At 41.1% G+C, this 144,179-nt stretch overlaps 1 protein-coding gene and 1 long non-coding RNA gene across 4 annotated transcripts; both read right to left on the bottom strand.

The window, feature by feature from the left end:
• Positions 1-1,580: 1,580 nt before the first annotated feature.
• On the bottom strand, positions 1,581-74,024 carry LOC125457094 (solute carrier family 22 member 15-like). Of its 3 annotated transcripts, none has more exons than XM_048540811.2 (12): positions 73,826-74,024; positions 62,486-62,698; positions 61,711-61,843; positions 46,443-46,607; positions 42,501-42,630; positions 38,302-38,508; positions 37,497-37,637; positions 35,355-35,440; positions 32,091-32,211; positions 31,171-31,243; positions 11,435-11,623; positions 1,581-4,951 (listed from the first exon to the last, which is right to left on the bottom strand). In XM_048540811.2, the coding sequence occupies exons 1-12, from the start codon at positions 73,907-73,909 to the stop codon at positions 4,865-4,867; spliced, it is 1,629 nt and encodes a 542-aa protein (XP_048396768.1). In that variant the 5' UTR covers positions 73,910-74,024; the 3' UTR covers positions 1,581-4,864. The 3 variants fall into 3 exon arrangements, with proteins under 3 accessions (XP_048396768.1, XP_048396767.1, XP_048396770.1); XM_048540810.2 differs by having other exon boundaries at positions 38,293-38,508; XM_048540813.2 differs by lacking the exons at positions 32,091-32,211; positions 35,355-35,440 and having other exon boundaries at positions 38,293-38,508.
• A 48,778-nt stretch (positions 74,025-122,802) lies between these two features.
• On the bottom strand, positions 122,803-141,340 carry LOC125456738 (uncharacterized). Its single transcript, XR_007248503.2, has 5 exons — positions 141,263-141,340; positions 132,710-132,791; positions 126,463-126,527; positions 125,554-125,636; positions 122,803-123,195 (listed from the first exon to the last, which is right to left on the bottom strand). It is a non-coding gene; the product is annotated as an uncharacterized LOC125456738 (long non-coding RNA).
• Positions 141,341-144,179: the final 2,839 nt, after the last annotated feature.

Raw genomic sequence — 144,179 nt, forward strand, 5'->3', positions numbered from 1 at the left:
TCCTCATCAAAACAGTGCTGCAAACTGTTACAAACACTGCTTTTAGTATGCATCATTTCTTGTGCACGTCATATGACAAAATTAATAAATTCTGAAAAACTTAAAAAACACATTTGGAATTGAAATGGTTACTAAAACTAATCAAGGCTTCTAAATTTTAAATTGACTCTTCCAAAATTCAATCTATAATTGTAATTAACTTACAATTCAAATTAAATTGCACCCCAAACTTTGTTTGTTGATTTAGAGCATGTCTGCCCTGGGTGAAAATTTGGATGTACAAACATTAAGCATGTATGCCCAATTTGTAACCTCTTCCACTAATATCCCACTTCCTTCAACTCTCCCAACATCTCCACCCACCTTCTTCATTCCCATCCCCACCATCATTTGTCTTACATTGCGAGTTAATGTAAAGTCAGGCTTTCTCTAAAAGATCATAACTTTCAGGCCTTTTGCAGAAGCTCAAATCTCACCAGCATACTCACGCTGTAACTTCAGCAGTGGAGCAATAGGAGACCTGTAAATGTGGGAAGGTCTAGGTTTGAAGTTTGCCTGTTTGTCTTATTTTTGAGGTGGAAAGGGGAAGGGATTAAAACTAGCACATCCAGACCAAGGAGGGACAGCTGAGGGGCAGGTTTGACTTGTGATATGAGCTCACAAAATTAAAGAATTCCAAAATTATTAGAAAATAATAGACCTCTCAGCACGTATGGGGAGGCACTCACGTATTCTCTACAGCCTGACCATCATTGTCCCATTTTGCAGATTGCTGTGCCAGGCAGATGCCCAAAATGAACCAGTCAGGAATATTTAAATTGATTTGACCCACATAATTCTAATTCTGGTATAACTGCGAAGACTGGTAGTGTGCGCACTTGCAGCCCTACTGTATGAATGTTATTTTATTCATTAATCAGACTGAAGATAAGCCAATGTCTCAAAATACACAAATAATCTGTACATAGATAACCATACAGATTGAACCAGAGCTGCAAAGAACATAAACTGCTAAGCCTCAAGGGAACTTTGTTTGCTGATTTTTTTGTAGCCCTGGTGCCAAACATTTGGCCAACTCTAGAGATTTTGACAGATGGAACCTGATAATTGTGGATCACTGGCATCCAGAAAGAATTGTAAAGGCAGCTGCAAGTCTGGTTGACTACACTTGAAATAATGAATGATAACCCGTGCAAGACTCAACAGAATTGTCATAATCTATGCTGAGCGCATAATTTTACAGGAAACCTCTACCAAAAGCAGACAACATTGTTCTTGGCTACACTGTATCACTAAAATTTAACATAACCATCACTAAATAAATTTAATACATTTCATAATCACTATCTCCGGTATACACAGAGTCAGTGGTCTGAATTAACTATACTGTTCTAGATAATATAGAATGAATTTAAGCATATCTTTACATACGACATTTTTCAGCTGATTCATTCCACAAATTTTAATGAAATAAATACTCGCAATAAGCAAGGCAAACTAAAAATATTTTAAGAATTATGTAGAATTTTTATTTACTTCCAATATGTTCTGGATTAGTGACTTGAGATACACATAAATTGTATAAAATGCTAGAAAATCTCAGTAACTAGTTCCAATTTTGAAATTTACAGAAGCCTGCAGAAACTTTGCATCTGATTAAAATTGTTACACATAATACAGATAATAAAAAAGTTAATCGGGTGGACACTTTGGTACTCTTATTGAGAATTTGCTCTGTACTTGCTATGAGTTAGCTCCACAAACATTCTAGAAGTACTTCCTGGACTCATTCATATCTAGCTGTTCTATTCCACTGTAAAATGAAAACAAAACAAAAAAAAAATTACTCTGTCTTTCCAATGACAGAAGCCTGACAAAGAGCCAAAGCAAAGTTCATGCAAGTGAGGAGGTCCAGGCCCTATTCACAATTGCAGGAATAAAACACTTTGGATATACAGGGAGGGTATACTGCAGTTCAGGTGCGTGCACAACTGAAGAATCTGAAAAGACAGCAAGAAGCATCACATGTCTTTGAGCAATTCTAAATCTCCTCAGCTGCCTTTTTAATAGGCTTTTTGTCAATCTTTTTGGCAAGCTCAGTGAAGTTAACCTGTCTCTTCAAGAATGAGAACACTTGCACAATACACAAAAGAGTACAAGATTAGAACTTTATTGGTGAATCTGTTATAATGTAATTATGTGCTGCAAAACCATGTTACTATGGCTGTCATTAGTTTTTAATATATAACATCTGATTGTCCTAATGCTTAAAAAAGTAATTCTGGTGCATTTTGGTTAGCCTTTGCACCAAATTCAGTAAATGTGTGTACAGGAGAGAATTAGGATTTCACTTCAATTCAAAATTTGAATTCAGAGGACTCTGTAGCAAAGCTTACAACAAATCTAAAAGAGAATTCAAACACTGGCCCAAATGTTCTGGTCAGAGTCAGACCCCATTTTTCTAACATTGCGCAGGCAGAAGTTTACCTATTTCCCATACACTTGATTCTTCTGGCCAATCTTCAGACGAATGATTCTTCAAAACTCACTACAGGAAGCCTCAGAGGGAGCAGGGGTCACACACTGTTGTTACTGCATTAGCTGCTACATTCTAGCAAATTCAAATTCTCTGAAATCTTTGTATGTTAGAGTGATCATGAGAATGTATGATTAAATATGTATGTGTGTAAAAGGGTTGGGGTGGTGGGTTGGGTGAAGTAAGTTGGAAATGAGGTAGGGTGATTGAGTTGTGGAGAAAGTGAAGGAGAGCAGAGTGGTGAGTAGAGTCTGGTCTGCTCAAGTCAGTGGTGGGGTATTGCTGGTGCAGATGAGGGTTTGGAGAGTAGTCAGTTGTATAGTTATCAAGGATTTTGATTTTTCTTATCTCTTTCATTTCCTGGGTCCCTATCCAGGTCAGCAAGTCTCACCCAAGTGTCCAAATCCAATTCATTACATTCATGCAGGATCCTGGGCACTGGAGAATTGCCTATTGGATGTTTGTACCTCCCAGGCAATTTCCATGGAGTCAACACATCGTGTTGTTCCAAGGGATTCGACAAGTATTTTAGAGAGACATCTGGTCTCAAGCTGGAAATTGGAAAATCTGGACCAATGTTTCTGATGACCCTGTTTTAATTGATAAATTTAAAACCATGCCTCCAAAGCAGTTTTAGCTGTGAATAATGCTGTTTAAGTTCTTCATTCTTACATCAAAATTCTGCAATCTGTCCTCAAGGTTGTTAAAAGCAAAAATGCTTAGACAGGCAAAATAGTGCACAGAAGTGTAAACAGAATGCTGCAGGTCTGGCAGACAGAAAAACAGAGTTTGTTTTAGTCTTGCGATCCTTCTTCACCTGTTCTGAGGAATGGTCACAGGACTTCAAATGTTAACTCTGCTTATTGCTTTACAGATGCTGCCAGACCTGTTGAGTTTCTTCAATACATACTGTTTTTGTTTCAGATTTCCACTCATCTGCAGTTCTTTGTTTTTATTTTGGTTCATAGAAGTTAACATTTCATTGATGTGACTGAATGCAACATAGTTTGACAACTACGTAAACTCTTGCTACTCAGTGATGAGGATTTTGTTATGTTATAGTGGAAGTAGGTAAAATTAAGGATTGCATGAGGGTATTGAATGATTACCTAAATAGAGACCATGTACATGGTTACAAGGAAAAATCAGAAGATTGGCACCAAGTTAAAAAGCTCAGAGTACCAGTACAGACCTGCTGGGCAGGGTGGCCTCCTCCTGTGCCTAACTTACTTCTGAAAATGCTTTTTCTCAGATTGGGCACAGCAGAAATACTTTTATTGGATATTAGACATGGTCTATCTAATTTGAGCATTTGAAGCTGATTTTGGAGAACAGTGTATACACCTAATCAACATCTTTTCATTAAGAGAAGATTCAATACCATTTTCTCAAAGGAATATGGATGGACAATAAATGCCAGCTTTACAGATTGCCATAACAAATATAAAACCCTCCATACCCACACAGCCCCCAATGAAAATTAGGTAGATGTTTGTCCAGCAGTCACATTAGACCTTAAAGAATTTGAGAGGCATGAAAAAAACTTGACAAAACTATATAGCAGAATGCGTTTTAGAGGCATCTCAAAGCATTTTACACATGTTGTTTAATAGTAAGTGACTGCTGTACCGGAGCGAAATACAACAGCTCTTCTGTATTGAGCAAGATCTCACTAATTTGATGAATGATCAGTTAATAGTTTCTTAGGAGTGTCAATTGAGAAAAAAAAACAAGTTTTGACCAGGATATGGGAAGAACTTCTTTTTCTTGTCTTCCTCTGTGCCATTGTGACTTTAACATTTGGCTGTAACCTAAAAACCATGGACCTTATTTTTAGTGATTCTGCCAAACAACGGCATCGCAGTCTGGTGGAAGTATCGATTTTGCATTCAAGTCCCAAAGTCAGGCCGGAACCAACAGGCCAAGTCAGAAAATGAATGCTGCTAATCAGACCAAGCTTAATATGCCGAGGAAAAAGACTGGATATCAACAGATGTATTGATATACTGAAAAAATCTAATAATACAAGGTTGAGAATAATCAAGTACCACTAACATCATCAAAACAAACCTTCTATTAAATTCACTTGTTAAATTAGATAATAGAATACCTCAAAATATTGCACCATCAGAAACATTTGTATCATTGACAGGTCACAATTTGTAAAAACTTGTATGTGACAGTGCCTGTAAAGTCTCAGTTACTGCTGCACATTGCAAGAATTAAGCTATGCATAGATGACTCGATAAATTGAAAAACATGTACATAAAGTGCTGATTTTGCATTATCAATGAATTGCAATTTGATTTCTGAAGTAATTTTTGAATATTATTTGATCAACGTGGTCTGTTCATGAGCATCACCATCCTCTTCATTCTCACTATTATGATCTTCTGCACGATTCCCATCAGTTGGCTGTAAATGAATAAAAAGATAAGTTGCACTCATGACGGAAAGGTGACTTTCACTGTTCTAGCTTTCATCAAAACCAAGATGCCAATTTTCCAGGCTTTGTATTAAGTAGTAGTGGGGTCACCAGCCACCACATCTGGTTACTACACACAGGACAGCAGATTATGTAAGGGAGCATGTGTTGCACTTAGTGTTTAATACTGCTTTCATACAGATAGGAACTAATTTGCCTGGAAATAGTTGCTATGCACAAATGTTCAACAGGGCCACATTCAAATCACATGAAACACTTTATGCATGACCATTGGCCTGATGCATTATTCTTACTAGGCAGCGTGGTAAACTATATTAAACACAGTCTTCTAATCTTTCTAAGTCTAAAGTATTCTTATTCAGGATAACCAGAGGACAAAATAGAGGTGCGCTTCAATCTGGAGACAGCATGTAATCCACCATGAAATGCTTATGCAGCCACATATAACAACTCTATAATCTACTTTTCCAGATAATAAAGATGGCCTTTAAATGTTTTATACATAATTTATTTCCACAAGGTTGCAACATTATCAGCACTCCTTATCCATCCGTTTGTCCAAATTCTGAGGTGTTCTTTTTCCTCTCTTGCCACCTTTACTTGAAATGTTAACTCTGTCCACAAATATTGTTTCATTTGCTGGGTATTTCCAATATTTTATGTTTTTCTTTAATCTTAGATTTCCAGCAACCATATCATTTTGCTTGTCTTTCCTTTTTGCTGCTTATTTGCTTATAGATCTTCCATCTTCCTCCTAAATTTTAGTCTTCTAAATCAGTTATTATTTCCCAATAACAGAAATCACAGCATGAACAAGAAGTTTCAATTATGCTTAAATCAAAAATGTATGTGCTAGACTGCTAGGTTCAATTAGGTCTGTGCAAGTAATGTTTGATTGAGTGATCCAAAGTGTATTTTTTTTAAAATCAAGATGAACTTCGGGGAATTTAAGGTATTTATCCCAGAAGAATCTAATTAGTAATTGTACTAATGTAGATTACTGAGTTATATTGTAATCGTCTAAAGTTAAAAACTGGGCAACATCATTTAACATAAATTGAAATTCAATGTTTCATAAGGTGTGTAAAAAACATGTTGAGGTTTCAAATTTTGAACATTTCTATGTCTTCAGTTATCTATCTGCATAACAAAATTTACCAGAAATACACAATGTTAAAAGAATGTCAGTATATCCCATTAGATGTGAGGCGGCAATGACATAATATTATCACCGGGCTGCTAATACAGCAACCCAGGTAATGTTCTGGGGAGCCGAGCTCAAATCCCACTATGGCAGGTGGTGAAATTTGAATTCAATGAAAATCTCATATTAAGATCCTAATGATGACCATGAATCTGGCATCAGTGTTCACATTACCAGTAAAGTGTGTAAATACAGGAAACCCCTGGTCGTGAAGAGACTTGCAGACAACAAGGACTGCAGATACTGGAAGCCAGGGTCTATTCATGTGAAACTGGAAAAGCACAGTGGGTCAGACAGCAGAGGAGCAGGAAAGTCAATGTTTTGGGCCGATACCCAAGCCCAGTCCTGACAAAGGGTTTCGGCTGAAATGTTGACTTTTCTGCTCCTGGTTGTGAACAGATTCTGTTCTGGAGTCCATTCGCAAGTCGATTTGTATACATGTTGGAACACAAAGAGCTGTTCATAAGGACAGGAAATGTGCATCTGTTGGGTCTTTAAAATTATCCATTCATTAGTACGAGCATTTGCAAGTTGGATGTTTGTCAAATCGGGAAAACCATATATACAAAGAACAGAACATCTCCATTTACAGTATGAGGAGTCTTTCATTTATGAACTCTTTACCTGAATAGGGTCCTGACAAATTATACATCAACTTATAGTCATAGAGGTCTGTGGCACAGAAAAAGGTCCTTCAGCCCATCGAGTCTGTGTGGTCAAAAACAACGAGCTAACTATTCTAATCCCATTTTCCAGCACTTGGCCCATAGGCCTGTATGCTTTGGTACTGCAAGTGCATATTCGAATACCTCTTAAGTCCTATTAGGGTTTCTGCTTCTACCACTTTTAAAGGTAGTGAGTTCCAAATTCCCACCACGATCTGAATGAAAATAAATGTTTCCTCATATCCTCTCTAACCTTCCTGCTCCTTATCATAACCAGATTATCGAGCCCAGGCAACATCCTGGTAAATCTCCTCTGCACCATCTCCAGCACAATAATATCCTTTCTGCAATGTGGATTCCAGAACTGCACACAAGATAGTAGCTATGGCCTAACCAAGGTTTTATACAGTTCCAGTATAACCTTCCTGGTCTTAAACTTGCTTTGGTTAATAAAAGTGAGTATCTTGCATGCCTTTTTAACCACCTTATCTACGTGACCTGACTTTAAGGGACCAGTGGGCATGCACACAAAGGTCCCTCTGTTCCTCAGTGCTTCCCAGGTCCTCCCGCTCATCATGTATTCCCTAGCTCATCTACATTCTCTTGTAATCTAAGGCGATTCTACTCATTGTTTACCACCAACCAATTTCGCATCAACCATGAACTTACCCGCATCAACCATGAACTTACTGATCAACTCTCTTACATTCAAGTCTGAATAATTTGTATACACGACAAACAGCAAGGGTCCCAACACTGATGCCTGTGAAACATCATTGGATACAGGCTTCCCGTCACTGGGGAACCATGGTTTACTAAAGAAGTTGAATCTCTTGTCAAGGGGAAAAAGGAGGTTTATGTAAAGATGAGGCGTGAAGGCTCAGTTAGGGCACTTGAGAGTTACAAGTTAGCCAGGAAGGAATTAAAGAGAGAGCTAAGAAAAACTAGGAGGGATCATGAGAAGTCTTTGGCAGGTAGGATCAAGGAAAACCCTAAAGCTTTCTACAGATATGTCAGGAATAAAAGAATGACTAGAGTAAGATTAGGGCCAGTCAAGGACAGTAGTGGGAAGTTGTACGGGGAGTCCAAAGACATAGGAGAGGCGCTAAATTAATATTTTCACACATGAAAAAGACAATGTTGTCGAGGAGAATACTGAGATACAGGCTATTAGACTAGACTGGATTGAGGTTCATAAGGAGGAGGTGTTAGCAATTCTGGAAAGGGTGAGAATAGTAAGTCCCCTGGGCTGGATGGGATTTATCCTAGGATTCTCTGGGAAGCTAGGGAGGAGAGTGCAGAGCCTTTGGCTTTGATCTTTATGTCATCATTGTTTACAGGAATAGTGCCAGAAGACTGGAAGATAGCAAATGTTGTCCCCTTGTTCAAGAAGGGGAGTAGAGGCAAGCCTGGTAATTATAGACCAATGAGCCTTACTTTGGTTGTGGGTCAAGTGTTGGAAAGGATTATCAGAGATGGGATTTATAATCATCTAGAAAGGAATAATTTGATTAGGGATAGTCAACACGGTTTTGTGAAGGGTAGGTCGTGCCTCACAAATCTTATTGAGTTCTTTGAGAAGGTGATCAAACAGGGGGATGAGGGTAACAGGGGTTGATGTGGTGAATATGGATTTCAGTAAAGCGTTTGATAAAGTTCCCCACGGTAGGCTATTGCAGAAAATACAGAGGCATGGGATCGAGGGTGATTTAGCGGTTTGGATCAGAAATTGGCTAGCTGTAAGAAGACAGAGGGTGGTGGTTGATCGGAAATGTTTATCCTGGAGTTCAGTTACGAGTGGTGTTCCGCAAGGATCTGTTTTGGGGCCACTGCTGTTTGTCATTGTTATAAATGACTTGGATGAGGGCGTAGAGGATGGGTTAGTAAATTTGCGGATGACACTAAAGTCAGTGGAGTTGTGGATACTGTGGAAGGATGTTGCAGGTTACAGAAGGACATAGGTAAGCTGCAGAGCTGGGCTGAGGGGTGGCAAATGAAGTTTAATGCAGTAAAGTGTGAGGTGATTCACTTTGGAAGGAGTAACAGAAATACAGAGTACTGGGCTAATGGTAAGATTCTTGGTAGTGTGGATGAGCAGAGAGATCTCAGTGTCCATGTGCATAGATCCCTGAAAGGTGCCACCCAGGTTGATAGGATTGTTAGGAAGGAGTATGGGGTGTTAAGTTTTATTGGTAGAGGGATTGAGTTTCAGAGCCATGAGGACACGTTGCAGCTGTACAAAACTCTGGTGTGGCCGCACTTGGAGTATTGCGTACAGTTCTGGTCGCCACATTACAGGAAGGATGTGGAAGCTTTGGAAAGGGTGCCGAGGAGATTTACCAGGATGTTGCCTGGTATGGAGGGAAGGTCTTATGAGGAAAGGCTGAGGGACTTGAGGCTGTTTTCATTAGAGAGAGAAGAAGGTTAAGAGGCGACTTAATAGAGACATACAAGATGATCAGAGGATTAGATAGGGTAGGCAGTGAGAGCCTTTTTCCTCAGATGCTGATGGCTGGCACGAGAAACATAGCTTTAAGTTGAGGGGGTGATAGATATAGGACAGATGTCAGAGGTAGGTTCTTTACTCAGAGAGTAGTAAGGGGGAGGAATGCCCTGCCTGCAACAGTAGTAGACTCGCCAACTTTAAGGGCATTTAAAAGGTCGTGGGATAAACATATGGATAACAATGGAATAGCATAGGTTAGATGGACTTCAGATTGGTTTCACAGGTCGGCGCAAAATCAAGGGCCAAAGGCTCTGAACTGCGCTGTAATGTTCTATGTTCTACATTCTAAAACACCCTCGATTATCACCCTCGGCTTTCTACCCATTAGCCAATTTTCTTTGCAAGATCTTGTCAAAAGCCTTGCTGAATCCAAGAGGACTCCATAAAATGCATTGCCCTCATTCACATGGAACAAAAATAAAGCTGTTGGAAAAGCTCAGCAGGTCTGGTGGCATTTTAAAGGAAAAAACAGAGTTAATGTTTTGGGTCAAGTGACCCTTCCTCAGATCCATGTAGTCACTGCACCTGAAACCCTGCAAAACCCTGGGTGAGACTACACTTGGAATATTGTGTCCAGTTCTGGTCGCCCTATTATAGGAAATATGTGGAGGCTTTGGAAAGGGTGCAAAGGAAGTTTACCAGGATGCTGCCTGGACTGGAGGGCTTGTCTTATGAGGAGAGGTTGACTGTGCTCAGACTTTTCTCTCTGGAGAGAAGGAGGAATGAGAGGCATGGATAGAGTCGATAGCCAGAGACTTTTCCCCAGGGCAGGACTGACTGCCATGAGGGGTCATAGTTTTAAGGTGTTAGGAGCAAGGTACAGAGGAGATGTCAGAGGGAGGTTCTTCACCCAGAGAGTTGTGAGCACATGGAATAGTTTACCAGTGGTAGTCGTGGAAGCGGAGTCATTAGTGACATTTAAGCGACTACTGGACATGCACATGGACAGCAGTGAATTGAGGGGAATGTAGGTTAGGTTATTTTGTTTTTGGATTAGGATTATTCCACAGCACAACATCATGGGCCGAAGGGCCTGTACTTTTCTATGTTCTATGAAACGCTGTCTTTTCCTTCACAGATGCTGCCAGACTTGCTGAGCTTTTCCAGCAACTTTGTTTTTGTCCCTGATTTACAGCATCCGCAGTGCTTTCGGCCCTCATTTACATAACTGGTCACTTCTTCAAAATATTCAACTATGCTGACTATTCTTGAATAACCCCTGCCTCTACAAATGCAGATTACTTCTGACCCTCAGAAGTGCTTCAATTAGTTCCCCTTCACTGATGTTAAATTGACTGGCCTGAATTTCTTGATTTATCCCTTGCTCCTTTCTTGCATTATGAAACTACATAAGCGATCATCCAGTCCTCTAACACGTCTCCTGTAGCCAGAAAAGAATTGAAAATTATTGTCAGCTCCCCTGCCATTTCCTCCCTTGCCTCATGCAACAGCACAGGATACGCTTCATCTGGCCCTTTATACTTGCCTACCCTTAGGCCAGCCAGACTACTTGGAACTTTCTCTCTGTCCACGCAAATTTTTAAAAACGTATTAATCATCTTTTCATGATCTACCATTCTTAAGTATTAATAATCCATCTACTGAGGCAATATGTGTTTGCAAAGAGTTTCTAGCGTAGGTCATTCCAAAACACACTATTTTTTCAGGCTGGTTCAAAATGCTGATCTCTATTGAAATGAACAGAAGCATGTTAGGGTCAGGCAGCCCTCTCCAAGTCTAATGGTACCATGCTAGAATCAGTTAAAAAAAGAAGAGGATCATCAGAAGACAACAGAAAAAGAAGTCTTGCTTAAGGGATTATACTTAAAAATATCTGGAGGTAAATAAATCAAGCAGAAAATATTGCTGTAGATTTCCTTCCTCTTTTCATACATAAATGATCACTTTAGCAGCAGCAAAGTGACTCAATATCAAGTTTATATAACGTGATACATAAACTGCAGATTTGTTCAAAACTGGAGTTTCTTTCTGATTTAGCTCAGCATGAATTGAAACAAGTAACAATTAACAAAACGCTGCATGTTTCTTCACATAGATTAATATATTATGTACATACTGTTTTATTTTCCTGTGACTGCAGTGGGACGACTTCTTCTCCAAGTCGGCGCTGTGTGACAATGTGCAGGTCAGAGATCTTGTCGGGAAGAGATTTGTCCAATGTTTCAGGCAGCACCAAACTAAGGATTCCCGCTAGCAGTCCAGCAGCTCCAAACACAACAAAATGCAATGATGCTTGAATAGATTTCTGTCAAGGACGTGAAATAAAATTAGTTAACCAATGATACAAGAATGGCACTGCACTAAGAAGATATGTGACACATATACTTTATATACACTAAACATAATGACTACATAAAACTCAGAAACTAAATGCTGATTTGTCCATAGTATCCAGGGATATGCAGGCTAGGTGGATTAGTCACAGGAAATACGGGGTTACAGGGATAGAGCAGGGAGTGGGTTTGGATGGGATGCACTTCGAAGGGTCGGTATGGACTCAATTGACCAAATGGTTTTCTTCCACACTGTTGGAATTTTATGATTCTAAATGTATTCATAGTGCTTAATTTTAATTTTCCTCTGCTCACCTGTCTGCAAGATATTACATAACACAACTTACATGGCTAGAAATTGATCAATGTCGATTGCATTTGAATGTCTATCTCCTATTTATCTAGTTCCATGGATATCAGGAGCTCCGTGTTATCTTGTCCAATTACTATTGCTCATTTCTAATTCCAGACTATGGTTGGAATTTAAGTCAGCCCATCGCTGCGGGAAATGCGGCAAGGCTCACTAAATTGCAGAAAAGGCCACGTGTAAAACAGCCAGTGGCAGGAACAACCGCCTACAATTAAGTTGAAGGAGCTGATGCATGCAATTTATCTGCTTGTGGAAGGAGGTCAATTAGTTCAATTAGTAAGTCATTTGATAACAATTACTTGAACCCATGAGAATTTAGTGGCAGTTCAGAGATTAAATGGGCTCCACAAAGTTTACTTGTTCATTATATGATGGCATCCTGTTATATAAGTATTTATGGGCTCTTTAAAGCAGTGAATTAAAAAAAACACACACACAACTGTACAACCTAGGCTAAATTACTCACATTGTTAAAAAAAAGACAATTTTATTCGATAATTTCCTTATATTCACAGTGATAAGCAAGTGGAATGCACTGTAATTAATAGAAAAATGGAAAAAGATGCATTCAAAGGCAAGCTAGATAAATTCATGTGAGAGAAAGGAATGGATAATAAATATTCTAGGATATGACAATAGGACAGAATGAGGTTCACGGAACATGAACACTAGTGTGAGCTAGATGAGCCAACACGCCCACTTAGTCACAAAGTCATACAGCATAGAACCAGATCTTTCAGTCCAACCAGTCCATACCGAATATAATCCCAAACTAAACTAGTCCCATCTGCCTGTTCCGGGCCTATAATTTTCCCATCCATGTACTTATCCAAATGTCTTTTAAACATTGTAATTGTACCCACATCCACCACTTCCTCAGAAAGTTTATTCCACTTGCAAACCACCTTGTGTGTAAAAAAAAAATTGCTCCTCATGTCTTTTTCAAATCTCTCTTCTTTTGTATATGGAATGCACTACAGTCACTGAGCAACAGTGACGGAGACAGTGAATGTCAAAGGTGGTTTATGTGGTGCCAGACAGGCTGGTTGCTCTGTCCTGGATGATACTGAGCTTCTCAAGTGTAGTTAGAACTGCACACTTATAGTCAAATGCGAAGTGTTTCATCACACTCCTGATTTGTGCCTTGTAGAAGGTGGGCAGTCTGGGGACTCAGTACATTAATTACTTACAGCAAACCTCCAAACCTCTGACCTGCTTTTGTAGCCAGTCTGTTTAGGTGGCTGCCAAGTTCAGTTTCTGCTCAATGGTAACCAGAGGATGTTGATAGTAAGGGTCTGATCGTAAGGTTTCTGAAGAAGGGTCCCGACCCGAAAGGTCAGCTTTTCTGCTCCTCTGATGCTGCCTGGCCTGCTGTGTTCCTCCAACTTCACACGGTGTTAGCTCTGGCTCCAGCATCGGCAGTTCTTACCATCTCTCAGGATGTTGATTGTGGCAGATTCAACAACGGAAATGTCATTTAATGACAAGAAGAGCTGGCTCCATTCTCTCTTAATGGTGAGTGTAATTGCTTGGGAGGTATGTGGCATGAATGTTGCTTGTTACATGCCAGACCAAGCCTGGATGTTGTCTGGACTTGCTGCATATATATATGGACACCTCCCATCTTGATGGAGTGAGAAATGGTGTTGAACACCCATGTACAATCACTTACAAACATCCTCACTTCTAACCTTTTGATGGAGGGAAGGTCATTGATGAAGCAGCCAAAGAAGGTTGAGTCTGGGACACCACTCTTAAAATCTTAGAGCAAAATCCCAGGGCTGAGATGATTGGCTTCCAACAACCAGATCCCTTTATGCTTGGAGCGATCTCAACCAGTTTACCTTGATTCCCATTGAGTCCAGCTTTGCCAGGGCTCCTTGTGTCACACTCAAACATAGTCTTTATGTCAAGGGCAACTACTCTCACACCTCTGGAGGTCAGCCCTTTCATCAATATTTTGACTAAGACTAATGAGGTCAGGAACAGAGTAGTCTGGCAGATCACAAACTGGACACCAGTGAGCACGTCATTGCTGAGCAAATACTGCTTGACACATCTGTCAGAGACCTTTCATCACTCTGCTGATGATCAAGAGCAAACTGGTCAGATGTAATTGGCTGAACTGAACTGGTCCTGTATTTGTGGATGGAATTATACCGAGATTTTCCACATTGCTGGGAAGATGCAAGAATCATAGCTGTACTAAAGCAGCTTGGCTAAGGATGTGATGAATTCAGGAATGTAAGTCGTCAGTACTATTGTTATAATGTTGTCAAGGCCCATAGCCTTTGTAGTATCCAGTGTCTTCGTAAAGTGAATTGGTTGAAGACTGGGATCTCTGATGCTGGGGACAACAAGTGGACACAGAGAAGGGTCATCCACATGGCACCTCTGGCTGAAAATGATTGAAAATACCTCAGTATTCTAGTTTAGACTTTTATCCTGAGCTCCCTCATCACTATAAATTGGGTATTTTATGAGCTTCCACCTCCAATTATTTGCTTACATAGAAACATACATATCAGAAACAGAAGTAGGCCATTGTTCTGCTCAAGCCTCGTCTGGCATTCAATAAAATCCTGGCTAAGCTGTCTGAGTTTTGAATTTCACATATCCATCAACCTATAACCTTTGATTTCTTTAGCTGACAAAAATCTAACTACCTGCGCTTTAATATTCAATTATTCCTGCTTTTTCTGAGGAAGAATTCCAAAGTTGCACAACTGTCTGGAGAGAAAAAAAGGTTGTCATTTCTATCTTTAAAGAATGACACCTAATTTTAAAGCAGACTCCCCAGTTCTGGACTGACCCACAGGAGGAAACATTCTTTACACGTCCACCTTGTCAGAATTTTCTCAGATCTGATATACTGCTTAATTGAAGTCTCCCTCTCCTTCTAAAGTCCTGAAATGATCTAATTCATTTCAATTCTTCCTCATAAGACAAGATGTTTATTCCAAGTATCAGTCTAGTAAACCTCCACTGAGCTGCCTCCAGTGCATTTGCATCATTTCTAAATAGGTATTCCAAAACTGCACACAATTTGAGGTGTGGTTTCATCAAGGCGCTGAATAAATAAAATACAACATCCATAAATTCTGACAATCAATTCCTCTTGTAATAAAGGACAGCATTCCACTTGTTGTCTTAATTAATTCCTCAATCTACATACTAATTTCTCGTAACTAATGCAATAGAACACATAGTCATTCTTTTAAATTATGCTCTGCTTTTACATTCTTCCCACCAAAATTCCAGCAAAGTACGAGGCTCCTGTTGGAGCTCCTCTGCTCCATCTGTTCTGTTCCTTACTTTTTATCTCACTCTTTTTTTCTCCCGTTAGCTTTAGCGGGTACATCCAAGAACAGTGGCAGTCACAGGCAGCGAGTCCCAGAGCAGTGTGCCACCAGTGAGACTCGGGCAGAGACCAGCGCGTGAGAAGCAGTCCTGCAACTTACCCCGGAGCAGCTGAGTGCCAGTATGGAGTGGCCTGCAGGCTTCGAGTGGAGTGGGGACAGCTGTTAGACTGAGATTTAGCACAGGCAGTCAGGCCAAATGCGGAGGCTCTGCACTAAGCTACTGCAATGTCATGTGTATTTGAAGTTTTTTACCTTGCTGTAATGTCAATCGTTTAACAAAGTTTTATTTCTAACCTGTTCTTTTTTTAAAATCGGTAAAGTTTCTATTCCTCTTTTCGAAGAAGGCACCATAAGGGGCAGAGAATTTAAAAGATTTTCACCATACTTTCACAATGGAGTGCACGTGACAATAAAGGATATTCTATTTCATTCAAAGTGAACAACTTCACTTCTTCCCACATTCCACTGCTTCTGTCAGTCTTTGCCGACTCACTCAACCTATCTATATCTGTCTATAGAGAGGTAGTAGGAACTGCCAATGCTGGAGAATCTGTCTGTATATCAGTCTGTATCCTTACATTCTTTGTATTACATACTTTCCTTCCAATCTTTGTGTTATCTACAAATATATCCATTATTATTCCTTTGCTTCTTTCTAAATCATTGATATAAATTGTATGAAGTTGAGGCTCCATCACGGACCCCTGTGAGATTCCACTTGTCACAACCTGTCACACAGTCATACAGCATGGAAACAGACCCTTCAATGCAACCAGCTAATCATACAAAGACCTATTTTTATCATGCTGTTTAGTGACAGATAATTTTTTATCCATGTTATTTTGTTTCCCTTACAACGTGCTTCCACTTTTACGTGGCATCTTGTGAAATGCTTCCTGGAAATCCAAGCACACTACATCTACAGGGTCCCCTTTTTCCAAACAGCTTGTTACTCTTTCAAAGAGCTCCAATAAATTGGTTAAACATGATTTACTTTTCACAAAACAATGCTGATTCTTACAGTTTACCTTGGATTTTCCAAGTGCCCAGCTATAAGCTCCTTAATGATCATTTTTAACACCTCCCTCATGACAGACATCAAGTTAACTGTCTACAGCGACCTGTTTTCTGTGTTCTACCCTTCCAGAACAAATGCATTATATTTGCTAGTTTCCAGCCTTAAGGAATCTTTCCGCAATCTAGCAAACCTTGGAAAATTAGCACCAATGCTTCTCCTACAAGCAGCAGTGTCATTCATGACTGCATTTGCAGGACTGCAGAATATGATCCATTGACTGTGGGATCACGTAGATCCATCTATCACATACTGCTCAGGACTACCTGCCAACCTAAAAACCTATACAGATTTTGATTGTCTACATTTCTGCTGATGATGGACACAGTGCCCCACAGAATCCCAGTTTGGAATTGTTAGATCTGTTTAAGTGTATTTCCATTTTACATGGCAGTAGTGCCACACAATCTGTTAATGGAATATACTGTCAACAAAAACATTAAGAGGACATCAAATTAAAAATTCTGTGTCATTTGCAGCCTCTGATATAGTTGACCATATCATTCTCTGTTAACACTTCTCAGCTCATCCAGCTACATGGCTGTTTTTCATCTGGTTCCATTCTGACCTGTAAATCACTAGCAATAGCTTCTCTTCCCACTTGTTGAGAACTGGAGTTCACCGGGCTTGAAATGTTATTTCTTATGTTTTTTCCTTTATGGATACTGCCAAGCCCACTGAATTTCTCCAGCACTTTTGCTTTTCATAAAGCAGATGTTAATTGATTGCCATCACCTACCATTTGGTTTATTCAAAAAATCCTACTGTTGACGCAATGAAATCTGTTCTTTCATATAAAAATCCCACTTTCCTCAGAAGGATAGGAATTTAACTGACTGTTGAAACAAACTAACTTAGTAGCTCAGATAACATGGTGTGAAGCTGGATGAACATAACAGGCCAAGCAGCATCAGAGGAACAGGAAAGTTTGGCGTTACGGGTTGAGACCATTTTTCAGAAATGGGGGAGGGGAAGGGGATTCTGAAATAAATAGGGAGAGAGTGGGAGGCGGATAGAAGATGGAGAAAGGAGAAGAAGACAGGGTGAGAGGAGACAGACAGGTCAAAGAGGCAGGGTTAGATTAGATTCCCTACAGTGTGGAAACAGGTGATTTGGCCCAACAAGTCCACACCGCCCCTTGAAGCATCCCACCCAGACCCATTCATCTATAATTCACACACCCCTGAACACTATGGGCAATTTAGCATGGCCAATCCACCAGGCCTGCACATCTTTGGACTGTTGGAGGAAACCGGAGCACCCGGAGGAAACCCACGCAGACACAGGGAGAATGTGCAAACTCCACACAGACAGTCGCCCAAGGCTGGGTTCGAACCTGGGTCCCTGACGCTGTGAGTCTGCAGTGCTAACCACTGAGCCACCGTGCCGCCCAAAGAGCCAGTGAAAGTGGATGTAGGTGGGGAGTTAGGGAGGGGATAGTTCAGTCAGGGAGGATGGGCAGGTCAAGGAGGCAGGATGATGCTAGTGGTCAGGAGATGGGGGTGGGGCTTGAGGTGGGAGGCGTGGATAGGTGGGAGGAAGGACAGGTTAGGGAGGCGGGGACTAGCTGGGCTGGTTTTGGGATGTGGTCGAGGGGGGGGGGGGATTTTGAAGGTTGTGAAATCCACACTGATACCCTTGGACTGCAGGGTTCCCAAGCGAAATATGAACCCTGCAGCCCAAGGGTATCAATGTGGATTTCAAAAGCTTCAAAATCTCCCCTCCCCCGACCACATCCCAAAATCAGCCCAGCTAGTCCCCGCTTCCCTAACCATTCCTCCCACCTCAAGCCCAACCCCATCTTCTATCCAATAACCTTATCCTGCCTCCTTGACCTGTCCATCCTCCTTGGGCCGACCTATCCCCTTCCTAACTCCCCACCTACATTCGCCTTCACTGGCTCTAACCCCATCTCTTTGACTTGTCTGTCTCCTCTCACCCAATCTTCTCCTTTATCTATCTTCTATCCGCCTCCCCTGTCTCCCTAGTTATTTCAGAATCCCCTTCCCTTCCCCCAATTCTGAAGAAGGGTCTCGACCTGAAACGTTAAACTTTCCTGCTCCTCTGATGCTGCTTGGCCTGCTGTGTTCATCCAGCTTCACATCGCATTATCTCAGATTCTCCAGCATCAGCAGTTCCTACTATGTCTGTAACAACTTCGTAGCTCAGACAGTTTGACTTTGTATATAGCTGTACATATCATCAAAGCATAGAGTTTCCATCCTTTAGTTACTATTTTATGTTCTCTCTATATTTAAAATCAAACCAGAGAAGCCACTGGAAATGGTATACATTAATTGGTTGAACTTGAAACAGGATGGATCCTAAACCTATCACAGGCAATATTAAATGATTTTCTTCAAGGTCCATTAGCTACAAATGTTCCTGACAGCCATATCAATATAATGAAGATAAAATAATAGATGCATACAGAATGACAGGGTGAAGGCAGCGGAATTTTAATGTAATCAAAAATAGAATTAAACGGGAGTTCAGGAAATTATCTTCATACAAAGGCTTGTTAAATTGTGAAATTCTCTGCCGTAAGTCATATTTTAAAAAAATATTCAGATAGCTGCTTTAAAAAAGTCAAAATTAAAAGGCTATTGGAACTGAATAAATAAGATTAGGTAACTGGTAGAAAAGACAATGGTGTAAACTTGATAAGGTGAAAGAATAAACTTAATGTGCTGCACATTCTGTAAATGTAAACATGATTCAATAAGTATTTCACCAACAAAGACTAAGCTGACAAATGCAATTGTCTGCTGAAGATTCCACATGACTTATTGATAGAGTTTGAGAGACTTCACAGACGAACAGTTGTGACAGGAAATTAAAATTCTGAAATTTAAGGAAATATTGATTAAAAGGTGCGCAGAAGTAGTATTAAAATGAATTTTTTTTATGATTACTATTGCTTGATTCCAAAATTCCTCTATATTTTCTTGTCTATTAAAATTCACAAATTAACCCACGTTACAGTAGCAAGGGACACAATGGAACATATATTTTCTTATATTCCAACACTAGTTTTGAAGGCACTAATTATTAAATGTCTTGGTGACCATTTCTACTATTCAGTTATCATTCAATTATCACCATGTGGTTATAACTAAAAGACTAATAATTAAAGGATTTAGGAGAAACAAATCAAATCAATAAACGTTCTGTGGAAATAATTTAACATTTGGATAAATCAAAATTTTAAACTTAAATGATCCCACACAGTTTCAAATTTTAAATTAAGCACGAGTACTAAATATTCCCAGTCTACACCTACATGAATACAAAAATTCAGCCTCTCATTCAAGTGTTTGACACTTTTCCTAAATACAGTATGGTGCTCAAATCGTAACAATGACAAGAACAAAGCCTCCACACTTGTCCTAAACTTATGCTTTTGTTTAATGCTTTATCAGGGAATGCGGCTCCTAAGATTTAACTTTTTTGAGGTAGCTAAGCAGGAGTAGTAGTGATACATTTTACTTCAGTTTAGGATCACTGTCATATGATTGCTTTCTTTGGTTTACTGCCAGTTGCTAATTCAAGGCAAGCATATTAACAGCCAGAATCACCTGTCAGAATTTTCCTTGCTGTATCTCAATTGAATAAAATTCTTGTAAGCATGTGAATACAGCAGGGAGTCTAAGTCGATCACTGTGTGGATATTTGGTTTTCACATAGCAAATTAACTTAGCTGCAAATGTGATTGGCCACCAAAGGTGGTCACAGTTTGAAATATTTTGATTTAAATCTGCACTGGCATTTCTAATCTATTGTCTGAATAATATGCCAAGAGTTGCCAATACAGAGAAATCTTCACACCGATAAATTCAGAGACCAGACAAACATTAAGGTATTGCTCCTAGGATTTATAAGAACACCCGTAAGACATTTTAAAATAGTTGGTCCAGGAACAAACTGCTTTCATATTGGTCAGGGAATTTGGAGTCAATGTTTGCTGAATATAACACAAACATTTTCTGCTACAGGTGTTTTTTTCTGTTATTGCTTCATTTAGGCTTCTTACCAGTCTATTACAGTCCATTAGTAAATTTATACAGTGCCTTAAATTGAACAAGGGCATAGAAAAATTCACATGTCAGCAAGGACTCAAATGGTCCACATATCCTCCTCCTGTACCATAAATTTTCCGTGGCTACATAAGTAAATAAATTCATTTATAAGATTTCCCTTGGGTTTTATTAAGGGCCATGAGAAATGAAAATAACCTGAAAAATACCAAAAATACTTGTAGCATTTTTAATCCATGTAAAATGTATTATCTTGATTTTTCAATACAGGAATGGCACTTGCTGCTGACCCCTTAAAATAACTAAAGATTTAGTGAGCTTGAGAACCTAGGTTTCCTCTTCTCGAACATTAATTTCAATGTGCTGTTTCGTATAGGGGAATTGTTATAAAATATAACAAATTAATTCACCAGCGAATGAAATTAGAAATTTCTAACCAACAGGAAAGTAGAAAGTAAAAGAAATGAATTGTTGCACAGAAAGAAAAAGAAAAATTGGGACATACACATGGAGTTAATGTCTAAACATTAACATAAAAACAAAATTAAAAACACCAAAACAGCTATTTTTAAACATTCCTCTGATAGAATGAAATTCCACCCTTGTAAACAGCTTTTTAGGGTCAGAAAATTTGTTCAGCAGTAACTATGATTTTGGATGTAATTAACTACTCTGGATAAGCCTTGATTTATTTTATTTCTTAGTGCTGGATTAATACTTAAATTGTTGAAACTCACAGCAAATAAGTGATTTAAAAATTATTCCATCTTGCAAAGGCCACATCATTGCAGTCTGTGCAGGAGCGAAGCACCATTGAGAGTGACTTCCAGATTTCAACATTTAAATCACATTTGGGAACATCAGAGTTGTTTTAGGTTTTACTTTGTAAAAACAATTATTTTGGTAGCCTCACCACCAATACTACCATAAATTTTAGACCGTTAAGCTGTGCAAAATGTAAACCAACACAGCCTTTCAAACTGAATATTTAAGTTGAAAGCATTGAGAAGAACAGCAATTCATATTGCATTTAACCATGAATACAAAAGTCTAGATAATTTATCATTAAATTTTTTAAAACAATAATCATTTCAAAACACTACAAATCAAATCAATTTCAACTGCAGAAACAATTCTGTTGTCACAATCAAACAAATAAATTGATGCAATTGACAATTAAACCATGCAAATCATGAATGTGATAGCACTACATCACATAACTCATGAAATGATGTCCTGCATCACCACTGGCATTAACTTGTAGAAGTGGTGTTGGACCTGTGTGCTATATTGTAGTTCAGTTGTGGGCAGGCTGATCGCTCTTGCTGTGCATGGAGTTTATGTAGCTCATACTGATTTCATTGAGCACATTTGTGCTGCTGCTGGTTGCAAAATCTGAGCCAGTATTTTCACGTAGAGCTTGTTCACAACAGACAGTATAATATTATCCTCAGTGATGGCTTGAAGCATAACACATAGCATACACTTAACCACATGCAAAAAGCTTTCTAAGCTTTTGAAGTCAATTCTGACCAGACCATTTCATTTCACTGAGGATGTTGCAAATGCCATTATTTAGATATGTTCAGTACCCACAACAAAATCACTGCATATAGAAATTTTGATAGGTGAGGAAGGGGTAAGAGCAGAAGGGCAGGAGATTGGACAGACTGAGTCAAGTATCCTTTCAACCAGTGTTAAGATTGAGGGCTGGGGCAATTTAGGAAGATGATTTAGGAAAAAGTAACAAAGGTTTCATTATCAGAACAGATCCAACAGAGATGCAGAAACTATTGAGACAAACTTCCTGCTGAGATGAGCAGCATGGCTATGATGAGAAAGTTGGGGGAATTGTAATGGGAATCAAAAAATTCAGATTCCTTTGTAAAGAACTTCTTCCACCATCCAACTTCACCGTCATCACACTTTCCCTGCATGCTGCCTAGACAGCAACCTCCTCTACCCTTTCTCCATTCTGTTAAAAAATGCTAAACCACCAGTCTTACCACATCATCCTGGCTGTTTTTGGACTAACTTGTACAACATTTTCACACACTCAGGACTTCACTATGGAGCTTAGGGACACAAATACCTTGCAAGTTTCTACCAGGTTGCTCTGGCCTTAGGAGAACAGATAACTCGCTTACTTTGTGCTGACTGGAGGTTGCCAATCTCTGGTTTTCAATTGGGCAGGCCTGGACCGCTCCAATGGAGCCTTGCATTAAAACCCTGAAAGGGTGTTCCACATCATTGTGTCATGGTGTGCCATTCACAAAAGGGAGCTGATAAAGGCAGGGGATATCCTGGGCGTGGAGGAAATGTGGGAATCAAGAACAATCCTCTGTAGAGGAGGTTCAGAGTATTAAAAATATAGAACATAGGAAGAGGAGGTCGTCATTTGGCCCTTTGAGCTTGCTCTGCCATTCAAAGAGATCACAGATGATCAGTTTATTCCATTCCCTGTTCCAACTTTCACTACATCCCTTGGTCCCTTTATCCCAAGAACATTGACTAGGAAGGACATTAAAGAGACCACAATAAAGCTACGTGTTGTCGAGCACAGATTTGCAGCCAAGGACACTTTGCACAAATGCTGTAGGCACTGTAATGAGTTGTTAGGTCAATTATATAGCTAGCTGTATTTACTTTGAGAGATGGCGATTGATTCAAAATTCTTCTTGGAGAGGTGGTCAGGCAGAACTTATTTAAAACTTCCACGAAGAACAAGGATATCCTTCCATCGTTATTTTCTGTTGGTTACCTGGCAAGCAAGCTCAGTCAGTCCAATATGTATGGATCTGGCTACTTTTGCACTCCTTGAACATTTTCTGTTGTTGAATAGATTAGCCAGGTTTTCTGAGGCTCCTAATTTTTTTTCCTGGCAAGATTGAACTCTCCTTGTCTGGGAGCAGAATTCAGTCATGACTCCTTCAGAAATGCGGAGCATAACTGAAATCTAACAAGCCCCTCATATTGCAGGATAGTCAGGGGTAAGGGAAGCAAGTCAAACCATGCTCCGTTTTCATTACAGTAGTTACTGCAGTCTGTGATTTAAATGTCCTGCAGTATATACAGACAATTTGTCGACTTCTGTCAAAGGTTGGTATGAAAAGTAAGTCTGGGGTTACGCTGCCATGTGAATAGGGTGCCAGGGAGACAGGGTGTGAGATAAACGATGAACATTGACGCAGGCTGGGTGAGAGATGGGTATTCAGTCTAATTGTGAACAGGAAGGGAGGAGATCTGAAGAAGTGTTGTGGGAGTCAGAGATGAATACAAATTCAGCCCTACATATTTAGATACTAGTGAGGTAGCAAGTAGATGAGAAAAAAAAATTAAAGTCAAATTCTTTCAGAGTTTTCAGCAAGAATAGGACAAAACAGTGTTGCAAATGATCCTTTGGCTATAATTTGACAGAAAAGAACGGGACCTGGTAAGGGCAGTTCCACCCAGCTAAAGAACAGGTGAGAAGACATTGGGGCAAGATTTTCTGGTAAACTATATCAAAGGCTGCACAAGTAAATGCACAAACTCACTGTACTCATTACTGGAGGTCAAGGGTGGAAGAGCATGGAGTGGGGGTTGCAGGTGGGGGCTGGGAAGTGGCCGGGAGTGTGCTGGTTCACAAAAATGATTGTGATGAAGCGAAGCTAGGTTTGTCCCTGCATTCTTGCTTAGTCTTAAAATATGGAGAATAATTTAATAATGCTTTAAGTAGTTTTATGATGAGGTGTTACCTCAAATATTCTGGATATTCTGGAAGGAACACTTTGCTAAGCAAAGGTGACTGGCTGCAGCAGAGTTAAGTGTTGTACTTGCACATAACACAAGTTGCCTGACTGGAGTCACTGAGTCTGCAATAATTTCAAAGAGAGGAAATATATCCCAGTTTGTAAGTGTAATATTGTGATTGAATTTGAACAGTCAGTGAGAGATAACTTACCTGAAGTAACTTTTCCCTCTCTCTTTTCTCTGAAGTCCCTCTCAAAATTTGAGAGTTGAAAACATACAGGACGATATAATCACTACAAAAGAAAAATTCCTTAAGGGGAAGTCTTTTTGCTTTAACTCAGGCGTTCTTAAGGAAGATTTCTGAATCAATTATATCCCAAGAAATGCAAATACAACCAGCTATGTGATCCAAGAAGACACCCCTGTGCTGATACTATTTGCGTAAAGTGCCTTTGGCTGCAGACCAACATTCAAGAAGAAACCACGAGTGATCATTATTTTTCTGAACTTAACTATTATTTAAAATTAACACTGAAAAAATTCTTTTAGACTTAGATATTCAGCGAGAATAGGACAAAACAGCATTGCAAATGATTCTTTGGCTGTAATTTGACAGAAAAGACGGGAACCTGGTAAGGGCAATTCCATTCAGTTGAAGAACAGGTGAGAAGACATTGGGGGAGGATTTTCTGGTAAACTGTATCAAACTATAGTATATCAAACTATCAACACAGACAATTTGGAGTTGGGGACTAAGTGTGGTATGTCAAAATTTGCAGATGACACTAGGCTGAGTGGTAGACCAAAGTGTGCAGAAGATGCAAAATCTGCAGACGGATATAGATAGTCGAAGTGAGTGGGCAAAGGTCTGGCAGATGGAGTACAATGTTGATAAGTGTGAGGTCATCCATTTTGGTAGGAATAACAGCAAAACAGACTATGTTTTAAATGGTAAAAATTGCAGCACGCTGCTTTGCGAAGGGACTTGGGTGTCCTTGTGCATGAATCGCTGAAGGTGGGATTGCAGGTGCAGCAGGTAATTAAAAAGGCAAATGGAATTTTGTCTGCCATTGCTTGAGGGATAGAGTTAAAAAAAGGGATGCTATGCTGCAGCTGTATAGGGTCCTGGTGAGGCCACACCCAGAGTACTGTGTGCAGTTTTGGTCTCCTTATTTGAGAAGAGATATACTAGTACTGGAGGGGGTGCAGAGGAGATTCACTCAGTTGATTCCAGGGTTGAGAGGGTTGGATTATGAGGACAGACTGAGTAGGCTGGGATTATACTCATTGGAATTCTGAAGAATGAGGGGAGATCTTATAGAAACATATAAGATTATGAAGGGAATGGATAAAGTAGAGGCAGGGAGGTTGTTTCCACTAGCAGGTGAAACTAGGACTAGCCTCAAAATAAAGGGAAGCAGATGTAGGACTGAGGTCAGGAGGAACTTCTTCACCCAAAGGGTGGTGAATCTGTGGAATTCCCTGCCAGTGAAGCGGTTGAAGCTACCTCACTGAATATTCTTAAGGCAAGGCTAGATAAATGTTTGAACAGTAAAAGGAATTAAGGGGTATGATGAGTGGGCGGGTAGGTGGAGCTGAGTCTCAAAGATTGGCCATGATCTTATTAAATGGCAGGGCGGGCTCAAGGGGCCAGATGGCCTACTCCTGCTCCTAATTCTTATGTTCTTATGTCTTCCCAGACTTGGAGTTCTGTATGTTTGTTTGCACACACATCATATTTGCACACTTTACATTTCATTAATAAATGTTAATAATATTTACATCTTTTCCTGTGTAAGAGATAACAAGGTGTAGAGCTAGATGTACACAGCAGGCCGGCAGCATCAATGGAGCTGGAAAGCTGTCTTTTCGGGTCTGGACCCTTCTTCAGAAATAGGGGAGGGGAAGGGGATTCTGAAATAAATTTAGGGGTGGGGGGAGTTGGGCGGTGGATGGATAAAGGAGCAGATAGGTGGAGAGGAGACGGACAGGTCAAGGAGGCAGGGATGGAGCCAGTAAAGTTGAGTGTAAGTGGGGAGTTAGGAATGGGGATTGGTCAGTCCAGGGAAGACAGACAGGTCAAGGAGGTGGGGATGAGGCTGGTAGGTAGGAGGTGGGGATGGGGGATGAGGTGGGAGGAGAGGATAGGTGTGAGGAAGGACAGACTGGTTATGGAGGCAGGGTCAAGCTGGGTTGGTTTGGGGATGCCATCGGGGGACAGGGAAATTTTGAATCTCGTGAAGTTCACATTGGTACCACTGTGCTGTAGGGTTCCCAAGCAAGATATGAGTTGCTGTTCCTGCAACCTTCAGGTGGCATTGTTGTGGCACTGCAGGAGACCCAGGATGGACATGTCATCCAAGGAGTAGGAGGGGGAGTTGAAGTGGTTTGCGACTGGATGGTGCAGTCGTTTGTCGCAAACCAACCGTAGATGTTCCACAAAGCAGTCTCCAAGCCTCCACTTGGTGTCCCTGATGTAGAGGAGGCCACATCGGGAACAGCAGACACAGTAAACCACATTAGCAGATGCGCAGGTAAACATTTGTTTGATGTGGAAGGTTTTCTTGGAGCCTGAGATGAGGTGAGGGGGGAGGTGTAGCACTTCCTGCGGTTGCAGGGAAAACTGCTGCGGGTGGTGGGGCTGGTGGGGCGTGTGGAGCGGACAAAGGAGTCATGGAGAGAGTGGTCCCTCCGGAAGGCAGATAAGGGTGGGGAGGGAAAACGTCTTTGGTAGTCGGGTCAGATTGCAGATGGTGGAAGTGCCAGAGGATGATGCGTTGGATCCAAAGATACGTGAGGACGAGGGGGATTCTGTTTTGGTTGTTATTGCGGGGTGGGGGTGTGAGGGATGAATAGCAGGAAACATGAGAGATGCAGTTGAGGTCGTTTTCAACCACTGTGGAGGGGAAGTTGCAGTAGTTTGGTTTGCAATAAACTAGCTTATTTGTTAGTCAAGGATTACGGCTAAAGTGTCTCTGAAACTGAGCTATACATGGCCTTATATCCATATACATATGCCAACATCACCCGTCTTTTCAATTTAAACGTAACTACAAGGAAAATAATCCGTTGACTGCTTCTAACTCATTTGCAACAATTGTCTAGCTGAATCAAATGATTAAACAGTTCTTTCCAAGGGCTGAACAAATTTGACACTTGAGGGTATGGGCATTCTTCCAGAATGCCCAGGGCAGGATAGTCTTTAAGTTATAAAGAAGGCAAAAGGTTTAAAATCAGGGAGTGGGTGCAATTTACTAAATCTGTAGCTGTATAAATATCATGGGAAGTTTTTGGATAGAGGTTAGATTGCTGGAAATTTAAAAGAGCAACGGTAAGTAACTTTGGGGACAGTTTCCCCAGTGAACCCAAATTAAGGTAATAACAGCTGGACTGATCAGTGATACTTATAATACAAATATGGAGACCACGAAAGTCTCGACTTCAAGGTGATGATTGTGTATGTGGATGTGCGACATTTTATGGATAGTGTGTGTGAGGGAAGAAAGGAAGTGAGTTAACTCAGAAGACAGTAAGAGCACTTATGAAAGAAGCTGATATTGCCAAGGATGAAAAGTAATTCAATACTGAAACTGAGGATGGAAAAAGCATCTTGCTGGGAAACATGGAATTCTATTTGGGTGGGTGATGCAGAACAAGAGTTTATATTGAAATACATGAAGGATGGAAGTAGGTGAAATGCTCAACAGATAGGATTTGCAGAGGAGTAGAGGATAGGCCAAGATATTATTTATTATACCACAATCACAATTTGGCTGTGTCAAGTGGGGAAAATATAAATATTTTTAGTGATGCAAATATATAAAATATATATTTATCAATATGATATATAATTATGAACGGATTTGGTAGTGAGTAGGGAAAATAATTTTTGACTGAGCACTCAATGGAAAAAGATGATCAATTTGAAACAGCCACAAAAAAATGTGAGGACAGAAATTACCTGTGAACTTTGGGTCTTCACAAGGTTATAATACTCTGGCATAAAGCTTTAAGAGGAAGTTTAAAATATATTTGACACAAGTGACCATGGCCCCACTACTGAGTGCACTTTTGGAAAATAAGCCCAATGCCTGCATCAAAATTTGATTTGTATTGAACATTCTTCTTTACAAACATTACCCACAGTCATCCGATGACTCCTCAACCAACAGAAGACAGCCTGATGTTCAGATGCACTACCATTGTCTACTCTTTCAGCTTGTTTATGCATGGTTAGTCTTCTAGTTCAAAACTTACATGTCAATTGCATTTTCCAGGTAAAAATCTGTCATTAAAACTAACTAAATAATAAGGTAATTGACAAAAGTGCATTAATACAGGTAGAAGAGGCAGCTGTTCATCATCAACTTTCATTGCCATCAACATCATTTTCTAATGGCGCAGATGGGGATTGGCTGGGAAACTGTCTACTGTCCATTTTCAGGGACTTATTCAATGATGTACAGAGGCCAATGTGAAAGCTGACCATGGGGAATTATTTACATTATTTGCATGAGCTGCTGCCATCAGTTGTTTTTCTACGGCGGACTCACCATTACTACAGGCTGCTATCCCTGAGGATGATCCCACAGAACTGCACAGCAGAGAAGGAACTGGAAAAGAATGGCTCGGTTAAATATGACAAAGAAGGAACTATTGAGAAGGGAGAATGAAAGGAGAGATAGTGGAAAAGGTAGATAGCTCCAGGTTTAGGCTAGGGCAGGTAAAAGTCAGTCAGGTGATTTTGAGTTTGTGACAACTAAAAGGGGAAAAACAGGAGGGAGTAAGGGTTGAACAACAGAGTTTTAAGAGATCATTGTGGGCAAAACTGAATTCTAATAGTTGAGTTAAGGTTTAATATTCATCTTAAAAGGGAGCCAGTTCTAGATTTCTATTCATTTTCAATTTTGTTTTAAACTGCATATTAGAATGAGGGGATTCAAGTGATTGTAATGAGGTCAGCCAGATGGACCTCATTCAGTATGAGTTCTCTGATTGGGGCTGTTAATCTGATACAGTTAGGGAGCCCTGGCTGACAGATATAAATAGGAATGTCAGTGATTCTTTCCACTCCAAGAGCTGGCTTTGAGGAGGCTAGATCAGTGCCAAGGACTCTCCATGTTTAAATAAAGGGTGACTTGCTCTTGGGATACTGGCCTCTGTGGAGTTATTTTAATAAATATAGAATATTAATAACTGGAAAACATTTTGATACTGAAATGCAACTCTAGAAGATTCCATTTTCATTAGCAGTTCAATATAAACAAAAATGATTTTCAATGCACAATGGTTATGCATTGTATTAATGTAGATGTCTAACATTTTGATGCCAGTTACCAGCACAGAAAAGCATGATAGAGGCCTTTAGAGTCCAGTGGGTACCGCAGGAGCTGGGGTGCATCATCACTCTGGATAATGGTATTTTGATTTGATAAGTTTCTGTTCCATAAGTGTCTTTTAACTGTTTGTTCTGTTACAATTTCCCACTGACAAACTCGTTAACATTTGTTGCTTTAAGAGCAGAAAGGCATCTGCATGCTCCAATTCCATTTACATTTTATTCAAATGTGCTGTTTGCTGTCAAAATTATTTTACAAACGTGATCTCCTGCTTAAACTAATGGTTTTTAGACTCATTGTTGAAAATGGTCACATGGTGTGGTTTACTCTGTCACAAGCAACTGATACCCCACTCACTACTGAGCTGTCTAAAACTATAAATACAAGCACAGAAGAGCTCTGTCACTCAAGATACAAAACAGCAAACTTACATATTTAATGTAAGCAAACATTTCTTGATACTTCACAGATTTTCATCCAAAAAAGATTTATTAGTTTTAATAAAATGTAGATGGGTGGGTTAGTAAGTTTATAGATGATACAAAGATCAGTGGAGTTGTGGATAGTGTAGAAGGTTGTCAAATGATACAGCAGGATATAGATCAGTTGCAGACATGGGCAGAGGAATGGCAGACAGAGTTTAATCTGGTTAAGTGCAAGGTGCTACAGTTTGGGAAATCAAATGGTAAAGAAAAGTATAGTCAATGGCAGGATCCTGAACAGCACTGTCATACAGAGGAATCTTGGAACGCAAGCTCATAACTCCCTGAAAGTGGGCACGCAAGTAGATAGGACAGTAAAAAAAGGCATATGGTGTGCTTGCATTTATTGGTCAGGGAAGTGAGTACAGCGTCAAGATGTCATGTTGCAGCTTTATAAGACTTTGGTTAGGCCACACTTGAGAGTGTTGCATTCAATTCTGGTCGCCACAGTACAAGAAGGATATGGAGGCTTTGGAGAGGGTGCAAAAGAGGTTTACCAGATGCCTTCCAAATTAGAGAGTACGAGTTGTAAGAGGAGGCTGGAAAAACTCTGGTTGTCTTCTCTGGAGCAGCAGAGGCTGAGGGGAGACTTGATAGATGTCTATAAAATTATGCGATGCATAGATAGGTTTAACGGTCAGAATCTCTTTTCCCCCCAGAGTTGAAATGTCTAAAACTAGGGGACGTGCATTTAAGGTGAGGGGTGTATATTCAAAGGAGATGTGAGGGGCAATTTTTTTTGTTTTACACTGAGCGGTCAGAGCCTGGAATGTATTTCTAGGTGTTTTGGTGGAGGCTGATACAATTGGGTCGTTTAAGCGACTTTTAGATAAGCACATGAATGTGCAAGGAATGGAGAGATCTGGACCAAGGGCAGGCAGAAGTGATTCGTTTAATTTGGTGTCATGCTTAGCACAATATTATGGGCCAAAGGGCCTGTTCCAGTGCTGTACTGTTCTATGTTTATTGTTGATCAACTAGTTTTAATACAATCCAAAGACATGAAATAATAAATCAAATATAAAATCCAAACAATGCCAAGTATCAGACAACTGTACCCTCTTAAAAAAAAGGGAAAAGTACGTGGAAGAGAGTTAATGGTAGGTAGAATTGTACACTAACCAGTGATGGAAGAAAAGGTGCAAGGATTCCTCCTGCTCTAGCAGACATTGAACAAATGCCCAGCCCAACATTCCTACAGGAAAACAAGGCAATAATCAGCAATTATTTGAAATTTCAAAACACATAATCAAAAATCAACATGTAAATAGCTCAGCACAAAGTCCCCATACTCGTGACAACCTCAAAGAACATGGTCCCCTTTTGTAAACGGATACCTCAGAATTTTTGAAAACTTGTTTCTACTTTGATATTCTGGATCCTTTGAAAATTGTTCTTCAAAATGACTGAAATGACAGGCATTAAGCTCAAATAGAGAAATTAAGCAATCAGCTTCAAAGCAATTCTCAATGATGTCACCACTTTTAAAAATCAAAATATCATATGAGAAGATTTAAATTAGTAATAAAAATGGACTTACTCCTAGCTGTACACAAATGGGGACAAAAGGTCACAATACATGAGGCAACTTATAGCACTTCTGAGTTTACTCATTTCGCTAAGCTTGTATGCTAACAACATGCACTTGTATTACACATTTAACATAATGAATGCATCAAAATGGCTCACAATAAAAATTAATTTTAAAAATCTGGCAATCTGTGGTCTAACATCTGAAGATTAGCTTGGTACTGACTGGATCATTATAAAAGGTACATCTTGTACAAATATTCTTCAGAGAAGTGAATCAGCTACCCTTACCTTGTCTAGCCTACATATTACTCCAATCTCGCAATGTATGATTAATAAAGCTCTGGGAAATAAATTAGGGATTGCTAGTGTCATGACCACCACAAGAACCAATAAAATTTCACTGGACAAAAGCTTAACAATTGAGAAAATCACAACATAGACAGTTAATGGGATATCAGAAAGTCTCACACCTGCAATCACGCTTATAGTATCACCCACTGCAGACATACCTGACAGATGTGGGATAGAGTTCAGAGCTGTAAACATAGACCGCATTAAATGCAGCACTTATTGAAAGTTTACCCATTATAGAAAATGTTTGACTGTTGATAACAGAAAATATTCCAGAGTCTGAAAAAAGAAAATAGTGAAGATAGAATGTTTTGTATGAAATCTGCACAGCAAAAAAACAACCCACATAATTTAATAGCATGTGATATCCATTTGGAAGCAATAAATCAGATTTATAGAATGGAAGGAAAATGATCTCAAGAATATTAAATAACTGATGCTGAAAAATATCCATATGAACGATGTTAAGGCAAGGCTCAATTTCAGCTGTGAAACTCTGCAAATTTGAATGTCCTGGCATCATTATCTGGATGAGTGATAGTACTTATTAAACTGTACTTCAGTACTAATCAGCAACTTCCAGAGGACACAGTAAATAATTTATACTGAATAAACAAAAAGTGAAATAGCACGAAGTAAAAATTCCTGAACCAGACGACAAATTTCACTTATGATAAAAAGGGTAAGGTACAAAATATTCCCAGAGTGCAAGAATATCAAATGCTTAAGTGCCATAAGCAATTATTTAGGAACAGTGTTGCACTACAGAAATGATATCAACTGGTAAATGTGAACCTAAATATTTCAAAGATTCCTAATTACAGTAACCTATATTCTTCACTTAATTCTCTGAATATCTAGATCTATGCTGAGTACTCAGATAAAAATAGGTTTGCATTATCTTTCAATCACAGAATTCATGAATTGTGACCAACATGCATTGGTTCCAGTGGGTAGGCAGCACACACATCTGACGCTATCTCCTCACTTAAGTGGGCACTGGGCTGAGCATTTTCCACCTTGCTAGATGCCTCCGCTTTGTGTTCAACATGGAGCGGAGCGGTGTATGCTAACATGAGATACAGTCGATTTGGATCTTAGAGACAGGCTATCTCTCCAAAAGAAATATTATTCTGAATTACAGCAGATATTTGTTGAAGCCAATTGTTTTAATTCTAAACAAGGAAAAGAGAACATCAGAACAGAGAGATATCTTCAAGGTCTCTAATGCAGTTCTGGAGACCTTGCTAGTGGAAGTAGACAGGATGAGAAACATCAAGGTTTGATGCCAGATCAGCAGAGCTCAAGGAAAAACAAAAAAATTGGGAGCTTATTGTAAGGGAAATCAAATCCAGTGTCTGGATTCAAAGGCTGTTTATATGTTAGCAGTGAGTTACCGGTTACATTGAGTCCCTATCTCTGAGCCAGAAGGCCTGGGATCTAGTCCAACCTATGTCTAAATGGATTTATTAAAAACATGTGCATTGATATGACTGGTATTGTTACATAAGGACTTTGAGGGGGACCAGATGTTAGGTCTCAATCCTGCAAGGTCCTAGGCTGTTCTGGTCACAAGTCCACATGACCTCACACCTTATGAGCACTATGCCTCAGCACTGACTTTTTCAGACTCATATTCAACAGGTGACAGTTCAAGCTACAATATGTTCACTTTCGTACAAACAGTATATGTGGAACATTTACTTTAACACTTTGAGATCCAAAGGGATCTTGACAAGGTAGATAGGGAGGAGATGATCCCTGTTGTGGCAGGATCAAGAACAGTGATTAAAAACTAGGGGGCTCCCATTTAAAATAGATTAAGCACTTTTTTATCTCTCAGAGGGTCACAAACTTCTTAAATTCTTTTCTCCTCATTTCAGCCCTAAATAGACTATCTTGTATCTTTAAACCGTGATCCCTGGTTCTGGACTCCCCAGTCATTTGGAACATCCTTCCTACATCTACCTTGACCAGCCCTGCTAGCATTTTATAGGTTTCTAAGATTTCTCCCTTCATTCTTCTAAACTCCAGTGAATATATCCTAACTGATCCGATTAGTGTTCATTTGGCTGCACCATTCCAGGAATCTGTCTTATAAATCTTTCTTGCACTCCTTTCATAGCTAGGAAATTCCTCCTCAGATGAGGAGGCCAAAATTGTATGCAATACTCCAGGTATTTTCTCACCAAAGCCTTGTACAATTGCAGCAAGACATCTTTGTTCCTACATACTAATTCTCTCACTATGAAAACCAACATATCATTTGCCTTCTTCACCGCCTACTGCACCTTCATGCTTACTTTCAGACATTCAGATAATAATCCATCTTCCTGTTTTTGTTACAAAGTAAACAACCTCACAATTATTCACATTATACTTCATTTGCCATACATTTTCCCACACACCCACTTTGTCCCAAATCACAGAGAAGCATCTCTGCATCATCCTCACGGTTATCTCTCTTCAACCCAACTTTGTGTCATCTGCAAACCTGGAGATGTTACGCTTAGCTCCCTCATCTAAGTTATTAACATGTATTATGAGCAGCTAGGATCATAGTATTGATCCCTGCACTGCCCCAATAGTCACTGACTGCCACATAGAAAAAGAATGACTAATTCCTACTCTTTGTTTTCTGTCTGTAACTAGTTCTCTATCCATGTCAGAGTAACACACTGTTTTATATTCCCCAAGAGTGAGAATCAAAAAATAACTGTATTGTGTTAATCTACAGTCATATGAAAATTTCTAATAAATTAAAACATGATGTCACCAATAGTAGATAATACATATTTTGCACACAAAACTTTCTGCAGATAAATGCACATCACCACTCAACTGCTACCTTTAACATTAGTTCTAGCTCAGTGTAGTCACTTGCTGAGATTGTTGTAATCTCAAACAATGGTACATCCACAAGTTTCTACGCCAGTCTTCATTAAAGTGAGAAATCATGCACAGCGTAGATGGTCCTGAGTTAGTGATTTATGTGCAACTCCAGTAACAGTAACGTTACTTCATGGTATTATTTACAGAAAACAAACGGTGGCTCGTAAATTTCCCATTCTCCTCAGTGTACACTTATTCACTGACTGATGAGTGTCAGATAATTCCAGTGAGATTGGGCTCTTTGTGTTTTAAAAGTGGCAAAGCAGTAATCAATATGCAGCACGATCATATGGCTTGAGAATTTGAAAAACTAACCATCATTGTACAAAAACAGTTTGAATGCATGCAATGGTACAGCCAGACACTAGCATCAGTTCAACTAATTTTCGGGCATTGATATTCATCGCTTTGATCAGTAATAAAGTAATGAAATAAAATTTCTGATTGCACATGTACAGAAATTAAAGATTGCCATGACCTTTGACTAAGTGACAAATATACAAGATATTTTAGTAATATGTTTAACTTACTTTTCTTTTCTGGCAACAAAATTATAATAAGACAAGCTGCACCTCCCACAAGAAGGAATCCTGCTAATGTCCGTCTACGACCTGACCTGATGGAAGAGCAGGGGCAATAACAAGTGGCAACGAATCAGTTGTTCAGCCATCTTTTTGCCATTCTGCAATATATTTTCTGAGTATCAACAGTGAATTCTCCTGCTTTACTTACATAAATTAAAAACTATTCATGGATCACAACCACAAAATATAACTAGACTGCAGGTACAGCAGGTAATAAAGGAAGGCAAATGGCACGGTGGCTCAGTGGTTAGCACTGCAGCCTCACAGCACCAGGGACCCGGGTTCAATTCCAGCCTCGGGCGACTGCCTGTGTGGAGTTTGCACGTTCTCCCCTCGTCTGTGTGGGTTTCCTCCGGGTGCTCCGGTTTCCTCCCACAGTCCAAAGATGTGCAGGTTAGGTGGATTGGCCATGCTAAATTGCCCATAGTGTTCAGGGGTGTGTAGGTTATAGGGGGATGGGTCTGGGTGGGATGCTTCAAGGGGCGGTGTGGACTTGTTGGGCCGAAGGGCCTGTTTCCACACTGTAGGGAATCTAATCTAGGAATTTTAGCACTTATTGCTAAAAGAATAGAGCATAAAAGTAAGGAAATCTGTTGCAACTGTACAAGGCATTAGTGAGACTGCACCTTGAGTACTGCATACAATTTTTGTCCCATTACTTGGAGGAGAGGAGCAGTTGCATTGGGGGCTGTTCATAAGAGATTCATTAGATTGATTCCAGAGAATGAGGGGTTTGTCTTATAAAGAGAGGTTGAGCACTTCAGGTCAATACTCTCGACAGATTAAAAAGAAACCTAATTGAGGTATACAAAATGCTAAAGGAGATTAACAAAGGAGACACAGAGAGGATTTTTCCTCATGTGGGGCAATCTAGAATGAGAGGTTATTGTTTTATAATAAGGGGTAACAGATTTAAAACAGAGATGAGGAGAAATTACTTCTCTCAAAGGAGTGAATCTATGGAATTCATTACGAGTGTGGTGGACATTGAAGCACTGTCTGAGCTTAAATAACAGATAGATAGATTTTTAATTAATAATGGGCTGATGGGTTATGGCCAGTGGACAAGAAAGCGGAGTTAGGCCAAGATGAGATCAGCATGATCTTATTGAATAACAGTGCAGCGCAAGGGCTGAATTGCCCACTCCTCCTAGTTCTTATAAAGAATAAATAATTAACATTGTTATCTTCATTAAGGTTGTGCAGTTAAATTTTGAAGATCAGAATGCAGAATGCAAAATAGGAATTTATTTTTCTTCCTATTTTCAACTCTCAAAAATGATTGTTTCATTAGAATATGTCGCACAAAACCAGATTAAGTCAGTTACTGACAATGCAGCCACATAATTTAAAAAAAATACAAAATTAGGGCACAAGCATTAAATGATCAATATAATTTATATTTTTATACCACAGAACAGAAATGTATCATAAACATGTTAAAAATTGATTTCTCACTTTAAAATGCTACATAATTAAGGAGCATATATTCTGTGCTTTCAGGATCCTACAAACAGCAGAACCAGTTAAACCAATTTTGACATTGCTGGCTGAGGGGAATACTGAAAGCATGGTAAGCCGTGGACTTGCTTACAGTTTGGAATTTTTAGAATCCAATCTGAATTCCTAGCTTTTTTCAAAAGATAGCATATCTGCCACCACAGCAAACTTCAGCTTTATGATATTAATTTAGGAACAGGGTTTGAATCAACGCTTTTCTAACTCAAAAAGATATGGGGACAATAGTACTAAGAGACCCATTGAGATAAACGCAGTTTAGTGATTAAACTTCTGAACTAAATCAGAGCAAATATTCAATTAAACGTACCATTAAGAACTGCAATAATCTGCACTCAGGCCATTCATGTTAAACAACCTAAAGATTGGCTAAGGATTGTAAATGGTTGTTAACATTGGCGCAAAATTCAAAACAGACAACACTATTGCTGATAGATTGGCAAAAATAAATCAATGAATATCAAGATAAAATCGAAAACCATTTTAGAAAGTGAATGAGCAACAAATAATCAAAAAAGTGAAAGATTTTGTAAAGGCATTTGCATATAGAGAGGAGTATTGTCAACTCACCATGAGCGGTTCAGCAGAAAGAAACAGAGAGGATATGAAGGCAACTCAGCTATTCCTGAAATTGCTATGTTTAGATATCGATTGCCGCCCATGTCAGCAGCATTTAGAGTCAGACCATAATATACAAGACTGCATACTAACCTAATGTGGAAAGAAAGAGAGCAAAAATTACAAGATTACTACGCAGAAGCTCAAAGCAAATATTCGTGGCTTTATTCCCTCATCTAAAATAATTTTGTTTGTACTCATAATTTATGCAAGTTCAAAAAAACTATCAAGAATTTTAACAATTTTTAACAAGATAAAAGTTGACAAGAGTAAGAGCTCAAACATGGCATAACAGAAAATCTTGTTACATGATTTGAAACCTGTTTAAAAAAAAGTCATCTTAAAACACAGATAGAAAGAATTACACTTTACATCTATGCCTGTTGAATTTCCAATCTTAGTTGTGTTAGAAGACAGTAGTGGGATAAGGAAATGAAATCTACCAATTGTTCTCAAGCCTCCTAGTTACAGACTGAAGAAGTCCAAATGTATGTAGTCTGCTTAGTCACAACTGCAATACAACACACATAATAAAAAATGTGGAACAGAAATAAATCATTTGTCTTAACCAGTCCATGCTGGTATTAATGCTCTACTAAGCATTGTCTTCTTATCTTTCCTCTTCTAACCTATCAACGTAATCTTCTATTTCCTTCTCCCTCATATGCTTATTTAGACTTCCAATAAATCCATCTATACCATTTGCATCAACCAAGCAATGACATAAAATGATGTATTTGAGACATACCAAACATACATCATTATCAATGTCCGCCACAAGAGAACTCGATCCCGGAAAAGATCAAGGATATTATTGGACTCATCATCATCTTCTCCAGTCGGTGGCTTCAGAATCACCGAACACTTCTGTTGAGCATCCTTCTTTGCAAAGTTCTCAAGTATATCCTTTGCTTCATTCCACCGCCCTTGAGCATACAGCCAATGTGGAGATTCTGGGATATATCTACAAACAGGTCACTCACAATGTTTTTTTTGTGAACGTAAAACTTAGTAACAGCTAAAACAGATACATAGATCTCTACATATTCATTTCAACCAGATAGGAACATGAAAATTATGCAAATCACAAATGACACAACTAACGCTTGCCACAAATAAAAAAAAATACAATAAGTACTTATGTGATGAAGGAAAACATTCCAGTGAAAACAGCCTTCCATTATTTATAATTGCATATAAAATTTTCTTGCAGCACAATGCCCATTTAGTGGTTCAGTGGTGAACACTGTTGCCTCACAGTGCCAGGGACCCAGGTTCAATTCCAATCTTGGGCAATTATCTGTGTGAACTTTGCATATTCTTCTTGTGTTTACGTGGGTTTTCTCCAGAATGTTTCCTCCCACAGTCCAAAGATGCGCAGGGATTAGGAGGACAGGCCGTGCTAAATTGTCATGTGTTGTCCAAGCTAGGTGGGTTAGCGACGATAAACGTAGAATTACAGGAATGGCAGGAGGGTTGGGGGGGATGGTTCTCAGTGGGATGTTCTTCACAGGGACATTAAATGTAAGCACAAATTCCACGAAAAGAAAAAACTTAAAAGCACTTCCTACTGCTCTTAAATCTGTAAGCTATTGAGAGCAGTAAAACTTGTAGTATTTTAATTACAGACAGTCCGAGAGTTGCAAATGAGCTCTATTCTTGAGTAGATTCGCAAGTCAATTTGTACTCAATCTGGGCCACAATGCAGGACACCAGAAAATAGCCTTTTGTAATTACAAGGAAATGTTCTTATGTCAGATCTATAAAATTACACCCCTGTATGGGATCATGTTTGTTGAATCAGAGGACTGAATGATTTGACAGGATTGGCCAGGTGCGCTGGAATGTGCACTCCACCTAATCCTGAGGTGTAATTGAACTGTGTCACCAGAGTGTTTTTCCCTCCATTCATAACACCAATGTTTTCTCGTTTATTATCCATGAATAAATAAAACAAAAGATGATAGCGAAAGGTAAATACAGCTTTATCAGTTAAAAATGAAAGACAAGATTCTAATTGTAAGGGAGGTTAAAAGTCACCAAAAAGCAGTTGAAAAAGGGGTGAGGAAATTTTTACGTGCGATAATTTACTTTTAAAGTACAGTTCTTAAAATATACTCATAGTAGCTGGTGTTTACAAAATAAGATCCCAAAAGTACCAAGGGAGCCAAATTATGAGATTTGGCATGCAATAAGCTAATGTGAATTTAGTGTTAAATAAAATTGTATTTGAAGGATTGAATCAGGAGACAAATCTCAGGGTTGACAAGGTCAAATCACTAATACAAACAGCACAATCTTCTTCTCTGCTAAAATAAAACCAAACAAAATCTTGGGATAAACCGCCAAGGATATTCCCTGGACAGTTAAATCTGTACTTGACCCTGATGAGACAACACTGGAGTGCTGATGCTGTACGAGTTTGTGAGCTTCAAATAGGGGTACGGAGACCAGATGCACAGCTAATCACAGAATTTTAAAAAATTATGAATGATGAAAAGTTAACTACTTAGATCTTCCCTCTCTTAGAGTCAAAAAGTCGAATCGCACAGAACCAGACCCTTCAGTCCAACTTGTCCATGCTGATCAAGTTTCCCAATCTAAACTAGTCCCATTTGCCTGCATTTGGTCCATATCCTTTAAACCTTTCCTGTACTTGTTAAAACTACATTGTAACTGTATCTGCATCTACTACCTCCTATAGCAGTTCACTGCCTATATGAACCACCCGCTGTGTGAAGTTACTCACTCCTCAGGTCCCTCTGAAATCTTTCTACTCTCACCGTAAAATTATGCCCTGTAGTTTTGAACTCCCCCACCCTGGAGAAAAGATCTTCGCTATTATCTAAGCCCGAGATGATTTTATAAATCTCTATAAAGTCACCACTCAATCTCCTACGGACCAGTGAGAGAAGTCCCAGCCTATCCAGCCCCTCCTTATAACTCAAACCCTCCACTCCCGGCAACATTTTTGCAAACATTTGCTGAACTCTTTCCAATTTAGTAATATCCATCTTATAGCAGGGCAACCACAACTGTACACAGTACTCCAAAAGTAGCCTCGTCAATGTCCTGTCCAACATCAACATGATGTCCCAACTTCTATACTCGACGGTTTAGGCAATGAAGGCAAGCATGCTAAACGCCTTCTGAACCACCCTGTCTATCTGCAACACGACTTTCAAACACCTCATGAGATGTTTAAATAAAATACTGAGAAAAATATTATAAAACTAAGCATGAAAAGGAAAACCAAGAAGAACAGTATATTTTTCATAAGCTGAAAAGGTAATATTTATATGGAAAACTTCTGGCATTGGGATACAGCAAGACAGACTTAGGGAGGAACAAGACAAGTTCTTGTTAACAAACAGGGCTTAGCAGCATTAGAAATGCTCTGACAGAATTCTGTAACAGGTTTGTTAGGTGAATCAGAGCCCTTATCCTGTCTGAAAATATTTTTAATATCATGAATTCTGATAATAATTATTGAAATATCTCTTCAAATAACAATAATGAAAAGCCATGATGGCAAAGAAAAACAAAAGAAATTAATAAGTTATATGGTGAGCTGCTGAACAAACTTTATAGTTTCTGTAATGCTCAGCTCAACAGGATTGACTTCATAATAGCTTTTTGAAGCTGAGAAATAAACGAGTGAAATTTGGGTGACAGAGGCAAGTCATCTGCACATTCAAATCTGCAGCAGTACATGACAATCACATGACAAATTAGAGATAATCTTTTAAATTAAGTTTTGTTATGTAGCTATTGTAATAATCACAATATAGATAAGTGGATCAACTGCAAACACCTTAAGCAAGATTCATGTTTTGTGGCAGATAAACACATGATTTGGGAATGGTGATGGACAGAAGGAGAAACTGCTCCATAATAACTTAAAATCAATATCAAATATGATTGATATACTCAAAATAATATCTGTTGAGATTTTAGTTGGAATGTACTTATTGAACTTGAACAAATTCAATTTATTTTTAGGCCACTTATAAGATAATTTTTCAAATAAACAAAATTACTTCTGGTTTAGACTTTTTCAGGAATATCGATAGGATGCTGACAGGTCATTTGCTCTTATGGAGAACTAAGGACTGGACGGCATAATATCATAGTAAAAGATGACACATTTAAGCCAGAGATGAGGAGGAGTTTCTTCTCTCACATGGTTTGAATCTATGAAACTCTTTACTGCAGAGGAATGTTGACAGTGGCCATTAAATATATTCAAAGCTGAGATAGATTGATTTTTATCAGGAAGGAAATTCAGGTTATTAAGGAAAGATAGGAAAGTAAAACTGAAGATTATCTCAAACAAGCATGATCTTCTTGAATGGTGATGCAGACAGAATGGGCTGAATGACCCACTTTTGCACATAAATCATAACAGTCAAAGAGTACAGAAGAAGCCTGTTGACTCATTGAATCTGCACCAACCTACCTACACAAATCCCACTTTCCAGCACTTGGCCCTGAGCCTTGAATGTTATGACATTTCAAGTGCTGACCTGTGTACTTCTAAGATGCTGTGAGGTTTCTGCCTCTGCCACCTTCCCAGACAATACATTCTAGATTCCCATCACCTTGCGGATGAAAAATGTTTTCCTCAAAACCTCTCTAAGCATCCTCCCCTTGATCTTAAATTATGTCTTACGGTCTTACAAAGAAGAAAGGGTTTATTAAATATGCAGATTTGGCCTAGCATTGTTAAAGTGCTTCAAATTTTCAAGAAATTACTTGTAATATTATTTTTCAATATAGTAAGATTCAAAAACAAATAGAAGCAGTCATTCACTCGCAAGAAGAGAAAGGATTCCAAAGTTTCTAACGTTCTGTAAAAGGCAATAACTCATCAAAAAACAAGATGTTTGTCTTGAACCTGAAAATTACTGTTTCTAATTTATATTTTCCTCTGCTGCATATGAATCTCCAACTTACAAAGATGGGAGCAGAATGATTATGCCTTCAATATTAATCACAATGGCCAAAATCCTCCATGGTCGAATAAAGTATCCAAGTAATGCATATAGAGAAATTCCAACAGCAAAAGAAAGACTCTGTAGTGACCCTAGAAAGATAAAAGAAATGCCAATTTTACATCAGTTCAAAAATATTTATTTTGTATTCATGCTGTGTCTTATTGCTACTTAATTATTTCAATGTTAGCCTCAGCTAACAGCAACTTCTTCAGGCTCAGCATTCTATTTTGTTCCTCAAACTCTGTCTATTAGGCCCCTTAGAGTCATAGCATCATGCAGCATGGAAACAGACCCTTCAGTCCAAACAGTACATGTCAACCATGTTCCCAAACTAAACTTGCCCCACCTGCCTGCATTTAGCCCATATCCCTCCAAATCTTTCTTAAACATGAATTTATCCAAATGCCTTTTAACATTATAACTGTATCTGCATCCAGCAATTTGTTTGGTAGTTCACACATGAACTACTCTCTGCATAAAGAAGCTGCTCTTCATGTTCTTTTTAAATCTTGTTCCTTTCACCTCAAAAATATGCTCCATAGTTTTGAATTCCCCAGCCTAGAGGAAAGATCTTTGTAATTCACCCTATCTTTTCCCCTCATGATTTTATAAACCTCAATAAGGTAACTCCTCAATTTCTTAAGTTCCAGTGAAAAAGTTCCAGTATTTCCAAACTACTTTTTATCTCATACCTTCCATTCCTAGCAACATCCTGGTAAATCTTTTTTGAACCCTCTCTAGTTTTGACAATATTCTTCCTACAACAGGGCGACTAGAACCGTTCACGTTACTCCAGAAGAAGCCTCACTAACATCCTCTACAACCTCAACTTGATATTCCAACTCCTATACTCAGAAGTCTGAGCAATGAAGGCAAGCATGCTAAACACCTTCTTAACCTGTCTCCCTGTCTCCACGTGACACTGATTTCAAAGAATTATGTATCTGAGCCCTCAGGTCTCTCTGTTCTACACTACTCAGGGCTCTACCAATACTTGTACAAGTCCTGACCTTGTTTATTTGACCAAAATGCAATGTCTCACATATATCCAAAAATTAAACTCCATCTGCACTCCTCATTCACCCAAATGATCATTATCTCTTTCTAATCTTAGACAACCTTCTTCACTGTCCACAGCGCCACAAACTTTGGTGTCATTTGCAAACTTACCAACCATGCTTCCTGTATTCACATCCAAATCATCTACGTAAATGACAAACAAAAATGCATTTAGTATCGATCCCAGTAGAACACAGCTGGTCACAGGCCTCCAGTCTGAAAAACCTCCACCCTCTCTGAATATAAAGCCAAGTTTATACCTGTTGAATCCCATGATACCTAACTTTACTAATTGGTCTACCATGTAGAACCTTATCAAAGACTTTAATAAGGTCCAAGTAAACAAGGTCAATCTCTCTGGTTGGTCTCAAGGTCAACATCAATCTTTTTGGTTACTCCATGAAATAAAATCTTAATCAAGGTTGTGAGACATGATTTTCCTCACACAAACTCCTACTCTCTCTCTCACTTTTATAGTTGCAGAATCTTTCTGGATTATCTTCAACCTTACCTTCCAAGGTTCTCATAACCCCTCTTTGCGTTCCTGATATCCTTCTTAAGAATGCACCTACATTCTTTATATACTTCAGAAGATTCAGTTGATCCCAGCTGTCTTATATCTAACTTAGGATTTTTTTTATTCTTGGCTAGATTTCAGTAACTTTATTCATCCAATTGTTCCCTAATCATACCAGCCATGCCATTCAATCTAATAGGTGTATAATGCTTCTGAACTCTTGTTATCATACATTTTAAGGCCTCCCACTTGAGTCATCCTTTTACCTAAGAACACATTTAACAAAAACAGCAGTATTGGACTCAACAGCAGTCTATCATTAGCATTCACAATATTTTTTTAAAACTCGAGCTGACATTGCAGGATTGAGTTTAAGATTCCAAGCATGTAACTTTTACGTATTAGACATAAAAGCAGAGACAATATGATATGTTGAGTGGATAGGTTAGCAAAGGGAAAGAAAAATGTACTGAAGATAGAAAGCTATAGTTTCCCAGATCTGCTAAAAAGTGAATATCATAGTATTCACTGCATTGCTTTCCCAAAGGATCTACAAATTGGATGCAGTGTGTTTTTCTCTAGAAAAGTCTTTACGATTATGAGATAGTTTAACAGAATAGGCGTGGAGAAAATGCTTTCACCCCTGGGGGAGATCAAATCTGGAAGATATTGAATAAAAAGTAGACATTAATAAATTTAACAATAAACTCAAAAGAACCTTCTTTAACCAACCAAACAAAAACAAATTGGAGAAACTCAGCAGGTCTGACAGCATCTGTGCAGAGAAAACAGAGTTAACGTTTCAAGTCAAAGAATTCAAAGATCAAAGAACCCCTACAGTGTGGAAACAGGCCCTTTGGCCCAACAACAATCCACACCGACCCTCAGATCATCCCACCAGGACCTATAACCCACCTAATCTACACATCCCTGAACATTACGGGCAATTTAGCATGGCCAATCCACCTAGTCAGCACATCTTTGGACTGTGGGAGGAAACCAGAGCACCCGGAGGAAACCTGTGGCCTATCTTCAGAACTAGAAGCAGTTATGAAAAATTGGTAGATAACTCACAGTCTTCAGGGACTCAACACTGAGTTTAACAATTTCACAGGATGAACACCAACTTCCAGGTCAATTACATACCCCCACAACCTCAGGTCGTATCATGAAATAGATTTTGTTTAACACAGCCAACCTGTTTTCAATGACTCATAGTCCCTGTTATCACTTATCTAGCTTCCCTTTTTCCCTGGCTTACAATCAACAATCCATCTGTCTGATGACACTTTTCTCTCTCTCCCTCTATGATCTGTCTTCAAGTATCACACACTCCTTTAACCATGATCCCAGCCCCCTACTCCCACTCCCACCCCTCATCATCATGAATACTACTAAAACCTAGGTGCCTCCAGTTCTGAAGGAAAGTCACTGGAATCAAAATTTTAACTTTAATTTCTGTCCACAGATGCTGCCAGACATGCTGAGTTTCTCCAGGATTTTTCTGTTTTGTTTGTTTCACTAAAGCATCTGCAGTTCTTTGTTTTATTTTACTTCTTTAACCAAAGATTGGTTCTGGCCACCAAAAGTAGTTCAGACAAGCCATATAAATACGTTTAAAGCTGGATAAATATGAGGAAAGGAAGGAGCAAAAGACTGTTTTGATAGGGCTAGAGGGAGGCAATAGCCTAGTGGTATTACCACTGGACTGTTAATCCAGAGATCCTGACAATATTCTGAGTACCTCTGTTCAAATCCCACTATGGCAGAATTAGGAGTCTATTGATAATCACAAAACCATTGTCGATTACTGGGGAAAACCCTTCTAGTCCACTAATGGCCTACAGGAAATGAAACTAGCATCCTTACCTGGTCTGACCTACTGGAACCACAGCAATGTGGTTGACTCCCACTACACCCTCTGAGCAATAAATGCTATCTAGCCAGTGATGCCCTCATTCCATGAATGAATAAAGAAGGCTAAGAGGAATTTGACAAGATCTGTGTGAAGCATAAGCCCAAATATGGACCATTTGATCGCATGGTCTGTTATCATCCTACGCATAACTATGTATTCTTAGGATTTGGAGACTGCCAAGAGGGATGTAAAACCACTCACAATGATAACAGACTAGTCTGCTTTACTTGAAATGTTCTTATTAACCTATACCTTGTATAGCAAGCTTAAATTAGTGGCAACATTGGATCACTCAGTACTTTTTTTTCTTTCCCAATGAAACACACCCTAAGAAAAAACATACAGTAGTTGCCCACACGTGCTTCTCTCATCATGTGCCTTAAAAAGGAACAGTATGGATATCTTACCAGTTAGTGCCCAACAAGAAACAGCCACATACTCCTGGAGTAGAACAAAGGACACCAATGACATTCCTCCATTCATCATGCCAACACCAAAACGGGATACTACAAAGATTTCATATGTAGGAGTGATTCCACTTACAATTCCAAGTATTATATCTAGAAAAAGACCTAGGCAAATAACAAATATCTTTTGAGTAATTTCACACAAAAGGTCCAGTAGTTTACAAGTTTTAGGCTAAAGGAAACCAATTCTAGCCTCATAACCATCTCAAAAAAGTGTTTAATATTGTTTGGAAATTTTTTTTGATATTGTCTATAATATAAATGCTCCATTTCTGGTGTGAATAAACAAAACTGCCAAACTGGGAGTGGAAGAGCCATTAAAGTATCTACATGCATTTTTTGAATTGCTCGGAGACAGTGATGATGTTTGATGAGGCAGATGGGTGTGACACTGGATTCTACACGCCCTTTCTGCTTGGCCTCCACATGCTCCATCTGGTGATGTTCAAAGTGGCTGGTGCCTTGACGGATGTCTCCTCTCCAGTTTGTGCATTCAAGGGCAAGCGATTCCCATGTGTTAAGGGGATATTGCATTTGTTTATACAAGCTTTCAGGTGTCATTGTAGCATTTCCTCTGCTCTCCTGGTGATCAATTATAATTGCACAGTTTAGAGTAGTGCACTAACTTACAAAGACTTCTACTGGGCATATAAACAATGCAGCCTGCGATCATGCATGACAAGTGTTCGATTCAGTGGATGTTGGGCTGGATGATGACGTCAACCTTCTTACTCTTCTGATGCTGCCTGGCCTGCTGTGTTGCTTAGCTCCACACTGTATTGGCTCTGGTGCAGAATCCTTGTGTTCCAGATATTTAACTTGAGGATCACTGTCTCACATGTGTCTGTAGTGATTTGTACCTTGTCCTGATTGTGCACACATGCAGACATCATCTGTACTGAAGCTCAATGATAGAAGTTGGTCTTAGTTTTGGCCTGGAAGGGAAGGTTGAACAGTGTCCCAAATACCCTGTAGGTTATCTCTATTCCAGCGGCTTGGGGGTGGGGGTGGGGGTGGGAGGGAGAGGCGTTGGGGGCGTTGTTGTGCGGTAGTAGTTTCATGAAGATGGGGTGGAATGCTGTGGTGAGGCAAGTGGAGAAACTCTTTCATTTCAAAATCAATAAGAAAAAGAAATCAGGATGCGAGTCAGGATTGTACAGGAGTTTGAGTGAAGATCACTATGGCATGATATATGGCAAAATCAGATAAGAAGTGTAGCAAAGCCCATCTCAATGGCGGCAGCAATTTATTCCATCTGTAATGCTTCTCCTGCGAGGTGTGACAAGTTTCTTGCTAGGGAGTGACGAATTGCTAATTAAGTGGAAATTACTGCTTGTTAAAGACCTTGTTGACAGCCCAACTCACATCATTAATGTTTAGTCGGTCTTACTAAACTCACCAAACAAGTTAGACATTAGGAAAACTAAACATGGAAATCGTAACATGTACCCAGTAGATTCAGTTCAGCACTTGCATCGATTAACCTTGTTGTCAACTATGATCAAACTAGAGGCCAGGGCAGAATTTATCAGCCATGTGTATCTTTCCTTCACGAACACTGACATGCAGCATCCAGCAACACTTCATGGCCATTCTGACACCTCTCCAATGCGCTGGCAGGGTGCACTGAAAGCACAGACTCGCATAATGGAGTACACAGTGAGTACACCAGCACTGGTGGGGAAAGGTAGGCACTTGAAAATAGGTTGGGTGTGACCTTGAGAAAGTTGAAACGTGAGATTTACGATAACAAAGTGTGAAGATGGATGAACACAGCAGGCCAAGCAGCATCTCAGGAGCACATCCAGCTTCACACTTTGTTATCTTGGATTCTCCAGCATGTGCAGTTCCCATTATCATGTCAGATTTACGAGATCAGCTTCGAGAAACAGGACATACATATTTGGAGGTTCACAGACACAGGCAGGCCAAGGCTGGAAACTACAGGCTACAAGTACTCACTGTCGCATTCCATACGTTGCAAAGAAAATAGCTGCAATCACACCAAGTAGGCAGAGTACATGACTCACCTTGTGAGGAAGAGGATTGCAGCAATCCACTGATCATGGGGCTTCTGAAGGAAAAGAACATTGATAACAGAACAACGCACTGCACAGAACACATATCTAATCTGCAGCCATTCTACAGCATTGACCTTCTCTGTATGTTGCACTTCCTGCATGGCCACTGTTGGGCAACACATTGTCATCAACAGGTCCACCTTTGCACATAGAGGAAACTGAACACGACAGGTACTGAATGAGGAAGACCAAAGGTGTCAGCATGTTCCAACACAATGTGTACACATCGTTCCCACTGTTTCCAAATGACATAGTTAGGTTCTCAGGGCACATCCATCCATTGAGCCTTGACTGTGGTATTGAAGCAATTTAGGAAACTGTAACAATACGTTTTGGGCCAACACAGACCAACTAATTACCATGCATATTGTTAAAAACACAAAAATTTATACAAAAGCTGTGAGCTGAATACAGCCATTGAAACAAAATCTGAAGGTGGTGGAGAGGCTTAGCAAGTCAGGCAACATTTGTAGAGAGAAAAACAAACAATGTTTCAAGTCTGGAGACCATTTGCCATTTCTGGACACTTGTGGCAGAACAGGCCAGAGCCAAGCTGACCCTCCTTCATCTGAGCTTCCAAAGGTTGGGGGTCCAGATAGGTTGGAGGTGGACAAGCTGACAACTTTTGCAGTGTCTGGAAACTGACAAGAGCCGTGTGCAAGATTCCTCTCCTCTGACGGATGCCTTCTGGCGCCACTATTTCCTTGTGAAGAGTAGGCCCAAGTGACAGGCAGCATTGTGACCAGCGGTTAGAAATAGTGTGCACAGAATGAGACTGAGACAGCAGTTAATGGGAGAGTAGCAGTGATACACAGAGTTGTAGTTAGTTATTTGGCAGGACATGTATGTCTCTGCATGCTTGCAGAAGCAATGTTAGTCTTTGTGTGTGGGCAAGGCCTCTCTCCTCATTGGGAATAAGGAGCTAAATGTTGGGTAACTGCCCCCCCCACCCCACCCCCATGCCACCCATACAGCTTTGCTCTGTCCTGCTATGGTACGTCTTCTCCTGTAATAACAGAAAGAGTAGGCTTGCATGAGATAACAGTTGGTGGCATGGCTGCTGGCTTATGCATGTAGGGGACAATGTTAAGGTTTCTCAGTGACTGGGGAAACAGTTCAGATGTCATGCTGGGCTAGTAGTTTTGGAGGCTGAAGGGGGGAAATGGCAGTGAGTGAACAAAGGTGTTGCATATAATACAGAGAGTGGCACATTATGAACCTTGGTGACAAGTGGGTGCATTGGCAGAGATAGACTGAGTGCAAGATAGCAGAGGTTGTCACATACCATAACAGAGTGGAGAAGGTCAGTGATCTTCTTCCAACCCTGCTGGTCATTCCTCCACATGCTGGAGATGGCACTGTAATGGATGACAACCTTGGATCAGTTCACTGTCTGATGGGTCAGACTCATCCATCAGTATTCCAGGAAGTGAACTTCTCTCCTTTTCAGTCCCTGCCCACCAGGGCCTCCAAGTCCCTGTCAGAGAATCACAGTGCCATCTTCCCCTTCTCTGCATATTCTATAGCTATCATTTGATGAGCAGGACAGCTTATATTGTGTGAGTGGCTCATCTGAATTGTAAACAGAACACAAGATAGACACAGGGCAAATTAGAACAGGGAGTACTTTATTGTGCTTCCTCTCAGCTCCACAGTCTTTCCTAGACTACCTCTCCCAGCTCCTGCACTTGGTCACCAGACACAAAGTGCCAAACAACAGACATAACACCGTTCTCCCCTTATTTTCATACTTCCCTTTCAATATATATATATCCAACAACTATAACTATTATACAAGCATCATAGGTAAGAATGAAACCAAAGGTACCAACACACCTAGATTCTATGGCCTCCCGAAAGTACACAAACCGGAAGTACCCCTTAGACCATAGTCTCCCTACTAGGTATGACTTCACACAGAATAGCCAAGGAACTATAAAGGAGACTGATGCACCTCGTCAACAAGTCATCCCACTCAATCCACTCAACCCAAGAGTTCCTCAATTCCATCAAAGACATAAGAATAGGTGACGACAAGACCATGATATCCTTTGTACTTCACTGTCCTATTCACATCAAAGACATTCCCACTGGCAAAGGAAACAAGGACAGCACTACTAGAAGAACAACAAGACTCCAGTCAAACCATCTTCACAGACAACATGCTGAAGCTACTGGATCTGTGCTTCACCACCCACTTCACTTTCAACGGCCAAACATACAAACAGATCAATGGGACATCCATGGGATCACCTATCTCTGGACTTATAGCCAAGGCGGTGACGCAAAGACCAGAAAGTACGGTCCTTCTGCTAATCCAACCAAAACTATGGATATGCTACGTGAACAACACATTTGTCATCATTAAACAGACCAAACTAGAGAGGAGACACAAACTTAGAAACAACACCCTCACCAGAATCAAACTCCCAGAGAGGAGGAGAAGAACAATCAGCTCCCATTCCTGGGTGTCACGGTACAGTGCAAGACAAATGGGAGATTTCAAACGAAAGTACACAGAAAAGCCACACACACTGACCAAGTACTGAACTTCAACAGTAACCACCCGAACACACATAAACGAAGCTGTGTGTGATCATTATTTAAACAGGCAGCAATACACTGCTGCAGCACAGGACTACACCAAGAAGAGGAATACCTCTTCGAGGTTTTCAAGGACAACGGATATCCAAAAAACAGGGTCAGATGTTGCCTAATACACGAACATCACGAGGATGATACTACATGCCCCAACACACACATGCTACCTTACATCAGGAACACATTGGAACAAACCACAAGGCTCCTACAACCACTGGGTATCAGAGTGGCACACAAACCCACGTCAACCCTACGACAACTGTTCATCCGAACCAAAGACGCACTACCCACTATGGACAGGACCAATGTCATATGCAAAATTCCCTGCAGAGACAGTGACAAACACTACATTAGACAACTGGAAGGAAATTAACAACAAGGGTACGTGAACACCAGAGATAACAAGGTATAGAGGTGGATGAACACAGCAGGCCAAGCAGCATCATAGGAGCAGGAGAGCTGATGTTTAGGGCCTAGACCCTTCTTTTGAAATGGGGGAGGGGAAGCGGTTCTGAAATAATTAGGGAGAGAGTGGGAGACAGATAGAAGATGGATAGAGGAGAAGATAGGTGGAGAGGAGAGAGTTGCAGTGGAAGAGAGATCTACTGAGGTTTGTCCAGTGGGAGGAGGGTAACTTCTGCAGGGTAGGCATCCTTGGAAGAGGCTCTATCCATCTTCTATCCGCCTCCCCCTCTCTCCCTAATTATTTCAGAACCCCTTTCCCCTCCCCCATTTCTGAAGACGGATCTAGGCCCGAAACATCAGCTCCCCTGCTCCTATGATGCTGCTTGGCCTGCTGTGTTCATCCAGCTCTGCACCTCGTTATCTCAGATTCTCCAGTATCTGTAGTTCCTACTATCTCGATACACGAACATCAATTGGCTACAAAAAGACATGACCAACACTCACTCATTTCGATCCACATGAATAAGGAGAACCACCAATTCAATTGGGACAACACCAAGATCCTGGGACAAGCAAAGCAGAGACAGTCACGGGAGTTCCTAGAAGCCTGGTACTCGACGAAGAAAGCCATCAACTAACACAAAAAATTCGAGCGCATATGTATTCCATTGCAAGGGAAGACCAGAAGTAAGGTAATCAGCTCAACGGACTCCAGAGTTTAAAAACCAGGTGGGAAAACACAACGGCACCTCATTGGAGGCTGCACTGATGACGTTACCCAGCAGGGTAATGAAACATCTGCAGAAAAACAACCAGCCAGCTCAGTGAGTCAACCAACCACAACATCATCAGGAATATTTACAAAAAAAATTATAACTACTCTTCCTTAGTCTACATTCACATCATCAGTCTCACTGGGGATAGCAATTCCTCAAAGGCTGTCTTCTCGTTCAGAATAGTGTAGGTTAGATGGGCTTGAGATCGGTATGACAGTTCAGCACAACATCGAGGGCCGAAGAGCCTGTACTGTGCCGTAATGTTCTATTTAACATTTTCTAGTCTAGTCTCCCAAGCCTCAGGAAGTTTTTGTTGTTCTGCAGGTGTGCCCTCTCTTACTAGCTGTTGTTGCCCTGTGGCGCTGCGGTTGACTCCTCCCTGGGTGAGAGAGACACAACTCAGTTGACACCACTGGTTTGACTTGCTGCAACCTTTGGAGATCAGAGAGGTGACAGAACAAAATCAAGAAGGGCAGACAGTCAGGAGGGCAAGAACCTCAAGGTCAAGCATATTCCAAAAAGGAGAAACTGTGTGGGGCAGAATTATACATCTGAGGAGAAATGGATCCCAGCAGTGGTGGTCACTCAAACAGAACTGTTTTCATCTAGGGTAGAGACAAAGGATGAACAGGCCTGGAGGAGATATGCGAACCAACTGTCTAATTCTTTGATTTGCACCATGCTAGGGTATCCTCGTAGCATTTGTTACAAACACTTTTCTCTTAACATTGGAGGGATAGCAACTCTCATTCCCAACTTTGCAGACTTCTCTGACAAGGACAACTCCCAACTCCTGGATAGGTAAGGGTGTAAAACTCATGTGCTTTCTATGACAAGCCCTTCCTCTCAGGAGTAAATCCACTACTAGGTTCAGGATTGGCTCCTTCCAGGTACAGTCTGCACTTGGCTCACCGACACCAGTGCCTTGCCTTCTTGGGAAAAGTATTTAATTTTCAGGTTCCAGTCAGGAATATGCTTATTACCCAGTTACGGTAACCTTGACAAAGCATCTGCATTGCAATGCTCCTCCAACTGTCGGTATCTGATTTCATATGAGTAGGCTGGCATAGGCAGCATCTAACAGTAGTCCCATATATGGGTCAAAAATGAAGGTTAACAGCCGGTCATATGTTAGCAGCACAACATGCTGCCATAAAGGAAATGGGTGGAACGTCATAACACTGAACATGACGCCCAATCCTTCCCTTTCTACTTGGGCTTGTTTCTCCTCCATCTTTATTACTGACCTCATTGTGAATGCAATGGGCCTTTCCTCTCCATTTGGCAGGATGTACAATAGTACAGTGGCAACCCTATAAGGTAAGAAGTCACGTGCCAACTGCAGTGGCAATTTTGGGTCAAAATGAGTCAACACTTCTAACATTTTTATGGTTTGCTTTACCTCCTGGTAAGCCACCTCACATTGCTGGGTCCATTTCCAAGGCCACCATTTTCCCAGCAAGTGATGCAGGGGCTAAAGCACAGTTGCCAGATCAGACATGAACTTGCCACAGTAATATATAAGTCCCACGAGCGATGTCAGACACAATGTCTGGTCTAGGGGCCTTCACAATGGCCTCCACCTTCTTGGGCGCCTTGTTTACATCAATTACGTGGCCCAGATACTTTATGAAGCCTTTTAAAGTCTTGCACTCTTTCCTTTTTATTCTAGGCCAAGTTCCTGCAACCTTTTAAAGGCTTCTTCTGAATTTTTCAAATGCTCTTCTTCAGAGGATCCCACAAGTAAAAAAAAAACCAGATAATACTGATTAATTGGCAACCCACTGAAAAATTTGGTCCACCGCCCTGTGGAATAGAGCTGGCGCTGACATGATGCCAAAAGGAAGTCACTTATAGTGAAACAGTCCCATGTGTCTCGACTGTCAGCAGCAGCTGGGACTCGTCATGACCCTATCTGCAAGTAGACCTCCAGCAGACCCAGTTTTGAGAATTCCTTTCCCCCAGCCAGTCCACTGAACAGGCACCACAAATCCACACCAGTCCATCTATTTTTAAGGCTGGGATGATTATAATGGACAAATCACTTGTGGTTACTGGTTCCAACCCTTCCAGGTTCATCAGCCATTCTAATTCCAAGATGATAAAATGTGAGGCTGGATGAACACAGCAGGCCAAGCAGCATCTCAGGAGCACAAAAGCTGACGTTTCGGGCCTAGACCCTTCATCAGAGAGGGGGATGGGGAGAGGGAACTGGAATAAATAGGGAGAGAGGGGGAGGCGGACCGAAGATGGAGAGAAAAGAAGATAGGTGGAGAGAGTATAGGTGGGGAGGTAGGGAGGGGATAGGTCAATCCAGGGAAGACGGACAGGTCAAGGAGGTGGGATGAGGTTAGTAGGTAGATGGGGGTGCGGCTTGGGGTGGGAGGAAGGGATGGGTGAGAGGAAGAACCGGTTAGGGAGGCAGAGACAGGTTGGACTGGTTTTGGGATGCAGTGGGTGGGGGGGGGGAGAGCTGGGCTGGTTGTGTGGTGCAGTGGGGGGAGGGGACGAACTGGGCTGGTTTAGGGATGCAGTAGGGGTAGGGGAGATTTTGAAACTGGTGAAGTCCACATTGATACCATTAGGCTGCAGGGTTCCCAGGCGGAATATGAGTTGCTGTTCCTGCAACCTTCGGGTGGCATCGTTGTGGCACTGCAGGAGGCCCATGATGGACATGTCATCTAGAGAATGGGAGGGGGAGTGGAAATGGTTTGTGACTGGGAGGTGCAGTTGTATGTTGCGAACTGAGCGGAGGTATTCTGCAAAGCGGTCTCCAAGCCTCCGCTTGGTTTCCCCAATGTAGAGGATGCCACACCGGGTACAGTGGATGCAGTATACCACATTGGCAGATGTGCAGGTGAACCTCTGCTTAATGTGGAATGTCATCTTGGGGCCTGGGATAGGGGTGAGGGAGGAGGTGTGGGGGCAAGTGTAGCATTTCCTGCGGTTGCAGGGGAAGGTGCCGGGTGTGGTGGGGTTGGAGGGCAGTGTGGAGCGAACAAGGGAGTCACGGAGAGAGTGGTCTCTCCGGAAAGCAGACAGGGGTGGGGATGGAAAAATGTCTTGGGTGGTGGGGTCGGATTGTAAATGGCGGAAGTGTCGGAGGATGATGCGTTGTATCCGGAGGTTGGTAGGGTGGTGTGTGAGAACGGGGGGGATCCTCTTTGGGCGGTTGTGGCAGGGGCGGGGTGTGAGGGATGTGTTGCGGGAAATACGGGAGACGCGGTCAAGGGCGTTCTCGATCACTGTGGGGGGAAAGTTGCAGTCCTTGAAGAACTTGGACATCTGGGATGTGCGGGAGTGGAATGTCTTATCGTGGGAGCAGATGCGGCGGAGGCGGAGGAATTGGGAATAGGGGATGGAATTTTTGCAGGAGGGTGGGTGGGAGGAGGTGTATTCTAGGTAGCTGTGGGAGTCGGTGGGCTTGAAATGGACATCAGTTACAAGCTGGTTGCCTGAGATGGAGACTGAGAGGTCCAGGAAGGTGAGGGATGTGCTGGAGATGGCCCAGGTGAACTGAAGGTTGGGGTGGAAGGTGTTGGTGAAGTGGATGAATTGTTCGAGCTCCTCTGGGGAGCAAGAGGCGGCGCCGATACAGTCATCAATGTACCGGAGGAAGAGGTGGGGTTTGAAGCCTGTGTAGGTGCGGAAGAGGGACTGTTCCACGTAACCTACAAAGAGGCAGGCATAGCTGGGGCCCATGCGGGTGCCCATGGCCACCCCCTTAGTCTGTAGGAAGTGGGACCCGGTGTGGCTTCCTCTACATTGGGGAAACCAAGCGGAGGCTTGGAGACCGCTTTGCAGAACACCTCCGCTCAGTTCGCAACAAACAACTGCACCTCCCAGTCGCAAACCATTTCCACTCCCCCTCCAAATTCTCTAGATGACATGTCCATCATGGGCCTCCTGCAGTGCCACAATGATGCCACCCGAAGGTTGCAGGAACAGCAACTCATATTCCGCCTGGGATCCCTGCAGCCTAATGGTATCAATGTGGACTTCACCAATTTCAAAATCTCCCCTTCCCCTACAGCATCCCTAAACCAGCCCAATTCGTCCCCTCCCCCCACTGCACCACACAACCAGCCCAGCTCTTCCCCCCCACCCACTGCATCCCAAAACCAGTCCAACCTGTCTCTGCCTCCCTAATCTGTTCTTCCTCTCACCCATCCCTTCCTCCCACCCCAAGCCGCACCCCCATCTACCTACTAACCTCATCCCACCTCCTTGACCTGTCCGTCTTCCCTGGACTGACCTATCCCCTCCCTACCTCCCCACCTATACTCTCTCCACTTATCTTCTTTTCTCTCCATCTTCGGTCCGCCTCCCCTTCTCTCCCTATTTATTCCAGTTCCCTCTCCCCATCCCCCTCTCTGATGGAGGGTCTAGGCCCGAAACGTCAGCTTTTGTGCTCCTGAGATGCTGTTTGGCCTGCTGTGTTCATCCAGCCTCACATTTTATCATCTTGGAATTCTCCAGCATCTGCAGTTCCCATTATCTCTGAAGCCATTCTAATTCCTCTACTTTATGCTGGATGGTGTAAACTACTGGTTGTGCTTTAAGACTCCTTAGTCAAGCCTTCCACTTCAACTGAGGTTTAATTTCTACTCCTTTCATTTCCCCAAGGCTCCCTTGAAGACATTCTTATGCCTGTCCAAAATCTTTTGTCAACTTGTTTTTGTAACCACCCACCAAATTTAATTTCTGAAACCATGAGTGCCCAAATAATGCAAGGTGGTAGTTTTTCAATACATACAGTGGCAGTTCAGCATTCTGGTCCCGTAGCTGTACTTTACCAGGATATAGCCCTTCAGTGGTACCACTTGTTTTGCATATGTCTATAGTGCAATCTTGGCAGGGTTCAACAACAGCACCTTTAACTTTTCCCTATACATTGATTCAGGAATCAGAGACACCGCTGTACTATATCCATTTCCATCCTTACTGTCTCACTCTCTAATCTGGGAAGAACCTAGAAATGATCAGTTTCACCCTGTACCCACAGGACATTTAACTAAAACTCTACTGATTCTAGGTGTTCTCCTCCCACAAACCCTGCTGACTCTTGGTCCACTCCTTGGCTGGCAGCATGTACCCATGTCCTGTCCTCTGAATTGTCTCCTTTAGACCCCCTTCTCTTGCTTGAGTCATACCCAACGATTTCAGATAATATGGCCTGTTCCTTACACATGCAACATTGGGCTTCTCAAGTGCAACATGTTGACTCCTTGGAGCCACTCTTACCACACTACTAACTTCCTATTTTTGGTACTGCACTCTACTGAGTTTTTCCTTGTCTATATGCACACAGGCATCGTCACTCAACTGTGTTGCTTTGCTGGTGCCAAACTCCACTGAGGCAGCAATTTCGAAAGCTGCCTTGAAATCCAGGTTTCTCCTTCCTGGTAGCTTCCACTGGATGGCTGTATGTCAGAGGCCACAAATCAAATGGTCCAGCAAGGCGTCATGGAGGAACCCTCTAAATTCACAGGCTGTGAACATTCCCTTTGCTGCCCGCTCCCTCACTGACTATGTTAACGCACCATTTTTCCCTGGTTTCATCCACAGCCTAAGCTTCCTCGCAACGGCTCACTGCGACAACTGCAGGAAGCTCCCAGTTGATAATTCCCAGCCACTGGCCACGGCCCAAATTCCCTCACAACTGCCACTCTTGGCTTGCTCCCCAGTGTGTACCATTCTTCCCTGGCGTCAAGTGCAGCCCTAATCCCCTTGTGACTGCTTCCCTCAAAGCCATATCCACAATTCCATGCCATTTTTGAAGCCCAGTCAACATGTTTCTTCCTGGCAAAAAAAAACAGTTTGTGGGCTGGATCCCACTCTCATCACCTGTTAATGTGTTTGTGGTTAGCTTGAAACATAAATAGAACACAAAGCAGATGGAGGATAAACTTGAGAGTAAAATTGCGCATCCTCTCAACACTACAGTCAGTCCCTAGACTGCCTCCCCTACCTCCCATACCAGGTCACCTGACTCACTCTCTTTAAGGGGCAAAACCCTTTTAAAAAATAGATAATATTTCAAAATGCCAGTGCTCGTCCAAGTGCACAGAAGCCTTTTAGATAAGGCTTAAATGAAACGATTCCAGCCTTCTAGCAAATAACCGCTGGGTTGCAAGTTATTTCAAGAGTGACACACAGTGGGCTGGAAATCGCACATCAAGGGACACCATTGGGTAGGTAGATAATTAATGTGGTGAGTCTGGTAAGAAATGGCAAGAAAACCCACTAGGCCTCAGAGCACAAAGACATCCAAAACCTTGCACAACTCAGATCTAGCCAAAAAACGTACTTAAGATTCAGTCCAAAGGAACTTCAATCAGCTTACAAAGCCAAGGACTTCGAAAAACAATCATTCAACTATCAAGGGCAATGTTATTGGCAACTGCCACTGCAAGAGCCACAAAGCTCAATTATCTGCTCTTCATAAACAATCAAAGACTCATTTGTATGCTTCTTTTTGGATTTACCTAATTTCCAATCTGTATATTTGTGTGTTATGTTGCTAATTCTTTTTACATTTGCTAATTAATAAAGCACTCCTTTTGTTAATTCAAGAATGTCTAATCAATTTGGCTCTTTTAAAACAGAAGCTTATTTGGGTCTGGAAGAAAGGACTTTTCCCTTCTGAATACCTTTATAATATTCAGCTTGTTGCAATCAACTAACAAGGGGACATAGAAGCGGACCCAGTCTGTCCTATCACAGCTGGGAGCTTAACAGTTGCAGTATCCCATCTAGAAATGTAATGAATTGGGGCACTGGCTTTGGTTATAACAAAGCCACAGTCCTTGCACAGTGTAGACACTCCAGTCAAGACACAGAAAATGAATCACAGATGAGATGTCTAACCCAGCCTATTCTGAAGAAAGAACACTGAAAGTCTGAGATGGTACTAATGACCTCACATTTTATCTGCCTCAACACACAATGGTTGTTGACCAGCTGCATCAACACCATCTTGCTCATTAAAACAACTCCCTGAAGCCTGGTGACCTAACTGAAACATTTTGTTGAGCAGCTTTAAATTATACCATCCCTAAGTTAGCTACTTACGTCAGTACAATCAACAAAGCAGCTCCAGGTTTAGTTACAGCCAACTTCTAGTCTCAAACTCTCAAAATCTGACTTCTGGAAATATCCTTTACTTCATCAGAAAAGTGAACAAATTTTCAACTACAGAAATCATGCTGCTGCACCTTCAACTGCAATTCCATACACTTCTACAAATATAATTTTGCCAAATAAGCCAATTGCAAACTATCATTGGGCATTAACTCACTGGACTCTAACATATGCAAATTGATTTTGATAGCTTTATTTTTAAAATTTCTATTTATAACTTCTTTCCTTTCCCTTTCTTTTTTCCTTATATACTTTTGTGACAGTGCATGTGTTGCAAATTATTCACCAAATTGATTGCTTGAATAAGTCATCCCTTGTTTGTTTTAAACCTAAAGAATGTTCCAAAAAAGAATATTAATGAACTGGAAATATTAACAGTTTCTCTCTCCAAAGACCTGGTGAGTATCACCAGCACTTTCTGAACTTCTTACAAAAGAAAGTTTGTTGCTGGTCATTTAAAAATTGGACTTCACAAACAGAAAGTTTAGGGGAAAACACAGCATAGCCTATTATGAATGAGGTGAAAAGAAATCAGAATCACCTGTCACTGACAACCAAACAACCAGGTAAAGTAGGTAAATTCACTTCTCCCTTTTATCCATGACATTGTATACAACTATCTTCAATACATCAAGGAAACAGCAATTATCTATACCACTACTATATGCAATCTTTTTAGTGTTATTGTTCTAATTAACTCAACATGAACCTTCCATTGTTCTATTTATTCTTCTAAAAGAGATTACTTATTATTAAAGGTATTCCCTAACACTAATATATGGACTCTACATGCAATGACCTTTGCACAATTTCTATTGCGGCATCAATTTCTTGTTATTTCAGTGTCCTCACTATATTTTCCTCTGAAACTGATAATTTAGGAACTTACAAATACTTGTTATAAATCTGCCTTTGACCAAGAAACCATTTGCAGGTAGGATTTACACCGCCAGCAAATACAGAAGAAATTGCTGAAGAAACTTAGCAGGTTTTCCAGCATCTGTAGACAGAGGAACAAAATTAACTTTTTGAGTATGGTATAAGTCTTCTTTGCAATATTCCGGTATTCTGAGTCAGATTGCACTTGCAAAATGTCATATCAGACTCAGAATTATCAGCTTAGAATCCATTTCATCAAAGCTGCTGAAATAAACTTGCAATGTATTCAAGCTTACCAGCAAACAAAAGTTAATTAGGAACACTGGATGTCAGGAGGACAAGAGTCTGCAAAGAATTATAAATTGCTTTTAATAAGGCATTTGGAAATGGAGTATAATGCAGGGAAATGTGAAGTTATTTATTTTGGTCGGAGGACTAGAAATGAAGTTTCTTGTTTAAATGGAGAGTTAACCATGAAATGTTGGTGTTCAGAGGGATTTGGATGCCCATGTACAAAAAGCACAAATTAGAACACAGATACATTAAGCAACTATGAGGGAAAAGGGTATTTGAGCCTTCATTGAAAGGACATTGGAGTTCAAGAATAAGGATGTCTTATTGCAATTGCACAGGGTCTTGGTGCAAGAATTCTGGAATATGAGTTCCAGTTTTGATCTTCATACTCAAGGAAGGATATTCTTGCCATCAAAAAAAAGGTTTGTTTTATGGTTTCCTGGAACAACAGACTTCCATTTGAAGAGATGTAGCACAATTGGCCAATATTCTCTGGAGTTTAGAAGAATGAGAGGAGCATTTAAAGAACCCACAACTGGCCAATATTCTGTGCAGTTTAGAAAAATGGCAGGTGTTTTAACACCTAACATAACAGTCTAAAAGGATATGACAAGGCAAAAGAGGACTGATTTCCCCTGCTGCAGATTCTAGAAGTAAGAGTAGTGGTCTCAGGATAAACTGACAGCTGTTTCAGGCCAAAAGGAGAATTTCTAGATGGTCAGTTGTTAAAAAAAATTGAAGTCATCAATTAACTGATTATTTTCTCAGAGTCCAAAAATCTATGATACAAGGCTTAAGGGTCATAAAGGCTGCTTCGTATCTTTGTTTTTTAAACACATCTCTTTTACACATATTCACAAAATGAGGGGAAATCTTCACTGTAGCAGTGCACCAAAATGGATGGTCAGTTGACATATCCTGGATGATATTCCCTAATTAAACAGAATGTTTTTGTGTTCTTAATTCATATTGAATTATTTCATGTCAATACATTGATTAAAAAAAAAACTGTTCTTTCAATATCCATACCTGTTAAGTAAACTTTCTTCCTTCCAAACCGATCAGAAAGTTGCCCAAAGATGATTACACCGATCAGGACACCAAAGAAATATACTGAACTGGCCAAAAAAATTTTGTATGAAGCATCTCCAATGAGAAGCCACTGTCAAAGTGCAACAAATATGTCAAATGAGGAACAGTTCAAACTGTAATTTTATCATTCTAAATCTTACTGAAAAGAAAAGATTCTCAGGACGCTCAAAATGGCAAATGCTAAAAGGATGCTTACTCTCTTGTGGGAATCTAGAGCTGGGCACAGTTTATCTAGAAACTGTAGAACTTTTTTTCTCTCAGAGTGTCTTTAGCATTTGCAAATCTCTTCCCAGATAGCAGTGAAGACTGGGGCATTAAATACATTCATGACTGATTTGGACACTTTTTTAATCGACAAGGGAGTCAAAAATTACAGGTATAGAGCGCAGTAAAGCGGAATCATGTTAAGCATCAGATCAGCGGTCATCTCACTGAATGGCTGAATGGCTGTGTAGGATCAAGGAGTTGAAAGAATAGTTTTTCTGCTATTTTTCGTTCTGATCCTATGGCCAAAAGAGTTCTAGTTCCTGATCATTCATACGATTTCAACTAGAACAGAGAACTCAAATTCTGTTCCAGGCCTTATGCGATAGCTCATTTCAATACAACTAAACAGAGTCCCATTTTCACATAGCTTGAAGGTTTCAACATAGATTTACTGACTTAACATAATTCTCAAATGAGATAACCATTCTTTAAACATCCTACCTACCTCTCTGATAACAGATGATGAACCAGCATCAAAATGCACATGTCTTTGAATCTCAGACTTATTCACCATGCGAAGCCAGTGCTTAAACACCTCATTCTGATTGATTGAAATGTTATTCTGGCTCGAACCAGGTGAAATGTTTCCAAAGTCCCAGTGATAAGGTACCCTCGCTCCAACTATAGTCATAAAGATAGCTTGGGCGGCAACAAAAACCTAAATTAAAGAAAGGAGTCATTGCACAATGAATGCGTACTTGCAGTATCAGTACTAACGAATACATACTTTACTGCTATGAGTCTATCACTTAAGCAAGAGGTCAGTGAAGGTATTAGTCCTATTTTCTGACAATTTAACTTTACTCAAAGTCATAATCCCTACCTTCAGCAAAATCAGTTTGCACAAATGATTAATGTAATCAATTATTTTCAATCTGGGCCAACTTAGACCATAAGACATAGGAGTGGAAGTAAGGCCATTCGGCCCATCAAGTCCACTCCGCCATTTAAATCATGGCTGATGGGCATTTCAACATTTCAACTTCTGCATCAATACTAAAAATTACTTACCATGAATGTGGCAAATAATAAACACTGTAGTTAAGATAAGATGCTTGAAAAAAATCTTTAAACAATGAAAAATGTACTCTTAATTTACTCAGATTTTCCTGTAACATTAATGTGTGACCTTTCCTGCCATAACATTGAATTGGTGCTGATCAAGCTATAAAACATGAATATACAAATCAGGATTAAGAGGAGGACATGCAGTCTGTCCAACTGCTCGAGAAGGTCATATCTGACCAGGTAGGTAACCTCAAATCTGAATTCCCTCTTACCCTGATAACTTTTGAACCTTTTGCTTAACAAGAATCCATTTGACTCTATTTTAAAAGCATGCAAAAACTCTGCTTCCAACAGCTTTTCAGAAAGAGAGCGTTACAAAGACTCACACATCCCAAATATTTTTGCCTAATCTTTGTTTTAAAGGACTAACCCCTGATTTTTAAAAATGACCTCTAAGGCTGGATTCTCCCTTAATGTGAAATGGCCTCTCCACATTTACTTGATCTGGGCCCCTCAGGATTCCATGAGTTTCAATCACATTGTCTCTTATTCTTCAAAGTTCCAGCAGTTAGGATGCCTAGCCTATCCAAACTTTACTCCTAAGGCAACTCACCCATTCCGTGTATTAGTCTAGAAAGCCTTCTCTGGTATGCCTCCAGTAGATTTACTTCCTTCCTTAAATACAATGACCAATACTGTACACAGTAGTCTAGATATTATTTCCTTTGTGGACATGATCAAGGTGTACTTTATTCTTCATGCTCTTTAACATCTTTGCAGTCTTACACGTAGTTAACCATATTTATTTCCAATGCCTCTCTTCAGTTGCGTAGTTGAATAGGATGCCCTTTACCTATTTCAGTTCTTCCTACCAATCATAGCCATAAAATTTCCAGCAATATTTTCTCTCTCTCAGTGCACCATTTCCTCAAGGACCCATCTTTGTTTCCGTCCTATAACTCATATTCCTGTAATTATTTACACGCCTACCCTTGGCAAAATATTAATTCATGATATAATTCATATGATATAATTCATGTTATCAGGTTCAACATGTATTTTGATGACATGTAGTTCTACTGCATTAACAATATTCTTGTTATCTTCACCGTCCTGTTGTTTGTATCCAGCACTAGATGAATGGCACATTTTCTTGATTAATTATTAGGATGACCTGAACTATTATCTTCTATTTTTAATTTTCATGTTCTGGCACACTTCTGGACCAGGCAAGACATGAACTCAGGCATTCTGGTCTAAAGTTAACGTTCTTACACTTTTCAGTGTTAAGAGTTACAGTCATTGCCTTGCACCTGTGATGCCACTTGCTACATTTCTGCCCAAGCCAGGTATTTAGTGCTTATTCAGTATGTTCAAGCTCTACAGGAGGGCAATGGTGATGGAGTGAGTTCATTCTGGTAAGGTAAAAAAAACCTGAGGATTTGGACACATAATCTAGGTGGCATTTCAGTGCAATGGAGACAGTCTTGTCAGGAGTGACATCTTTCAGGTGAGACATTAACTGAAATAAGGCTGTGGTTAGGCAGAGATTGGGGCACAACCCGAGGGCTGTCCAGACGACCATAAAGATCACCATGCCTGCAGTCTGTCAATAAACAGAAATATGGCTGTGCCACAGCTGGGCTGTTACTGAAGATTCACTCACAACTGAACAAACTGGCTGCATGACTAACTGACACAAGGCATTAAAACATAGTAACAAGAGGAGGCGGTATGTAGGTCTTGGGCTGTTGTTTTATTTAATAAGTTCATTGCCAATCCTTGGCCTCACATTCCTGGATTCTGTCAGGGTATTCAGCTCAGCTTTGAATAAACACATTAATGGGTCATCTAGAGATTTTGGGATAAAGGGTGGCACAGTGTCTATCACTGCCACCTCATAGTGCAAATCAATTCCACCTTCGGTCAACTGTCTGTGGGGAGTTTGCACATTGTCCCCATGTCTATGTGGGTTTCCTCCGGGTGCTCCGATTTCATCCCACAGTCCAAATATATGCAGGGTAGGTTGATTCACCATGCTAAATTACCCATAGTGTCCAGGGATGTTTAGGCTTTGTGGGTTAGATATAGTGTAATGCCAAGGTAAGAGAATGAGTCAGGGTGGGATGCTACTCACAGAGCCGGTGTGGACTTGTTGGGCTGAATGGCGTTTTTGCACTGTAGGGATTCTATAAAAAAATTCTATAAAAAATTCGAAGATTTGTGACATGCAGTGAAATCTCTCTTCATCTCAATCTGATATGGCAACTTCCTTATCCCGAGACTGACTGTTCCAGACATTTCAGCCAGGGTAAAACACTATCTCAATATCTAGCTTGTTAAGAGATGACGGGAACTGCAGATGCTGGAGAATCCAAGATAACAAAGTGTGAAGCTGGATGAACACAGCAGGCCAAGCAGCATCTCAGGAGCACAAAAGCTGACGTTTCAGGCCTAGACCCTTCATCAAGCTCGCTAAGCTGTTTCAAAATCTTACACTTCAATAACATTTGCTTATCATCTAAATTCTAGAGTACAGACCCTCTACACTCAATCTCTCCCTATAAGTCAATCCTGCCATTCCGGTAACCTTCACTGCACCTCTTCTAAAGCAAGTATATCCTTTCTGAAATTCAGATACCAAAATTGTACAAGAAATCCCAGGCATGCTCTCACAAAACCCCAATTTTATTGCAGCAGACTCCTTTATTCTTGTATTCCAACATCTAATGAAGATATGCGTGGAAAGTTCCATACGCAGAGGGTGTGGGTGCCTGGAACGGGTTGCCAGTGGAGGTGGTAGAGGCAGGCATGATAGCATCATTTAAGTTGTATCAAGACAGATACATGAATGGGCAGGAAGCAGAGGGATACAGATCCTTGGAAAATAGGCGACAGGTTTAGATAGAGGATCTGGATTGGTACAGACTTGGAGGGCTGAAGGGCCTGTTCCAGTGCTGTAATTTGCTTGTTCTTTGTATAACAAGCATGCACTTCATAACCTCCATCACCCCCATCCCAGGCCCTATCCGCTGTTCCCGTTGTGGCCTCCTCTAATCAGGGAAACCAAGTGGAGGCTTGGGGACTGCTTTGCAGAACGCCTATGCTCAGTTTGCAACAAACAACTACACCCTCCAGTCGCAAACCATTTCAACTGGCCCCCCCACCACAACTCCTCAGACACATGTCCATCCTGGGCCTCCTGCATTGCCACAATGACGCCAACCGAAAGATGCCAGAGCAGCATCTCATATTTCGCTTGGGAGCCCAAGGGTACCAATGTGAATTTCACGAATTCAAAATCTCCCCTCCTCCGACCACATCCCAAAACCAACCCAGCTAATCCCTGCCTTCCTAACCATTCCTCCCACCTCACGCCCCACCGCCATCTCCTACCCACAAACCTCATCCCAGTTCCTTGACCTGTCCAGCCTCCCTGGACCAACTTATCCCCTCCCTAACTCCACACCTACATTCACCTTCACTGGCTTAACCCCAGCTCTTTGACCTGTCTGTCTCCTCTTACCCTATCTTCTCCTTTATCCATCTTCTATCCGCCTCCCCCTGTCTCCCTATTTATTTCAGAATCCCCTTCCCCTCCCCCATTTCTGAAGGGTTTCGACCAGAAACATCAAACTTTCCTGTTCCTCTGATGCTGCTTGGCCTGCTGTGTTCATCAGCTTCAAACCGTGTTTTCGCTGATTCTCCAGCATCGACAGTTCCTACTGTCTCTGCACTTCATAACAGACAGTTTGCCAATTTATAGGGGTCAAGTGATTGTCCACCAGCTGCACTAAATTAAGCATGATACATCTTCTATCAGCAGATTCTCATCTCATTGTAAACTAATATTATTACAATGTAGTGACAAATTCATAACCAACTGAATCAAAATACCCAAATTCTGTACAAAGCATTAAATTGTGCAATTCCACTCCTTTAGAAATCTATTTGTGACCCATGTCTTTAGATCAACGACAACTATCTCATTAAAATTACATGCTAATCAAAGGTTTACAAAAGGATGGGATGGCACCCTACAACATGTCCAAAAAGTTTACACTTCCCACTGATCTTTTCTGTTAGTCTGGTGTAATCTTCATTAACAACTCCCATCACTTTTAGTAGAATTTTCACCTTTTGACAAGGTGTGTGTGCAAATTGTCAAAATCAGTCACATCATGTATGCAACTTGAAGGTAATTTGCTTTTGTTGCCCTTCTCTGGCATCAATCATCCAATTTCCATTAATACTGGTCTAACATTGATAAAAAACCAGCAGGGTTTGTAAAGAGTTACAATAATATCACAGCTTGGCAAAGTGAAGAATGACAGTCTTTCCAAATTTAACAGCGTCATCATGCTTTAAGTTTAGTTGCATACATTTTCTAAAAAAGTTTTGATAGGTATCACAGTACAGACTACATTTGTGGTTATAAAATGGCTCACTGCAACTATGTTACATTGAAGTGCAACTCATTTTTGTAACCTGAATATACCTTAATCACCAAACACAAAGATAATACGTTTTATATTTCTTAACTTTGTGTCAATTTCCCACTACTTACCAAATCGAGATAACAAATTTAACAAATCTGTTCCATATATCTTTGGAAATCAAGCCCAATAGAGCACTAAAATGTTAAAATGAGTCAGTTTACAAACATTCTCCACAGGACTAAAATTCCTTGAGATTGATATATAATGTTTCATAACTCACTGCCTCAGAACTGTCTACAGGATGAACCATTTTGAGGCCTCCAGACTCCTCATCTCTCGACTTTGAGAAGTTTACTTCATAATCATATTTCAAATGATGGACGATGTGAACATTAACTGTTACTTTGGATTAATGCATCTGTTATTACTATACCAATTCTGTTTTCTGTCATAAAAGGCAGATCTGCAAAAGCTGCTTTCACTTCTATACTTATTTAATTCCTCCATTATACAGATACCTTCAATGATATATTGAACAATTAAAAGCTGGCAGTCAAACCTCTAGTCTTTGAATCACCAATGATGTTTCCATTTGTTCACTGGAAGACAAGTAGAATTTTATTCAAGAAAAAAAGAGACAGCTGATCCAATCTGTTCCTTCTTCGAGGACCAAACAGCAATTATAAACAGGAACTTGTTAATTTGGGATAGGTTAGTATAATCCAACATTTTAAAACACCAATACCAATCCAAGTTTCCCCAAACTGAATATTTTCAATCTGTTATGCAAGCTGTTAAAGTCAATGATGTATTGCTTCATAAATTTTGGAAAATGGTTGGTCATTCTATCAAGGTCTGACACTGCTAAAAGCATTTAGCAGATCATTCTTCTCATAAATTTCATTCAAAGAATTTCAAACCTTCTCTTTCCAAGACCTTGACTATTCATCCTATCTATTTCCCCTCATTATTTTGTAAACTTTTATAAGGTCACCCCTTAGCCTTCAACACTCCAGGAAAATGGCCCAGCGCATTCAGCCTCTCCCTATAGCTCATACCCTCCAACCCTGGCAACATCTTTGCAACTTTTTTCTGAACCCTTTCAAGTTTAACAACAATTTTTCTACGGCAGGGAAACCAAAATTGCACACAGTATTCCAAAAGTGGTCTAACCAATGTCCTGTACAGCCGCAACATGTCTGCCCAACTCCTATGGCTTAATGACAAAAACAGTTGTTGGAAAAGCTCAGCAGGTCTGGCAGTGTCTAAGAAAAACAAAATCAGAGTTAACATTTCGGGTCCTGTTCGGTGGAAGGGTCACCAGACCCAAAACGTTAACTCTGATTTCTTTTTCTTCGCAGATGCTGCCAGACCTGCTGAGCTTTTCCAGCAACTTCTGATTTTGTTCCTGATTTACAGCATCCACAGTTCTTTCGGCTTTTATTTCCTATAACTCAATACACTGATCAATAAAGGTGAGCATAACAAACTCCTTCTTCACTACCCTGTCTATCTTTGACTATTTTCAAGGAACTATGAACATGCACTCCAAGGTCTCTTTGTTAAGCAACACTCCCCAGATCCTTACTGTTAAGTGTACAAGTCCTGTCCTGATTTGCCCTACCAAAATGTAGCACCTCACATTATATTAAATTCCTTCTGTGACTCCTCGGTCCATTGGCCCATTTGATCAAAGATCCATTTGTACTCTGAGGGAGCCTTCTTCACTGTTCACTACACCTCCAATTTTGGTGTCATCTGCAAACTTACTAACTGTTCCTCCTATATTCACATCCAAATCTTTAGATAAATGACAAAAAGCAGTAGCCTAGCACTGATCCTTGCGGCACACCACTGGTCACAGGCCTTCAGTCCAAAAAGCAACCCTCCATTACCACCCACTGTCCCCTGCATTCCAGCCAATTTTGCATCCAAATGCTACTTCTCCCTGTGATTTAACTTTGTTTACCAGAGCCTTGCCTTACTGAAGACTATGTAGACAATGTCCACCCCTCTGCCTTCATCAATCCTCTTTGTCATGTCTTTGAAAAACTCAAGTTAGTGAGACACAACTTTCCATGCACGAATCAGTCCTTGCCTTTCCAAATACATGCAAATCCTGTACCTCGGAATCCCCTCCAACGATTTGCCCACGAATGAGGTCAGGCTTACTGTATACTGTTCCCTGGCTTTTCTAGATTAGGTTACCTACAGTGTGGAAACAGGCCCTTCGGCCCAACAAGTCCACACCACCCCTTGAAGAATCCCACCCAGATCCATCCCCCTATAATCCACTCACCCCTGAACAGTACGGGCAATTTAGCATGGCCAATCCACCTAGCCTGCACATCTTCGGACTGTGGGATGAACCCGGAGCACCGGGAGGAAACCCACGCAGACACGGGGAGAATGTGCAAACTCCACACAGAGAGCCGCCCAAGGCTGGAATTGAACCTGGGTCCCTGGTGCTGTGAGGCTGCAGTGCTAACCACTGAGCCACCATGCTACCCATTTTCCTTAATACCTTCCTCAAATACTGGCACCACAATATCCAAACTTCAGTTTTCTAACACCTCACCCACTGCAATCAATGATATACAAATATGTTAGCAAGAGGCCCAGCAAACACTTCCCTAGCTTCCCACAAAGTTTTAGAGTACAGCTGATCTGGTGCCAGGGTTTTATCTAGATATATGCATGTTTAGATATCCAGCACCTCCCCCTCTGTAATAGGGACTCTTTTCAAGATACCACTATAGGCAGTTCTCCAATAATGTGACAGTTGTGTTCTTGCGTGACCTTGCTTTAGAAAATAGCAGTATAAAAAATCACCATAGAAAATCATGTTATTTTGAAATCGCTTTGCCTGTAATGTAGAAAGTTTGCATTATCCAAACAGCATTCACTGTTCATCAACTGTGTACAGGCAATTCGCGATAACGAAACATGCATTTTAGCAGAATTACCTGTATTCATTTTCCTAATTTCTCTAGCTTTTATACACTTCTCTAAACACTGATGCAAAATATTATTCTTACAGCCACAGAATCTCCTGTTTGTTCCCCTAAATTAGAGAATCCTCCCTCAGTACTGCCTTTTCAGTCTTCTTCCCAACTTGTACACTGAGCCACTTGTAGTGTCACAGGGTTGGTTTTTGCTGCACAGCTCCAAGCATCCTTTGCCCAAATCAATATTCATGACAGAAAACTGGTTAATGAGTGGACTTCTGGGGAGATGCCTGTTTCGCTTGAACCGTCTAATGATCACCTAATCTCTATCTGCTTGCCTACATGCAGGAGTGGTATTATCGCTATAGACACTGGAAATGTTGTGGGGATCCAGGTTCAAATCTCACCATGGCAGATGGTGAGATCTGAATTTAATAAAAATCTGGAATTAAGACTCTCATGATGGCCACAAATTGGCAATTGTTTGGAAAATCCCATCTGGTTCACTAACAGGTTCTTGGAAAGGAAGCTACCATCCTCGCTTGGTCTGGCTTACATGTGACTCTAGATCAACAGCAATGTGGTTAACTCTTAACTGCCCTTTCGGATGGCCAATAAGAGATGACTTAGGTGGTGATGCCTCATGAGTAAATAAATTGAAAACTCCCAACCTCAAGTGTGACCACCTCTCTGAATATGATATATATGTAGTTTTTTTGCCTCATGGACACACCTCAGTTACTCAACCCACTGCTCTCGTTCAGAAAATCTGAGCCTCAAGCTTGTGCTGTTAATTAGATTTCCTGCACACAGCTCGTACAGGTCACAAGAAGTGTCTACGACTCCTGCATGCCATGGGACAGGCATTCCACTTGACTGAGTTGCCCTGCCATACTTCTACATTACTTTTCTTGTTGTAACCTTAACTTACTTTACTACTACCTAAGAAGTGGAACAGTTTTCCTCACTGTTACTCACAAATTAGCCCCCTCTCTTATGCCTGCAGATTATTTATTTTCCTTTGCCAGCTTGGAATTTTATATTTCTTCAAAATTACAGGAGTTGAAACATAGTCTTTAACAGCAACTGCAAAACAACAAATCAACTCGTGACTTTCCTGCGATATCACTCAAGACACCACTCTTCTCCATAATTTAACTGGTGTCTGCTCACTTTCTAACATCTGAACAAGAACAAGCCAGCTCAGTGAGCAAGTCAACAACCTCACACACAACCTGAGCTACAGATCTTTGCCAAAACTTTGAAAGTACTACAGAGGCCAAATATGGCTCTGGTCAAACAACATTTGGAATATTATGAGTCTTTTTGGGCCCTGTTTCTAAGGAAGCTTGTGCTGGCATTGGAGGGAGTGCAAAGAATGTTTACAAGAATGAGGTGTGGTTGAAGGCTATGGGTCTGTACTCAATGGAGTCTAGAAAGATGAGGAGAAATCTCATTAGCACTTATAGAATTCTGAGAGGCTGAGACACAATGGACATGGAGGAGATGTTTCCACTTGTAGGAGAGACTAGGACCCAAGGGCACAGCTACACAGTGGAGGGACAACTGTTTAGAACTGAGATGAGGAGGAATTTTTTTCAGCCAAACCATGATTAACCTTTGGAACTCATTACTACAGAACGCAGTGGGGACCAAGTCATTGAGCGTATTTAAGACAGAGATACACAAGTTCTTGATTATAAAGATGATCAAGGGTTGGGTGGAGAAGGCAGGAGAATGGGGGAGAGAAACACATCAACTGTGATCAAATGGCACTGTGGACATAATGAGCCAAATGGCCTAATTCTGCTCCTATATCATGTGGCCTATGTACATGCTGGTAACTGTTTCCAGGCCTTCCCTTTCCTCTCTTGCTCTTTAAGCTCCCACCAAAACTATCATCGAGAGATAGGTGTGTGAAATAAGTGAATTAGTTGTGAAATGGTCAATAAAGTTTTTGTGTCTTCTCTACCATTTGTTGCTAGACTAGGTCTATGATAATGACTTTAAGACCAACCATCTCTGACTGGTGTGCTTCTGAGTCCTTGGCAATGGACATTGAAATCCCCTATCCAATAGAAACAAAATAAGTGGTAAGCAACAGGGAGTTTTGTGACCAATGTTTGACATGGTATCATGAGACTTCATGAAGTCTGGAATCAATGTTGAAATTTCCAGGGCAACTCCTCCCAACTGTATACAAGTGTGCCACAACTTATTGTGGGAGAAGACATATCCAAAGATGGCAATGATGGGTATGGGTACAATTGCCCGAGTATAGCTATGGGACAGTTTTCACAACTTTTGCATAGTCCCAGATGTTAGTAAGGGTTGCAGGTTGCTATTCCTCCAGATCAATATCAGGTAGCCTTTACAGTTTCATTCCATTTTGAGGAGGTTTGTTAGGATATCTAAGAGTCTGGATTCACATACAGGCCAGATTTCAGATTTCCACTGGTGAATAAGGTGGGAGTCGAATTCCTTATTGCTGCACATGAAGCTGCTAAATAAGATGAACCCATGACGACAGGGGAATGGTGCTGTCTCAGGTAGAGGACTGGCAAACTGGCAGAAGGCAGACAGTGGAGATAACAGTGTTTTCCTCAGGATAACAACCAGTGACTATGTGGACAAAGGAACTGAAGGCATTATAGCTAAAGTTTACTGGGTCAGTCTCTATCCACGGCCTCACGAGCACCTGTTCACAGATGTGATTACACCTCTGGACCACATGGGCCTTGAGCCCAGGTCTTCTGATTCACAAGCATGTAAAATATGTTTGAATGAACCTGTTCAGAACTGGTATTACACACAGCTGGAGAAAATGGTACATGAATCTGGCCCTCCTGGTCCAGATGCAGGGAATCTACCACAAACACTGTCATTCACGTACATGTAATGAACAGTAACCTAATTTCCCTCAGGTGATATGAATTTTTCAGACAGATGTGCAAATAGGCTGCATCTGGACTTGAAAAAGGAACTGAGGGTCGAGGCCCGAAACGTCAGCTTTTGTGCTCCTGAGATGCTGCTTGGCATGCTGTGTTCACCCAGCTCCACACTTTGTTATCTTATGTCAGGATGCTAAATTTGAAAGGCAACAATTTCCCCTCCAAAAGTTTTGATCAGCAGCAGAACTTCAGCTATAAACCCATGTTTGATACAATGCTGGTCTTTGTAAAAAGTTGCTAATAAAAGCAAATTAAAATTGCCTAAATAAGTATCGAAAACAAGTTACAAAGCTATCCAAAGTTGATTTCTTTTTTGAAAAGGGCGATTCAAACTTAAAGTTTGTATAAACTCATTTCGCCCTCTCCTGAATCATATTACTGCAGCTTGACAAAATTCCTTTTGACTCATCCATCGGGCAAAGCTCAGCGCCTCACTCACCTGCAGCAAGTTTAACAGGACGATAAGGTATATCTGGTATCTACCAACCCCTCCCATCGATCTGTAAGCTTGGTCCACCGCCATCAGACTCGGCTCGGGCCGAGTGGACTTTCGGTGGCACAGCCCCGGAGACACAGGAGGGGAAACAGGCTGCACTCATCACCATGGGAACGGGGACCTGCGTACTTGTCCCCTCACGTCATCCCTTCCACGCGGCCGCCCCGAAATTTCCGTTAAGCTGGCAGAGCGCAGGCGCATCGATTCCCGAACGCCGCCACGGCCCTGGTCAACTGCGCGTGCGTCTTACGTGGCTGCCACCCTGTCTTTCGGGCGTGTGTGGGCGAATGTGCAGGGTTTTGCGCAAATAATTTTGTGTATGTATCTCACCGTGTTTCCGAAGATGTGTTTGCTGAAGGATGTATACCCAGAGGCTTGCCCTTAAGTTTGGGGTCGGAGTAAGGTTTAGGCGTGGCACTCACCTTGCACGATGGATCCACTGAGAATGGAAATTTCACTGTGAATCCTCAAGGTGCGTCGTCACCACTGAAATCGAACTTCTTCACTCAGACTGGTGAGCCAAGAGAATTCCTATCCCAGAAAGCCTTCGAGGCCAACAAAAACTATTATTTGAAGAAGAAATTAGATATAAAATTTGGGCTAAAGGGATCAAAGGTTATGAGGGAAAAATGGAAACAGGCTATTGAAATGATGATCAGCTATGATCATAATGAATGGAGGACTGGGCTTGGAGGACTGAGTGACTTACTCTTGCTCCCATTTTGTTATGTTTTCTACGTTGACTGGTAAACTAGTAAAGGCACTTATGATGAGAACAAATTGAGTCTGCACTTGACGCAACCCGCCACCATTCACATCCTTATTCCTGTGGCCAGTAATTACCTAAAAACATACCCTCATATCAATCAAAGGATCGCTTCATTAGATCTGGAATTTGTTTCCTTTTCTTATGGCTTTGTTACCTGCAGCACAATTGGCATACTTGTACCGAGAGATCACTTTGTATCTTTACCCACCTGAACGCACTCCTTTCAAGTAATAAGCAATTTCCCTAGCCTTGCTACCAAAATATGCATCCTGTTTATTTTTGTTGACGAGATAGTAGGAACCGCAGGTACTGGAGAATCCGAGATAACAAGTTGTAGATCTGGATGAACACAGCAGGCCAAGCAGCATCTTAGGAGCAGGAAAGGTGGCGTTTCGGGCCTAGACCCCGAAACATCAGCTTTCCTGCTCCTAAAATGCTGCTTGGCCTGCTGTTTTCATCCAGATCTACAACTTGTTATCTCATTTTTGTTGAACTTCATTTGCAATTATTTGTTTATTTTTCAAGTTTATTGTTTTCCTGCAATTTGTTGCTGATCTCAGTACTGAACATGTGTTTCCAATGTGTTTTTATTGATACATTTGTAAAATAGTTTTAATATTTTTTAAGTTCTTTAATTATTTAATGTAAAGTTTATTGAGTAGCATTCCAACTAGAGAATTCAGTATTCATTCTTAATTACCAGTGTAGTATGGCTGCAGTTAGTACTAATTAAACAGTGATCTGCGGAACTAAATATAATTTCTTCAATAGCAGATTTCTTACCATGATTTGTATCTGAGGAGGCCTTTGTCACAGGACATGACTGGCTAGTAAAATCTGGCTCCTGCACTGCATGTCCATGAGGATGGCTCTCCAAATCAGGTGCCCCAAGACCAATAGAAACAAACAGCTCCACAGAAACACACCCAAACCTGCCCACATCAATAAGGCACAATTTCAATCACACTGCGTCCCGCCTGTTACCTAGTTTCAGGGTGGCATCCATTAATCTGTTTCACACTGGGTGCCTTCCCATCAGTAGTTAATATCCCAGGTGGCACTGCTGTAACTGACAAGCAGCAAGCTGTACAATTGCTTGGCATCTCTTAGAGGTGGGATCACCACCCTGAAAGGAATGGGAACTCTCATGCCATGTAGTTTATAGTCTGATGGATACTGTATCAGATCATAACTCCCAGGAATAGGCAGGCTAGTACTTCCCCTGGTTTGCTGACCCACCACTGGAGTCACTGCTACCTGCATTAACTTCAGATCAATGTGGTAAGTCATGGTTGCATTTGTTGAAGAGTAGTCATCTCAGCTTCAGTACTTAGAGTGGCATGGTGGCTCAGTGGTTAACATTGCAGTTACACAGTACCAGGGACCTGGATTTGATCCCAGCCTTGGGTGACAGTGTGAAGTTTGCGCATTGACCCTATGTCTATATGGATTTCCTCTGGGTACTTTGGTTGCCTCTCACAGTCCAAAGATGTGCAGTTAAAGTGGATTGGCTATGCTAAATTGCCCCAATAATGTGCAGGCCAGGTGGGTTAAATATGGGATTATGGGGATAGGGTGGGATGCTCTTCCAAAGGTCAGTGCAGACTTGATGGGCAGAATGGTCTCTATTTGCATTGTAGGAATTCTGTGACTCACTACAGGATTTCCTCAGGGTAATGTCTTAGGCCGAACCATCATCAGCTGTTTCATCAATGACTTTCCCTGCATCGTAAGATCGGAAATGGGGATGTTTGATAATAAATGCACAATTGTAAAAACCATTTATGACACCATTGATACTGGAACAGACCATGTCTAAATACAGTAAGACCTGGGCAACATTCAGGTTTTGGCTAACAAATGGGAAATAACATTCACATCACACAGGTCCTAGGTAATGACCATTTCTAACAACAGAGATTCTAACCATTGACCCTTGATAAGCAATGATTTTTCCATCATTGAAACCTCCATTGTCAACATCTTGGGAGTTAATTGGCCAGAAACTGAACTGCAGCAACCTTGTAAACACAGTGAGCAGGTCAGAGGTTAGGAATCCTGCAGTGAATAACTCACTTACTGACTCCCCAAATCTGATCACTACCTACAAGAGACCAGGCAAGGTTGTGATGATATCAGTGATAATGGGAACTGCAGATGCTGTAGAATCCAAGATAACAAAGTGTGGAGCTGGATGAACACAGCAGGCCAAGCAGCATCTCAGGAGCACAAAAGCTGACGTGTCGGGCCTAGACCCTTCATCAGAGAGGGGGATGGGGAGAGGTAACTGGAATAAATAGGGAGAGAGGGGGAGGCGGACCAAAGATGGAGAGAAAAGATAGGTAGAGAGGAGAGTGTAGGTGAGGAGGTAGGGAGGGGATAGGTCAGTCCAGGGAAGACGGACAGGTCAAGGAGGCGGGATGAGGTGGTAAGTAGGAAATGGAGGTGCAGCTTGAGGTGGGAGGAAGGGATGGGTGAGAGAAAGAACAGGTTAGGGAAGCGGACACAGGCTGGCCTCGTTTTATGAATGCAGTGGGGGGAGGGGAAGAACTGAGCTGGTTTTGGGATGCAGTGGGGGAAGGGGAGATTTTGAAGCTTGTGAAGCCCACATTGATACCATTGGGCTGCAGGGTTCCCAAACAGAATATGAGTTGCTGTTCTTGCAACCTTCGGGTGGCATCATTGTGGCACTGCAGGAGGCCCATGATGGACATGTCATCTGAGGAATGGGAGGGGGAGTTAAAATGGTTCGCGACTGGGAGGTGCAGTTGTTTGTTGCGAACCAAGCGGAGGTGTTCTGCAAAGCGGTCCCCAAACCTCTGTTTGGTTTCCCCAATGTAGAGGAAGCCACACCGGGTACAATGGATACAATATACCACATTGGCAGATGTGCAGGTGGACATCTGCTTGATATGGAAAATCATCTTGGAGCCTGGGATAGGGGTGAGGGAGGAGGTGTGGGAGCAAGTGCAGCACCTCCTGTGGTTGCAGGGGAAGATGCCGGTCCTGGTGGGGTTGGAGGGGAGTGTGGAGCGGACAAGGGAGTCGCAGAGAGAGTGGTCTCTCCGGAAGGCAGACAAGGGTAGGTATGGAAAAATGGCTTGGTGGTGGGGTCGGATTGTAGATGGCGGAAGTGTCAGAGGATGATGCGTTGTATCCGGAGGTTGGTGGGGTGGTATGTGAGAACGAGGGGGATCCTCTGGGGGCGGTTGTGGCGGGGGTGGGGTGTGAGGGATGTGTTGCGGGAGACGCGGTCAAGGGCCCGCCCCCGCCACAACTGCCCCCAGAGGATGCCCCTCGTTCTCACATACCACCCCACCAATCTCCGGATACAACGCATCATCCTCTGATACTTCCGCCATCTACAATCCGACCCCACCACCCAAGCCATTTTTCCATGCCTACCCTTGTCTGCCTTCCGGAGAGACCACTCTCTCTGCGACTCCCTTGTCCGCTCCACACTCCCCTCCAACCCCACCAGAACCGGCATCTTCCCCTGCAACAGCAGGAAGTGCTGCGCTTTCTCCCACACCTCCTCCCTCAGCGCTATCCCAGGCTCCACAATGATTTTCCATATCAAGCAGAGGTTCACCTGCACATCTGCCAATGTGGTATATTGTATCCATTGTACCCGGTGTGGCTTCCTCTACATTGGGGAAACCAAACAGAGGTTTGGGGACCACTTTGCAGAACACCTCCGCTCGGTTCGCAACAAACAACTGCACCTCCTAGTCGCGAACCATTTTAACTCCCCCTCCCATTTTTTAGATGACATGTCCATCATGGGCCTCCTGCAGTGCCACAATGATGCCACCCGAAGGTTGCAGGAACAGCAACTCATATTCCGCTTGGGAACCCTGCAGCCATATGGTATCAATGTGGACTTCACCAGCTTCAAAATCTCCTCTTCCCCCACTGCATCCCAAAACCAGCCCAGTTCTTCCCCTCCCCCCACTGCATCACAAAACGAGCCCAGCCTGTCTCCACTTCCCTAATCTGTTCTTCCTCTCACCCATCCCTTCCTCCCACCTCAAGCTGCACCTCCCACCTACCACCTCATCCTGCCTCCTTGACCTGTCTGTCTTCCCTAGACTGACCTATCCCCTCCCTACCTCCTGTCTATACTCTCCTCTCTACCTGTCTTCTTTTCTCTCCATCTTCGGTCCGCCTCCCCCTCTCTCCCTATTTATTCCACAACCCTCACCCCATCCCCCTCTCTGATGAAGGGTCTAGGCCCAACCCGTCAGCTTTTGTGCTCCTGAGATGCTGCTTGGCCTGCTGTGTTCATCCAGCTCCACACTTTGTTATCAAGGTTGTGATGCTATACTTGCTTGGGCGATGCAGCAACACCAGTACTCAAGAAGCTTGATACCGCGCAGGTTTTCTGATTCAAGCATTATGGAGGTAAGCACTAATCAAAACAAAAACAAGGAACTGCTGATACTTGAAATCAGAAACAAAAGTAGGAATTGCTGGAAAAATTCAGCAGGCCTAGCAGTATCTGTGGAGAGAAAGCAATGTTAATCTTTCAGGCCCAGTAACCGTAGTGAAGAGTCACTGGATCTGAAATGCAAACTGTTTTTCTCTCCACAGATTCTGCCAGACTTGCTTAGTTTCTATAGCACTCCTTTTTGAGGCAATGTACATATATTTACACCCACAGAAATAGGCATCTGATCCCCTAACTAAAAACTGCCACCTCAACAGAGCCTTTCCACTCTTCTGCCTCCTCACTTTGTACACTATGTCACTTGTGGTGCCAGAGTTGCTGCGCAGTTCCAAGCATCCTTTGTTCTAACCAATATCTGAATGAGTATTTGTGTATTTCAGCATCACTGGAACCAAAACATTCAGCAATTTCTGGTTTTGATTATGGAGGTAAATGTTTTTTTAATTTGTTTTATTTATTTATGGGATGCAGTGTCTCTGGCTGGCCAGCATTGATTGCATGCCCCTAGTTGCCCTGTAAAGGGCTTCAAAACAACTTCTTATTCTAGAAATATTACATGAAGCCATTGTCAACTGTGATCCTGAATGAAAAAAAAATCCAAAATTTCATCTTTTTCAAGGTTAACAAGCAGGTCCATATCAATATTATTCACTGTAGTGTCAAGAATATAGACAAATAAGAAGTTCCAATGTATAATTTCCTCAGGTTTTTTATGCTCAATTTTATGAACTCCTTTGTTCTGTGTGGTTAATTATATAGCAGCTATCTGAGATTGTAAATTTCCAGAAAGATGGCCACATTTGCTACAGTTGAAAGTATTGGATATCACCTGCTGGACAACATTATGGCTTACGATGCTTCCTTGCACCACTGTGCCATCATTTAAAAATGGCTATCCCACCTTTTCCTCATTTTGTTGGGTTTTTGTCAGGTGAGGCAACCACCCTTGAGCCTAACTCTCGACCTTGCGTTGAAGTTACCTCCAAGGTCATATTCTAAGCCAATCCTATGATCTGTGCTGGTTTGTCCATTTGAAGGTCAGCTCTTGCTCCAGCTGCAGTAATTAAGTTTTGTACTGTTGTTAAGTTAAACAATCTCACCCTCAAGGCCAAATCCCTACATGAGTTGGTGACAATATATAAATAAATATGCATTATCTTTGATGGAAGGTACCATGACGACTGGCTGCAAGTACCCCTAGTTAGACAGAATGTATTCAGTAATAAGATTTTCAGGATTGAAATAAGCATCATGAGCTCCTAGGACTGATTGAAAATCTGCTGAGTTTTTATTAAAACCATGGCTGTTTAGATTCCCTCTGTTTTTAAGAAGCACCTGACTCCGGAACTGTTGTAGCTTCAAATCGAAACCTGGAGTAACTCTGTGGCCATGGAACTGTCAATTCCAGAATTCCCCGTGCTTGGATTGACCCTTGAGCCACATTGAAGAGCCTTCGAAAATCCAGGGAGTAGGCCCCAACTTACCTTAGTTTGTTTTGTTCAGTGGGTGTGAATTTCTCTCACAAGCCAGCATTATTTGTTGGTCCTTACTTGCCCTGGAGAAGGCAGTGGTGAACTGTCTTCTTGAACAATCACAGTGCTTTTGGCATAGGTGCAGCAATAATGATGGTAGGAAGAGAGACCCAGGATGTCAGTCGAGTGACGGTGAAGAAAAAGTAATATATTTCCAAGTCAGGATGGTGAGTGGCTGAGAGTGGAGCTTGCAGGGTGTTGTGTTCCCATATATCTGCTGCCTTGTCTTTCTGGATAATACCTGCAATGAGTTTGGAAGGTACTGTTTAAGGAATCTTGGTGAATCACTGCAGAGCATCTTGTACACACTGCAGCAGCTGAGCATCAGTGTCGGAGGGAATGAATATGGGTCGATATACTGTCAATTAAATGGGCTACCTTGACCTGGATGGTGTCATTTTTGTTTGAGAATTGTTAGAGTTACACACATCTAGGCAAGTGGGAAGTATTCCATTGCACTCTTGACCTGTGCCTTATAGATGTTGGACAGGCTTTGGGAAGTCAAGAAGTGAGTTATTTGCTGCAGGATTTCAAGCATTTGACCTGGTCTTCTAGCCTCAGTATTTAAATGGCTACCCAGTTCAGTTTCTGGCCAATGGTAATCCCCAGAGTATTGATAGCAAGATTTCGGCAATGTTAATCCCATTGAATGTCAAGGGGTGATGATTAAATTCTCTCTTCTAGGAGATGATAACTGCCTGACACATACATGCCTTTAATATTACTTGTCAGTTGTCAAATCAAACCTTGATATTGTCCATACCTTATTGCATTTAAACATGGACTGCTTCAGTATCTGAAGAGCTACAAATGGTACTGAATATTGTGCATTTTCAGCAAACCTCCACTGATTTTATGATGGAGAAAAAGATGAAGCAGCTAAAGATGGTTCAGCCTAGGACACTCCCTCAAGGAACTCCTACACTGATCTCCTGAAGCTGAGGTAATAGACCTCCAATAACCACAACTATCTTTCCTTGTGCAAGGAACAGCTTCACCAAGCAGAGTTTTCATCCTGATGCACATTGATGTAATGGGGAAAACTCATTGTCTAAGGATTTTCAGCCAAAATATACCAATAGGCTCAAGTATAGCACCCTTTAGGCTGTGCACCTTACAAAGAATGTACATTGTAAATCAAGATCATTGAAAATATTTTGAGGGACAGTGTGTATCATGGTAACATAAAGGAAATTTTTATATATTTTGAATCTCCTGTGAGTTCCAATTGAAATTGTTTTCACCCTCAGGGATGTATACTTGACAGGGAATTCATTTTGTAAATATTTAATGTATTACAATCCTGTTGAGTGAAACAAAAGTAAGGACAAGTTGGTTTTTTTTGCAAAATCTGCAACATTAAAATTGAAAACTTTTGGTATTTCTTTGATAAGTGTTATGGTTAAACTATATTTTTGGCAAAAAAAGTAGCACATTTGGAGAAGAAAGTGAGATGACCTTCAGACATTTAAATTAATCATTTAAATTATTTGTACATCAAGTTCTTATTTAATAAATACATGGATTGCTATGATTCATTGTGTTCCACCAACATCCTGTACTATTATAGTTTGAAGAACTGTGGTTTTATGAACTTGTAATGCTAATGAGCCAAGAATCAGGATGTAGCCACATGGCTGGCTGCTATATGCAATCCAACAGAAGTATGCTAGTAGAACGTTGTATACGTAGTTAGCTGCAACTGCAAATTGTTGTTTCAGCAGTTAAATAGACTGACATGAGATCTTCAAGCGAACTATATCCAATGGCCTGAATTTCCTGAGGAATGAAACTCTCAAGTACATTGCCACACCACCCCTTTTAGTAATCAAAAGAGAGAGCTGTGCATTTCTGACAGGAGCTTCTAACTGGGGCACTTTCTGAAACGTGGACCCGTACTTCCATTCGGACAGTTCTCTCATCATTGGTAAGTGCCAGTGGAAGATAAACTCCACACCTTCTTTCACAGCAGTCAGCTATTGTATTCTGAAATTTAAAGGTCCTAAATCAAAGACATTATTTTACAGCTGCTGTCAAAATGGCTAAGTATATAAATTAAGTATGACGTAGGGGTGTAGGGTGTCATGTAAGCAGGGTGGCAGCTGGTTTGTGTCAGGGTGCCAGGTAAGTAGTGTGCTGGCTGAATGTGTAGTAAGATAGCAGTAGGTGGGGTTCATAATGGATGGTATTCCAAGTAGGTGGAGCAAATGAGTAGGGCACAAGGTGGCAAGAGATGTGGTAAGTGATGCAGTGTTTAGAGTAGGTTGAGGTGGGTGGGAAAAATCAGGTTGGACGAGGATGCAGTCGGATATATTGGTTCCAGGGAAGAGAGGTGGTCATGTCTGGTGGTGGATAAATGAAAGTTGGCACCTGGGAGAGATGGAAAGAATGGGTCTGGAATGGTGCATGGGATTTTGACTCACGGGTCATTGAAGGTCGTTTGTGGAGTTTGTGATTGGGTTCATGTCTGGATGTAGGTTGTAGGGCTGTATCTAGAGCAGGTGAAGGAGGGCTCAGGTCTAGTGGAGGGGAAAGGGGCAATGAATCCAATGCAGGGGAAGGGGTGTTAGATCTGGAGCAAAAGAAGAGATGAGCGTGTCAGCCTTCACGGGAAGTGGGAGCAGGCCTATTTGGGGAAAGGGAGTCAGCTCATGTTTGGTGAAGAGAGAAGGCAGGTCTGGTAGCAGGAGAAGGGGCTCAGGGTCCAGGAGTGAGGGAATGGAGGGGTTGAGTTCCAAGAAAGAGAAGGTTGGGGTCAGGAGTGTTCAGGTTCAAAGGTTGGAGCAGGTGAAAAGGAAGCAGGGAAAAATGGGCTGTTGGGTCTGCAGCAGTGTGGGAGTATCAGGTCTTTAGGGTTTTAGTTCAGGTTCTTGGGTGTAGGTGATCTGGGGAAATGTAGTTACAAAGTTGTGATATACTTATGAGGTCAATTGAATAGCAACTCAGTTGCCAGAATATGTTTTTAACAGTCTAACTTTTACTGGATAATTACTTACTTTGTTTCATCGGACTTCCAAATTCTCTGATTTAAATTGAGACTTTCAGAGGCTTTCAGTCTTAGAGGAATTGCCCAGCAGAATCTTCAATTTCCCAGGCAGTTCCTTCAGTATCGACTACAATGGGATTACATGGGATCCCCATGGACAACTCCACGTATACTTGCATAACAGCTGCGAAGTTTATTCAGCTGAACAGAGGTAGCAAATTCAGCTGTAATTTGTTCTCAGAAAGGAATACAAAAGTGAAGTATCAGCATTAGGATGTTCAACATTTCCTGAGCATGATCCTACTACATTTATACTGTTTTTAAGAGGAAAATAATGATAAACTGAGAGGATTAATAGGCATATGGCAGCATGTCTTCAAAGAGATGGAGATAAAGTATGGAAATGATTTAAAAATATATTTTGAAATATCAAAGTGTGGAGATGGATGAACACAGCAGGCCAAGCAACATCTTAGGAGCACAAAAACTGACGTTTCAGGCGTAGACCCTTCTCCAGAAAAGGGGGATGGGGAGACGGTTCTGAAATAAATAGGGAGAGAGGAGGAGGCGGATCGAAGATGGGTAGAGGAGAAGATAGGTAGAGAGGAGACAGACAAGTTAAAGGGGCGGGAATGGAGCCTGCAGAGGTGAGTCTAGGTAGGGAGGGGACAGGTCAAGGGGGCGGGATGAAGTTAGTAGGTTGGAAATGGGGGTGTGGTTTGAGGTGGGAGGAGGGGATAGGTGAGAAGAAGGACAGGTTATGGAGGCGGGAACAAGCTGGGCTGGTTTTGGGATGCAGAGGCGGGTGGGGAGATTTTGAAGCTTGTGAAATCCACATTGATATCATTGGGCTGCAGTGTTCCCAAGCGGAATATGAGTTGCTGTTGCTGCGACCTTCGGGTGGAATCGTTGTGGCACTGCAGGACGCCCAGGATGGACATGTCATCTCATGCAAGGGGAAGTTGAAATGGTTCGCGACTGGGAGATGCAGTTGTTTATTGCGAACCGAGCATAGGTGTTCTGCAAAGCAGTCCCCAAGCCTTCACTTGGTTTCCTCGATGTACAGGAATCCACACCAGGTACAGTGGATGCAGTATACCACATTGTCAGATGTGCAGGTGAACATCTGCTTGATGTGGAAAGTCTTGGGGCTTGCGATGTGGGTGAAGGAGGAGGTGTGGGGGCAAGTGTAACACTTTCTGCAGTTACAGGGGAAAGTGCCGGGTGTGGTGGGGTTGGAAGGGAGTGTGGAGTGGACAAGGGAGTCCCAGAGAGAGTGGGGTCTCTCTGGAAAGCAGACAAGGGTGGGGGTGGAAAAATGTCTTTGGTAGTGGGGTGGGATTGTAGATGGTGGAAGAGTCGGAAGATGGTGCGTTGTATCCAGAGATTGGTGGGGTGGTATGTGAGGACGAGGGGGATTCTCTTTTGGCGGTTATTGCGGGGTCGGGGTGTGAGGGATGAGTTGTGGGAAATGTGGGAGATACAGATGAGGGCGTTCTTGACCACTGCGGAGGGGAAGTTGTGATCCTTGAAGAGCGAGGATACCTGAGATGTGCGGGAGTGGAATGCCTCATCCTGGGAGCAGATGTGGTGGAGGTGAAGGAATTGAGAATAGTGGATGGAATTTTTGCAGGAAGGTGGGTGGGAGGAAGTGTATTCTACGCAGCTGTGGGAGTTGGTGGGCTCAAAATGCATATCGGTTTCTAGGTGGTTGCCTGAGATGGAGACAGAGGGGTCCAGGAAGGTGAGGGATGTATTGATAAAGGTCCAGGTGAACTTGAGGTTGGGGTGGAAGGTGTTGGTGAAGTGGATGAACTGTTCGAGCTCCTCTTGGGAGCATGAAGTGGCGCCGGTACAGTTATCAATGTAATGGAGGAAGAGGTGGGGTTTAGGGCCAGTGTAGGTACAGAAGATTGATTGTTCCACGTAACCTACAAAGAGGCAGGCATAACTTTGGCCCAGGTGGGTACCAATGGCCACCCCCTTTCTCTGTAGGAAGTGGGAGGAATCGAAAGAGAAGTTGTTGAGGGTGAGGTTGAGTTCGGCTAGGCGGATGAGGGTGTCAGTGGATGGGGATTGGTCGGGCCTGCGGGACAGGAAGAAGTGGACGGCCTTTAGGCCATCTGCATGGGGAATGCAGGTGTATAGGGACTGGATGTCCATGGTGAAAATGAGGTGTTGGGGACTGGGGAATTCGAAGTTCTGGAGAAGGTGGAGGGCATGGGTGGTGTCACGGATGTGGTTAGGGAGTTCCTGGACCAAGGGGTAGAAAATGGAATCCAGACAGGTGGAGATGAGTTTGGTGGGGCAGGAGCAGGCAGAGACAATGGGTTGACCAGGGCATGCGGGTTTGAGGACTTTCAGAGGGAGATAGAAGCGGGTGGTGTGAGGTTGGGGAACAATGAGGTTGGTGACTGTGGGTGGGAGATCATCTGAGGTGATGAGGCTGTGGATGGTTTGGGAAATGATGGTTTGGCTCTCGGGGGTGGGGTCATGATCTAGTGAGTGGTAGGAGGTGGTGTTGGAGAGTTGGCATCTGGCCTCAGCGATGTAGAGGTCAGTGCGCCATACAAGTGCACCTCCCTTGTCCCAGCTTTTGTGCTCCTGAGATGCTGCTGGGCCTGCTGTGTTCATCCAGCCTCACATTTTATTATCTTGGATTCTACAGCATTTGCCGTTCCCATTATCACCTCCCTTGTCTGTGGGTTTTATGGTGAGGTTGCGATTGGAGTGGAGGGCTGCACATTCTGCAGGGGAGAGGTTGGAGTGGGTGAGAGGGGTGGAGAGGTTGAGGCGATGGACGTCTTGATGGCAGTTGGAGATGAAGAGGTCAAGGGAGGGTAGGAGGCCTGGGGGTGGTGTCGAGGAGGAGGACTTGTTTTGGAGGTGGGTGAAGCGGTCAGTTGAGGGAGAGTTAGGCTCCCGTTTAGAAATATGCTTCAGTTTGTTTTATTAATGATGGTAGGGACAGAACTGTTTCACCATCTTACAGTTTCAAAGATATGATCAGTTGGTCAAGTTGTTCCTGAATTGAACATCGCCAAGATGTTATTCTGTAGTTTACTCTGTAGGTGGAGCTGGTATCACTCACCTCTGTTTTGGGTCTGTGGAACATTTGAATTATGAGTAAAATAGCCTTCTACTCAATAAAGCAGTGAAGCAAGCAGGACTGAAAGTTTAAGTTTACGCATGAAGAGAAAAATTAGTATAGATTTATTTATTTTGATCTTCAAAGCTAATAATAATCATATTGCATGATTAACAACATATTTAAGAACATAAAAATGATCATTTCACAAATAGTATCTTTCACATAAAAAACTGACATCTCTGGGACTAAGTTATTCTTACAAATTATTTTCAACATAGCTTCATTGATATATGGTTGTAAAATCTAATTTTCAACAAAAGGACCTCTGGAGTAACTGACTCTTAAAAAAAACCTGTTTAATAGTAGCAAAATTTTATTGTTGTGCCTTTTTATTTAAGCACCAAGTACTTATCCATCCCCACCATCTTCACAATCCAAGTTTGCAGAGCTAAACATGCTAATTCACACTTCTCATGAGATCTGCTTTCACTAGTTTCATAAAAAATTAAAAACTAAGATGTATATAATTTTGAAAAGCAAGGTTATGAAGCTTTATGGAAAAAGAGCAGGCAGATTGAGTTTAGATGCATATCAACCTGTATCTAGTTCAATGGCAGAGCCGGTTCAAGGTTCTGAATTTCCTATTGTTGTTCTTATGTTTGTATTTTGTTAATGAACAACCAAATGATGCTAGCCCTTTGAGCCATAGCCTCGGATAAGTTCCATGACATGCACAGACTTGGTGATTTTTGACAAACTGTTCACAGCCATAAATTTTCATGACTCTCCCTGCCTTGAAGTATATGCATCTAAGTCTAACAACCAGTGCACCACTTCATAAAAGAGGTATTATATTCCCTGTTAAGCAGATTCTTTCACCACTTTCTGGTCAGTAAAGCAGTCAGAAGCAGTGACACAGCACTGCATATTATCCAAATAGCATGTAAGTGGCTACACATTTTCCTTCCGCCAATTTTATTGCTTTAATCAAAAAGAGTCCATTGCACACAGCTGATGTATGACCACATGATTACAGCCATGTGAATGCCCTGATACATTAATCATGTCACCCTTAATTGATTAGCTAAGATTGGATTGATTGTCCCTTGTAGAGAAAGGTTATTGTCTCTTTCCTGGTTCATGACCTGCTTAAGACAGCAACATGCAAAAACTGAACAACCAGACATAAACGTTCACAAAGATCTGTTATTGTCTCAAAGAACATTGTACATTGTTGCATTTTGCAAAATTTCACATGTAAGAAGGTGTTAACATGGAACGGGTGAAAGAAGAGGCACAGCAGAAGGCTTGCCTGTGGTGTCATATTTGCAAAAATGCTTTCTATTCATTCATACGACGAGGCTGTCGCAGACTAGGTAGCATTTATTGCCCATCTGTAATTGTCCAGAGGGCAGTTAAGAGTCAATCACATTGCTGTGGATCTGGAGTCACATGTAAGCCACGCCAGGTAAGTATGGCAGCTTCTTTCCCCATATTTGCAAGTGGGAAGAAACATAGTCAGTGACACCGTTACTTAATGTAAAATTTGCCAGAAAGTCATACACATGCATAATTTGGTCAACTAATTCTGTACAGTATCCCAACCATTTACCTTTCCCTTCCTTAAACTACCAAAGTTACAAATTGTTTTTTCAGTTGCTATCTTATTCCAATCTATTCAAGATAAACTCTAATAGCACTTAAAATAAAGTACTGCAATCCCGTGTTACTTCTGTTGTTTTCTGTAAAGCTCATGTGTCGTTAGTAGTAAGATCCATTACTACATTGCTTACTATTTGTCATGGGTAATATTTCTACAGCTGTGTCATTTGAATGGGAAGATGTACAGAATTAATCTCGTATCTTCCCGGTCAAAAAATTTGAAATCCCTGATGACTGCTTTGTGTGTTCAATGGCTTGAAGCTGACTGTATATTGGTGATAGTTGTGATTTTATTTAAGCGTAAGAAAGACAAGCACATTCAAGCTGCATACTGCAGAGAACAATTGAGAGTTACATTACTGCAATAATATGTTTTGGAGTAGAAGACATGGAGCATTCCCTGTTTCTATTATTCACATATCTCCTCACCTGACTGGTGACCATCTTGGATCTTTTACATTGAGACTGATGCAAACATAGGCTGCACCCCAAAATGCAGAACTGTAAAGAAGTCCATCTAATCTTGGGTGTAGCAAAATCTGCCCTCAGTCACAGGCCCTGGCATTCCCTTAACTGCATTTGATTTAACACAAGTTTTCTTCTGTTCTTTACTTCAACTACCAGTGTCAAAGATGCAACCAAAGACTATAAGATCATAGACTATAAGAAACAGGAACAGTGGCATGTCATTTGAGCCCTTGAGCCTACTCCACTATTCAATAAGATCATGGATGATCTGACACCCTTCGTGTCCACTTTCCTGCTTTTTCCTCGTAACCACTGATTCCCTTACTGATCAAGAATCTATGGAAACATAAAAGAATTCCAGCTGGAAATAAAATCTATATTCTAACATACTCTTCCCTCATTGTAACTAATGAGAAGGAACACTAATACTTATAAACATGTAGATTACCAAATTATTAAACTACAATTAACAAAATTTAATACTGAAAATAATAAAAAGAAATTTCTATTTGATTATATTTCAATAGACATCAGAAAGGTTACAGCCCATTTTGCATACAGAGAAGAAATTGGTGACTCTTTAGACAGCGCTGAACTTCTCCCTGTACTTTTCCCTCTATTTTTTGTCAGTTCACAGGTTTTACATTGATGAGAATACTTGTGCTTGCACGTAAACTTATCCTGAAAGACTGAAAGCCATAGACTTTGCAGAAAGTGGAGACACATGTAGATAGGATAGTGAAAAGGCGTTTGGTATGTTTGCCTTTATTGGGGGTCACAATAAAGGCTAATGTACCAAACGCCTTTTCACTATCCTATCTACCTGTGACTCCACTTTCTGCAAAATCTATGGCTTTCAGTACATTGAGTATAGGAGTTGTGAGGTCATGTTGTGGCTGTATGAGACATCAGTTAGGCCACAATTGGAACACTGAAATTCTGGTCTCCCTGCTGGAAGAAATATTTTGTGAAACTTGAAAGTGTTCAGAGAAGATTTACAAGGATGTTGCCAGGGTTGGAGGGTTTGAGCAATAGGGAAAGGCTGAAAAGACAGTGGCTATTTTGCCTGGAGCTTCTGAGGCTGAGGGCTGACCTTATAAAGCTTTATAAAATCATGAGGGGCATGGATAGGGTAAATAGACAAGGTCTTTTCGCCCGGGGTGGGGGACTCCAAAACTAAAGGGCATGGGTTTAAGGTGAGAGGGATAAGATTCAAAAGGGACCTACCTGGCAACTTTTTCACGTAGCGGGTGGTGTGCATATGGAATGAGCTGCCAGAAGAAGTGATGGAGGCTGGTACAATTATAACATTTAAAAGGCATCTCTATGGGTACATAAAGAGGAAGGGTTTGTAGGGATATGAGCCAAATGCTGGCAAATGGGACTAGATTTATTTAGAATATGTGGTCGGCATGGACAAATTGGACTGAAGGGTCTGTGTCCATGTCTATGATTCTAACAGCAATTCTAACAAAAGTTTTAGGGTTGTGTAATTTTTGCAATGCCTAATCCTTCAAAGTACTCTCAAAAGTCAATTTCTTCTATACCTGAGAAATAACACTGTATTCTTTGCTAACTTCTGTATTTCCTGGACACTTCCTTAGCATATCTACTGATCTGTGTGGGAGCAGGTCATTGATGTCCTTCATTAGAAGATTATCAGTTTATTGGCCTAGCATATTGAATTCAAAGAAGTGAGATTGCTATGTGTTCATCAGTGATTAAAACCCTGGCCTGAAAATATATACTTGGGTGTAGTTCATTCATAACTGGAAACTCCATTGCACATGCCTTTGGAATGCAAACTGACAGTTTAATTTAACAGTGACTACTCTACACACCACTTTAGGTGTCATCGCCTTTGTAAAGTACTTGGCACGTTCTCTTTTAAAACCAGTCTACCCCTTTTTGGGGTGTGAAGATCCCAATAGCATGTTGAATCTTTTCTCTACAGGAAGTCACATGGTTTAATTTTTGAGTCACAGGCAAGGATTTACACAGAGGTTCCCCCTTATTGGCATGCAGATAGATTTCCTATCTAATTTTTGGGGGGTGAGCGGGATCATGAAACTGGAGGACCAAAGAAATGCCTACTAGCTTGAGAGAAGCAGCAACCTGCAAAAGAGGATATGCCACCAACAGGCTCAACAAGAAGGTGCCCTCTAAAAGATATTTAAATTAAAAGAAAGAAAACGAAGACAAACTACAGTGCTGGGGGATTTTCTCTACAGTGCAAGCTTTGGTTTGTAGAGTCAAAGAACAAAGAAAATTACAGCACAGGAACAGGCCCTTCGGCCCTCCAAGCCTGCGCTGATCAAGATCCTCTGTCTAACCTGTCATCTATTTTCTAAGGGTCTGTGTCCATTTGCTCCCTGGCCATCCATGTACCTGTCCAAATATATCCTAAAAGACACTAACGTGTCTGCGTCTACCACCTCCACTGGCAACGCGTTCGAGGCACCCACCACCCTCTGTGTAAAGAACTTTTCATGCATATCTCCCTTAAACTTTCCTCCTCTCACTTTGAACTCGTGACCCCTATAATTGAGTCGCCCACTCTGGGGAAAAAGCTTTTTGCTATCCACCCTGTCTATACCCCTCATGATTTTGTAGACCTCAATCAGGTCCCCCCTCAATATCCATCTTTCTAATGAAAATAATCCTAATCTACTCAACCTCTTTTCATAGCTAGCACCCACCATACCAGGCAACATCTTGGTGAACCTCCTCTGCACCCTCTCCAAAGCATCCACAGCCTTTTGGTAATGTGGCGACCAGAACCGTACACAGTACTCCAAATTTGGCCAAACCAAAGTCCTATACAACTGCAACATGACCCGCCAACTCTTGTACTCAATACCCCGTCCAATGAAGGAAAGCATGCCATATGCCTTCTTGACCACCCTATTGACCTGCGTTGTCACCTTCAGGGAACAATGGACCTGAACACCCAAATCTCTCTGTTCATCAATTTTCCCTAGGACTTTTCCATTTACTGTATAGTTCGCCCTTGAATTTGATCTTCCAAAATGCATCACCTCGCATTTGTCTGGATTGAACTCCATCTGCCACTTATCTGCCCAACTCTCCAGTCTATCTATATTCTGCTGTAATAAAGTCATACCACATTGAAACAGACCCTTTGGTCCAACTCATCCATGCTGACCAAGTTTCCCCAAACTAAACCAGTCCCACCTGCCTGCATTTGGCCCATATCTCTCTAAACCTTTCCTATTCATGCACCTGTCCAAATGTCTTTTAAATGTAACTGTACCTGCATCTACCACTTCATCTGGCAGTTAATTCCACATACACACCACCCTCAGTGAAAATGTTATCCCTCATATTCCTTTTCACTTTTCTCACCTTTAAAATATGCTCCCCCACTCTAGGGAAACTATCTTTGCTATTCACCTTACCCAGGCCCCTCATAATTTTATAACTCTCTGTAAGGTCACTCCAGAACCTCCTATGCTCCAACGAAAAAACTCCCAGCCTATCCAGCCCCTTCTTATTCCTCAAACCCTCCAGTCCTGGCAATATCCTGGTAAATCTTTTCTGAATCCTTTCCAATTGGCTGAATCTATACCTATGCAGACTGAGTGTAGCTCCCGCTGGATGCTTGCCTGTTTTAACTCTGGTTCATGATACTTGGACACCTTAATCCTAATCTTAATCCAAAGGGCTGTCATTTTACCCTGTGACTGGGTCTAGGCCTCAAAACAAGGGCGAACATCTTTTCTGCATCTACTTTGCCTATCTTTTTAAGAATGTAATAAAGTGCCAATGAGATTGCTTCATATTCTTCTGAAATTCAGAGAATACAGGCCTTGTCTTCTCAAACTCTGCTCATGAGATGGTACCACCGTTCCAGGGATAACACAGTGTGGAACTGAAGGAACACAGCAGGCGAGGCAGCATCAGGGGAGCAGGAAAGTTGACATTTTGGGTCAGGACCCTTCTCCAGAAAACAACCTGAAGAAGGATCCTGACCCAAAACGTCAACCTTCCAGCTCCCCTGATGCTTCCTGGTCTGCTGAGTTCCCCCGGCTCCACACTGTTACCTCTGACTCCAGCAATTCATACTATACCATCATTCCAGGAATCACTTTCATAATCCACTGCTGAACTACACCGACAACAAGTGTATCATGTCATTTTTCCAATCGACAAGCAACCTGGAGACCAGCTACAGGTTATGATCATTTATTCATTTGTACCCAAGGAGAGTCAATCTTGAACACTCTAAGTTTGGAATCTGGCAAAAAAGAACACAAGTTGTCATCCGAGATAATGGGAACTGCAGATGCTGGAGAATCCAAGATAATAAAGTGTGAAGCTGGATGAACACAGCAGGCCAAGCAGCATCTCAGGAGCACAAAAGCTGACATTTTGGGCCTAGACCCTTCATCAGAGAGGGGGATGGGGTGAGGGTTCTGGAATAAATAGGGAGAGAAGGGGGAGGTGGACTGAAGATGGAGAGAAAAGAAGATAGGTGGAGAGGAGAGTGTAGGTGGGGAGGTAGGGAGGGGATAGGTCAGTCCAGGGAAGACGGACAGGTCATGGGGGTGGGATGAGGTTAGTAGGTAGGAAATGGAGGTGCGGCTTGGGGTGGGAGGAAAGGATGGGTGAGAGGAAGAACAGGTTAGGGAGGTAGAGACAGGCTGGGCTGGTTTTGGGATGCAGTGGGGGGAGGGGATGAACTGGGCTCGTTTTGGGATGCGGTGGGGGGAGGGGAAGAACTGAGCTGGTTTTGGGATGCATTGGGGGAAGAGGAGATTTTGAAGCTTGTGAAGTCCACATTGATACCATTGGGCTGCAGGGTTCCCAAGCGGAATATGAGCTGCTGTTCCTACAACCTTCAGGTGGCATGTTGTGGCACTGCAGGAGGCCCATGATGGACATGTCATCTAAAGAATGGGAGGGGGAGTTGAAATGGTTCGTGACTGGGAGGTGCAGTTGTTTATTGCGAACCGAGCGGAGGTGTTCTGCCAAGTGGTCTCCAAGCCTCCGCTTGGTTTCCCCAATGTAGAGGAAGCCATACTGGGTACAATGGATACAGTATACCACATTGGCAGATGTGCAGGTGAACCACTGCTTAATATGGAAAGTCATCTTGGGGCCTGGGATGGGGGTGAGGGAGGACGTGTGGGGGCAGGTGTAGCACTTCTTGCGGTTGCAGGGGAAGGTGCTGGGTGTGGTGGGGTTGGAGGGCAGTGTGGAGCGAACAAGGGAGTCACAGAGAGAGTGGTCTCTCCGGAAAGCAGACAAGGGTGGGGTTGCAAAAATGTCTTGGGTGGTGGGGTCGGATTGTAGATGACGGAAGTGTCGGAGGATGATGCGTTGTATCCGGAGGTTGGTGGGGTGGTGTGTGAGGACGAGGGGGATCCTCTTTGGGCAGTTGTGGCGGGGGCCGGGTGCGAGAGACGTGTTGTGGGAAATGCGGGCGACACGGTCGAGGGCGTTCTCGACCACTGTGGGGGGAAAGTTGCGATCCTTGATGAACTTGGATATCTGGGATGTGCGGGAGTGGAATGCCTCATCCTGGGAGCAGATGCGGCAGAGGCAGAGGAATTGGGAATAGGGGATGGAATTTTTGCAGGAGGGTGGGTGGGAGGTGTATTCTAGGTAGCTGTGGGAGTTGGTGGGCTTGAAATGGACATCAGTTACAAGCTGGTTGCCTGAGATGGAGACAGAGGTCCAGGAAGGTGAGGGATGTGTTGGAGATGGCCCAGGTGAACTTGAGTTTGGGGTGGAAGGTGTTGGTGAAGTGGATGAACTGTTTGAGCTCCTCTGGGGAGCAAGAAGCGGCGCCGATACAGTCATCAATGTAACGGAGGAAGAGCTGGGGTTTGGGGCCCGTGTAGGTGCGGAGGAGGGACTGTTCCATGTAACCTACAAAGAGGTAGGCATAGCTGGGGCCCATGCGGGTGCCCATGGCCACCCCCTTTGTCTGTAGGAAGTGGGAGGAATCAAAAGAGAAGTTGTTGATGGTGAGGACGGGTTCGGCTAGGCAGATGAGGGTGTCGGTGGAGGGGGACTAGTCGGGCCTGCGGGACGGGAAGAAGCGGAGGGCCTTGAGGCTATCTGCATGCGGAATACAGGTGTATAGGGACTGGATGTCCATGGTGAAAATGAGGTGTTGGGGGCCAGGGAATTGGAAGTTCTGGAGGAGGTGGAGGGCGTGGGTGGTGTCACGGACGTAGGTAGGGAGTTCCTGGACTAAACGGGAGAAAATTGAGTCCAGATAGGTGGAGATATGGTATACTGTATACATTGTACCCAGTATGGCTTCCTCTACATTGGGGAAACCAAGCGGAGGCTTGGGGACCGCTTTGCAGAACACCTCCGCTCGGTTCACAATAAACAACTGCACCTCCCAGTCGCAAACCATTTCTACTCCCCCTCCCATTCTTTCGATGACATGTCCATCATGGGCCTCCTGCAGTGCCACAATGATGCCACCCGAAGGTTGCAGGAACAGCAACTCATATTCCGCTTGGGAACCCTGCAGCCCAATGGTATCAATGTGGACTTCACCAGCTTCAAAATCTCCCCTTCCCCCACCGCATCCCAAAACCAGCCCAGTTCGTCCCCTCCCCCCACTGCATCACACAACCAGCCCAGCCTGTCTCCGCCTCCCTAACCTGTTCTTCCTCTCACCCATCCCTTCCTACCACCCCAAGCCGCACCTCCATCTCCTACCTACTAACTTCATCCCACCTCCTTGACCTGTCCGTCTTCCCTGGACTGACCTATCCCCTCCCTACCTCCCCACCTACACTCTCCTCTCCACCTATCTTCTTTTCGCTCCATCTTCGGTCCGCCTCCCCCTCTCTCCCTATTTATTCCAGAACCCTCACCCCATCCTCCTCTCTGATGAAGGGTCTAGGCCTGAAACGTCAGCTTTTGTGCTCCTGAGATGCTGCTGGGCCTGCTGTGTTCATCCAGCTTCACACTTTATTAACAAGTTGTCATCCCTTATGCATTTTAGAGCATGTATTCAATTTATAATCTGACCAATTTACAACAGTATATTAACCAGATGTTGCTTACTTCCTCCAGTGTATACATCAGACATTGTTCCGAGGAGTCCCCTTGTTCTGCTGATGGAGATTGTCATAGCTGATTGTGAACAAACACTGATTGTGCTGTACCCCACAAGTCTACTCTTTTTTTTTGCCTGTTAACGAATCCCAAAATGGTGACAGCATATTGCCCCCAATCTCATCTCTACCATCTCCACTACTATCAAAAGGAAAATCCTCTTCCTTAAAGCGTACATTTCAGATCCTCATTCTGAGGCATTGTTGCATTTGAAAGAAAGCCCATATGTCTCTTCTCCTGTTCCATACCTGTATTTTCAGGCTGAGGATACAGCAAAAGCTCCACTTTTAGCTCTTTCTTTTTCTTATAACAGCTGCCCAAATAAAGGTACTTACAGAGGTTCCATCTGTTGTTAAGCCCCATGGGACACAAGCTGAGACATAGAGAATGTGAGTTGCGGCAAAATTCCCTGCAATTCCATTGGCATCTTTCCTGAGTTACAGGAGAACTCCAGAAGAATAACTGTTTAATTTCAGCTTCTGCATATTTTAAATCAAAGGAAATGGGAAAAAGTTTTAAAAATGGGAGGAATGAATTTAGGTAATAAAACAAACACATGTGTTGTTAAAATAATGTTCTGCTTTTATAGAGTAATAGAATCACACGGCACGGAAACAGAACCCTCAGTCCAACTGATCCATACCGAACCATGTTCCCAAACTAAACTATTCCCACATGCCTGCATTTGGCCCAGATCCCTCAAACTTTTCTTATTTACGTACTTATTCAAATGTTGACACTGTACCTGCATCAACCATTTCCTATGGCAGTTCATTACACACAAACCACTCTGTGTAAAAAGGTTACCCCCATAGCCTTTTTAAAATTTTCTCCCCCTAGCTTTGAAATCCTATCCAAAGGAAAAGACCTTCTTTTATACTGGCATTCAAAACCCAAAGTAAGGGAGAGTTAGTGCAGCACAGTGGCTCTGTGGTTAGCATTGCTGCCTCACAACACCAGGAACATGAGTTTGATTCCAACCTCGGGCAACTGTTTGGAGTTTGCACATTCTCCCTGTGTCTGTGTGAGTTTCCTCCACATGCTCCGGTTTCTTCCTACTATCCAAAGATGTGCAGGTTAGGTGGATTGGTCATGCTAAATTGCCTATATTGTCCAGGGATATGCAAGGTATGTGGGTTAGCCATAGGAAATACAGGGTCACAGAGATTGGGTGAGATGTTGTTTGGAGGGTCAGTGTAGACACGATGGGCCAGATGGTCTACTTCCACACTGTAAGGATTCTATAATTCAATTCTACAAGTTGGTGCTTTTCTTGAAGATGTGTATTAACACCCAATATTGTGCAAACATTCTAGTACTGTACACCCAAACGGAGAACTAGAGAAACCTCAAACAAAAATAAACAAAAAAACCGCAGATGCTGGAAACCAGAAACAGAAATTACAGGAAAAACTCAGCAGATCTTACAGCATCTGTGGAAAGAAAGCAAATTTAATGTTTCAGTTTCACTTGCCCATCTTCAGAACTGCAGTTTGAATCAAAGAAACCTGCATCACCTTCAATCAAAAGCAGAGACTTGCTAATGAACGATATTCCAAATATTTGAACCATTCATATGTAAAGAAACTTGGGTAGACTGATGTTGACTGCAATGGAAATTATAATCTCAACAGTCAGAAAGGAACATATGCGTAGAATAAGTGCAGAAAAGCATTTTACAATGAGTGACTGGTACTGATGCTGAACTTGTAGTAAATGAAGAAATAGAGGTTTACAGTTTCTCATGGCATTAGTAATGTTCTCTGGCATCTTTGTATGATGGCAAAACTGTGTGTTGGTGTGATACAGATGTGAAATATTATTTACAAGGAGTCCTGAATCCCCACAGAGAATTTTTGACTGGAGAAGCTGGTAATGGGATGTCACATGTTATCAATACTTTCTGTAACACTAATCAATATTTATGGAGCTGGAAGGGCTGACATTGGTGCTGTGGTCTATGCTGTGATGTGAACAGCTGCTCATAAAATACTATAAATTGAACTGTTCTCTTCACTCAACATACCAACTCTTTCAATTTACTGGCAAATAAAAAATTATCTGAGCACTATAGTGTGTTTGTGACTTGTCAATACTGATGAGATTTGCATAGTTATTTTCCTTTCCGAGTACACCAGAGAAACAGAAGAAAAATCAAATTTGAAATTTTAGAAGTGCAGAGAAGTCTCTACTACTTTAGGAGGCCAAGGAAATTTGACATGTCCATAAAGACTCCTACTAATTTTTTTATAGATGCACCACAGAAAGTGTTCTATCTTGATGCATCACAGCTTGGTATGGTAACTGCTTTGCCCAGAACTATAAGAAACTATAGAGTTGTGATCCAGTCCATCACACAAGCCAACCTTCCAACTATTGACTCCAACTATACTTCTCACTGCCTTGGAAAGGTGGCAAACCATAATCAAGGACCTCTCTCACCCCGGTTATAATCTCTTCCAACCTCTTCTGTCAAGCAAAAGACAAAAGCTTAAACACACAGATGAACAAATTCAAAAACAGCTTCTTCCCAGCTGTTATTAGACTTCTGAATGAATTTTTCAAATTTCAAATTTAATTTTGACCTCACTTTTTGTGCACGTTCTCTGCAGTGTAACATTGTATTCCTCGTTCTGTTCTAGTAAGCTTATGCACTTTGTATGGTATGATCTGCCTGTACTACATGCAAAACAAAACTTTTCACTACACCACGTACACGTGACAATAACAAATCAAATGATAAAAAAAAGTTAGAGATGGAGCTATGGGCAGCCAGAGATCATCCCAAAATTTGTAACTAATATCATATTTCATTTTTTATCCTTTATTCCTTACTCATTCAACACATCAGACACATGTACATTGCAATTTAGCACAATGAAGTGTTCTATGATATAGGTTTTTTGCAGAGTGGCACATTGCTGCCAGTATTCTAAAACATTATTTTTGCTGCTCCTCAATGCATGCAATGGAAATGGCAGGAGCTACAATGGCTAATGAAGATGTTACTTGCGGTAATATCACATCAACAACATCCAGCTAACCTATTCAGATGATCCGCAATCTGTCAACTAGCGTGTAGGCCTATCGTATTAATGCCAATGGCACCTATAATCAAAGGCTAAAGTACTCACTTTCTAGCAGATCCATAAGCACAGATAAGAAAATCTAGAAGCCATTCACCTAACTTTCTCCTTCCAAAGGGGAAACTTTGAGAATGAAGATATAATTAGGAAGCATTGAGACATAGTCATAGAAGAAAAATGTTGGGGTTAAGAAAAATAACAAACTTCATCACACAGAGTGAACAAATTTTGGCACGACTGGTAGTTAAGTGTGCTAAAATACTTCATCCAAAACAGGGCGGAACAAGGTAATTGTAGAGAATTGCTATTGCACCCATGTGTTCAGAGACAAGATTTCAAACTGCTTTTCATTTTTTCAGGGATCAGGTACTAATATGCATGATTAGGTACCTATGGTCACAGACTAGCTGCAAATTCACAAAGTGTATCCTCTTTCAACTCCTAAAGGAGTAGGGGCCCATATGGCTACATGTATGTTATCAATAATGCCTGCACTTTGGGGAATCCAGCCAGACAGTTCTGTTTCTTTTGTGTTGCTGTCTATTTTCTATGGGGGAATTGATGAATTTATTGGCCTGGGTATACAAATCATCTTGATACAACTGCTGTTACTTGGAAAGATTTAGAAGCAGAAGAATGCAAGGTAGAGGTTACCATGACAACCACAAGAACAAGAGTTCTTGTCCTGGAAGTAGCTTTCAGATCTCGCTGTAGTTTCTGTCACAACTTCCTTGGAAAGTTGTTGTCACCACATGTTGGTTTTTAGGACATTCACCAGTAGCAATTGTCTTGGTATGTATAAAACAGTGGTATTGTCAGAGTGCACAGGAGGCCAAAGTTGCATATGCCATCCTCTTGCTTACCTGTTCTGCTATCCCTTTTTTTTGTCTTTTGCATCTCAAATATGAAAACATGTCCAGAAAATAGCCTAAGCATATTAGAGACTTTAGCACTGAAGACCTGTCGATTGGAATTAGCCACGGTCCTGTAGGAGATATTTTACTTTAATTATGAGATTAACACCCTGTTGGCCGACAATGTTGAAAATTGTTTGCGTAGGCTATTGATGCTCAACGAATCTAGTCCTGACAATTATCAGAAAAATCATGTGAAGAAGTCAACAATAACGCATTAAGGATTGTGTCCCTGCCAACGTCTTTGCTAATATTCATTTAGGTCCTGTCTGACCTACTTCTTTATTCCTTGGCACACTTTTGATCTAAAGTTTAATGCAAGAGCTGAATAAGACAGTTTAAAATAACTCCCCACATAATTAAAGCAGAATTCGAACGACTATGACATCAAGATCCTTAGTCGAACTGAGATCAATGAAATTGATTTTTCAGTGGCAGTAACATACCTGGCTCAGAGAAAAATTGTCACAGCTCAGAATGTCATTAACAGAACTCCTTAGGACAGGGCTTCCCAATGTAAGGATTGCAATCCCCAGTGGGGTCATAAGCATGACTTTTGGAGTTGGAGTTCTATGTCAGTAATGGTCACCATGGAGGTCTGACTGGGTTATAACAACTCCCTTCTCTTATGGGCCATGTATTCACAACCATTGACCTCTCCGTACCTCTAAGGCACTGCAACAATTCCAAAACCTCAAAATGGGATCTCGGTTTTAAAAGATTTCAGAAGCATTGTTATGGGAAAATGGGCTTGTCCCCATCATAATGCATCAATGACTTTCCAACTGTCATAAATGTTACCGTTGTACAAACCACCGTCATTTCTATAAAGTTCCATTCAAAATTCCTCCAATATTGGTATAGCCTTTGTCAGCCAACAATATGTTCCTCAGTCACCACTGTAGACTTCAGTTCAGCCTTCTTCAGTCAACCCGAAGAAACCAACTGGCCACTCAGTCCTGCAGAATAGCTGGTGGAAGTATTCACTGATATCTTTAACCTCTCCTTGCTACAATCTGAAGTTTCCCACCAGCTTCAAGACGACGTCAGGACTGGAGAGGGGGAGGGGAGGCCAGAAGTAAATAGAGGGAGTGGAGTGTAGCTGGGGGAAGGGTAGATGGAATGGTACAGGTAGGGGTTTATTGTGATTGGCAAGTGGAAACAGTGGAACAGATAGGTGAGTAGGAAGATGGACAAGCTATGGAGGATGGACAAGGTCAGGGAAGGGATAGGAGGGGGAGGACTAGACATGGGATGAGGCTGTAGGTGGAGGGATTTTTATCACTGTGGCCAAATGACAATAAACTTGATCTATCAATAATCCTTTCCAAGGGCAAACAAGTCTTAATTCCAAAAGCATTACGCCAAATTTCATGTTACACGAGTGACACAAGATTATTGAATGCACGACATGGCTAGAGAGTGAATCTATATACAGACCAGGGATTATTCAGAAAAATGTTTTCCAGAGGGAATCAATAAACACCAAACTTTTATTTAGATTGGGAAATCTGAATTATGCCCCCACGGATTACTGTTCAATTTCATTTCCTTTTCACTGGCAGGTTTCCCAAAACTCAGGAAGCTGCTGTTGGAGGTGTTAAATTCAAACACTTATTTAATTCAATTGAAAATCGCCTCATTATTATGTGCTAATTATGTTAATACCTTTAGTCCCCATGTTGCATGTGTAGAAATGATCAGAAATGTCTCCTCATTTAATATTCACTTATTGGCTTTATCACATGATCTCATGATTTTCAGGATACCACAGACTATTTTAGAGTTATGTTTTACAGTGCATGCAAAATAACACAAAGCATAGAAGAAAATATGTGCATGAAAAGGGCCAAATGGCTGGAAAGACATGCCGTAAAAGTAGAAAATTGTGATAAGAAAGATCAATTCTGAGTTTAAATTCAGAAGATGGTTGGTGGAGATTTATTTATTGGTATAGTGCACTACGCAACATTAAACATATGTAACAACAAAATCAAAGAACTGCAGATGCTGGAAATCAGGAACAAAAACAAAGTACTGGGAAAACTCAGCAGGTCTGGCAACATCTGTGGAGGGAAAGCGGAGTTAAAGTTTTGGGCTCACTGACCATGGTGAAGGGTCACTAGATTTGAAACGTTAACTGTTTTTCTCTCCACAGATGCTGCTGCCGAGTTTCCACAGCACTGCCTGTTTTTGAGGCAATATGTGAAAGTGTTTCTACTTCTGTGAATAAAGATTTATCCCATTTATGTTAGGAAGAAATTACTTTTACATTGAAAATCCGTCAGGTCATTATGATTTGAACTTTAGATAGAGAGGTAATATCTGACCCGTTCTTTTGCAGAATTGGATTACTTTTAGTTTTGCACACAGTGGTTTATGCAGTGTTTTATCAATTTGTCATTTGAAGTGAGTAAAACATCATAATAGTTTAAATTATTGCTTTAGTATTAGGAAGTAGCGAATGAGGGCATTGCTTTATTTTGTCACTGGAACAACAAAAGGCATTGTAAATGCTACTGACCTTGCATTATGTTCAGTCCCAACCCTAAATTTGCCTATGTCTCAAATTTTTCACCTACATCCCCTCCTTTATCTGAGCTCATCTTGTCAATGAGGCCCACCTCCTATTACCACAACTCTATTCCTGCTAAACTGCTGAGCAACCACCTTGCCTATTTGAATGAGACAATTCTCTCTCCTCAGGTTCTATACTCTTCTCCTTCAAATAATCTTGTCATCACTACTTTTCAGTTAAAGAAAGTTTGACCCATCTGGCCTGGCAACCTACTGCCCTAACTCCAACCTCTGCTTCTTCTTCAATGTTTTTGAACATGTTGACACTTCCCTAATCCATGCCCATCTTACTGGGAGTTTTGTGTTTGAATCCTTTCAACCAAATTGCTGCAATTACTTCTCTATTCCTTTTGCACCATTATCCAAAAATTACAGTTGTCAGTTTCACCTTTATTGCTCTTCCAATATCGCTAATCTGTTAGGCCACCTGCCTCACACCTGTAAATAGATGAGTGGAAATTTCCTCCACTAATTATTGGGAAACGGAAAGAATTGGTTTACAAGATTTCTTATTTTAAACAAAAACATACACTGTACAAGAATTAACCAAAACAGCTAATCGCTATATCTTCTTACCCCTTACTATGTCCACACAAAAATCTCATCAGGACATTCACTGTTCAAATTTATTGCCTCCCAAGAGCTCCCCTGTATATTATAGGAGCTTAGAATTAGAATTAGAATTAGAAATAAGTTCATTGTCACATGTACTCACATGAGAACAGTAGAAAGCTTACAAAGTCGCTGCATGCAGTTCCACCTCAAGTACAAAGGTACCTAGGTACAGAATCTTAGTAGTAAATGAGGAAAAATGAAAACAATAAGTCCAGCATTACAGACCTTCACATTACTGTCAGTACAATAGTTATCTACGTGCAAAATTCTAGGAACAGATTAGAAGAATAAAGAAATAAAAAGTTCAGAATTACAGTCCTTCCAAGCACAAGAAGATGGAGCAAAGGAGCCCATGCTGGCCCCCAGTCTGTGCCGGTCCAAGCTTCCAGTAAGGCTTGGCCTCACCTTGAGACTCTCAAGGCTGGGAGTCTTTGATGAGGTCCAGAGCTCCTATTGGCTTCACCCCGAACATTGCTGTTTCCACTTGAGGACAGGAGGTAAGAGGAAAGAAGAGGGAAAAAAGAGCACAAAACGAGGAAAATTAGAAAAGAGATGGGCAGAGTAGTTGAGCTCCAACTCAGGAGTCCTACGCCAACTGCCACCTTGATGATTCTTTCATTTCTCTCAGGATCAAACCACGGTGTGCAACAGCTCTTATGAATTCATTTGAATTCTCCTTGGTTTCTCAGACTGGCACTTCAGACATCTAGACCTCGCTGTCTTTTTGAGGATTTCACTACCTATCTCTTCCACTATTTGTACCAAACAGATCTGACAATTTTACTCTCTCCAAGAGCAGGATATATGGTGAGAGAATTTATTTTTGTTAATGTGGCCTCGGCATACACTCTAATACCATGTCTTGAAGGCTGCTCTGTTTTAACCAAGCTGTCACTATTCCAAATCCCTAGTATCCTTAACAAAAACATAAATTACTGGCAAACCTCAGCAGGTCTGGCAGTGTCTGTGCAGAAAAATCAGCTAAAATTTTGGGTCCAGTGACCCTTCCTCAGGTTTGGTCATTTGACCTGAAACATTAACTCTGCTTTCTCTCCACAGGTGCTGTCAGGCCTCCTGAGCTTTTCCAGCATTTTCTGCTTTTGTTTCTGATTTACAGCATCCGCAGTTCTTTTGGTTTCCCTAGCATCCTTCATTCATCCTTATCCTAGAGTAAGGATCTCTCAGTCTCTTCAGTACAGCAACACATTATTTACACTTACCAATACACAAATCATTGAATACTAGTATAGAATTACAGAATTAATGTATGGAATTACATTACTAATACATTGCCTTGCTTCTGCTCCATTATATGGTTCTATCTGGACTCTCATCAGATGTCAGATTTACATTAACAGGTACATCCTTACCATATTGCTATCCCAGTATGCTATTGAACCCACTCTCAGTTCCTGCTCAGTGACTCTAGATCAGGAATACCACCAATCCCTAATAGTCTCTAAGCTCCTATGTTGGTGCTGGCAGATTCATATTCACCTTCTCATAACTTTCCAAGTTATCCCTATGAATAATTTACACAGATAAACCCCATACTAAGAATTGCTTTCTTGCAGGTTTTTCTCATGGTAACGGCATACCAGTGATGTTCTGACAAGAGATTTAGGCTAATTTGTATTTTACCTACAAACAATTGTTTGGTTTTGGACCCACATGAATAACTCGCATCTTTAATAGATAAGCTTGTTGCGCTAATTAATTCCGTGAATATATTTTATCACAATACCAGTTGTAGTCAGGTGGCCCATGGCCTTCAGGAACATTACAGAACTATTGACAGTTTTTCATGAGCATGGATAAAAACTCAAAATGTGGAAGCCATGTTTGAAGCTATCTGGACTCTGCAATTTGCAAACTGCAGAGCTGGAACAGATAGTATTCATGCAACCGGGCCTTGGGCTGCCTGTTGAAACCAGACAAGTCTGGAACTGCCTGGCCAGCCATTAATGACCACAAAATGAACCTCTTGTTTACACTTCCAGTCAACTTGCTTAGTTATAAGAATATTACACAGCCTTGGTGCCTCCAGAACAATAAGGAGGCCAGAGGCTTAGTGTAACAAAGACAGCACTTGACAGTTAAAGGTTCAAAACTATGTTCTGTAACCTCCAAATATGGAAAGTTGTCATCTCGTTGGATTTTCTCAACACAACCTGATGTTAGTATTAGACACAGACCATTGAATCTTTGAGAAGGGTGTAAAGAAGGGATAAAAGGGGCAACCTGGAGCTCTAGCTCACTCTGCTTTTGCACTTTCTTTAGCGGTGTCTCCAGAGATCACCTTCGACTGGCAGCCCCAGTGGCACAGCATCTCCAGTTTCTTGTACCTCATGATGAGCGTCAACACACTGAACCGACCCAGTGAGACCACCTTGGTGAGATGATCCAAAGACCAGGACCAGCCATAGATGGGAAGGGGAAGACCAAATCAATGATTTGAAATCTTGAATAACCAGCCAACCCTCAAAGATTCTCCCAGCCCTACCGAATAGGTTTAACCAGTCCTTTCAGACAAATAGTTCAAATACAATGGTAGGACCTGTGAATAGGATATAGCAAATCTTTTGAAGCATGTCTCAGAAGTAGATAACTAGTGAAGATTTGAGACAGTTTACTTATGACTGGTTACTGCACAGTCTTGTGAAGAGATTGATAATATTTGATAAAGCTTAATTAAAGTACATTAATACATTCAGATTAAGTATTGGTTTTCCTTAATAAAGTGTTCAATAAACTTATGTTGGCCCCTCCCCTGACTCTTGTCCCCTTTGTCTATCTCACCAAATAATGCTCCTGTGTTCAAAAGGGTTAATGCAAACTAGTCAAGGTTAGTTAGGGGACATTTCAATTTACAACACAGCAAAATAATAACATTTATCCTTTAAACTGTAATTACTACTAGTCTGTTTGAATTGCATTTATATTAGGGCTGTTTACCAGTTTCTCAATCAGATATTTTCATTTATCCATGTTTAGGACTAAATTTCTATCAACGTGAATGTTATACATACATTATATATTTAAATATTCACAACTCCAAACTTATGATCATTTGGCTTAATATCTCATGAAGGACATATTGCATTAAATGAGCTGTACAAATGCAGTTTGGTGTTGCATGTGCATGCGACCTGTGATAAGTAAAAATGATGGCAATGCCAGTTAAGAAACAGACCGCAGCAAGTAAATAATTGAAACTCAACCCATATTTGTATTATGAATATTGCTAATCCTACTCTTCTCATTAAGTCATTGGAAATATAATTAAAGGTAGCTTAAACTTGAGTAAAAATTCCAAAATACCTGATTTTTGTGAACATTTTATGGACTGTTCTATCCTGACATTATTCAGATTCCACTTTAATGAGGGGCTAAACTGAAAATCAAGTAATCTCCCATAACTAGCAAAACCAGGTAAAAGTAAGAAACCTGGACCACAAAAAGCTGAGTAAGTAGGAGAGTACGAGGGTGGCTAATCTATTTATGAGTTCCCTTGTTGGAAAGAACGAACTGGAGTACCCATCGACACTCCCACAGCTGAATGGACCAGTTTATCCAGGTTCCTAACTGCTCTCATTTCATCACCTTACACAGTTGCATTTTACTTATTCCAGGAATGGTTCAGGAAAGCCAACTCAAAAGGAAGCAGCTGGTCAATTAGGTGGGATTTCACTGTGAGCAGCATTTAGCACAACTGACAGTAATTTTCTGGAAATGGAAGAAGGCAATTTTGTTCCACTGTGGAGAGCTAAGAAACAACTATCCTGGTTTGAGAAGTCAAGGAATCCTACTCACTGATTAACCGCTAATCACCTGCGATGAGGGAACATCAATCTGATGTGGAGGCAGGGGAATTATGTTTTGTAAAAGCATCAGGTAAATGGCAAATGGAAAGACTTCATTACCAGCATTGCAACCCACAATAATACATTTCTCACAGATTGCAACAAACCTTTAATAGAATGACAGTTCAGGGGACTTCTGCAGTAATATGGCATCAGAAGGAAGTAGTAAGAAAAATGAAGGACTCTGATGAAGGCAGCTATTGCGGCTTCATTAGACATTGTGAAACTCAGGGGGCAGAACACTGATTTGTACAAGGTTTTGTAGGGCATTTCAGAGTTTGGAATCTTGGGAGAAAAGTCCTGCTTTTCGTTAATTTTACAAAAGGCAGTCATGTTATTGCCTCATGTTTGACTCTAACGATAGGAATCAAAGTTGCTCTGGTTCTCAACTGCAATATACAAGACCTTGATAATTACATACTCAATGAACATATATGGTCAGGTAGCAATCAAAGTGAGTAAAATAAATAGATAAGGAGGAATGAACACCAGTGCAGGGGTGAAGAGAATTTATAGTAAAATGAAAAGTCTTGGGCAAGGACAGTTAAGTAATTGTCGTAAGTTGATGTTCATGTGAGATAATTTTGTGTCATCTTACTGTGTCGGTCTTGATCTCTCCATCCAAAACTATGTTAAAAAGCAGGGATAATTATACTTTTTTTCAGAAACATATCGTGTTGTGAAAGATAAATGTGTAACAGAGATGAAGGGTATAATAAAGGGGATAAATGCAACCCTTACAAGTAGGAAATGTTCAGGAGATAAATTTTCAATACTTTTATGGTAATGTGTATCTGTGCTTAAATTAATGATCTATCAGTAGAAATTAATATGAGTTAGTCTTTCAGATATTTTAGCCCATTTACAGTCTTTTGTTAGTTTTCAATATCATGGTTTTCTGTACTAGTTGTTAATTTTGATTAATTGACATGAAGAATTTTTCTTTCTAATTATAAGATGATGGACATCAAACTGAAAGTACATTAATGGCCTCCCATTTGTTAGTCCTGGATTTATGAGATCACCCAAAACCCATTCATCACCTGTTATGTCATTACCTCATTGCTCTTCACCTAGCAATGTGATTCAAATTAATAATTACACCAAGTAATGATAGGCAGAGCCATCTTGCCAGGCAAATTACCCCATCCCCCATAATCATAAATTGAATGCAATGTGCAACGTATTAAGTTGCCATTTCCCATCTTAAATCTAAGAGATCCAAAAAAAATTAATTGGTTGATATTGAAGTAGTTCACCACAAAGTATAAAGAAACTAAACAGTTCTTTTTGAACCCACAAAATAGAGGAGGACTTCATATGAATAAAAGCAGTGGTCATAATTTCATGCCCCTGCATCCCACTCCACAGGGGCAGCCTGAGCAGTAGAGTGCCCATTAGATGAGTGGGAATACATGGGGTGGAGAGACAATTGTCTTCTGAATTCCCTTCAATTAAGTAAGGCTGAGGTTAACCTTCCCACCCTCAGGTCAACTATGGTGTGGTGTCCAGAACTAAACACACTACTCCAGTTGAGGTCATGCCAGTTTTATACAAGTTTGGCAAAAAAAAACTTCCTTTTAGACATCAAATCTCTATTTATAAAGCTCAAGATCCCATATGACTTATTAACTGCTTTCTCAGCCAGACAGTGTGTGACCCATATCCCACCAAACCTTTCCCATTTACCCATCCAGATGCATTTTAACTGTTGTAATTGTACCAGCCTCTCCCAATTCCCCTGGCAGCTCATTCCATACATGTATCACCATCTGCGTGAAACGCTTATCCCTTAGGTCCCTTTTGAATCTTTCCTGACTCACTTAAACCTAGTTTTGGATTCTGCTACCTTGGCGAAACAACCTTGTTTATTTGCCCTTTCTATGCCCCTCATGATTTTATAAACATTTAAAAGGTCACCTCTCAGCCTCTGATGCTCCAGGAAAAATAATTGCAGCCCATTCAGCCTCTCCCTACAGATCAAACCCTCCAACCTTGGTAACATCCTTGTAAAACTTTTCTGAACCCATTCAAGTTTCACAATAGCAGGGAGACCAGAATTGCACACAATATTCCAATTGTGGCCTAACCGATGTCCTGTACAGCCGCAACATGACCTCGCAACTCTTATATTCAACGTACTGAACAGAAAAGGCAAGCATACCACCTTCACCATCCCATCTACTTGCAACTCCACTTTCAAGGAACTATGAAGCTGCTCTCCAAGGTCCCTTTGTTCAGTTACACTCCCCAGGGGAAGAAATGCCTGCTATCAAACCTCCCAGCTCAGTGAACACACCAACATTTACAGGCTCTCCGGGAATTACTCAGGTTGTTTAATATTCTGATGAGCAATTCCTTGTATCTGGAACACAGAGAAAAAGTCATTAAAGTCAGAAAATTCAGAGTGATCCAACATGATAAAGTTACTATCCCAAGAATAGTCAGAAGATTAAAAACATGCTCTAATGCCTGGGTAACTATTAAATTAACCTCTCAACTCACCACTGACTCCCAACTTCATCTCCCCTTCACCCAACCCAACTTGTCCCTTCTGCACTGGAGATATGCTCACCCACCGTGGCCTAATTCTGTGGAAAAAGACACCAATCCACATCCTCTCCTGAACCCAACACTACCACGACCTCCCACCCTGGCCTTCCATGACTTGAGACTGCTGAACCGAACTCAGAGCCCAAATGCCTGGGGTCCCCATGCCCAACACAGTATTCCTGTACCTGACATCTCCCACCCACCCTGTGAGCTGAACTACTGTAATCACTCATCCATGTACCTGCCAACCTATCACTTCCGCACCTTACACATGTCACCCATGAAACAAACACCATTCTGCCCATGTGCCCCAGCTCACTTACCTTTCGTCAGTCACTGTCAAAGTGCCTTTGAGCCCCCTTAACTTCTCAAATTCAGCAAAAAGGATCATAAAAAGTGGCTTGGCCAACAACACTGCTCCTGCGCTGAGGGGTGTTCTCCCTGGTTATCTCCAACAGTTCAGAATCTTGAACAGAGGGGGAAAACAATCAGCAATAGGTAAATGATATTATTAAGGAAGATTATAACCAAATCTATTTCAACAGTAATTGGTATATCTGGATTTTAGGAAATGTGCAACCTAGGTGAAACAATATTTATTGTCCATTCACAATTACTTGAAGTAATTAAGAATTAACCTTGTTGTATTAGAGTAATGTATAATCCACATGAGCAGAGGTGCCAGGTTCTCTACAAGTTAACATTAAAGAATTATCAAATTGCATTCCTGGTTCTTTACATCAAATTTCCAAATTCATTGAATTCAATTTCATATTTGGTCATCATGGAATTATGAACACACAACTCTGACATGTACTACGGCAGATTTCCCAAGAGACTGTGAGGATAGAATTTTGGACAAAATCCCGACTGCTATGAAGTTTTAACTCCATGGATTGGAGAGTTAGCAGTAGCCACAAGCAGTTGAGTAATGAAGTGGGTAGGTCAGAGAATTAGCAATCACAGGAGAGCCTGGATAGAAATGGAGGAGTAAGGACTTGATCACATGGAAGTCAGACATTATAGGGTGGCACAGGGAGGGGTGACCTGATCAAAGTGAAGATCTGAGCACAGGAAAGGGAACCTGGGCAAAAAGCACATTTTCCATTACAGTGCTGGAAAATTTCCAACTCTTCAACTTTCCTTTAGCTATCAGGTTTTCAGGGACTAAGAAAACAAGGCTGGCCCACAAAACTGCAAAAGATAGAATGTGAAGCTGGCAGCCTCATTAAAATATTTGAATATGCCTTCAAAGGCCCTCCCAACATCCACCCACTACGAAAATTGGAAGTAGCTGAGTTCAAGTCCATAGTTTCCATACTTACTACCATTAGTGCTTGTTTTTTCCTGGATAGAAGAATTCCTACAAATTACTGCTGCATTGCACTTTTTTTAAAAAATTGTCATTCTTGCTAATCTCACTGAGTTCTCAGGAATGGCATCTGATATGCAAAGTATCAATGGGCTGTAAAAACAAAAGAAAGAAAAGTCAGGCGCTGTTTCAAATATTTAATGGGTCTTCTTTAGCAACTGGCTATACCAAGCATCCAAAACATAAGCACAAGCAAGAATACTGCAGGAAGGCTTCTAAAATATGACTTTGTTAGGATAGGCGTGCCTGCATTAGGACCCACTTCTACTGGCACAAATAAGAAAAATCAGCCCTTCTAAGTGGAGCTTGATGGCATCTTCCACCAGCCTGATTTATGTTGCCCCAAAGGGATAAACCAATCCAGTTACAATGAATTAGTGTCAAGCCACGTTATATTATCCAGGGTAAACTTCCTGTGCAGAAGTTGCATTAAATGGGTCACTTTTCTTTTGTTTAACTGCACACTTTTGGAATGTATATCTTCACCCTTTCGACAATGTCTAGTGTATTAAGGCTATCTCAATTGTCAACCATAATACACCTGCAGCCCTGATACATTATCAGTTGAATGAACAAATATAAATGGCACGCCGGAAAGCACAGTGTGGAAACAGACTATTCAGCTCAACAAATCAGCACTTACCCTCCAAAGAGCATCCCACCCACATCCAGCCCCCTACGCTTTCCCATGGTTAACACACCTAACCTATACATCACTGAACATGATGGGCAATTTAAAATGGCCAATCCACCTAACTCACACATCTTTGGACTGTGGGAAGAAACCAGAGCACCCAGTAGAAGCCCATACTAACACGAGGAGAACATGCAAACTCTACCCAGATAGTGCCCGAGGATGGAACTGAACCTGGGCCTCTAGTACTGTGACGCAGCAGTACTCCCCACTCAGCCACTGAGCAGACGCTGGAAATCTGAAAGAGAAACAGAAATTCCTGACAAATCTCAGCAGGTCTGGCAGCATCTATGGAGAGGATCAGGGTTAACATTTCAGCTCCAGTGACTCGTGTTCAGAACAGAAGGTTCTGAAGAAGGTTTAGTGGACCTGAAACGTAAACTCTGATTTCTCTCCACAAATCACATTAACACATGATGTTCACATTTTGATTTTAAAGGAGTTTCTTCCTCTCCACTTTCCACTTCTTCTCTAGTTTGGCAACTGTTTTTATTTGTGTGAATTGTCACGGGATGTTTCTCTTCATTCAGGATACTACACAAATGCAACTGCTGTGAATCATGAGTGTATACTGTAGATGCAAAGCTTGACTCACTGAAGAAGCACCTAAGAAGCTCGGCAAAGATTTGAGAATATTTATGGCAAATAAGTTTCAGACGGTAAGGTGCATTTATTTAAATAACTTCGATACATAATGTAAATTGATACTGTAATTGGGACACTTTGGGGAACTAATGAAGACTATTGACAACTATTAGAGCAGACCAATTGAAACATGGAAACAGGCAAATGAGAGAGATTAATGATTGACTACCATTATTCACAGTTACACACCTGTCAGTTCCAATACACTCAGGCACTTCCTTTAAATTCTGCAGTTAATTCTTCTTCAATTCAGACCCACTGCAAACTGCTATAACGTTAACTGGACAAAACAAAACAGCCAGTAAATCAGTGCTGCTGTTCCTTTTGTTGCATAAAGTGATTATAAACAGAAGGTATTTTGTCTAAACTGACAGTGGGATGCTGAATATAAAATGCTTATCAGATGTGAAAAGATAGTTATGTTGTGAGTCTCAACTCTTGGAGGTCGTATGTGTACTGCAGTAGAGGACCAAATTGTTGGTTCTACAATTGTGTAACAACTGTCCTAATATATTTTAGCAGATATACAGCACTGACTGGCTGCAAATCATACTCTTTATAGACATTGTAGGAATAAAGTACCTAACTATATATCATTTTCTTCTCTGAAATCCAAGTGCAACACAATGTTATTTCCACAACTTGAAGCAGTTTCTGAATGTTTCCAGAATGATAATAATGACTCAGAATAGGAAGAACAACAGTGTGTCACTTCTCATTGGTGGAAGAAGTGGCTACTTATGAGGCATGCATTGCGTAAATGCTGTCATAATTCTGACTTTGCGTGATTATCTGTAAGAGTATATAATTTGAGTATGAACAGACACTTGTCTCCTGTATACGTTGCTGGTAATATTTTGTTATATGGAGCAGATGAGTCACAAGTAAATCTTTGAGAAGTTCCTTCGTAACCTTATCATTAACAATTAAGAGGAGAACTCAAGATCCAATAGAACTAGTATATTTAGCAGAAGAGAAAAGCCAGGTAGCACATACTAAATACATACTTCATATTAACTGTTACTGAAACAAACAAACTTTTCATTTTAAACATTTGAATTACTATTAGTTTTTTGGAATTTTTATTTTCCAGATGAACAGCACTAATAAAGAATATGGTTTGGGGTTCAATTAAGAAAACAACAGTCTGTTAAAGATATAAAGACAGGCCTCCAGCAAAGAACTCCTCAATCAGAGCCTGGTGCACTTATTTTGCTTCCAATATCATCTTTCTTCTAACATTTTTTCTCTTCTCTTTGTTCACAAGCAACTACTTCTTTCCTAACAATATAACCCTCCCTTTGTAAGCTTGAATTAAAATGTCCCAAACCTACCCAAAACTTTATTCTAGGATCATCATGCTGTGGATCATGGCATAGAACTTGACTTGAATGCAATTAACAGCAGAAGCCTCAAACTGTATTTAAAATAAATTTTTATTGTACAATTAACATGATATTCGGGTACCCTAGGAGTCTCCTTCCCACCCCATCCCCCTACCCAAACCCCATTATACAAAATACCACCCCACAGGTGCTGAATACTTTGCAGAAGGAAGCCTCTTTTGAATACCCTGGTATCTCTCTGCACCTGACCCATCCACTCCACCCATGGCATCTATTTGCTTAGATACACTTACTCCCCAAGCACCTGCCTTCTTTCATTAGTTTTGAGAGTGGAAGGCTATGGTAAATCGCCACTGATAAAAACTGTTAAGAGAAATACTCAGGGTGAAACATCAGCAAACAAAAAAAATCATAGACCTGCCTTTGTGCCAAACACACACATTGTTTCTGGAACAAAGATGAATTAGGAGTAAGAATATGCCATTTGAACCTCGAGCCTGCACCAACAGTTAATAAGAACATGGCTGATCTGTTTGTCACCCAAACACTATTTTCCCAGCTATCTCCTACATCCATTAACTGCCATATTAGTCACAATCTATTTTCTCTCTGCCTTAAAAATATTCAATGACCATGCTTTTAATGCTCCCTGTGGAAGAGGATTCCACGAATTCATGACCTGAGGAGGAAAAAAGGTTCTCTTCGCCATCTTAAAAGAGAAGAACCTTGTTTTTAAATTATGTCTCCTAATTCTAGCTTCTCTATCAAAAGGAAACATCCCTGTCAAACCCCATCAGTAATTAGACATTTCACTAACATCACCTCTTATGCTTCGAAACTCTATTGGATACACACACACAGACTGAAAATTTCATCATAAGATAACCACCCTTCTGTCAGGAATCTATTGAGTGAATTCACAAGTATGAAACTTTACAGGTGTACTGTTTTAAAGTGAAACACTTTTTTTTCCAATGTTTAATATTCATTAACAATCTGTTTAACTTCCATAATAGAAACATTGCATTACAACATTTTAACTGCAAAAAATGACTATTTGGGTTTAATTTTCTCCAAACGCACATGGTGAATCCATTCAAACAAAATACCCTCTTATTCTGTGTTAAGGTGTAACATAAGCAACACCAAGTATTTAGAGCAAAGTTTGCTTTTAAAGAAAATTTAACTTGTGGACTGGAATAGAAACCTTTTAATTTGGAAAAATAATGTCAACATCACAAACACCAAATTCACGCTTTTTTAAAAATCAATTATTATTTATTAATTAAGTGTATGGATCGTAGATTAGCACTGGCACCCTCTGTATCCTCAGTAAAGTTATGCATACAGTCAGTGCAGGGACATTCGGGGAACACTTGTACTAATGGCCAGCTGTGGACAGCGTTATGAATAATTCAGTGAAGCCTAATATTACAGCTGTGGACAAACCCAAAGAGGATCAGTGGACCCAGTGTATCTGAAAAAGGAAACTGAGCTTTGAAAAATGCCAAAAATATATATTTTATCTTATCAAAGTATAAATTTATCACAGGGGTTGTATTGATGTATGATGATAATAACTTGAAACAATCCGCAGACACTCTGAAGCATGATAAACTTTAAACATTCAGAGTATGGGGAGAGACAAAGAAAATTATCTTGTAGTGTGTCATTGTTTTATACATGTAAACCCTTGGACATAATTCTGCATCAAAAATTCAACTACCTAGAATTTTTATTTTTGCATTTGTCCCAAAAGTACATAGAAAATATCTTGCAGCTACTACTATGTCCATTGTTGGAAATAATGAGACTATCAAGTCACTTTTCTGGAATGTATTTTCCACAATCTGTACTCAAATTAAAAACAACAAATCAAAAGTGTTTGGCAGGGTAATTGGCAGCTCATTGTGCAGTTTTATGAAATGGGAGGCACAGGTTCAATCCCATGCCACTCAGTCCCTGATCTGAACTGTATTGCACAGAGAGCTGTAGAGCAGAAGGCAGGTGTCTCCCTGCAGGGGGAAGGGAATGTCAGAAGGGGAGGAGGGTTGGAGGGAGTTCTCTCTGGGCCACTGTCATGTGTTTCTCAGCAGCTGGCCAAATAGTAGCATTGGCAGGGTCTGGGATCAGGCCACCTGCTGTCCTTTCATGGAAAAGGCACTTGGCCTGGAAGAACCAGGAAAATGGAAGGGAGAATCTCAGGGTGTATAGCTTTCAGCAGAGGGTAAATATTCATCCATAAAAGACAGGATAAATAAAATCTATTGTAATTAGACATTTTTAATTGTTTAAAAGCTATAAAAGGGGTACGAATAAAACATATTACAATATTCAATATAGAAGTATGCATAAAATATTTTGTAAAGTTATCATTGGCTATATATAAAACTTTCTATTAAATTCTTTCAAGAGTTATTGGCACCAAAGTGTTAAAGACAATTTTGTTTTTGTTCCATGTTGATGTCAATTGATGGCCCACTTGAGAATCAGTCATAGCCCAATAGATATTCTTAGACAGATTTTTATTCCCTCAAGTACTGAGGGGTGCAGCCGTGAATGTTTCTAATCAAAAAGACAATCCTTTCTTTTGTATAACTGCAGGGAACAGGTTATTGTCAGGTTGAGAAGAAAGAAGTAGCTATAATAAAGATTTTAAAAATCATGTTGTCTCAGGCGCTGAGCAAGAGCTCGAAAGTTTGAAATTAAGGAGGTATTCTTGAAGGAGTGACTGTGTAAAATACAGCGAGTCCCCCTGGACCGGTAACAGCCTAAGGCTGGAGACTGAGTTTCTCATCTTTCCTGTGGACTCCTGTTGCCATAGAAACAGTGACGATTGATTAGATGCCATCTGATCCCAACCTCGTAAAACAGGCAGCAGATGGCAGTCAGAACTACACTACCTCTCTCCAGAGAGAGAAAAAGGAGAGTAAGGGAGGCAGTAAGACAAGGGGAAGAGAGAAACAGACTTCCAGGAAGTGAAAGAGATGGAGAAAGTGTGAAAAGAAGATTGAAAAAGTGAGAAGATGGCAAAAAGAAAGGAACAGAAAGAGCAAGACTTTGTTTTGCAAATCTTTGCAAAAACCTTAAACTTCATTTACAATATTAACTTTATAAAGGTTAGATTGAAAATGGATTTTACTCAAAATTACTTCACTGTGTTGGAACTATTCAGCTAATAATTCTTTATTCTCTGTAAAGAATCCTTTTTTTATCTTCACTTAGTATTTGAAAGTAAAAGTATATTGAGCATAGACATACTAGAGGGTCTAGTGAACGAATTATTCTGAATCTTTTTAACTCTCCATCTATATAGCTGTGATTATATAAGTTTGATTTTCCTCTCCCTCCCTCTCATTCTGTCATTCAGTAAAACATTTCACTTGATTGTTTCAATGTGATCTGCACATTTGAAAATGTACTTCCAAAACAGTACTGTTCTTTCCATTTAAATTATACCTGGATTAATAACAAGAATATTTTTCAAATTCCACAATAAATGCACCAAAGAATGATGAGTCCAAATGAATTACCTTCACTGGCGGCTAACTAAACAATGTACTCTTCATATCAAATAGGCCATTAAGTTGTTCAAATTGTATTCTGAGTCTAGAAAGTAGGCTGTAAAAGCATTGAAGTATAAAAGCTTATTTTGCCTGTGCAAAATTACTGTACTTTGTTATTCTTACAGTTCAAGTCATAAAACCCAAGTTTGGTACCTCCATGAAAAGCAAATTATATATTCTCTTACAAATGTGTTAAATTTTTGCAACTAATATCACAGAGTGTAGTTGCTCGATAATAATTATAAAGGTTTAACGTGATGTTACTTATTTTGGTATTTTTTATTTTGGCAAATATTGTGGTCACCAACACTGAGTGATGCTGTAATGCCTTTCTGTTTTTATGATCCAATGCCATTATTGTATTATTAAAAATATGTAGGTGTAAAAAAAATTGTCTTCACAAATAATGTACACTATTCCACCACTTGTATCCCTCAAACACTGCTGTCTATCAATTTGTGCAATTTGTCAACAATTTGCCTCTACTGAGCAGTCTATATCATCTAAAGTTCTTATTCTCCCTCTCACAGATATGGCTAGGGTTTAAATTGTATGTGCCTGTAGATATGGAACTTTCTGAGCCAATCTTTTAACCACGTACTTATTCCTATTTTCTGAAGCCTCTCCTTCAGAATGTTGAAGCATCAATTTAAGTGTTTTTAGAGTTTGGCAGAAATGACAAGGCTGTATTTAGTCCCAACCATAGCCGCTCTCAAGCTGTAACATCACTCTATGTAATGTGAAATGGACAGCATAGGAATATAAGTTTCATTCTTAATATAATTCAACCAGCTAAAATGTATGGTTAATAAAAAACCGAAAGATCTGCGGATGCTGTAAATCAGGAACATAAACAAATTTGCTGGAAAAGCTCAGCAGGTTTGGCAGCATCTGTGAAGCAAAAAAAAGAGTTAACATTTCAGGTCTGGTGACCCTTCCTCTGTTCTGAAACATTAATTCTGTTTTTTTTTCCTTCACAGAAGCTGCTAGACCTGCTGAGCTTTTCCAACAACTTTGTTTTTGTAAAATGTATGATTATTCAATTTTTGGACAAACCCACAAAGTACCATGCTTGTCAAATTTGATTTCAGTTTTTACACAATGAGATTGGAATACATGACCTCAGAGTTGCTAATCTTATATTGTAACCACCCTACTATCACAGTGCAACACCACTGCTATTTTCTGTTGGGAAAATAATTGTGCACGGTACACTTTGTTCAAGTTCATTGCTTCTGCTTGGGCACTGTACTCTATGTCTTTAGGTAAATACTGTAATGGCACGTTTGCTTTCACTATTACTGCTGCATACTATAGTGATGGCTTCATTGAGCTATCCATAAGTACTCCCAGTCTTATGCTGCATCCCATAGACCATTTATCTTATGGTCATTCTGCTTATTTGTCTTTCCCAGTCTCATTAGATGCAGCACGTAACAGATACAACACAGCCACAATTCAAAGTAAAACTCTTTCCTTACTGTTCCAACAATGTGATTTAATTCCAGATACAGATAATGTTCAAGATTAGTAGTATCCGACATTCTCCAATTGTTGTCGTTTATGCCTGCTGTGTGAAATTGGCAGGACAGAAGAAGTTGTGGTTCGTTTAGCCCTATGGATTCAGACTACTGAATACCTTTTGGATGCAATCTTCACAAGCTATGAGACAGACTTTGATTGACAAGTTTGACTGAAATTTGAGTCCTAAAGTTGGGCATTACACATAATAATGAAGTGAATAAAGGAAAATACTATAAATGTGTAACAGATCAAAACAAAAATTTGAACAGGGAAATGTTATTTGGGTATTTAATCCTTCATAACTGAATATGAGAAGATATTTTTGTAGAAATAGAGATGAAAAAGGAAGAATTATGAAGAGAATCAACCGATGAATAGAATGACATGAAACTATTTGATTAAAAAAAGCACTCAAGGATACAAAAGATTAGTAAAACTATGTAGACTGGACATGGACAAATGAAATGTGAAATGTAAAACTGCACTGGAGAGAGGCACAGTAAAAGATTGTAGAAATAATGAGGTGTAAAAGGGTACATGAAATCAAGTTATGATTGAAACAAATCATAAATTAAATAAGGAGTTCTAAAAAAGCAGACCAATCAGTCTCAAGAAGAAAACAAGTCAACACCACGGCCACAAATAGAAACACAAAACTTCAACAAAAAGTGTATATTTCAGCCAGTAATTCACCATTGCTGTTTCCTCGTAAACACAAACTGACTCCTTGCAATCCTTGCCGTAAATAGCTCAAGTCTGTAAATACCTGAAATCATTAAAATTAATGATCAGACTTACTAATTCCAGTGACACATCAGAAAGGTAAGATATTGTTCCTGAAGTTTTCAATGTGTTTAGATGGAATGATATTAAAAACCAGCATCAGAATGACCCAATGAGTCTGAATAGGGCAATTAAAATGTCAAGCTACAGATAAGTCATGGTCTCACTTGTAAACAAAGTGGAGATATTCAACAAAGCTGTCACCTAATCTGCATCTGAACACTCAAACATAAACGAGGCTTTTCTGAAGGCACTGAGTACAGCATTTCAGATGAAAAATGCTCGGCATGCATTGGCTGGAATGAATGCTTAATGCCTTGGTGTCGGTAAGAAGGAACAAGATTGCAGCAGACTTGAAAAAGAAAGACAGCTTGAAACTGAGATGATTGAAAAATGAACAAGATGAAATTAGCTCAAGTAGGAAGTGGTGTGGAAAGGAGTAGGAAATTTGTGCTTGCTGAATGGAATTATGTGGTTGATAGAAGTAGCAGAAGATGATCTGACAAATATGGAGATCAGTGCAGTGGAAGAGATCAGGGAAGCCTATTAAGAAAGAAAAGGATAAGAGCAGATAGTATAGGCCCATATTTATTTATTAATTACTTCTGCAACTCCAGAAACTGAGCAGGAATTTGCTGCAGCAACTGAGAAAAATTGGGAATAGCTCAGAAGTAAGAATGCTAAGCTTCTCAAGAAACATTGTTTGCAGCTCTGTACCTTCCTGAAAGAAACTGCTCGATAATCCTAGAGGGCATTTTCACTTATGCTAAGAAACATGGTTTAAAAACAGTTGCACCTGAGTTCTACCTGGAATTAACACCATTGAAAATAAACAGAAATGGACCATATCACCAACAGCTGAAAAGAGGCACAATTAGAACAAACAAAATGAAATAAAGACAAACATAAACAGGCAGCAAAACACTTTCCTCAGTGGAAATGAAACCCAAGGGTAGGTTGCCAGAAATGAGAGTGATTGTATGTTTTAAAAAACTGTTATTGGCTCATTTCTTCCTGCCACAGCACAAGCAGAGCTTGAAACCTGATTCATTCAATGGTTCATAGTAGTTTGATACATAAAATCAGGGATTATTCACTATGGCTGCAAGGAGAACATTTGTTTTGTTTGATTAACAGCAATGGTTAAGCCTAAAGTCATGTGCACTTTTTTTTATATAGACAATTCAGTTAAGGTAGTATTTGTTACCCATTCTGAGTTGCTTTGGGAGCAGGATATGGGGCAACTATATAGGGTTGGATTGAAATCATAGAAAGATCAGGTTGGAAAACAAGGTTCATGTCTATAAATGTGACTAAAAATAAACTGGGTATTTAACAGTAATCGGACCAATTTAGTCACGCCAAATTTTAAAATATCATCTCAACCTGTCCTGTTCTAATTTACCGGTCTATTTGAAGCTATCAATTAAGTATAGCGCTGGCAAAGATACTTGGGGAAAACCAACAGCAAACTGCTGTAGACAGTTATTCAGGGACCTTTGCCAAGTTCAATTCAACAAAACACAAGGAAGATCACAAGAGCACATCATGTAGTTAATGTAACAAATACCATTGAACATTTTCTCTTTGAGTTTGAGCTGTTCCCACAAAAATGTTTTGACAGTAGACATAGTGAATGGTTCACTTGCTGGGATGGATGGGATACTTAAAACAAAGGAGCTCCAAAGGCTTGATGAATATGTGACAGTTGACTTGTGTTTAGAAGGAGACTTGCTATTGGCTATCTCAGAATAACAATAGTACATACACGGAAATAAATGGCAAATTCTAATGTGGTTCTAATCTCACAGATTTGACAGATAAATCAAAGAGAAGTAGCACCATGAGTGAAGGAGCAAAGTATAACATAAACAAAAATTATAAAGTAACTTATAAAGTCAATTGCACTGTATTAAGAGAGATCTGCAACAGTAACATAGATCAGAGATAGGGCAGCAGTATTGTGACAACGATACTGATGTCCATTTTGGATACATAGTTTTGAAACATAGGTCTTCAGTTGTCCATTTGGAGTGGCAACAATTCATTTTGATTTTAAAAGATTGATTACTTTTTGTATAAGTAATTTAAGAAATATATTTAAATAAGTTTACAATCTGTGGCATGCTGCTAATAGTAAACATCACTCCTATTATTTTCCTCGTGCTGGTACCTGTGCAATCCAAGAATACAGAACGTGGGTCAGGTTGGGAGATGGAGAAGAACATTATAATTTTCTAGTTATTTCAATGTATGTACTATTGACATTCCAAGGTAGCCAGTAGCATCCTTCCTTCCAAACACAAATCAGCTGTCACATATTCATGAAGCTCGGGTTTGTTGAAAATTTCAGTTGTGGTTAAATCATTTCTCACAAAATAGCTGTAAATGTCAATTTTAAAAACATTGGAAACTGCAGACATGGGTGGGAAAGTGTTAGTTAGTAAGTTGTTAAACAAAACAAGGACTTCTCTTGATGTGATTTAATTATATTATTATTTTAAATAAAATTTGATAGAGCTAGAGATTAAAGCAAACAGAAATGAGGAAGCCAGAAATCTGGAACACAACACGGAGGTGATGTTTTACATCACCTGTGGCTTTGTTTTCTCCTTACTATTTACACCTGAGAATTTAGTGTGAGTCAGCTACATGCATGCACTTGATGCAGAAATATAGGTATAAAAGGCAAAGTCCATTTAGAAAGATGTTTTCATATCTTCACATTTTTTTATTTTAGTACAAGTGCAGTTACTTTTATTTCATCTGGAAATATGTCAAACAATTATAGAATCATTGAGTCATACAGCATGGAAACAGATCCTTCTGTCTAACTCATCCATGCCAACCAAGTTTCCCAAACTAAACTAATCCTACTTGCCTGCATTTGGCCCATATCTCTCTAAACCTTTCCTATTCATCTACCTGTCCAAATGTTTTTTTTTAAATGTCATAACTATACTTGCATATACCACTTCATCTGGTAGTTCATTCCATATATGAATCAGCCTGTGTGTGAAAATGTTGTCCCTTGGGTCCCTTTTAAATCTTTCTCCTCTCACCTTGAAAATATGCCCCTAGATTTGCACTCCCACACCCTGTGGAAAATACCTTTTCTATTCACCTTTTCTCATGATTTTATAAACCTCTGTAAGTCCATAATAATTGAGCCATAATCACAAATGAAATTAATGATGAGCTTTTCTTTATTTTTAAATTGAAGAAAGTGAAGTCAATCAAATATGACACCATCTCACAAAACTAAGGTCACTAAGGAGTAAAATCAATTCAAATAATTTTTAACATATACGCAGGCAACTTTAGCTGTCAGAAGCCGATTATTACATCCCAGACATTTTTGCTGGAATTCCTGAGGGTAATGTCTTCTCTCATGATAATTTTACAAAGTTTAGTTCCATTTGTAACTTCTTCAATCCAGCCCAACCTACAACAGACCTTGGACAACATCAAAGCCTGAACTGTAATGAGATGAGTATCATTTTAATGATAATGGACAGATGATCAATTGCTCATCCAAAGCTGATTAACTTTGCACATCAAAACTTCGTAAAAAATTCATTCACAGGATCTGGACATTGCTGGCTGGGGCAACATTTATTGTCCTTGAGAAGGTAGTGATGAGCTGCCTTCTTTGGGTTGTAGGAACTGTCCTGGGGGTGCTAGTAGGAAGGAAGTTCCATTGCTTTGACCTAGCAAGAATGAAGGAGCAGTGATTATAGCTCTAAATCAGGGAGTGTGTACAGTGAAGAAAACTTGCAGCGGGTAGCTGATAACGAAGTGTGAAGCTGGATGAACACAGCAGGCCAAGCAGCATCTGTGCTCCTGAGATGCTGCTTGGCCCGCTGTGTTCATCCAGCTTCACACTTTGTTATCTTGGATTCTCCAGCATCTGCAGTTCCCATTATCTCTGAGCAGGTAGTTGATGTTGTTTCTTGGGTCAATCAATACTGCCAGTATGATGTATCTGAATGGTTCCCTATATATTAGTACATGAAGACAAAATTCTTGTTGACACAACCTATTCATTATCAGCACTAACTAGCTACACTGCATGTAGTCTGTAATCTATGCTTACTGACGTTACAACTGTATGACAGGACCTAACAATATACACAATTAACTGCAATTATTATTCATTACATCAACTCCATTGCAGTACACACTGAAGGTGAGGCAAGGACCCTATACTGGAATGTCATATATCATGATGTCATCTCATTGTCTGAAAAGTACACTGCCTTTTGGGATCTATTAAATAACACAAGTTACCTGCAACTTTCATTAACGAACGGGAAAATTATTTAAAAATAAATATGCACAAAGAGTCTCATAGATACATTATCTGTACATGATAAAATAACACCCTCTGGCAAATGTATGACAAGACCATGGCACAAGCAGATATAGTCCTTATACAGTTATCACAACTTGGCTTCACTCTGCAGTGTGTTATCTGCTATTTCAGATGGATGTGTATCATTTGTAGTGGATGAGTGTTTAATATTTTGCATGATGTCTTCAGGATCTGAGTCATTTCCCTGTGTGATAAGTGGTTGATTATATGCGACTCAGATATTTCTCAGCAGGATTTGACTATTGGTTTTTACAGTGTCAGATGCCTTCAGTTGGTCACGATAATGCATCATTCCATGAAACCATGTGTTCACAAGAAAATCTTGAACTATATTGCTTTGTCCCAATTAATTTGGGATAACTATTTGCAAGTTCATTGATCATGCTCTTGAATCATGTTCGCCCTTCTTTCCAAGAACACATGGTGCACATGTAGCTGAGTGATGAGAATCTAAGGGTGATGAACTATATGGATCTGTCTTGTGAACATGAAAACTAAGGGTAAACTGCTGCCTTGAGTATTTAGATTTAACATAACTATCCAAAAGTCCTGCCAAGTCATTTTACACTGGACTACCATGGATTTTACAGTTTAAACAGTACATTATGTAAGACCATTATATTGAGGGTCGTGTGGAGAAGCAGTAATGCATTGTACACATCACATCCTAAAAACATCTGAAAAGATACATTCGTGTATTGTGAGGGACACCACACATATTTAATAGGTCCCTATCCACAAAGCAGGGTACCAATTTCCCTTTGACTTCCGTGTCAGATGCAAATGTTCTGAACCATGCAGGACGACTCTAGACTGCTGGCTCTCAACTGGGTGCATGACAACCAACAAGATTGCACTGAGGACCCATAAGTGCCTTGATTTGTAAGGAACACATGTTAATCATTCAATTTTTTTTGATGCTAAAAGATGCTAAAAGTTTCTCAAAACTTTCCGGAAAGTTTCCATTGAGGCTCATGCAATCGTTAACAGTTTGCTAGCTTTCCATCTGAAAAATCCCATAAAGTGCCATTTTCTCTGCATTTTGCTCTTGAAGTAGTCTATGGGATCTGTAGGCATTTGATGTGAATTCTATTCTATGAACACAGAAGTTTAACCTTACTCTGAATTGATCTCTCAATGTAGTCCATATCTTTTGGAATCTTCTGTCTCTTCAACTGGTAATTCTAACATGTTACATCTGTGTAGATCTTCATTCTCAATAATCAAGCAAATTTTAATGGTTTGTTTTCCTCATCAGATACACTCAAATCTGGAAACTTTCACCCTGACGCTGTTTAAGTATATTGAATAGTGTGAGCAGGTCTGATCTGTCCCAAATTAAACCAGGGAATTTTGCAGAGAGTCTGACAATATTGATCCATCTCGCACCTTAATCACTTTCCTTTCTCACACAAGTTGAACTAGACTCTCAACAGGGTCTTAGAGATAATGGGAACTGCAGATGCTGGAGAATTCCAAGATAATAAAATGTGAGGCTGGATGAACACAGCAGGCCAAGCAGCATCTCAGGAGCACAAAAGCTGACGTTTCGGGCCTAGACTCTTCATCAGAGAGGCTCTGATGAAGGGTCTAGGCCCGAAACGTCAGCTTTTGTGCTCCTGAGATGCTGCTTGGCCTGCTGTGTTCATCCAGCCTCACATTTTATTATCTCAACAGGGTTTTGTCTGCTTACCAGAAATGCAGTAATGATCAGAGATATCAAAGGTTGTCTCATGCATGTTAACATAATGTATAACTGTTCACCACGTGTTTTACCTGTAGATTAAGCAGTCAGAGATTGATTAACTACATGCATTAGTTTATATAAAACAATCAAACATATAACAATTTATGAGGTAGGCAATCAACTGATTTCTGGGTTGGCAGCTTGCAAATTTAAAGACTAGTGCCAGGCAGAGTTTCAGCATTGTATGTACACAACATAGGAAGTCCTCAAGGTGAGCTGCCTTTAAAAAAAGTGTACTTAACTACTCACACCTCACAAGCACCAGGTGCTACCATCACTGAGCTCCTCATTATCAGTGTAGTACTGGTGATATCAGTCTGCAGTTGGACAAGAATCTTGGACAAGAATAGCAACTCAACAGTGAATATTACAATAGTACCATAAATGATACACGTGTCTGCAACTTTCAGGCAAATCACCATATCCCCAAATTTTATGTCAGGTGAGCAGACATATCACTCTCTGACATTTCAAACAGCACTGCTCCAGTACCAGAATTTCCATTGGATCTAGCAATGGTGTTTCAACTTGTATATTAAAATGCAGTATCCTATCAAATAATCTCATATTTCCTTTTAATTAAAAAACCTGCATGAGACACTGCAAATGAATGTTTTTTTTGGAAGTCTGTCCAGGCCATATAACCATTTACAAACATCAGCACCAATGCTGGTCAATTCTTTTAAGATGAAAAAGAGTTAGTTAGTGGGACAAGTGGTACACTTCCTCAAGCCAAGTTGAGAATGGTCAATGATTGCTGAACTCTCCAAAGAAATCATAAGCCATATATTAATTTATAAATATTTCCAGACACAGTAGAGTAAAATAGGTGTGTGATGTAAGGTGGAACTTTACCTCAATATTGGATTGTTCCTTTTCAGGGAATAAAGGGTAAGCTCAGGAAACTGAACTGAACGACACTGTCAGAAAAGAAAAGTTTGAAGAAGTTAGATTCTGAGTTAGCCTTATCCACACAGGATAAATCAGTTTTAACATTAGATGCCCCAGGAAGAACCAGAAAGTAGAAATACAGCATAGTAAACTGTCTTCTGTAGCGATTGGCAAATTTAAAGATAAATGATGTTCTAAAAGGAGGAAAATGTTCAAAGAATCCCTACAGTGTGGAAACAGGCCATTCAGCCCGAGAAGTCCACACTGATTGTCTGAAGAGCATCTCACCAGACTCAGCCCCCTGCCCTATTCCTGCCATTCCCATGGCTAATCCACCTAACTTACCTTTGGATTGTGAGAGAAAACTGGAGCGCCCGGAGGAAACCCACACAGACACGTAGAGAACGTACAAACCCCACACAGACAGTCACCTGAGGCTAGAATTGAACCTGGGTCCCTGGTACTGTGAGACAGCAGTGCCAATCACTGAGCCAAAAAGTGTAGCCTTATTTTATACACAGAATGCTGTTGAAACTTACCAAGTCTATCAGAATCAGTGGAGTGAGGAACAATTAAAATTTTGAGTCCGTTAGTAGTCATGGTGGACTCAATACATTAACTCTGTTTCACTCTCCACAGTTGCAGCCAGACCTGCTGCGCTTCTCAAGAATTCTCAGTTTTTGTTTCAAATTTCCTGCATCTGTTGTATTTTGCTTTTATTCAAATAGTTTCTGTGAATGCAATGATTACTTTGTTAAAAAAAATGTATGTGATAAAATCCAGTAGTTGGCACAAGTAGTACGCAGGATGAAAAAAATGGGGCTAGGACTAATTACTGAGAAGTTGTGCTCAATTGAAGGGGTGGCATAGCGATCTCAACTCCTAGACATGCACAAAAAACTAAGCTGACCTTGTTTGACACTAGTTTTAAAAGAGCTGCCTCTATCAGGCATCTACACCTTATCCGAGCTGCCACTCCTCTGCAGACCCTACTGTGAATTGCTCTGAGAATTGAAAATGCCAGCACTCCAGTTGTAGGGAATCTCTGCCCAGCCTGCACTGCCCATCCCCACCCCAACCCCAACCCCAACCCCAACCCCAGTTTAAACTTTTGTTTTTGCAGAGTGTGGAAAAAGGCTTAGATTCACAACTTCAATTGAGAACTCAGCACATCTAGGTCACTGGCAAATTTGTGACCTCCTCCAATCAACTGTCTGCTAAAGAAATACCAGGGGCTTTCAGCTTGTATTTTTTTTAACCAGTTAAGTGATGGAAGGTGGTGGGGTCAACATTATGAACACAATTTGCTAGATAAAAAAGTGGAGATAGTTTACGACGTGGCAGTAGTAAACATATTAATACTGGTCAGCACCACTTGTGATCAGATTGAATGGTAACATGGATAGGAAGTAAAAGGAGTCAAAATACACCTAACTGTTAGTTGTCATGCACTGGTCTAGTCCTAAAGTGCATGTTAGCTTTTGGCATCTTTGCAGCAGATGGCACATCTCTGGATCAGGCTATCAGCTGATCCATAGCCCACATTGTTAGGCTGTGTGCTCCTTATTGGCACATATGCTTTTAAATGTAAATGTAGTAGCTAGATATTGAAAATTTGGTGTAAGCTACTTCAAGTGCTGTCTGACTTTCATCATCATTTGCTTCCATCAAAAATGTTAATTGAAGGCTGTTTCCTATAGAGAAACCATGAAGTAGAGCTGCCAGTGTTGGATTTAGGGGGACAAAGTTTGATATCAGACCACACCTGGCTGTAGTCCAACAGGTTTATTAGAAATCATAAGCTTTTGCAGCATTGTCACTTCACCTGACAAAAGGAACAATTCTCCAAAAGCTTGTGATTTCAAATAAACCTGTCAGACCACAACCTGGTGCCATCTGAGTTCTGACCTTACTGCCCTAAATCATGAACTTAACTAAAATATGAAGTTGTCAGAAATTTTGGTGAAAATGCTGACCAACTAATTGTCAATAGGAAAGAAAACAAAAATACAAGCTAAAAGCCAAAAACACCACAAATTGTTGTGCCAGATCTTTCTCTGGGTTTTTTTTCAAATGCACACTTAGTCTCAGACACAAATTTTATATAGCAGAGACTGAGTACAAATCAACAAATATGTAAATGTCACCAAGGCCTCATTTTACTATATTTAATTGTAAACTGGGAGGTATCAATAGCCTCATTAAAAAGAAATTCTGACTGGTATATTGGATGACATTTTAAATGGGTGGTAATCAGGGTAGGCACATCTCTCCTCACTCACTCATTCCACTCCTATTAACCAGTCACAACCAATTAGAAATGTACACCAGGGCATCAAAGAAGCTACTTTAAGCTTATTGTGCTTTCAAATATAACCATAACTAGAGGCAAAACAACTTCCCAAGAGGCTGCTATCCTAGCACCAACTCACCCTTTATTTATACGTAGCAGTTTCTTGGCCTTAGTACTGTCTCATACAGAGTCAGACACCAGGGTGTCAGGATCACTGACACTCAACCTTTTTATGTTAGCCAGAACTGCCTGATTGGATCAGGTTAACAGCCCCAATCAGGGAACTCATCCTATGGAGTCCACCTGGCTGACCTTGTTACAATTGCTACAAGAGATAGTCAACTTTGTAACAATACCTTATGATAATTAAGTTTTCTGGTGTAGCCACTGTAAGACAAGAGCCCAGAAAGAGAAAGTAAGTTTTGCTATGTGTGATTTAAGTATTCATGATCTTAAATATGCCATAACACTTCTCTCATTTTTTATTCACTGTTTAATATAGCACAGTAACCATTCTGGGTCAAATGTCATCTGAGGGCCCTTCATACTACTATTTCTTCCTGCATATATTCCTTTAATCACGGCTATAAACATGGAGCATTAGGGAAATACATATGTGATAGGCATTTCATTATCATCACTTGTTTTTGCTTTCTTAGGGATGGCTTCCTGAAATCTGGATCTTATTCACATGACAACCATCTTCAATCTACCTTTTCTTATTAAGTAAATTGCCTAACACCAAATAAATACAGACCCTCAATATTTATGCTGCTTATTGCCGGTCTGCTAACTCTGAGCCTCCCACCACTGTAAAAGAGGGAGAGGAAAGGATTGAGATTATGCATCAAGAGATGGCACAGTAGCCTTAAAATGCAGGAACTCTGTCAGATTATTTTTGGTGCATTATTTTTGTCAATGATGGGATAGGTGAAGAATTTTACATTTTGCTCTGCATCCCTAGCCCAGATGCTCGTGGGAGGTCACCAAGTCATAAGCTCTGTTTCCAATGAGAAAGGGAGGGAAGTTAGGCCTTTAGGCCTTCAGTCACTTGCCACCATAAGCATCTGGCTGGGCTAAGCTTTTTCTCAGTTGCACAAAAACAAGTAGGAAAGAGACATGGTGCAACCTAGGGTCAGGCAGCATCAAAGGAGCAGGAAAGCTGACGTTTCCAGTTAGGACGTTTCTTCAGATATGCACTTATTGCTATCACAACCTAGGATTTGCCATTTTTAAGTGGGTTTGATTAGATCCGGTGAAATTTCAGTGAGAATTTAAGATTTTAATCTAATTTCTTCTGAAATGTCACAATAATCATCTTATAATGTGATAAGTATCCAGGGAATAATAGAGTTTACCATAAAGTGAATAGCATTTGAACTTTGCTGTTAAAGTGATAATGGTGGACTTCCTTGAAAGCAGCTAGCAAAGAAATGTTGCACACTCTAAAGTATAACTATTTATATTTGAAACTGATTTTCTACTTTGTAGATTTTTTCAGTTAGATTTTGTAATTCTGTGAAATTTGTCATTTCGATGTGCGTACAAGTCAAAATTTATTTCTTTCAGTCTCAGCTGTCTTTTTGTTTTACCCATGTCTTGTACCTACTGACCTTTATTCATGAATCTTCTGACATCTTCCGCCACTTTACCAGTTTCCTGGTTTTAACCCTCTCTTTCCGACTGAAACTTTCAATCCTTCCCACCTCTATTCCCTCAATGGAGTGATCCATAGACCCACCAATTCTTTCTTGATTTGAAGCCTGACTGCTCCAAAACCACCGTCACCCTCCTCCATCTGGTTGAACTTGTTCAACTTCTTTTTTAACTTAAAAGAAAAATAATGTGCTGAAAATTAGGGTCCCTTTAAAACTGAATTTTTCTCATATTTCCTGTGTAGCATGACACCACGTCTAACCACTGCAGCAGTACTATCTGCTTTCCCCAAATGTAAACTAGTTCTACTAAACAAGGACAAAAGAAAGGTGAAATCATAGAATCCCTCTAGTGTGGAATCAGGCCGTTTGGCCTATCGAGTCCATATCAACCCTCTGCAGAACATTCCACCCAGACAAACACCTCTACCCTATCCCTGTAACCTTGTATTTCCCATGGTTAATTCACCTAACCTGCACATCCCTGAATACTATGGGCAATTGACATGTCACTATCTTCATCAGCAGAGCTGAGTTGGAGAGGGCCAAGAGTGTCAGGTTCCTAGGAGTGACGATAACCAACAATCTGTCCTGGACTCCCATGTAAATGCAAGAGTCAAGAAAACACAATAATGCCTCTTCTTCCTCAGGAGGCTGAGGAAATTGGCATGTTCATAAAGACCCTCACCAACATTTACAGATGCACCACTCAATGCATTCTGTCTGGATGCATAATGACTATGTGTGGTACCTGTTCTGCCCAGGACCGTAGGAAACTACAGAAATTTGTGAACACAGCCCAGACCACCACAAGCCAACCTCCTATCCATGTACTCCTTTTACATTTCCTGTTGCTGCAGAAAGGCTGCCAACACATCAAAGACCCCTCCCAACCTGGCAATACTCTCTTCTAACCTCTTCTATCAGGCAAAAGGTACAGAAGTTCAAACACATGCACCAATAAGTTCAAGAAAAGCTTCCTCCCAGCTGTTCTCAGCCTGCTGAATGGGCCTCTCTAATTTCAAATCCAATGTTGACCTTGCTTTTGTGCACCTCCCACGCAGTCAGAACCTTGTATGCCTGGTATGCCTTGATCTGTCTAAGCACCCTATGATCTAGATGTCCTTGTCTGCCATGATCTGCCTTTACTGCTGCAAAACAAGACTTTTCACTGTATGTAAATAAATCAAATTTGGTATAGTCAATCTATCTAACCTGCACATTTTTGAAATGTGGGAGGAAACCAGAGCAAACCACGCAGGCACAGGGAGAATGTGCAAACATCAGACAGTCACCTGAGGGTGGAATCAAACCCAGGTCCCTGGCACTCTGAGGCAGCAGTGCTAACCACTAAGCCTCTGTGCTGCCCAATAAAGGCCAATAAGGCCACAATATTCTATAAATTGACATCTTTATTATCAATGCAGTGCTTAGGAAAATAGAGATTTTGTTTCAAGTTGGAGGTGGGCAGTTGGAGAATGGTTATTTTGATGTTGTGATTAGTTGTCTTGCTTCCATTGCTTAGAATCATTCAAATGAATGACTGATATAGCAGAAACTACCAGTCAAAGAATAAAAGTCTATTTACAGGTGTAAAAGGTCAAAACATAGTCTTTGTCAGGTGGATCCTGACAGGCAGCTCTCTTCATCAGATGGAAAGTCAACCAAAAGAAATTGAGAGAAAAGTTCCCTAACACTTTGGCTGGAGGCTACCTTTACAATTTTAATGAGATTTGCACACTATGCCAACTATCTGTTCCTCCTCTGGTATCAGTGAATCATCTTCAATTTTCACAGATCATATATGCCTTTTGTCCAATTAATGTATCATTATCTTATCTGTTGTTTCCTAATAAATATAACAAATTTGAAAATTCCTTATGAATGGTTTACTTCCTTTAATTGATAACTGTGGTCCCAAACCCTCAAATTCTAACCACTGCAGAAACTGCTGGAAATTTGAGATATAAATGAATCAGCCCTCACCAGGACTGGCAACACCTGTGGAGAGAGAGAAACAGGGTTAATGTTTCAAGTTGAATATAAATCTTCTTCAGAACAAGCAAAATGTAATCTTTGTTGATGACTCTTCGGGGAAACTAAAAACAGATTGGGTGAGCCCAAAAACAAAAGCAAAATACTGTGGATGCTGAAAATCTGAAATAAAAGAATAAAGTGCTGAAGCATATGAAGGAAGAGAAATGGAGTTTAATATTTTAAGTCCAAATACTCTTCTAAACTAAAAGGAGCTGGAAAATTGTACCTTTTTATACTGTTCACAGATTAGGAGGAGGAGCAAGTAGAAGAGCTGGTGAGGATGCCCAGTGCAATAGTCAAAGGAAGTGCTAAAGGAGAGATAGAGATGTAAAGTAGGTGTAAATATTATATGAAAAGGAGAAAATGGGTCACTCTACTCACAGCAAAGCTAACAAGACAGAAACAAGACATCCCTGAGATGGGGGGAGGATTATAAACAGAAATGGTAAACAGAGGACATAATTGTTAAACTCAAAATTGAGTCCTAGAGGCCTAGGTACCTAAATGGATACTTAGGTGTTGTTCCTATAGCTTACATTGAACTTCATTGGAAGCAGACCCAGAAGAGAAATGTTAGTGTGGGAGCAAGATGGTTTTTTGGAATGATGAGCAACTGGAAGGTTGGGTTCATTCTCATGGATGGAGCAAAGTAATCATTCTGCATTTTACCATGCCAACATAAAGGAGACTACATTGTCAGCAGTGAAAAGAATAGAGTAGATTACAGTAAATACAAGTAACATGATGTTTCACCTAGAAAGTGTATTGAGGTCTTCGACACTGAGAGGGAGGAGTTGAAGGGGCAAGTGTTGTATCTGCTGCAATTGCACAGAAAGGTTCCATGGGCATGGGATGTGATGAAGTATTAGGAGTGATGGAGGAGTAGGCCAGGGTTTTGTGAAGGGAATGGGACCAAACTTGAATTTCACCAGCGCTTACAGTTTCTATTTTGGTGAAACTTGCAGAATATTTACATGAAGTCCATAAATGTGACCAGGAGTTTTTAGTCTCCTGTCATTTTAATTCTCTGCTACAGTGTGACTTGTCCAATCTCAATCTCCTGCACGGCAGGGCAATGAAGTATTAGGGGAGCTCAAGCAATAGACCTTCATCGTATATTTAGGTGCTTTACAGTTTCTTGAACTCAACAACAGTTAAACAAGTATGGCCGTGGGTCTAGACCCGAAATGTCAGCTTTCCTGCTCCTATGATGCTGCTTGGCCTGCTGTGTTCATCCAGCTCTACACCCTGTTATCTCAGATTCTCCAACATCTGCAGTTCCTATTATCTCGGATACAAGTTAGACAATTTCATTTAATAACCTTCGCTCCCTTATTTTCAGCCAGTAGGCCTTGGTAATAATACTGATGTTGCCATTACAACTCCTGCAGGCCCATCTATTGTTTCTTTGCTCATCTCTATTTAATTTTTTGCATTGTCCCATAATTCCTTTTGTCATGTACATATTTCTGTCTTCTACTCTATCACATACATTCTCTTCTTTCTTTCTCACCTTGCTTCCCGTGCTGAACAATTTCATAGAATCATAGAATCCCTACGGTGTGGAAGCAGGCCATTCAGCCCATTGTTTCCACACCGACCCTCTAAAGACCATCCCACCCAGATCTACCCCACCCCACCCTAAACCTGTAACCCTACATTACCCATAGCTAATCCACGTAGCCTGCAAATCCTTGGGCACTATGGGCAATTTAGTATGGCCAATCCAACTAACCTGCACATTTTTGGACTGTGGGAGGAAACCTGAGCAACCAAAGGAAACCCATGCAGACACAGGGGCAATGCACAATCCCACACAGGTGGTTGTCTGAAGGTAGAATTGAAACTGGGTCAGTGTCACTGTGAGGCAACAGTGCTAACAACTGAGCTGCCATGCCACCCCTTTCAGGTCCTGATGAAAGGTCATTGACCTGAAAGATGGTGTTAAAATTTCTCAGCTCTGTGGTAATGGGATTAGAGGTGGGAGAGCTAGGGAAAAAGGAGGCTTCCTCTTTGGGGTGCGTCCCTAATGTGTTCCTGTGCCTGGGGAGGTTTCCCAATTAAGGCTGTTGCAAATGGACTTATTGCTGCTGTACAAAGATGATTTAAAGCCAAAATTAATGGTCATTTTGTGGCCCTGTTGCAGCAGAGTTGAGGTTAATGAAGGTTCTGGCCCGAAAAGTAGGCTGCACACAGGAAAGTCATGCTCCCAAACCCCAAACAATCCAACTGGAGAGCTTTCCTGTCTAATCCAAGTGGTTGGCTGCCAGCTCCCTGGCTACCATCCTTCATAAGTTGGCAAACCCAGAGATGGCCAACTAGGAGAAAATAGATCAGCCTGTCTGATTCCCATCACGTACAGGCTGAGGTCTACCATTTGGTTCCAATGTTAAGCTGCTGAGGTCTTAGAAAAATCCCTTCCTGTTGTCTTTGCTTCTTCCTCCACAGATGCTACAAGACTTGCTCAGTATTTCCAACAGTTTTTATTTATCTTTATTGTTGGGACACAGCTCTGATCCAATATACAGAGCTGTCTCTAATAGTAAATGGCCCAAGGTTAACTGTCTGAGCAACTTTTATTGTCATAGAATCAATGGTTCGCTCTTTTCTGCTTACAAAATTTCTTCCTCCATTGGGGAGATATTGATGAAGCAAAGCCAAGTTTGTAAATTGGCAATTCCTATCCATCTTTTTAAAACAATTTTGTTTGAACAGTTTGGCTGTGAAATGGGACTGGGCATGAAAACTGGTGTGAATATCACATTGCGCTGTCTCCTCATTTGTTTGGGAGCTGCATGTAGCCAACTCTAATTGTGCTGCTGAATGGCTGCATGCCTTATCAGGGGGCACATGTTTCTGAGTGGCTAGAATTGCTTAAAGCTAGACTACACTACTTGGAGCCAGCTGACATCCCTTAACGGGGAAAAACTCCCTATTTGATCAGAGAGAGGGTATGCAGAATAAACATTGAATCAGGCTCAATAGGAAGGAGAGAAGGAACCAAAGATCTTTGATGCTATACTGGGCGTTTTGGTGGAAATGTTAGACAGAAGAAGTTTGCCTAAGTTTGAGCCACAAGTTACTGCTGATTGTAACATGACACCCGGCATCAGATGGTGATGGTAAGATTGGGCATTGAACTGGGCAGCTGAGAGTGTGGTGCCAGGATATCCAGCAGCAGATGACAATAGAAACTTGGTTAGTTGGAGCAGTCGAATAGAGCCTCTGTGTGTCTCTTTGCGGGAAGGAGGAATCACAGGGAAGAGAAGCAGACAAAGAATTCCTCAACCCAATGCAAGATCCACTGACCTAATTCCATGTAAATACTGTAAATTACTTCCTTATTTAATCTGAATTTCACTTCATGTTTGTAATAATCTGATGCCAGTGGAATAAAGAATCCTTGCTTCAAGATTTTTGTGCCGTCTATGTGTTCAGTTAGGTGGTTTGCTCAATTGGTTGGATGGTTGGTTTGCAGTAACAGCATGGGTTCAACTCCTATTAGCCTGAGTTTACCATCAAGGCCTCACCTTCTCAACCTCTCCCCTCATCCAAGAAAAAGTGACCTTCAGGTTAAACTCACCACCAATCATCTCTTTCTAATGAAGCCCTATGGTGCTTTGGGATTATGGTAACTTTCCCTTTACATAATTATAAAATTATTTCTCTGCCTGGTCAGCTCTGGATTACGGGAGAAGCATAGCAAGAGATGTTCAGGATCTATTTGCACAGTAGGTTACTTCCTGGGCCTGCTCTGTACGACAAACATCCAACTGTAGCATGAATTTCCTTTTGCATTCATAGATCTTCCAATCAGGATTCCCATTTATTGATGTGACCCTCTCACGTGGGATTACTTGAAAGATTATTCTCTACCATTTCAACAAACTGTGGGACAAAAAGGACAGGCATGCTAATGGCAGACACTGAAGCTGCCTAGGTGGATCTCATTCACTCCCTTCCCATCCCAGAAAACCACAATCATACTTCCAGAAGATTGTGAAATATTGCACTGGATGGACATTCCAGCTAATACTGACACAAAGGATTTGGATGTGAACTGTATACTCCCAGTCAGTTGTAGACAAAGAAAAGACATTAAGATCTATCATGCCAAAATGGATGCCAATACTTTTACAATTACCTCATCACCTCATAACTGAAACTTTACTGGAGAAGGTAAAGCAATACTGAGGTTTAAACAGATTTTAGGAAGGCTTTTAATAAGGTCCCTCGCGGTAGGCTTATCGAGAAGATTAAGATAGATGGGATGGTAGATGGTAACTTGGCCATGTGGATTCCTAACCCATAGAAGGCAGAGAGTGGTGGTGGAAGTGTGTCTTTCAGGCTGGAGGTCTTTGACTGGTGGTTTTCTGCAGGGATCCATACTGGGACCTCCACTGTTTGTGATATATAGAAATAACTTGGATGCCAATGTAGATGGGTAAGTTTGCAGATGATACAAAGATCAATGGAGTTGTGGATAGTGTAGAAGGTTGTCAAAGGATATAGCGGGATATAGATCAGTTGCAGATATGAGCAGAGAAATGGCTGACCGAGCTTAATCTGAGTAAGTGTGAGGTGCTGCACTTTGGGAGATCAAACGTTAAGGAAAAGTATACAGCTAATGGCAGGATCCCGGACAGCACTGATGTACAGAGGGATCTTGGGGTTCAAGTCCATAGCTTCCTAAAAGTAGCCACGCAAATAGATTGGGTAGTAAAGAAGGCATATAGCAATCTTGCCTTTATTGGTTGGGGAAGTGAATACAAGAATCAGAATGCCATGTTGCAGTTTTATAAGAACATAGAACATTACAGCACAGTACAGGCCCTTCGGCCCTCGATGTTGTGCCAACCTGTCATACCGATCTCAAGCCCATCTAACCTACACTATTCCATGTACATCCATATGCTTATCCAATGACGGCTTAAATGTACTTAAAGTTGGCGAATCTACAACCATTGCAAGCAAAGTGTCCCATTCCCTTACTACTCTCTGAGGAAAGAAACTACGTCTGACATCTGTCCTATATCTTTCACCCCTCAATTTAAAGCTATGCTCCCTTGTGCTCGCCGTCACCATCCTAGGAAAAAGGCTCTCTCTATCCACCCTACCTAACCCTCTGATTATTTTATATGTTCCAATTAAGTCACCTCTCAACCTTCTTCTCTCTAACGAAAACAGCCTCAAGTCCCTTAGCCTTTCCTCGTAAGACTTTCCCTCCATACCAGGCAACTTCCTAGTAAATCTCCTCTGCAACCTTTCCAAAGCTTTCACATCCTTCTTATAAATGCGGTGACCAGAACTGTACACAATACTCCAAGTGTGGCCGCACCAGAGTTTTGTACAGCTTCACCATAACCTCTTGGTTCTGGAACTCGATCCCTCTATTAATAGAAGCTAAAACACTGTATGCCTTCTTAACAGGCCTGTCAACCTGGGTGGCAACTTTCAAGGATCTGTGTACATGGACATCGAGCTCTCTCTGCTCATCTACACTACTAAGAATCTTACCATTAGCCCTGTACTTTGCCTTCTGGTTACTCCTACCAAAGTGCATCACCTCACACCTGTCTGCATTAAACTTCATTTGCCACCTCTCAGCCCAGCTCTGCAGCTTATCTATGTCTCTCTGCAACCTACAGCATCCTTCGTCCGACCTTAGTGTCGTCTGCAAATTTACTAACCCATCCTTCTACACCCTCACCCAGGTCATTTATAAATATGACAAACAACAGTGGACCCAACACCGACCTTTGCGGTACACTACTAGTAACTGGTCTCCAGGATGAACATTTCCCATCAACTACCACCCTCTGTCTTCTTTCAGCAAGCCAATTTCTGATCCAAACTGCTATGTCTCCCACAATTCCATTCCTCCGCATTTTCTACAATAGCCTTTTGTGGGGAACCTTATCGAACGCCTTGCTGAAATCCATATACACCACATCAACCGGTTTACTCTCATCTACCTGTTTGGTCACCTTCTCAAAGAACTCAATAAGGTTTGTGAGGCACGACCTTCCCTTCACAAAACCGTGCTGACTGTCCCTAATCAATTTATTCTTTTCTAGATGATTATAAATCCTATCCCTTATACCCTTTTCCAACACTTTACCAACAACTGAAGTAAGGCTCACTGGTCTATAATTACCAGGGTTGTCTCTACTCCCCTTCTTGAACAGGGGAACCACATTTGCTATCCTCCAGTCATCTGGCACTATTCCTGTAGACAATGACGAGTTAAAGATCAATGCCAAAGGCTCGGCAATCTCCTCCCTGGCTTCCCAGAGGATCCGAGGATAAATCCCATTCGGCCCAGGGGACTTATCTATCTTCACCCTCTGAAGGATTTCTAATACCTCTTCCTTGTGAACCTCAATCCCAACTAGTCTAGTAGCCTGTATCTCAGTATTCTCCTCGACAACATTGTCATTTTCTAGAGTGAATGCTGTTGAAAAATATTCATTTAGCACTTCCCCTATCTCATCTGACTCCACACACAACTTACCACTACTATCCTTGATTGGGCCTAATCTTACTTTCGTCATTCTTTTATTCCTTAAATACCTATAGAAAGCCTTAGGGTTTATCCTGATCCTATCCACCAACAACTTCTCATGTCTCCTCCTGGCTCTTCTGAGCTCTCTCTTTACGTCTTTCCTGGCTACCTTGTAGCCCTCACGTGCCCTAACTGAGCCTTCACATCTCATCCTAACATGAGCCTTCTTCTTCCTCTTGACCAGAGATTCCACCTCCTTCGTAAACCACGGCTCCCGCACTCTACAGCTTCCTCCCTGCCTGACAGGTACATACTTATCTAGGACACACAGGAGCTTTTCCTTGAATAGGGTCCACATTTCTAATGCGCCCATCCCCTGCAGTTTCCTTCCCTATCCTATGCTCCCTAAATCTTGCCTAATCTCATTGTAATTGCCTTTCCCCCAGCTATAACTCTTGCCCAGTGGTATACACCTATCCCATACCATCACTAAAGTAAACATAACAGAATTGTGATCGCTATCACCAAAGTGCTCACCTACTTCCAAATCTAACACCTGGCCAGGCTCATTACCCAGTACCAAATCTAATGTGGCTTCGCCCCTTGTTGGCCTATCTACATACTGTGTCAGGAAGCCCTCCTGCACACACTGGACAAAAACTGACCCATCTATAGTCCTTGAACTATAGTGTTCCCAGTCAATATTTGGAAAGTTGAAGTCCCCCATGACAACTACCCTGTCTCTCTCACTCCTATCGAAAATCATTTTGCTATCCTTTCCTCTACATCTCTGGAACTATTTGGAGGCCTATAGGAAACTCCCAACAGGGTGACCTCTCCTTTCCTGTTTCTAACCTCAGCCCATACTACCTCAGTTGATGAGCCCCCAAACATCCTTTCTGCAACTGTAATACTGTCCTTGACCAACAATGCCACACCTCCGCCCCTTTTACCATCTTCTCTGTTCTTACTGAAACATCTAAATCCCGGAACCTGCAACAACCATTCCTGCTCTATCCATGTCTCCGAAATGGCCACAACATCGAAGTCCCAGGTACTAACCCATGCTGCAAGTTCACCCACCTTATTCCGGACTCTCCTGGCATTGAAGTAGACACACTTCAAACCAACTTCTTGCTTGCCGGTGCCATCTTGCTTCCGTGAAACTTTATTTTGGACCACCCTACTCTCAACCTTTTCTATCATCGAACTACAATTTTGGTGCCCATCCCCCTGCTGAATTAGTTTAAACCCACCCGAATAGCCTGAGCAAATTTCACCCCCCGATATCGGTATCCCTCTGGTTCAGGTAAAGACCATCTTGCTTGTAGAGGTCCCACCTACCCCAGAAAGAGCCCCAATTATCCGAGAATCCAAAACCCTCCCTCCTGCACCATCCCTGTAGCCACGTGTTCAACTCCTCTCTCTCCCTATTCCTCGCCTCAGTAGCATGTGGCAGGGGCAACAAACCAGAGACAACAACTCTGTTCGTCCTAGCTCTCAGCTTCCATCCTAGCTCCCTGAATTTCTGCCTTAAATCCCCATCTCTCTGGCACCAACGACTTAGGTAGGAAAAGTGGACCACGACTTGGGGCTGCTCCCCCTCCCCCTTAAGGATCCCAAAAACACGATCAGAGACATCACGCACCCTGGCACCTGGGAGGCAACACACCAACCGTGAGTCTCTCTCGTCCCCACAGAACCTCCTATCTGTCTCCCTAACTATGGAGTCCCCAATGACTAATGCTCTGCTCCTCTTCACCCTTCTCTTCTGAGCAGCAGGGATAGACTCTCTGCCAGAGACCTGTGCCCCACTGCTTTCCCCTGGTAAGTCCCCCCCCAACAGTATCCAAAACGGTATACTTATTGTTGAGGGGAATGGCTACAGGGGATCCCTGCACTGCCTGCCGGTTCCCTTTCCGTCCCCTGGCCATAACCCATCTGCCTTTTTCCTGTACTTGAGGAGTCACTACCTCCCTGTAACTCCTCTCAATAACCCCCTCTTGCATCCCGAATGATCGTGGGCTGAAGGGCCTGTTCTGTGCTGTACTGTTCTATGTTCTATGTTCATCCAGCTCCAGTTCCCTAACGTGGTTTTCAAGGAGCTGGAGTTGGGTGCACTTCCGGCAGATGTAGTCAGCAGGGACTCTAGTGGTGACCCTTACCTCCCTCATTCTGCAGGAGGAACATTCAACTGCCCCGACCTCCGTTCCCACTATTTTAAATTCCCAAGACTTAAAAAATAAAGAATAAAAAATAAACTTGTTACCTTACCAATCAGGCACACAGAACCTTTTGTTTTGGTTAGAGGAGGAGGATGGGTGGGAGACGCTACCTGGGTAGTGTTTCGGGTAGCGCAACCACACAAATATATTACCTCACTCACTCACCAGTCCGTGTCGGCTCCTGCTCAGCGTACCTCCGCCTATTCACGAGGGAAGCTTTTTGTAGATTCAAAAACAGTGACTCACCGGCTTCCCGACAGGCTCCTGCTCCAAGCTCCCGCTTGCGCTGCTGCTGCAACCAGAAATAAGGATTAGAGTATTGTGTGCATTTCAGTTCACCATGTTATAGGAAGAATGGGGAGGCTTTAGAGAAGGTGCAGAAAAAGTTTACCAAAATGCTGCCTGGATTAAAGGATATGAGTTATAAGGAGTAGCTAGAAAACCTCAGGTTATTTTCTCTGGGGAGGCAGAGGCTGACTGGAGACTCAATAGAAGTCTATAAAGTTATGAAATGCATGCATAGGATTAACAGTCAGAATTTTTTTCCCAGAGCTGAAATGTCTAAAATTAGGGAGCATGCATTTAAAGTGAGAGGGGGAAAGTTCAAAGGAGATCATAGAATCATATAATCCTAGAGTGTGGAAACAGGCCATTCTCCCCAACAAGTCCACACCAATCCACCGAAGAGCATCCTACTATTCCCAATCCTTAAATCTGTATTTCCCATAAATCATGGGCATAATCTATACATCCCTAAGCACTATGGGTAATTTAGCATGGCCAATCTACTGAAGTTGCACATCTTTGGACTGCGCGAGGAAACCAGAGCACCCAGCTGAAACCCACACAGGCACAGGCAGAACATGTAAACACTACACTGACAGTTGACGGAGGCCAGGATCAAACCCGGACCCCTGGTACTGTCAGGCAGCAGTGCTAACCACTGAGCCACCATGCCATCCAGTGTGAGGGACAAGCATTTTTACACTGAGAGTTGTAGGAGTCTGGGATGTACTGCCAGGGTGGTGGTGGAGGCAGACACAACTCGGGGGTTTAACTGAATTCTCGATAAGCATATGAATATGCCAGGAATGGAGACATGTGGACCAAGGGCAGACAGAAGGGATTAGTTTAATTTGGCATCATGTTTGGCACAAAATCGTAGGCTGAAGGGCTGTTCTTGTGCTGTACAGTCTATGTTCTATGTAATGACCTTCTAATTTCCCCATCAAGCTGAGCCATCTTAAATACCTGTCTGTCACCTGACTGAAATCTGAACTTATTGAATTGCTTAAATGTACAATTGTGGAATTCCAAATCAGTTGCTGTTTGACCTCCAGGTGGAAAGTAGAACTTCATGTTTAATAATCAGATGTGTCGGATCTTACCACTGTCACCATGTTTCTGGCTGGAAATAAGTCTATGCTTCACCTGCAAGAAGGGGATGACTGGGTCCAGCTCACCGAGACTGCTGTTGTTGGAAGCTTACATCTAGGAAATTGTAATTCATGTGAACATTTTTTTTAAAATACCCCTGGATTCATTAAAACTTGTAGTTTATAATCATCTTCTCTTCTATTCTGTCTTCTTTAATTTCTTGAGTGCTTGAGTGTGTGGATAGAGTAGCAAAGCAATTCCTCCTGCATTTTGAGTTCTGTATTAATAAAATTTATCTTTGATTTTGTCTCAAAGATTTTTCCTGTGGGATTATTTCTAAACTTGGAATTCAATAACCAAAGGCTTGGGAACAGCTTTTGGTCTATCTCAGTAAGGAACAGGAGTTAAAAGGGAAAAGCACAATTCAAAATTATCTTGCTGTCTCAAGGTTATGAGGAGAAAAGCAATCATAACAAAATCTCTCCCCCATTCTCTGTTTATATGTGGCCCTGTTAAGTTTTTGAAGCAGCTTATTTCTAGCTTGGGCAAAATTTATTCGGGAAGGGGATGTTAATATAGTGAATTGTGTAATTAATGAAATGCATGCAAATAGGCTTCTCGCCACCTGATGTGAGAATTTGATCAACTAAGAAGGGAAAACTTAATTGTGACAGTTTTTCTCAATGCCAAGATCTGATTTTTGGACTCTTGTCTGATTAAGTCATCACACTCAATTACTATTCTCACCACTTCAAGGAAGGGAAAAGCATCTTTCTATCTCTTATGTAAAATTGTGAACCTTTGATGAATGATGTTGGCTCTGTATTGTGTCATAGTAAAAAATATTTCTGTTATTTCTTTTCAATTGAACTTTTATAAGGCAAATGAACTTGAGTATTAAAAATTATATCTCTGCCTGCCAATAATTATTGATTCTGTTTTGTCCCCTTACTTTGATGACCATTTGACAGGGTGATTAAACAGCTCTGGGGGCTTTGGACAAGAATTTGCTGGGAAAATAATGGCCAATTGTGAATTTGTTTTGAATGTGTAAATGGTCCAAAATTTGTAATGAAGACTGAATGCCCCATAAATTATAAAATCACAACAGAATGCTGGACAATTTGAGAAACCAGGAACTTGCCATAAGCTTGTGCATTAATTACCAATGAAATTCACCACAGGGTGAGTAAAGATAAAGTTTCCATAGTCCTAATGGACCACAGGGCTGCTTTCTCTCATTAGACAGAGACAACTACTGATGGTTTAACCTGGGGATCACCAGACACCCAAGGCAAGGGCAGAGATTGAGGAGAGTACTTCATGGTAACCTCAGTGGGTGTGGGAATTGAGCCCACAGCGTAGGCATTACTCTGTATTACAAACCAGCCATCCAGCCAAATGAGTATTCCACAGCACAAGTATCTTTTTAATGGTGACCTTCATGTTGCTGCAGCGACACTCAACATCTCCAGTGCAGAAAGGGACCAACATAAACCTTGGAGTTTCATTTCTGCAGTTTAAAAAATTGTATTTTGAGATCATTAAAATTTAACCCAACCTTTAAAAAATGTTCTAACTTTTCCACT

This window comes from Stegostoma tigrinum, chromosome 12, assembly GCF_030684315.1.
Source record: "Stegostoma tigrinum isolate sSteTig4 chromosome 12, sSteTig4.hap1, whole genome shotgun sequence".
NCBI lineage: Eukaryota > Metazoa > Chordata > Chondrichthyes > Orectolobiformes > Stegostomatidae > Stegostoma > Stegostoma tigrinum.

Bases quoted from the DNA above. Each gene is read 5' to 3' on its own strand.
- LOC125457094 (XM_048540810.2), bottom strand. From the start codon at position 73,909: ATGGCGGTGGACCAAGCTTACAGATCGATGGGAGGGGTTGGTAGATAC. The intron at 31,244-32,090 runs GTATGTCTGCAG...GTTTTCCTGTAG, and splicing joins CTCTATCCCACATCTGTCAG to GAATGTTGGGCTGGGCATTT. The intron at 11,624-31,170 runs GTTAGTGTACAA...CGTCCTTGACAG, and splicing joins CACCTTTTCTTCCATCACTG to AAATCTATTCAAGCATCATT.